At 61.8% G+C, this 121,896-nt stretch overlaps 3 protein-coding genes and 1 long non-coding RNA gene across 8 annotated transcripts; 2 read left to right on the forward strand and 2 right to left on the reverse strand.

Annotated features, from left to right (window-relative positions):
- The first annotated feature begins 38,618 nt into the window (after positions 1-38,618).
- On the forward strand, positions 38,619-92,143 carry ACSF3 (acyl-CoA synthetase family member 3). 5 transcript variants are annotated; one of them, XM_053906773.1, is made up of 10 exons: positions 38,619-38,695; positions 44,191-44,886; positions 46,322-46,477; positions 52,599-52,753; positions 54,230-54,375; positions 58,565-58,677; positions 68,511-68,637; positions 77,373-77,507; positions 78,084-78,195; positions 82,065-82,458. In XM_053906773.1, exons 2-10 carry the CDS (start codon positions 44,239-44,241, stop codon positions 82,231-82,233), a joined length of 1,761 nt encoding a protein of 586 aa, XP_053762748.1. In that variant the 5' UTR covers positions 38,619-38,695; positions 44,191-44,238; the 3' UTR covers positions 82,234-82,458. The 5 variants fall into 5 exon arrangements, with proteins under 5 accessions (XP_053762748.1, XP_053762747.1, XP_053762746.1 ...); XM_053906772.1 differs by lacking the exons at positions 38,619-38,695; positions 82,065-82,458 and adding exons at positions 39,295-40,127; positions 91,937-92,143; XM_053906771.1 differs by lacking the exon at positions 38,619-38,695 and adding an exon at positions 39,295-40,127.
- On the reverse strand, positions 70,436-72,873 carry LOC109245534 (uncharacterized). The gene is made up of 2 exons (XR_002070938.2): positions 71,056-72,873; positions 70,436-70,607 (listed from the first exon to the last, which is right to left on the reverse strand). It is a non-coding gene; the product is annotated as an uncharacterized LOC109245534 (long non-coding RNA).
- Positions 92,144-97,492: 5,349 nt separating the features above from the next.
- On the forward strand, positions 97,493-116,675 carry CDH15 (cadherin 15). The gene is made up of 14 exons (XM_019412932.2): positions 97,493-98,027; positions 104,260-104,418; positions 104,615-104,770; positions 105,875-106,019; positions 109,881-110,041; positions 110,948-111,076; positions 111,557-111,742; positions 112,551-112,804; positions 113,393-113,535; positions 113,692-113,928; positions 114,200-114,439; positions 114,635-114,771; positions 115,010-115,177; positions 116,118-116,675. Exons 1-14 carry the CDS (start codon positions 97,872-97,874, stop codon positions 116,316-116,318), a joined length of 2,472 nt encoding a protein of 823 aa, XP_019268477.2. The 5' UTR covers positions 97,493-97,871; the 3' UTR covers positions 116,319-116,675.
- Positions 116,676-116,801: 126 nt separating this feature from the next.
- Positions 116,802-121,383, reverse strand: SLC22A31 (solute carrier family 22 member 31). The gene is made up of 9 exons (XM_019412930.2): positions 121,006-121,383; positions 119,419-119,522; positions 119,145-119,299; positions 118,747-118,915; positions 118,396-118,541; positions 118,202-118,310; positions 117,861-118,075; positions 117,461-117,572; positions 116,802-117,148 (listed from the first exon to the last, which is right to left on the reverse strand). Exons 1-9 carry the CDS (start codon positions 121,381-121,383, stop codon positions 116,869-116,871), a joined length of 1,668 nt encoding a protein of 555 aa, XP_019268475.2. The 3' UTR covers positions 116,802-116,868.
- Positions 121,384-121,896: the final 513 nt, after the last annotated feature.

Below are 121,896 nucleotides of genomic sequence, written 5' to 3' on the forward strand. Positions count from 1 at the left end.
CAGGGAAGCCGCGCGGTACAGGTTTGGTGACGGTGCGTTGTCACCTTTTGGGTGGTTCTAGGTGCACTGAGGGTGAATGCCCAGTGGGAGTCCCGGACAGAGGAGGGGGAGTGAGTAGGCATCGGGCAGGCCTGTCACTGGGCCTCCCAGCTCTGTTCTCTCTCCGTCCCTGTCCTGTCCGTTGTACGTTTCTGGTTTCCCTCCGTCACGTCAGCCCGTTGCCGGGAACTCTGACACCAGGATGCTGCCTCCTTTCTGGAGACTGCGCGGCAGAGACATCATGTCCAACTGCACCATGCCGGTGCTGGCAGCCTGGCCCTCCCCCACCCTCTTGGCCGGACCTCCCCCCTCCCCCATCCTGCCCTCTACCAGGCCGGGCTGGCTGGGTGACCCTTTGGCCTCAGTTTCACTCCCTGCCCCATGAGGGCTGGGCAGGGCCTTCCATCTGTACCCTGGGTGCCCTGGGTACGTCAGAGGAGGAGAAGGTGTCCCTGGAGGCCCCTGCCCTCCCACTAGCTGCCACCTTGGCCTCCCTTCACCTGTGAACAAGGACAAGTTATTGGTAGTACAGCACCCACCACCCTCTCAGTATACCCCCAAATCCAGAGGAATCACCCACAGCCAACTTGGAGGCTCTGACCGGAGCCTCGGACCCCCAGGGCCTCCGACTCCACCCCCCATGGACGCTGGGCCTTCCTGTCATCTTGAAGCCAGGTCATTTCCAACATGTCCCTTTCAGGAGCTCAGGAGTGTGCCCCGCGCCCTTCTTGAGCTGTTCCAGCCTGCCGGGAGCTCCTTCTCACCCCTCCCACCTCAGCCTCCAACACGCCTGGACACAAGCCCTCCACTGGCCCGGCCCATCGTGACCCCTGCGTTCCCCTGAGGAGTCCTCATCCTGATGCATCATGCTCAGGCCTTCCTCCTCCAGGAAGCCCTTCCTGACCACCCACTAAAGGGTAGGCATTTGTCCCAAATTGTCAGTGATGTCTGTGCCCCTCCCTGCAGGACCACAAGCCTCTTCAAACGCTGCGCGAGCTACCGCAGGGCTGGGCGGGTGCCCTCAGTCTGCTGGTTGGCTGCATCCTCTTGGGGAGCCCTGTCCGCATGTTCTGAGATTCATTATCCACGTCTCCATCTTTCCTTGACCCTCCCAGGACCTGAGAAGGGTGTTCACTCCAAGACTCAAGCATTGCAGTCGGTGGGGTGCTCGCCCGCAGGGCATCCCAGTGGCCATTCTGCACGTGTCTGGCAGAGGCTCCTGCTTGGCTCCGCGGCATGGCCACTGGTCACAGTCACTGGGTGGCAGGGAGCCCCCCCAGCCCAGGCAGGTTCAGAGGAGACAGCTGGGTGGCCATTCGGCCCCTCAGGACTGGAGCCATCGCTTGATGGCACGTCCGTGTGGGCCCAGCGCCGTGCGTCTGCTGCCTCCTCTGGACAGGATAGGACTTGTGCGGGACTCCGGTCCCAGGCCAGAGCCTCTCCGGAGACCCTGATGAAGCTGAGCCCTCTCCAAGGTGCTGAAGCCATCCGAGCTGGGCCACAGAGTTGGGGGGGGGGGGTGTCAGCTTCCTGTCCCTGACGCCTCTCTGCAGGGCCAGTGGAAGGCTGTTGCTCCCTAACATTCTCCAGTCTTGACTCCTGAAGGGTGAGAAGGCAAAAAGGCACAGGCCTTGGGGACAGACCGACCCGTCCCTGTGTGTGCCCAGGGCAGCGCATCCCTTAAAAGACACAGGCCTTGGGGACAGACCGACCCGTCCCTGTGTGTGCCCAGGGCAGCACATCCCTTAAAAGACACAGGCCTTGGGGACAGACCGACCCGTCCCTGTGTGTGCCCAGGGCAGCGCATCCCTTCTCGAGCCCACTTCTCCGGCTGTCCCGTGGGGGAGATGCAGGGAGAAGGAGGGATGGTGGAGATCAGGGCTCAGGCTGCGGACAGCCGGGCTTGGGCCGGTCGGGGGCGATGTCTGTCTCTGGGGCAACAGCCATGGGACTGCCCCCACACTGCCCCCTGCACTTGCCCCCAGAGCAGCGCGACGCTCCCTTCCCCACACCCCTCGGGCAGAACAGCCTCTGGATTCTGTTTCTTTGTTTCAACGCCTCCACATTTACTTCCTTCTTCATAACATAAATAAGCCCGAGGAAGGGAGGTTGGATCTGTGTCTGTGTGCATCTCGCGTGTGTGTGAGTGGGTGTGCCCACGCTTGGAGGCACGCAGGGAGTGGGGCTGTGTGCCGCACCTGCCCCGGGCCTGTGCGTGGAGGGGGAGTGTGCGGGGTGGGCCATGGGTCTGTGCGTCCATCCGTGTGCCTGCCGTGCGGCGTGTGGACATGCGTGTTCCTGGGGTTATTCCCAGCGGCCCCCCACCCCGCTCCACTCCCCAGCTCATTAAGGCTCTCCCATTATTCTGACATTTGTGCGCGTCACGTACTGGCAAGAAGTAATTTACTTAGAAGAAATTAAAAGTTCATTTTAATTGAGCGCACACTGCAGTATGCAAATGAGCACATTATGCACCCGACGCAGAGACAAAGCTATAATCAGCGCTTAACCCTGCACGCGCCGGGCCTCCACCCCTCTGCTGCCAGGGCTGAGCCGGTGGTGCCGCGGTCCCGGCCTGGCAGAGGGCCCCCGTCTCCCAGGAGGGGGCTGGCCGCCCTGGGACGGTGCATCACCCCCCCCCCCCCCCGAACCTTATGTGAACTCTTTCCCGGTGTCAGCAGCCACGTGAGCGCAGGTGCCCTGGGGAGAGACCCGGGCTCTGAGCCACCTCGGGCTCCAGCCAAGGTCCCTGCTGTCTGTGGGGCCAGGCTCACCCGGGCCCCCAGCAGCCCAAACCAGGCCAAGCACAGCAGCAGAGAAGCCCTGAGACCTGTGACTGCCACCCTGCGGTAGGAGGGTCTCTGGGTGGTGGGCGCTAAGGACAGACTTCCCAGGCCTGTGACCTGGGGCCTGCTGTCCAGCATGTGCACCAACCCCGTAGAGGTGGAAGGGGGGGCGGGCTCCCCTGGGGCCTGAGCGCTTAACACTGCCCAGGGTCTGGTCCGCTGAAGCGGGGGCAGAGCCCAGGGTGACCTGCGGGACCTGTCACACCATGCACGCCCGGCCCGGCGCCCTCCCGCTCCACAGCAGGCGTGTCCACCCCGCTTGCTGCCGTTTACCGTCGTGCTCCTGGAAGTTCAGGGGACCGAGTGGTGTGCCCGAGTGCTGGAGAGGTGTCAAGGGATAGGGCTGGCATCTGTCCTTGTGACCCGCTGGAGTGCCTGCGTGACCTGGTGGGGGGCACGGGACCCTCCTCCAGTGCCCGGGGAGAGACACATGGGCCCTGGTGGACCCCCGTGGGCACACACCTCGCCCCACACAGAGGAGCAGGGAGGCGGACAGCAGCCAGGGTCTCCAGCCAGAGGTCAGAGGGGAGCGTCTGGTTCCAGCTGTGTGTCCCACACAGCGCGTCTCCTTTCCTCATCTGTCAGTGGGGCTGGCTGTGGGGGGCCGCCCGCAGCGGCACCCAGCCCACGGTAGGCCCTGTGCCCCACCCGCTGCCGCGTGCCGCGTGCCTTCCGCCTCTGTGTCTCCTCTTGGCCCTGCCGTGCGCTCGAGGCGGGTCAGCACCTGTGCAGCTCAGCCCAGCCCACCCCAGAGTGGTGAGGGGCGGGGTGGGCTCCCGCCAGAGCTGTGCTCGGTCCCTGGGTTGTTGTTTTTACGTGGGATTTTCCCTACCTGTCAGACCTGGGATTGTTAATGACGGTGAAAATGAAGCTGGTTCACAGATGTGAGCTGACAGCCAGCTGCGGGAGGGAGACGATTACCTCCAGACCCAGCCCACGATGCCCACGGATCCAAACAAAGGAGCCATCCGGGCTCACTCGCATGAGCGGAGACAGCAGGGGCCCGAGCAAGCTGTTCCCGCCCTCCCAGGGCACCCGCCCCACCGCTGGGTAGACCCCACTGACTGGGTTCGGTCTCTTGGGGGCCAGGGGCAACCCAGCCACAGCCCCCCCACCCAGCTGCTCTGCGTCCACATGCTCAGGGTCTGTGCTCTGCCAGCCCCCCCGCCCCCAGCCACGCCCCTCAGCCCTGCGCGGCTCAGCTCCCGAGTGCCTTGCTATTCTGTCTGCCAGGCTCCCTGAAGGGACACGTGCAGGACAGGGAGCCTCTTGGACCCTGGGTGGGCAAGGACCTTGGGAGGGCCCCAGCGATCAGCCAGTGGGACGCTGGAGGGTGGTTTTGGGTTCACTGGGCCTGGGTGGGCCCAGGGATCTGCATTCTCAGCAGGTGCCTCGAGGCCATCCTGAGAAGCCCTGTGGGCGGTACCGCGGGGTCCTCGGGCCTCGCCCTGCAGACGGGAGCCCTCCAGCAGCCCCACCCCCACACAGAAGGAGGCCCCTCCTCTCAACTCCCTGGGAGGAGGGCTGGTGGTGGACGGCCTGGGCGAGAAGGGGCGCGGCAGTGGGGTGTCTTTCCTGAGCTTCCTGGAGCTACCCCCCTCCAGCCCCAGCTGCCAGGCTGAGTCCCCACAGGGTGGTACCTGGAGAGCCGAGCCTCTCTGCACCAGTTGTGTGCTGGCCTGTTTCCGTCCCCCCTCCATCACAGCCACGTCCTGACAGCTCTCCTGAGTGGGGTGAGAGCCCCCCAGCCCCCTCCAGCAGAGGAGTCCATGGTGAGGGGCCTGGCTGCGTTGGGGAACCGAGCACTTGTCCAGGCCCTGACTCACCTGCACTGGCTCTGAGGGTGTCTCGTCACCTGCGGGCCGCACGGTGGGTGCTCCGGGGCCGCCCTCCTTCGCCAGACCCTCTTCCTACAGCCAGCGGGTCTGCTTCTGGATGTCATCGTGTCCCTGATCCTGCTACCATTGTCCCTCCCTAACCTCACCACACCCCGTGTCTTCGGGCCTCCTGTGCTGAGGGGCACGTCCCTGTGGTCATCGTCACGGCCTGTGGCTGTGCAGCTCTGGTCATCGTGGGCTTCTGCGGTTGAGGATGTGCGTCACTGCCCGCTGGCACCCACCTTGTTAGGCACGGTACACAATCCCCCTGGGGTATCTCCTCCAGGCCGCAGGATGGCCAGCTGCAGAGCGCAGCCCTTCCAGGACCCAAGTCTCTGTGACCCCAAGGCCCGTGTTCCTGGTCCTGGTGCCCTACTGAGCCGGGAAGCAGATCTCCCATCTGGTGTGGGTGGCCGGCCATCCAGGCGCAGCCCAGCGAGTGCACCACTCACCAGCTGCCGCGGGTCTTGGCAGGGAGCAGGCTGTGCCTGGGTCCGCGGCCCAGTTCTCCTCCGTGCTGGCGGCCACGCGACTTCTCGAGGAGTCTACACCCCTGCGTGTGGGGTGTAGATCACCCCTGGTAGGAGCACCCTGGAGCTTATCTACTCCAGGAGGAAACAGCTGGCAGACGGTGGCTCCCCGGAGTTCCTGTGGGTCGTGGGGAAGGCGCTGTGATCGATTAGTGATGTCTGCCCTGGCTCTGGATGAGGCCAGGCCTATTGTGGTGCAGAGAAACAGAGTCTCTGAGAAGGGCCGGGGCCTGGCCTGGACTAGGGCCCTCCGTCCTTCCAAAGCTGCGGTTCAGGTGGCGTCTGTGCACTTTAGGAGATGCCGGGCGATGCCCTCGTGCAGCTGTGCTCCTAGCTGCCGTCGGGCATGGCAGTGGGCCGCCCTCACCCACGTTTGCAATGTGGGGCAGGTGTGGCCCGGGCAATTTGTGGCTACTCGTCTGGTGCTCATGGGGCTGGGGGACAGGGACCAGCTGTGTGCCCCTGTCCCTGCCACACTGAAGATGAGGCCTTTGCCTACGAGTCTCCCCCGGTAAACATGGTCTCTGGGAAAACTGGAGCTGCCTGGTCACTTCGATGTTCCAGACTTTTCCAAGCGGATGCCCTGCTGTCCTTTGCGTGGGGATTTCAGCCACAGCGCGCAGCAGTGTTGCTGAAGACAGGACCGTGCTGGGGGCGCCGGGCGTCCCCACTCCAGCCCGCAACCACCTGTGGAGTCGTTAGTGTCCTCACAGCAAGATGAAGGCTCAGTTACATGGTGACGCGGTCAAGTGCAGGGCACTGGCCTCGCTCTGCCTTCATCAGGGCCTTTCTGAGATCTCCCAAGCCCTGAATCCGACCAGAACAAAGGACCCAGCTCCCCAAACGTCTCCCGAGTGCCTCCTGCCCCCTTGGCCCTTACTGTCACAAGCTCCATCACTTGGAGGGATGTCCTCCTCTGCCTGTGAAAAGCCTTCTCCGGGGCCCAGGGCAGATGCCACCTCCTCCAGGAAGCCTGCCTTGACCACTCCTGTGAAAGCTCGTCGTCCCTCTGACATTGGAGGGCTCTCTGTAGCTCTCCTCTGCCGCCCCTCAGTGAGTGCAGACTTGTCACCCTGGTGGGGAGGCAGCCACACGTACCCACCGCGGCCCCCAGCACTGTGCTGACGCGGGATCTGGTGTGCCGTGGAGGCTGTAGCCTAAATGACCAAGTGGATGGAGACAAGGGGCGGCTAAAAGGCCCAGGTATCTCCAGTTCCTGAAGATTGGAGGTGGGGGTCATTAGCAGACCCCCAGGAGCACCCGTCCCTGCACTGTCAGGCCCCTGAGGCCCCCTGTACGGGCGGCCTGGCCCCGAGGACTCGGGCCTCGGGGGGGGCTGGCTGTGCCCCACGCGGGCCCTCCCACACGGCTCCAGACAGCAAACAGGAAAGAGTTAAGTCCTCTGCGAGGAGGAAGTGGTAAACAATTTTCTCTCCCTCGGCTAAATTAATATGCAAATTCCTGCACCCCTCCACTCCCTTCCCCTGCCTCGAAATTAGCGAGGTAGAATGCTCGGGCTAATTATGCATTCAAACGAACAGGCGGCTTCTGGCGCCAAGAGGGCGCCGGAGGAAACTGACGTGTGTGCGTGCAGCCCTTCTGTGCATCTGGAGCCACTCTCGTGTGCCCCACAGATGTGACCCGGCAGTGACCGCGGCCACCCGGGCTCAGGAAGAGGTGCGGGGACTAGCACCCTCTGCACCTCCTGGCCCCAGGCAGGGGAAAGGGGAGAGGAGAGACCCTGCACACCGCCCCTCTTCCCCATCAGCCAAACCCGCCACCCACCCCGCAAGCACGCCCCCCAGGATCCCGCGGTCGGGACCGTGAGTGGGGGGCTGCGGTGATGGCTGCCATCGGGAGCCGGGCCGGGTGTGGGACAGCGAGGTCCAGGCTGTGGTGGACAAGCCCTCTCGCTGCAGGGAGAGGCCTCCATGCAGGACGGGCAGGGGTGATTGTGGGAACATCACCTCCACCCCTCTCGCAGCAGAGCAGTACTCACAAACCGTTCTGTGTGTTGTGGTCGTAGGCTGAATCTCATCCCGGAAAGATGTTTTTTCTGCAAAGTAGGAATTCGTACAACAGGAGACGAGGGCCCAGAGGCCGCCTGGGGCCAGGGGTGAACAGAGTCAGCCGGAAGCAGATGGGTTCAGGAGGTGAACAGGGGCCACACCTCTGTCCCCTTCTTGAAGGGCTGGTTCCTCCCCCCGCCCGCGAGGTCTGGCCCATCCTTGCAGCCTCCCCCGACTGCCCCCGTCAGCCTTTGCTCCCAGGGGACCCCCAGGGCCGCTGTTCCTTCCCCGAACCCCTGGGGCCACTTCTGCTCTGCATCTATATGTGTTGGGTGTGGGGTTTGATTTCCCGGAGGCTGACAGCGTGCCCCGACTTGTCCAAGCCCCTGGCAAGCCCTCGCCCTGGAACGTCTGCTGACGAGCCAGAGTGACAGGACGCCCCTGGGTGAGGGGCTCCAATGACTAGAGACCCTCGCCTCTCCCAGGAGGTTATAAGGACCCTGAAGCAGTCAGATGGGTGGCTGGTTGGCCCAGCCTGGCAATTTATGGTGGAGACAGGCCGGCAGGCTGTCCGAGGCCCTGAGGCCCTGGGTGATCCAGGGTCAGAGGAGAAAGACCATCCCCGCTCTGAGTTTCCTCACCTGGAATCAGAGGTGTGACCCAGGCTCTGGAGGACACAGGACTGGGCAGCGCACGCCCTGGGTCCTGGGCCCAGGGCTATGGCTTGGGTCAAGCCACGTCCTCAGGCATTCCCTGAAGGCTCTAGCGCCCAGCACTGACCTCAGCAGCAGGCCCCTGAGCGCAGACATACAAATCCAGAAGAACCCTCCTCCCCACAGGGGAGGGGGAGGCCGGGGCTAGAGAAAGCACGGTGGGAAGATCCTGGGCCCCTCGGGCTGGCGAGGAGCAGCAACAGGCCCCCGGGCCCTCCCCCTCCCCCACACCTGCCTCTTTCTGCCCCTCCCGGGGAACAGCCCAGAGTCCCAGAGCTGGAAGGATCAGGAGGGTGCACAAGCGCACGTGGCCCCCCAGCAGCGACAAGGATGGATGGAGGACGTTAAATCTGCACCGGGTGCGGTGGGGCAGGGATGTGTGATGGCGGCCTTCCCCGACACCCATGGCAGGCGCTCGTGAGCCGCATGGACGGGCGGCCGAGGAAGGCAAGTCGCTTGGGAGAAGCGGTGCATCTCGGAGCCGCCAACGTCTCTGCCGATCAATAGGGACCCCAGGCTCCGAGCAGCGGATAGCGGGTAATGAACAGGAGCAAGTAGACAGGCGGACTGATTAGGCTCGGGCTGGGGAGGCTCTTGAAGAAGGAAGGACGGAGCAGAGGTGGGGCGTCCATGGAGGGCTCAGGGAGAGGGAGCTGGGAATGAGGTCCGGCGCGGTCTGGCCCCGGGTGTATCTGGGGGGCCCGGCCCGTGAGCCAGTGTGTGAAACAGGGCCGAGCCACCTGCCCCACCACGTGCGGCCTGGGCTCCTGGAGGAGCGGACGGAGGCCGTGCCTGACCCCACTCCCGACCTGGGCGGCACTGTTGGGTGGGCTCGGCGATGGGCACGGGACACTCTGGGCAGGGGTCTCGGGAGGGGAGAGGTTCCCGGAAACAGCCGCCTCCCGGGAGATGTGAGGCCGCCCCTCGTCGGGGCTTGTCCCTCTGACGGTGACGCATGGCCCCACTGATCCCCCACACGCGGTTGTTAATTCTGGCGCAGCTGCTGCCCCCGCCGCAAATTAACACTATTTGTTCTGCCGAACGTGTGTTATTCCAACACTACACGCATAGCTTATTACCTCGCCGTCAGCGAGGGGAGGAAGGTGGCCGCGGCTGGGGAGCGGAAGGGGATGTGGCCCCTCTGGTTCCTCTGACTGCGCCCCCCAGCCCCCGCCACCCTGGCCCAAGCCCATCGCCTGCACGGGGGAGGGCACCGGCACTGGACCCGTGGACCGTGACCTTGAAGGACCGGCATCGTTCCTGGGGGAGGGTCCTGGCTCCCCTCTGCCCATCCTGGTGGCCACGCGCAGGGCTCTGGGCCTGCCGTTCTGGCAGCTCCTTTCTGCACCTCCAGCTCCCTGGCCTTGGGGGGGTGATTTGACCTCTCTCTTAGTCCCTGTGCCTGCCTCCCCAGCAATTAGACAAGACCCCCTGGGCACAGCTAAGGCTTGGCTCCGTTAATGGCACTGTTACCAAGTGTTTCCCTGCCCCCAGAGGTGAGAGTTCTCTGCATCGCAGGCAGTTCAGTCCACCAGGGTTCAGTCCAGAGGCCAGGACAGGGGGGTATGGCTCTGACGTGGAGTCCCAGGCCGGACCCTCCTCTGTAGGTAGGCAGAGTGGGGGAGGGGAGGCCCATGGGCAGAGTCTCCCAAGTGGGGACCCTGAGAGCACGAGGGACACATGTTGCCCAGGAAAGCCCCGGGGGCAGGACTCGGGCCCTGGTGGGCACAGCCTCCCCGTAGCTGCCACCTGCAGACCCGAGCTTGGGGCCCGGCAGATCTCTCACATGACTGTGCTTCCTTGCACCCTGTGGGGATCTCAGTGGGGATCTCAGGGGAGCCATTTGTCCCCCCCCGTCCTCCCTGAGCAGAGTCACCAAATGTAGGAAGGCAGAGGATTTTGTTAAAGACCTGCCATAGGCTGACTTCTCCTTAGACCCTTAGGCCAGGAGCACAAGGACCCCTCCAGGCGGAGCCCTGCCAGACTGTCCCTCCTCCCTGAGCCTCCTGCGTTTGAGGGGTATGTTCTGTACCTCCAGGTGTGGGGTGCAGAGTGAGGCCGTGCTTGGGGGCTCACACAGCACCCCGGGCCCCCAACCAGGGGCTTTCTAGGGTCCCAAGCCCCTATCCCTACTAACAGCACAACCAGGTACTGACGCTTTCTTCATAAAGGTCGCTGGACTAGAAGGTTGCATTGGGCCCCTGGGCCCCCTAGTCCCCCATGAGGGGGCCCCTGGGGAAGATGTGGCAGAGGGGTCGTCTAGACCCCGGGTAGCTGATAGCGGTTACCAGCTTTGGCTAAATGGAGCCTGGTCGGCACCCGCTGGTGTTTCCTGGGGTGATTTGGGCCAGGCACCGTGTCTGTGAACTCGAGTGCGGCTGGTCTGGACACCCCCTGTCCTCCTCTCCTCCGGCCCCACGGCCTTATCCAACAACCCAGCAGTGAGGACACACTCCCCGCGGGTTGTAGAGCACACTGGAATGCCTGGAGCCTGATCCGGGGAGAGGCGGGGGCCTCCCTGAGTGTGGACAGAGGTGCTGAAGGGCCGGGACAGACAGCAGGGAGCAGGCAGCCAGCTTCAGGGCCGTTAGGGAGCGTCCATGACTGCCCGGGGCTCCCCAGGCAGCCACCCCGAGGGCCCTGGCCCGGAGCCCCAGCCGTGAAGCATGGAACGCTGCAGGGGGGCCGGGAGCCGGGGCGGTGCCGCAGGCCGCCTCCCTCCAGGCCGAATGTGGGCCCGTGGAGCCCCTGCCTTGCCTGGGTGAGCAGTTTGCAGGGGCTGGGGGCCTGGGGGCTGGAGGAGTGACCCCCTCAGGCAGCCGGCTCCACCCGGGTCGTTGCAGTTCAGGGACCTGCGGGGAGACCGCTGAGGGCACAAGGCTGGCCCCTCGGAGGCTGGAGATGGTGGGCGCAGCTGCGTGCGCCCTGCAAGGGCCTGGGGGGTGCCCCGCGGGGCCAGCGCGTGGGGGGCGTCACGTGTGTGTGGCCCAGAGCAGGGAGTCCGGTTTGTTTTGCTAGACATCGTGAAGCCCGAGCTCTGTGTGCAGAACGCAGCGTACAGGTTTCAGCTGATGGTGACTGGACGGACAGACGACCGACCGACTTCCAGCAGGTGACAGAAGGGGCTGCGGTGGGCTCAGGGTCAGGGGCCATGAGACACCAGAGCAAATGACCGAAGGGAGCCGTAGACCCCTCTCCTGAGCAGGCACCTGCTCACGCCCGGGACCCTTCTGGGAGGCTGGGTGCCCCGGCTCACTGTCCCCTGCTGTGGGGAGCCCCAGAGGCTTCTCTGTTGAGAGGCAGGAAGGCTCCACGAACGTTTCATTATGGATGCGGTGTGGTGACCACCGGGAACATCTGGCGGGGGTCTCCGGGGAGCTGGGAGCCCGTGCAGGAAGCAGGGCTGTGAAATTTGGAGGCAGAGGGGCCGGGAGCGGTGAGTGGAGGTGCCGGCCTCTACTGCTGAGGGCGGCTCAAGTCTGGCCACCCCACGGTCCCTCCGGCTCTCCCTGCCACCCACCCTGCTTTCATGGACAGACCTGCCCACGTGTTGGCGGACATCCTGGCCCGATTCTTCTTCAACCTCCACCGCGCTGCTCCCGCTGCCCGCCCTACCCGGCCCAGGCCCGTGGCCACTGGGACGAGGCGGTTGTGGGCAGGGTCCCGGCATCTCACTGTCGGGGGCAGTCGGTTTCCCACATTCCCTGCTGAGCCCTCGGACCAGGGATCACCTGGGTCAGGCCAGCACCTGCCCTGCAGGTAGGGGGGTCGGGGCCATCGCCGGAGAGCCCTGGGGGCTGGGGACGGAATGACCCCCCAACCTAGCCTTCAAAGTCCCAGGCAGACCTGCGCGAGCGCCAGGCTGTGGTCCCAGAAGATGTGGGAACGCTCTTTCTGCAGGATTGGTCCACACCCGCCTGCCTGCTGAAGGGGGCTGCCCACAACCACCCACGTTGAGGCTTGGAGACCGTGGGCCACCCTGCCAAGGGGCAGACCCCGGACTCAATCCCAGCTGGCACTCCGCCAGCCCTGGTTCTGGGGCCCCTTCACCCCCACGGCCAGCCCCTGCCCTCCGCTCGAGCGTCTGCAGGGGTCTGAGCCCTGCCTGAAGCCTTCCGTGTCCAGGAACCTGACTCCAGGTCCCGCGTCCCCTGGGTTCCTGCACGGGGTCCCCACCCCCCATGTCCCTGCATCTGAGCCCAGACCCTTGCTGCCCTCCAAGGGCAAGGCTGTGTAGCCCCAGCCAGGCCCTGCACTCAGCTTCTCCCACTCCTGCAGCCCGAGCTCCTCCTGACTCGGCAGAGCTGGCCCCCACCCCTGCGCAGGGCACAGGCCCTGCGGAGTGTCCACACACACCCCGCCCAGCACGTGCCCAGGCCTCCTGTGTGGCGTCTTCCTTCTGGGTCCGCACCGGCTGCTCTGAGCACCCCACAGGACGGTGTCCGATTCAGAGCCCCTGCAGCGGCAGGGGTGCGTCCTGCCTGCCCCTGTGCCCCAGATGTACCTGGAGACGGGAGGGGGAGGGTGCACTGTCTCCCTCCCCCGCCCCCCCTGCCCAGGAGGGCTGGCCAGGCACCCGCCCACTGCCCTGGCCCCTTCTGCTCAGCACGCATGGCTGTCCCCACCAGACAGCTCGCCACCCCCCCGCCCCGTGCCCTTGGCAGCTGGGCTCCTTGGCACCCCCCCCCCAGGCTCCTCTGATGGGCACGTTTGGCTGCGGTCCCACCGCAGACACCGTGGTGCCAAGACAGCCTGTGGGGCTCTGGACGGGAGGGAGGGACGTAGACACGCTTCTCTTGGGGCCTCGCGGCTCCTCCAGGCGTGTCCCTCCACCCATCCTCCCCACCCCTGCTGAGCGCCTGGGTTGGCCTTCAAGAGGAAACAGCAGACACCCAAGGACGTTTGGGGACACCTTCCAAAAATGGCGCAGAGTGGACCTGGCCCTGAGAGCCAGCAGGATCCCAGCGGGAGGGGCCCGAGCACCGCGGCCAGACGCACGGCCTCGCTGGGGACCCTGGGCTGTCCCCTCAAGCCCCCACGCCGCCCAGCCTTATTCCTCTGTGCAGGGAGAGACCCCTGCCACCGGGACAGACAACTCAGCCGCTGCATCTGAAACCACGGGCCCTCGGGGCAGCGGGGGAGACAGGGCTGAGGGGGTCACCCGCGCTGCCTCCTGCAAGCTGCCCGGCCACGCGACTCGTGTCCACGCCGAGAGCCGGCCACCCACCCGTGAGCCCCGCACGTCGTTACCTGTGCGGCCGCCTCCGTCCGCCTGCTCCCCGCCGAGTCCTCCGTCCCTCCTCTGCCCGGCGGCTGCCAGCGATTTGCGGTGGGTTTTGTTTGCCAGTCCGGCCCCCGTGCCCACCGGTCCCCGGGAGGCGCCCCGCCCCGCCGCCCGTTCGTGGCAAGCGTCCACGTCCCCTTCCCTCCTGGCCCCCACGGTGCCAGCGCGGAGGCACCGGCAGGGACGGAGCCCGGCCAGCCTCCTGCAGCCGAGTGTCGCCAGGCGGCCGCTGCGGCTTTTCTTGTATTTTAAACACACACACACACACACACACTCTCGCACACGCACACACGCCGAGCCCCCCGCCCCTGACAACACGCATCCCTTCTGTCGGGGAGCAGCCCCAGCCAAGAAAGCCGGGAGCGAGCAGAGCTGTGCCAGCACAGAAGCCGGGCCCGGGCTCAAGTCCCCCCCCACCCCCGCCGCCTCCCTCCCACGGAACTCCTGTCCGCCCGGGGGGGTCTCCTGACCGGGCGCCCCTCGTGGCCACACGCGGCCCTGGCCCGTCCCCGAGGGGAGCTGCTTGCCGAGCGCCGGCTGCCAGCTAGACGGCCGAGGGCCTGGCCTCCCCGAGCCCACGGTCCACCACGGGCCGGGCTGCAGGGAAGGCGCCGGGTGGGCGCGCCTGGCCTCGTGGGAGCGGGGCCCTCCGTGCGCGAGACGGGACAGCCTCCAGCCGAGAGGGGGCCGTGGACGCGGGGCCCCTTCCGTCCCCACGGCCCACGGGGTTGGAGGCCAGCAAGTGGCCTGGGGGGAGGGGAGCCTCTGGCCTGGCTCTGGTGGCTGCTCGGGGCCGAGGTCACGCAGACGCGCTCCGCTGAGGCCTGAGTGCCCGTCTGGGCCAACGGCCGCCCATCCTCGCGAAGCCTCCCTTAAGCCGTGTGTTCAGGCCCCGCCCTGCTTCTCTGTGTCTCCTTTTTCTCACCGCTGATTTAAGGACTCGATTGACGACTTTCACACCTTCGCTCTCCAGACGGACAAGGAGGAAGGGCCACTGCAGGACGCCAGGTGGAGGCCCGGTCGCCTCCGGTGCAGGCTCCGCCCGGAGACCTCTCTCCCTCCGGAACCTCCCTGCCTAAAGCTCTGCTCGTGGTGGGACAAGGCCCCTGCCTGCGTCTCTGGCTCAGCCAGAGACGTCCCTGCCTCCGTCAAGCCCCGCGTGAGCACATCACCCCCTCGGGTCGTCACCCCCCTCAGGTCCTCACCCCCTCACATGGCACCTCTCTCAGATCATCGCTTTCTTTACTCCCCCAGGGCAGTGCCCCACCCCGCCCCGGGTTGCTCCTGGTGACTCGAGGGCAGCCTCTGATCTCCAGGCTCTGGGTCTCCCTCTCCACAGGGCCCGGGCTGCAAGAGGTTCTGGAAGGAACGGCCCCTGAAGCCCCGCCCTCCTGCTGCCTCCTTGCGCTCACTCGGCTGTCCTCCACACACCTTCTGGCTGCTTCCGGAAGATTCTAGCAGCCTCTGCCGAGGTGCCGGCACTTCCCGCTCCCCTCCCGCCCAGCGCCCCCTGCGCCCTGGAGGCTTGCTCGCCTGCCTCCTTAGGGGCCTTCCCTGGCCACACCTGTGGTTTTAATCGAAAAATCTGCATAACGTACCAGTGGCCCTTGAAGCGACAGGGAACTGCACAGTTCAGGCCACCGCCTCTACCTGTTCCAGACACTTCCGTCCCCGCAAGCAGAGGCCCGCCCCAGCCCCAGCCCGCCGGCCCGCTTTCTGTCTGGATTTGCCGGCTCCCGGTGGTTCACGTCGCAGAGTGTTGGATTCGTGGCTTCTCTGTGGCACGGCCTTTGCAAGGCTCTCCACGCCGCGGTCCGCATCAGACCTTCCTGCCCTTTTTCGGGGCTCCTTGTTTCCTCCCTGCAGGGCACGTCAGTGTCCTTCCACGTGGAGCAGAGCCTGACTCAGCGCTCCGTCCCCGGCACCCACGCCGGGCGTGGCAGGCGCCCCACTCCAGTCCCACACCCCACGGACGAGGGCACAGCCCCTCACCTGCCGGGCTCTGTTCCCTGCCGCGCTTCCCCTCCAGCGTGTGATGTGATGGGGGCGGGGCGCACCCCCGAGGCTGTGGGACCTGGCATCTGTGGCCACCGTGGCAGCTGCCATGTTGTCCAGCCAGGTGACACCTTCAGTCTGGGTGTGGTTGTGGGAGCCAGGCCCGTGGCCGGTCTACGAACGTCCCTTTCTCAGTCCCCGTAGGAGGGAAGATCGGGAGGGTCCAGAACAGCCTCCGAAAATGAAATGAGACGAGCTTGCGGGGACAGGTGTGGACGTAAGACCAGGCCTGTGGCACGGGGCAGGGACTGGCCCTGCGCAGGGCAGGGCCAGGGAGGGCAGGCCGTCGGGAAGGCGGACGCGCGGCCACAGCCAGAGTGACCCCGAGCCCCGCCTCCTCAGGGTGCCTGTGTGCACAGCTGCGGAGGCTCGCGCCATGCATCCCCACCCCAAGCTCTCCTGGGGCTCCGGCTGTCACCCTGATGGATGGGCTGAGTCGGGGGACCCTGGCTGGGCCAGCGCCTCATCCATCACTGGGGGCTCCTGGCGGGCCGGCCGCAGCAGCTGCCTGAGTGGCCTGGTGCGTGCCTTCAGTCCCTGTCACCCCAGCCTCTCCAGCCAGAGCGGGTCGGTGAATGGCTGGGTCACACCTGCCTCCCTTGGCCCCCAGGACCCTGGCCGGGCGCCACCTGGCACTGTCTGGGCCGCGGGGTTTATGGTGGTTCACCTGCCGGAGGGGCACTCCCAGGGCACCCTGGCTTGCCTGCTGCTCCCTGCACAGCGTCGCCTCTGCGGGTCACCCAGTCTGGGGCTGTGCTGTGGACGGAACCAGGAGGTGGGGGTGGGGGTGCTGTCTGGCGACCCCACGTGCAGAGACGTGTCAGCCGCCGGCCTTGGTCCAGACCCAGCTTCCCCAAGGTGCAGACTTTCACCTTCTGTGACCTTGCGTGCCTCAGTTTCCCCAGTGGATAATGTGCTCACAGGCTGGGTGAGGCCTCAGGGGAGCACTGGATACCAAGGTGTGAGCAGTTGCTAGCTTGGGTGAAGCACGCTGTTTTTACATTTGAGTGTCGGGTGGGCTTGTGGACCGTGGGAGCACGTGGTCTGAGTGTGTGTGGGCCCACGAGGGGGCACGCCACGGAGGTGGTGTGTGCCTCAGCGGGTGAGTGGGCGGGAGGGGCCCCCGGGTGAGCAGCGACGTGCTGGGTGAGGTGCTGGTGAGGTACGGCTGCCCCAGAGCCTCGGGGTGCCCCCGTCTTTCCCACCCGGGCAGGACAGGAGCGCTTGTGTTCATTGGTGTCCTGGTTTGCCCTGGAAAACTTGAGGAGGTGTCAGTGACAGGAAGCGGTAGAGACCGATGTCATCTCCTTTCCTGCCTTCCTGGAACACATGCTGCCAGCTGCTGCCCCGGGGCCTTTGCACATGCGGTTCTAGCAGCCGGGAAGACTCTTCCTCCAGGGATCCACATGGCTCGCCCCCTCACTCCTCCCGGTCTCTGCACCAGTGCCAAGTTTGCAGGGAGGGCTTCCCAGAGTGCACCTCCCACGTGGCCAGGCCCAGCCTGGGACCTGCTTCGCTTTCACTGTAATGCTGCCCTCATGCAGTCTGTCTACTGGCTGTCTTCGCTGATTGTCCCCCACTCAACGGCAGCTCCGTGGGGGCAGGGCCTTTGTCCCGCCCAGCTGGAGAATGGGCAGCAGGTGTTGCCTGAAGAGTCAGGGGAGGCTGTGCTCCAGACAGGGTGGCTGGTCCCCACACACAGGGGGCTCCTCTGCCCTCCCTGACCCAGCCGTGGCACCGGTGGGGGGGGGGGGGGTGCGGAGCTGCCCTCCGCCCTCCGTGGAGGCCTCCACGTGGCTGCCCGGGGGCCCGCAGCACCGACCCCTGAAATGATGACGGGCCGTCTGTGGGGCGCTTGCCGCGTTCCAGGCCCCCACCAGGTGGCCTTTACCTGTAGCCAGTCCTCCCGACATCCATTCCCCAGGGGGGCCGCCGCCTGGAGACAAGGCGCCCACAGCCTGACTCGGACACGCCCCCTGGGTGGGGCGTGTGCGCGCGTGCGAGCTGTTCTGCGGCGGGGTGCCCCCCGCGGCACCCCAAAACGCTGCCTGCCGGCGTGTGCCGGTCTCCGTGGCGTGAAGTCCTCCCTGGGTGGCAGACGTCTCTGAATGCGGAGCGGGGAAGAGCTGAGCGCCACCGCGTCCGCGGGCCGAGGGCACCGGCCTGCACGCACCTGTGCCCCCGCGTGCGCGATGACGCCGGCCGGCTCTTCTCGAACGTCGACGTGAGTCTCCGAGCCTTATTTTGTGCCCGCCAGGACAGTTTCGCGGGCTTACGGTGCAAGGTTTCCACATCACAGCGCTGCCGGGGTTGCGCACAAGTATTTAGGGGTCGAGAGGCGTCACGTCTGCAACTTACTCCCAGCGTTTGGCAACGTGTGTCGGCGTGGGCAGAAAGCGATGAAACGCAGTAAAACGTTAGGAGTTGAGGAAACCCGTCGAAAGGGGAAGGGACGTTCCTTATGTCATTCCTCCACGTTTTCTGTAGGTTTGAAATAATTTCAGAACGAAAAGTTCTAAAGTAACGAACACTGTCTCCACCCCCCCCCACCCCGCCCAAAACAAGCGATGGGCGACGTCACGTGGACTTTCTCCTTTGTGGCACCGGAGTAATGCATCCGTGACCACGTCTCCTAATGGGGGCGGGTGGGCGGCCCGTACTCAGCCCAAGCGCAGGGGAAGCTGGATGTGGTCTCCCGCGTTCTCTCCGGCCCGTCGTCCTCGCGGCCACCGTGGGGGCAGCCGACCTTCCTCTTTCTGGGTTCTCTTGCTTTACCTTTATTTCACGTACTTTCTCTGGGTTGTTTTCTTTATAGTTCGAGTTAAATTCCAGTTCCTTAACGTGCAGCGTGACGTGGTTTTGGGGTATACGGCCGATGTGGCACTCACATGTGACACCTGGCCACGGGTGTCTTCTCACCTTGATCTGGACGCCCTTCCTCCCGGGTTTACCAACGGCCACGACCTTAAGTGCAAACATGTAGAGATGTCATTACGTTAGCGTTTAGACGTTTTGTGATGACAGTCTTGGCTGCTGTTTTGTCAGTTAGGTTATGTCTTAAATTCTGTCTGGGAATTGGGACAACGCTTTAATTGTGAATCATTTATATTGTGGTCTGTGAGTCCTGCCTGGGTAACGTCTGAGGCATCCACCCGTCCCGGCTGTCCCGGCACCGAGGGGCTTCCCAGGACACGAGACCTGTAGTGCCGGGCAGACCGGGACCAGCTGGTCACCCTCCCCGAGGAGGCCTTCTGCGTCGCCTAAAGAGTGATTTGTTTTAATACTTGCAACAAGGGAACTTGAAAAGAACCTGTTTCCTGAGTGTGGGGCACAGAGTTTAAATTTAGACCTACTTAATTAATTTAATCAATGACATTTCTCAGTTCCTCTCTATTTTTTTTTTTTTTTTTTTTTTGCTAATTTGATTAGTCAAAAATTCAGGAAAGTGTGTTAAAGTGTAGCCACTGCTACCGTATCTGTCCATTTTCACATTTTGTTCAAGCCACGTTTGCCGGACATATTTCAGCATTGTTACTTTTCGCATAAAAGTTTATTATGGTAAAATTGATAAGCCTTTAGCAAGACTGACACAACGAAGACGAGAGAAGACTGGAACTGCCAACATCAGACCCCGGGGCCCTTACGGATGTCATCAAGGAATATTACAGAAAACTTCTCGCTCGTGCCTTCGACACCTTGGAAGAAATGGACCGGCTCCTTGAAAAGCACACACTACCAGGGGCACCTGGGGGGCTCAGTCGTTAAGTGTCCAGCTTCAGCTTAGGTCACGATCTCACAGTTCATCCGTTCGAGCCCCACGTTGGGCTCTGTGCTGACAGCTCGGAGCCTGGAACCTGCTTCGGATTCTGTGTGTCCTTTTTGCTCAACTCCCCCTCCACTCCTGCTCTGTCTCTCTGTCTCTGTCTCTGTCTCTCTCAAAAATAAACATTAAAAAAAAAAGAAAGCCCACACCACCAAAACTCAACCAAGATGAAAAAGACAATCTGAACAGTCCTACAGCCATTCAAGCAGGTCAAATTCGTAACCAAAAAGTAAACTTCCACTTTCCCTGGAGAATTCTATCAATAATTTAAGGAACAATGAACACTAATTCGTCTCAAACTCTTCTGGAAAACCAAAGAAGGGGCAGCATTCTCTGACAGATTTTTGAGCCCAGAATTTCCTGGTTCTCAAAACCAAAGACAGCAGAAGACAAGAAAACTACAGACCAGTATCTCTCTTGAATTTAGATGCAAAAATTCTCAACAAAATTTTAACAAATCAAATCCAACAATGTGTAAAAATCACTAAGCACCATAACCCAGTGAGATTGCTTCTACCTATACAAGGTTGGCTCAACAGTAGAAAGTCAACTGGGGCTCCTGGCAGGCTCAGTCGGTTGAGTGTCTGACTCTTGATCTCAGTTGAGGTCATGATCCCAGAGTCGTGGTATCAAGCCCCATGTCGGCTCTGTGCTAAGTGTGGAGCCTGCTTGGGATTCTCTCTCTCTCTCTCTCTCTCTCTCTCCTCCTCCTCCACACTCTCTCTCTCAAAAATATAAAATAAGCACAAGTAAAATAAACACAAAAACTTACCAAAACTGACACAAGAAACAAAACAGGAACCCTTAGAAGTCTTGAATCCGTTAAAGAAACGGAACCCTTCGTTAAAAGCCTTCCTGGAGAGGTCTGGCCTGGATGGCTGCCGTGGTGAGTTTGAGCAAACCTCATGGGAGGGACAGCCGCGGCCTTAAGCCAACCTGCCCGGTGGGAGAGAGGCCCTTCCCGAGGGGAGCACGGCCCCGACACAGAAGCCCAGCGAGGATGCCCCCAGAGGGCTACAGACCTGCCTTCCTCACGAATCACTGGTGTATTTATAATACGTGTTGTAACTATTATGTATATTAGAAGCAAATGTGAGGAAACCGAACTTTAAAATCCCATACTACTTACAAGCACCCCAAAAGAGGAGACGCTAGGGTGTAAATTCAATGAAGCGTGTACAAGATCTATACGGTGTGTCTTCCGAAATGCCAAGGACAGAAACCAAAGCCCTAAATACATGGAGAGACGTGTCGTGTTCATAGATTGGAAGATTCAGCCAATAAAGATACCATCCGCTCCCACACTGAGCTATGGATTTAGCACAATTTCCATTAAAGCCCCAGCAAGGTGTTTTGCACACACGGACAAGATTATTCTAAAATTTATATGGAAAGACAAAGGACCTAGTTAACAACCATCCCGAAAAAAAGGAGAGTAGCTGTAAAACCTTCCCATAGAGCGACAGAGTCAGGATCGCATGACGTTGTGGAGGGATAGGTCAGACATCGATGGAGCCTAACAGAAATGGGAGCCACACAAATCTGCCCCAGTGATTTCTGACGACGGTAACAAAGCAGTCCAGTGGGGGAAGGGGCCGTCTCTTCAATAAACGGAGCTGAGCACGGGACGTCCACGGGCAACACTACGCACCGTGACCTAAGCCTCACACGCTGTGCAAAAATTCACTCCCAACTGTAGTTAGAACGGGCGGGTTCACAGAGACAGACATTGGACGTGTGGCTGCGAGGAGTCGGGGGGGTGGGCCCGTGGCTGTGCAGAACCGAACGGTCCGTGGCTGCTCGTCGTGAACGTGCTTCACGCCTCTGGGGGGTGCGCGTTCAAGTGGTGAACTTTATGTGACGTGACGTGCATTTCACCCGAACACAAAAACGTTAACAAAACGGATCACGTTTAAATCCAAAATGTAAAACTGGAACGTGTTTAGAAGAAAACAGGAGAAGGTTTCCTAGGACCACGGGAATGTTTTCGTTCTTAGAATTGACAGCAAAGCACGATCCGGTCCATAAATGGAAAAAACCGATACATTGACCCTCATCAAAATCAACAGCTTTTTCTCGGTGAACGACCTCGTTAGGAGGCTGGAAAGGCCATCTGCACCCTGGATGGCGTCTCGGCAAACCGTGTATGTAGCGAGGCCTGGTACGCGGGATGCACAGGGAATCCCTGAAGCCCCGTGCTGTAGAGACGATCCAGTTGGGAAATGGGAGGCGGGAACAGGAGCCTCACGGGGGAGCGCGGGGCGAATGAGCACAGAAGATGCCCAGCGTCGTTGGCCTCGGGGAGATGAAGCGTAAAACCTTCAAGGACCCACCAGCGTGCGCACGACGAGATGGTCACAACAGAAAACGGCGACCACACAGCAGCCTCGCGCCTTCCAGTACAAGTTTGGCGTCTCTGGCGTGAAACCCAGCCGCGGCGCTCTGGGGAAGCGAATGCTTGTGTCCACACTAGAACATTCGTAGCAGCTTTGTTAGAGCCCGAAACTGGGAACAGCCCGGGCGCCCTTCAACAGGGGGAACCCCGCTCGGTGCACCACAGCCCGGTTCACAAGCGGGTTGTGCCGGACCAAAAGGAGCCAGTCCCGGAAGGTCGCGTCCGTCGTGAGCCCATTTGTATATCATTCTCGAAATGACAAAATTATAGAAACGGGGTGCCGGCCGGGGGTTACGGAGAAGGTGGGAGCGGCAGGGCCCCCGTGAAGGGCAGCGTGAGGGGTCCCCGCAAGGGTCCAGGTGTGGTCTCGGCCGCACCTGTGACGCTGTCGCAAGATGGCACCGCTGGGAGAGACGGGACTCAGAGCCCGGAGTCTCCGTGTTGTTTCTAAAACTGCACGTGCGTCTACAGCGGTCCCAACGTTAGGGCGACCGTCCATCTGCGGGGTCTGGCGGTCCAGCGTCGTCCGACACCGGGTCTATGGCATCCACCCTCGCTGCCCGTTAATAAGAGGTAAGGAGCACCTTTCAGAGCTTCGTGCTGTCACTTTGCTGTGGCTCACACCCTTTGTCGAGAGAAATCGGTCCCTTTTATCTCATGTTCAGCTTTGTGTCGAATTCCCCCTTCAGCCCCGAAACTCGTGTTTCCCGGCCTAACTTGAAGTGTATCCTTTCTGATTCACTTTCTTTTAGACCTTTTCTTATAGACTTCAGTTTTGATTTTTTTTAACCAAATCTGAAAGACTTTTTGTCTTTTAAAAAGGAGTCGGATGTATGTATAGTTATCGTTAGGCACGCAGGGTAAGTGGGTCACCACTGCCATCCCACGTGGCTGTTGAGTGTGCGTCTGCTTCCTACCGCCAGTTGCTGGGGAGATACTCTTCCTGTTCTCAGTCTCCTAGAGTCGCCTCGTTTTAATACACGCACGTGCCCTGCTGAGTTGCCAATTGGCTGCATCGGGCGTGAGGCCCCTCCCTCCGTCCGCCCACGTGGGCTCCTGTTCCGCCACCCTCCCTGATTTTGTTGGTGTTTTAGGAGAAGGAGAACTTGCTTGGCTGATGTTTTAGCATATTAACTTTTCCTTTAAAATTGTTTATGGCGTTGGTGGGGGGGCACCTGGCCGCCTAGGTCAGCAAAGCATGTGATTCTCGATCTCAGGGCTGTGAGTTCGAGCCCTATGGAGGGTTTAGAGATTATCTGAAAATAAAATCCTTGGGGCGCCTGGGTGCTCAGTCGGTTAAGCGGCTAAGCGTCTGACTTCGGCTCAAGTCAAGACCTCACAGTTCATGGGTTCGAGCCCTGCTTTGGGCTCTGTGCCGACAGCTCAGAGCCTGGAGCCTGCTTCCGATTCTGTGTCTCCCCCTCAGTCTGCCCCTCCCTCATTCATGCTCTCTCTCTCTCTCTCTCTCAAAAATAAATAAACATTAAAAAATATTTTTTAAATGATAAAATAAAATCCTTTAGGGGTACCTGGGTGGCTCAGTCAGCTAAGTGTTCGAATTTGGCTCAGGTCGTGATCTCCTGGTTCGTGAGTTCAAGCCCCGTGTCGGGCTCTGTGCTGACAGCTCGGAGCCTGGAGCCTGCTTCGGATTCCGTGTCTCCCCTGCTCTCGCTCTCTTTCTCTCTCAAAAATAAGTAAACATTAAAAAAACATTTAAAAAAATATGTAGTAATAAAGTAAAATCTTTTAAAAAATTGATTTTGCCATCGATATCCTGGTTTCTAACCACATCTTGGTGATTATTTGGATTTGCTCCTGTATTGAGCTCTTTACTCTCAGATAGAGTTCAGTAGTAGAACTGTCCTTTCTGGTGGCATTTCCCCCAACTCCGTCCTTGTCAGCTTGCGGCTCGTCTGAGGCATAATTTCCGAGTTTTTCGTAATCGGGAATGTCTTCCTGATGGCAGGTCATCATAACATCTCTGTTCTATATAAAATCTCGGATCAGAATCGTTTTCTCCCAAAACTCTGGATATTGCCGCATTGTTTTTAGAACTTCTTATTTCAAGGGCGTGACAAATTTAGTATAATATTTAAATATTTTTCTGCCTACAGGTTTAATAGAATTATTTCTGAACCCTCAACGCTTAAGATACTTTTTACCTCTGAGAATTATCTAAGGGTTTTTTCCCTTTCGTTAATTTCACGAGACGCAGACAAGCCGTCTCACCTTCAGATGGGATGAGTTTCTGTCACGTCACGGACGGCCGCTCTGTCCCCTGTTCCTGGCTCTCTGTGGGGACGCCGCCCACACAGGACCCCCGCCCCCCACCCCCGCACATGTTCAGTCTTCTCTCTCGCCGATCTGGTGTTTCTGGCGTGACTTCTGCAGGTGCACTGCCCTGAGTGCTCCCACACTCGACAGTGTTATTGAGACAGAACTGGCGTAGGACGGAAGGCACGTGTTTAAGATGTCGGGCCTGAGTTTTGACAAATGCATTCAGGAACGGAGCCATCGTCACAACCAAGATCCCGGACGCGTCTACCACCCTCCACGCTTCCTTGTGCCTTCGGCAGCCCCCCCCTCCCACCATGTCCCACCCGGGGGCAGGCGCGGAGCCTGGGTGACTGTGACCACGCGCACGGGAGGACGGGGCCCGGGGGTCCGGGGCGCAGACAGCCCCAGAGGAAGGCATGACGGGGTGCTGTGGACACAGACGGGCGGGACCAGGAGGGCGAAAGTGCGTGTGGCTGTGGGGGCCACGGCGACAGGGCAGGTCTGCAGGGGATCCCGGGAGGGTCTAGGGAGGGTCCAGATACAAGAGCCTGAGGACGTTTTCAGGATGCCTGTGCCCTGGAGAGGCGCTGGACGTGCTGGCCCATGGGTGTCCTCGCAGAAGCCACGTGGAGGACTGTGGCTAGTGCGGGGTGGACGTGAGTGTCTCTGGGGAGGGACGCAGCTGGGGACCAGACAGTCCTGGAAGACGCGGGGATCCTAAGCCCGGCGTCGTCTTCACTTAACGGTGCCCCTGGCAGCTATGTGTTGACCCAAGGACAGAGCCAGGACTCCTGACATTAAGGGTCAGCTCTCTGTACCTGACAGGTCCCCAAGGCCCGGCACTGTCTGAAGATGGGTCACGAGCAACCGTGCTCTGGGCCTCGGTCTCCCTTCTGCGTCATGAGAAGCACAAGGTTTCTGAGGGATCCTCACCCCACGTCCCCTCCTGTGGGAGGAGACTTCTGGTTCTTGAGCCCTTGGGATCCTGGGGCGTCCACAGAGACCCCAGAGGGGGACTGAGCGGGAGTGGGCTGAGCAAAGGGGGAGGCGTCAGTGCCGTGGCCCCCAGGTGGGATCCGGCCAGTGCAGGCCAGGCCAGAGGAAAGAGGAAGGGAGACTGGGCATGGGGAGGGCTCGGCTCACGGGAGTTTCCCCCGTCAGACGCCCAGTGGGGCCCCGGAAACCGGGGCTGACCTCCAAGCAGGCCGAGCGCGTGACTCACCCGGGCCCACCTGCCCTGGGTCACGAGACTGCAGGACACCTGTCCACGGTCTGGGGCCACGTGTCACCCAGAGGCACCCATGGCCTGCTGGGAAGGGAGGCCGCCCAAAAGCCCCAGCTCTGACCCTGGATGCCCCGTCTGCTCAGCAAGGGGCCCGGAGCTGGGGGAGGGGTGCGGGGCTCCCCCGGGGCTCGGGCCCTCCTGCGGACCCCCAGCAGCTCTGAGTCTCCCCGGCTGCACCCCGGCCCTGAGCCCGGTAAGTGACCACAGCTCGGCCCTGTCCACTGTGCTGCCTGGGGGTGGGTGTGGAGAACGGCCGGCGGCTGGGGTCTGAGGTGCTCCACGGGACGGCAGGGCCCGTCGGCCCCCGAGGAGCCCAGCTGGACCCTCCACGCTCCTAATCGGGCTCAGCTGGGCTGCTGGTGATCCGAGTCCGAGACCCGCCGCCCCCTGGCTACATGCCCCTTCCTCTCGGAACCTCGGTCCCCGCATCTGCCGCTGGGAACGAGGTCCCCGCTACGGCTGGTGCGTCTGAGACGTGCAAGTTCCCGTCCCTTCTAGCCTGTATGGGCGGGCACTGCGTCGGGGTGGGGGGAGGTTCTCCCTTCTCTCCCCCACGTGGTGATTCAAGGAGAAATCATGGGTCAGACGAGTGTCTTCTGTGCCTATTCCGTGTGATCTTGCAGGCTTTACGCACCTCTTGGCGTGAGCCCTGAGCTTCTAGCGTGAGGATCACGACTGTGAACCCTGAAACGGACGGCCACTCAAAGCCCATTCAGCCCCTGTCCCCTTGTTGCCGGGGCCCAGGGCTCAGCGCCACCCCCCGCCCCCAGCAGGGTTGGGGTACCAAGGCCCAGGGCACATTGACCTTGGCATAGAAGCTCAGCCCTGGAGCCTGAGCCTGTGGGAGGTCAGAGGTCCCACCAGCACCCCCAGTGGCTGCAGGGAGCCAGCCGTCCCCCCCCCACCCCATACACCTCCGTGCATCGTCCCAGACAGGGGGAGTGCTTGTCCACAGCCCCCCAGCAGTTCCGCGGCCGCACCTGACTAGGATCCCACAGAAGGGTTTTCCCTTTGGCCCATGCAGGCCTCCTTCCAAAGCCCGGGACTTCCTGGAGGAGGCTGCAGGAATTCCCCTCGGGACCCCTGAGGATGGGCCAGGGCCACATCCTGTGAGAGGGCTCAGCCTCAGCCCGGGTCACTCTGCCCTACTTCTGGAAATTTCTTTGAACTTGAAGGCATGTTCGCATGAGGCACTTGATTTGCTAATCACACACTGACCCTGCCTAGTGGCTGGGGGGATGGGTGGTGTCTCAGACCAGGACCTGGTTTGGGGTCCCTGGCCGGCCCCTCCCCCAGCACGTCCCTTATGTTGCCGCGGAGGGAGCTGTCTGCTCCGGCTGTAGCCCGAAGGGGTGGTCCCAGCTGGCGTGTATACCGAGCCGATGCGTGCAGTGCGGGGGCGCAGGGATGTTCCGCGCCCGCCCACCCAGGACTGGGAAGTGAAACCCCACCGCGCGCGGGCGCGGGGGCCACCAGGTGGGCTTTGCGAGGGTGGCATGGAGGCTGGTCTTCTGCCCGGGCACCTGGGTGGACTCGGGCGTCCTCAGAAGTTGACCCTGAAGGGCTGGGCCCTGGGGGGTGTGGGACAGAGGTCCCGCTCGCTCTGCCCACGTGCCACCAACCAGGCCGCCAGGAAGAGGCGCTCTGCGGCCGGGTGACCAGGGTGCCTGTGCACGTGGCTCCCGTGTCCCTGGATCCTGCGTGGCCGGCCCACAGAAGGGGGTCCATGTGGCAACACCAGCCGCCAGGCTCTGCTCTCGTCCTTACCCGCCCCCCCCCCCCATAGGCTCAGCGCTGGGATCCAACGCACCATCTGCGGGGTGACACAAAGTGAGTCAGGCTGCTTGTTTGAAAAGAATGACGGGTTTCAAGACGTTAATCCCGGAGCGCTGAGCAAGTGCGGACCCCGGGAGCCTTGCCGAGCATTCGGGCTTGCTCTGTCCGGCCCCCAGCCCCCAGCCCCCAGCCCCTGGGAGGAGCTCGAACCACCCCTCACTCCCCGGCCAGGCTGGGAAGGCATTCTCAAACGAGGTTCCGTGGAGAACCAGGGTTCTGTGGACCTCTCCGAGGCTGCCTTAGGGGGTGACAGAGCAAAAGCCCAAGCCCGACCCCTATTGCCAGCAACTCCAACCGTCCAGTTCACGTATTCCTGGTCAGTGTTGTTTGCAGCAAGTGAATATTAGGCTTTCAACATAAAAAATTGGGAGGAACGATGGTTCGAACAGACGGTTCAATACGTGTTAAAAATGCAAACCAACCCCATAGCTCAACACGAGGGAAACCGAGGCCCCAAGAGCAGGCGTGAGCTCCGGGGACACTGCGTAGCCAACCCAGAACCCGGGTCCCCTGCCTGGTCACTGGGAGCCGGTCACCCCTTGGTGGCTCAGAACCTGGCCGCATGGGCTCAGGGATGGCCCCCAAGTCGGGGTTTTGTGGGGGCATCCCTGCTGGTCTGACCTTCTTCAGGAGCCCCTCACACTGCCCATCCCCTGTGGCACTCACAGCTGCATGTGTGACCACTGACCGGCGTCCTTTCTGCTGGACTCTGTTGCTACACTCAAGGTGCCTGACGTGTGTGGAATCATCTGGGTGGGAGAGGGGTGGGGCACAGGAGGGCGCATCCGCCCCCATTTCTGCCAGCCAAGGACAAGGAGCAGTGACTGGGAAGGAGCAGGTGCAGCCAAGGAGGGAAGTGGGGCGGGGGAGGGGGGCGGGGGGCGGAGGTCACACCTTACCCAGAGAGAATCTAAATATGGGATCACTGGGACTCCTGGGTGACTCAGTCGGTTGAGCGTCCAACTCTTGATATCAGCTCCGGTCATGATCCCAGGGTCATGAGATCGAGCCCCTCAGTGGGCTCTGGACTGAGCGTGGAGTCTGCTTAAGATTCTCTCTCTCTCTCTCTCTCTCTCTCTCTCTGACCCTCTCACCCGTTTATGCACTCTCTCTCTCTCTTTCTAAAATAAACAATAAAATAAAAATGTGACGGCTGTGCTGGCCAGAATTGCCTGTTCAGCCGGTGCTGACCAGACTCGCGGCTCGGGCCTGACCCTGCTGTGTATGGAGGCCTTCCCATAGCAGGTGCATGTGGGCACCCTCCCCCCGCCTTACCGCCAGCATCAGCAAATATTTGCAGGCCAGCACGAGACACCCACCATGTTCTAGAAGGACACACCGGGAGCAGAGGCCGGATCAGCCCTGGGGACAGAATTCTGTCTGTCTGTTGAAAGGAGGGTCACCCCGGGATCCTCGTGAGTAAAGCAAGATGAGGGGTCGAGGAGGGGACGGCCTCTGGGGGAGCCGTGGGGACTGACCCGGCCACGCCAGCGATGCTGCAGCCGCACGGGGCCCCGGAGCTGCCCCGGCCCTGGAGGGCCGTCGCCCCGGTGTGTCCCTAGCGCCACCATTCCTGGCAGGGCCGCGTGCGGCCAGACAACAGGCAGACGCAGCAGGCAGCCTGGGCACTGAGCACAGGTGCCGTGGCTCTTGCGTTCGTGCAGGGCGGCCGGGCCTCACCACGTCGGCCCTACACCTCACCCACCCGGAGCTGGAGGCCACGGGCCGTGGCCCTTACTCCTCTTCCCACACTGGACCCGCCGGGAAACCGCTCACACGGGAGCTGCCAGGCACCGCGCAGCCCAAAGTGCCGGCCAATCGTGGGCGATCGCCGGGTGCCGGGCACAACAGGAGACCCAGAGACCACGCCAACGCTGAGCTCAAGCAGAGGCTCCCAGCCCCAGCCGCTGTGCTTGAGGAGCCCTGGGGGCCCGGAGAGGCCCTGATGGCAGGCACCGGCCAGACCAGCCCCGTCAGCACACGGGCCTTTGGCAAGTTCACAGGGAGCGACTCAGCGAAGGTCAGGGAAGGTCAGGGAGGGGATGTGAGCAGAGTCCAGCCCCAGTCAGCCCCAGGCTGTTCTCCAGCTCCAGCAGCTACTGGCTCTAAGGCCTTGTTAGGACCCTGTGTTCCTCAGTTCAGTTTTTCTGTCTGCAAAGCAGGTGCCTCCTAGGTCCCTGAGAGCAGATGAGGAGACACTATGCCCGTGCCAGGCACAGAGAGGGCACCCGCCCGACGCGCGTGCTCGTATCACGGGCACAGGTTAGCGTGTTAATCCTCGCAGGCCTCTGGGAGCCGAGGGGTTGTTACCTCCACTTAGAGGAGAGGAAACCGAGGCACTGAGAGATTCAGCCGTTCACCTGAGGCCATGCGGCTCATACAGACGGGAGCTGACAATCGTTTGATCTAGTGATGCTGATACGACGGCGATGATGCGAATCACGACGGTGCTGGTGGTGATGATAATGGTGGTGACGGTGGCCGTGATGACGGTGGTGATGGTGACAGCAAGGCTATCTAACACATAGCACCTACTCTGTGACCGGCGCTCCTGGTAGTCTGAACGTATCGCCTCATTTAACTCTCCAATTACAGGTGAGGACAGTGAGGCATAACGAGAGAGAAGAAATAACTCGCTTGAAGCTACACAGCCAGTCAGTGGCAAAGCAGGGGTCCAGCACCGGGCGCCTGGCCACACTGTAATTCAGTGGTGCCCGTGTGGCTGCTGGACGAGGAGCAGGCCACTCCAAAGTGTCCCCGCACTGCCCCCACGTCACTCTCCTTTGGCTGTAAAAGCAAGGAAGTCGTAGCCCTGCGGTGGGCTTGAGAGGTCCACGTGGGACTCACGTGGCCCGAGCTGATCGGGGGTGAGGGCTCAGTGAGCTACCCGTGGCACCGTTGTCACTCCGTGTCGTTGCTACCTTGTCCTGCCTGCCCCCTTGTCCTGTTCCCCGAGGGCCCAACTGTCTCTGCTCACAGCTTCCGTAGATGCACTGTGTTGGGCGAAGGACCAGCCTGGCCCTGTGGCTGTGGTGTCAAAGGTGCCGGGGGGGGTGGGCGCTGTCCCCATCCTCTCTCCCGAGTGCAGGTGTCCAGGAGGCAGAGGTACCCGTCTGGAGGGACGGGACGGAGCCAGCCCTGCGCAGGGCACAGGACCACCCGGGGAAGGGGCACTGAGGCACAGAGGGGCCGGCGGGCGGCAGGGAGGCCACGAGAACGGGGCGCTTGTGCCGCAGACGGGCTGGCCTCAAGCCCACTCTGGAACGGCCCGGGGCGAGGGACCGAAGCCGCTCAGCTGTCATTTTCATCAAATCTGCATGCCCCTACTGCCAATGCAAATGTGCTCCGGGAGTGTTCAGGTGGAAGACGCAAGGACGGGACGAGTGCACCAGGGAGCCGGCTTCGTGGGGAGCCCAGCGAGGAGGGAGCAGGCTGTAGGAGCCCCAGGCTCTCGGCCGATGGCCAGTGGCCCAGCGCGGGGCGGCCCCTCTCCCCGCCAGCCTCTGACAGCCGCTTCTGCCAGGTAAACAGCCGGTGCCTGCTGGGAGCCCGGGAGCCCGGCAGGTGCTGGGATGGGCCGCGAGCCACCTTGCTCCCCTGAGGCTGCCCAGAGGTGAGCCTGGATGGGACACGGTTGACATCTTCCAAGGGACTTGCCCTGGGCCTGGAAATGGGGCGTTGAGCCCACAGTGACCTGAATTCAAAAATCATTCCAGCAGAGACAACCGGGAGCAGAGAGCAGGGCCCGGCCCCAGGATGGGGAACGGGAGCCAGGCCCCTGGGCGTGGCCGCGTGGAGGCCAGGCCAGCAGCTCTGTCTTCTAAGGGCCTGGGCCCTCGTGGTGGGCGGCTGGCCTTGCTGAGCAGCTGGGCAGGGCACCCCGGGCCAACGCTGTGCTCAGTGCACCTCCTGGCCCAGGCCCATGCTGAGCTCAGGATGTGGGTGGGAGCGCGGGTGAGGCAGAGCCGGGCTCTGGGACAGCCGGGAGGCCTCCCGGCCTCTCGTCTCCCGACGGGACGCGTGCTCTGAAGACAGGCCACCTCCCCACCGCTCGCCCCCACGGCACTCTGGACCCAGGAGCTGCCGCCTCTTGAATGAGCCCCTTGGCGGAGGCCCCCTCCGGACCTCCCGGCTCCCGTCCACAGCAGGAGAAAGGGCCGTGCAGGTGTCCGGGGCTCCAGCTGTGTGGTCTGGCTCAGCTGCTCCCGCCCCGTGGTCCAAGAGCTCCCCGCAGCGTTCCCCTTGCCGACACCAGCCGCCTCTGTCCTTGCAGGTGCCTGGGCTCCACGCCGCCCATCCTGCCCTAGGTCTTGCTGGGGAAAAGGCTGTGCACCGTGCACCCTCTCTGATCAGATCTCAGGGTGAGTGTTACTTTAAAACACTGGGGAAATTAAGACACGTGCTGTGAAGGGGCCGGGCCCGGGCTGACTCCCTGTGGGTCCCGCTAATGCCCTTTGCACCCGTCCCCAGAAGCCCAGTGGGGCAGAGAGAAGACGGCCCAGGACGGCATGAACGGGGGTGGCTGCCGGAAGCTTCCTGAGCTCGCCTGCCTCCCAGGCCCCCGTGCACCCCGCCTCTGCTTCCAGCGTCCCCCGACCCCTGGCTCCCGTTTCTGCCGTGCTGAGGCCGGCGGGGAGACAGAAGGCGGGAGGCGATGAGGCGACGAGTCCTAAGGCTCCGCGGGACGGGGGCCCTCCCTGAACACGAGTCCAGCTGGTGGCTTGTGCTGTGTCACCCCATCTTATCCCACACGATGTTTGCAGCTCTTGCGAGCTCCCTCCCGGTGTCCCCTGGCCGCCCTGCCCTCCAAGGTCGGCCTTAGCAAGCGTCTGGTTCAGGCTCCTCCAGGGAAGCAGCCGGCGGGAGGCGCACGTGCGTGGGAGCACGCTTCCCCCACGACCCGGCTCGGCTCCTGCAATCATGGAGGCCAGGAAGCCCCCCGACCCGCCAGGTACGACGAGCTGGAGGCCAGCCGGGCAGGAGTGCCATCCAGCCAGCGCCCGAGGGCCCGGGAACCCGGGGGGCCGACCTCTGAAGGTGGGAACGCGTGGGCGTCATGTCGCACGGGGAGCAAGTCCCCCCCTTTTCCTCCCTCCGGGCCCTCAGGGGGTTGGACGAGGCCCACCCACACGTACGGGCTCAAAGGCCGGTCCTCCAGGAAACGTCCTCGCGACCGCGCGTCCCCGAGCCCGGGGCAGGCTGGCGCACGAGCTAACCGCCAGAGCAAGAGCGGTGGTTGTGCGCGCTTCCTGTTTGTCGCACGAGATACCAGACGCTGACTTCATATAAATAGTCGTCCCGCTGCCTCATCGAGGACGGTCTCGGGGGAGCGGCTGCGTTTCCTGGAGTGCGCATGTGAACCACGGGGCGCTCGGGCCGCGGCCTGGACCGGGCTCTGGCTGCGGCCGCCTCCAAGCGCCGCAGGGCAAGGCTGGCTTGTGGGAAGGCAGCCGGCGGCCGGCCGAGTGTTCCCATGGAGCTGGTTTCGGCCTTGGGGACCCCTGGGGAGGGCCGCGGGTCCTGCGGTCGCGCCTCTGAGGGGCACTGGCCCAGAGGACCGCATGCCAGCGCCGTGCTCCGCTCTGAGGCCTTCCCCGCGGGGACATCCTGGCCATCCCTGGCCCGTGGCCCTCTGCTCGGGACTTCCCCAGCTGAGCACGGCGGCCCCCCTGCCCCGGCCAAGAGCAGCCTCCCAACCTCCGGTCCGCGGTCACTTGCTCTAGGCCGTGGGTAGGGCCTGGTTTCGAGCCCTGGAGGCATGGCGAGGCCCCTCGCGTCTGACCACCTGCTCATCCCTCCTCACCGCTTCCTCCCCGGGCCCTGCTAGTGAGGAAGGCTGACTAGCTGACTGGTTGTCAATGAGTCTGTCCCCTCCTCCCGCTGCTACCTTTGGGTGACTTCGACTGTGAAGGACAGAAAACCAAACTCAGAGTGACCGTGGCAACTTAGCTCGCCTAAGCAGAAGTCCAGAGGTAGGGTGGTTCCTGATATAATGAGTGCACTGGCTGGAATATGGCCCAGGACCCAGGCTCTGTCTGCCTCTTCTGTTCGCTCACTCTCAGGACGGCGCTTCCGTTGGTTACAAAATGGCTGCAGTGGTTCCAGACATCACATGCCGACACAGAATCCACCAGGGACACATAGGGGTTGCTTCTTCCGAAGCATCTCTCCTCGTCGGTGAGGACAGCGTTCCCAACTTGCACTCACGTCTCGTGGACCGGTGTCACTGGCAGGGAGAATGAGACCACTGTGACTGGCTTAGGGGTCACGATTTGCCCTCTGGGGCTGGAGGTCCGCCCCACCCCCCTTTCTTGAAGCACCTGCCTCTTGGGGAAAGTGCCAACGTGAAGAAAACCGGGATCCAGGGGAAAGAGGGAAGGTGGCGTGGTGTCACGTGGGCATGAACGTGATCTGCCAGAGCTGTGTTCCTGGATTTGCAGAGTAAATAGGTAGACCGGTGACAGCAGCGTTTCCCCGGTCTGAACCGGGGACCTCCAGACCCCCTCCTACTTTGTGACGCAGATGCTTCTATCGAGGGTTCGTAAGGATGAGGGTAACAGAACCGCACACTTGCTGTGCTGCAGGCACAGTGCTAAGAGCTTTACGTGGAGCACAACACTTAATTTTGACAGCATCCCTTGGAAGTGGGCATTCTTATCGCAGGTAGAAATGGACCCAGAGAGGTTAATTTGCCCAAGGTCACACAGCTACAGGTGACGGAAGCAGTTGTGTTCAAATCACCCCAGAACTCCGTGGCTTAAAATCCCACGCGTTTGTTATCTCTCACGGCCTCTGGGGTCAGGCGTGTGGGCGCATCTCAGCCGGGCGGCCTGGCTCGGGGCCTCCCCGGCCGGTGGCCCCGAAGGTCAGCAGGGGCCGCCGGCTCATCTGGAGGCCCGAACGGGGCTGGAGGAACCACCTCCAGGGTGGCTGTTCCCACGGCCGCAGACGGGAGGCCTCGGTGCCTCGCTCGCGGGCCTGTCCACAGGGCTCACGGTGTGTTAGCTGGTGACCTGACGTCCGCCCCCTGAGCACCTGCTCTGGGGCCTGTGTGCAGGGGCTGCTGCCCGAGCCGCTGATGAACAGTGACAGTGCCTAGTGTCCAGGGGCAGCTGCGAGTGTCCTGCCATGTGGCCTCCTAGCAGGGGGACTGAGCGGGGACGAGAGGCCTCAGACACCAACCACACCCCCTCACGTTCTCGGGGGCTCCCTATCGGAAGCAGGAGCAGGCGAACAGCCTGGCGTGGAGGCCCTGCCCACCCGAGGCTCCCTCCCGAGGGCACCCCTCCTCCCGGGGTCAGATCCACGTGCAGCCAGGTCCACAACAGGTGGGACCTCCCTCGGGGGGGTGAGAGGCTCCCCTCCCCCCGGACACGGGCCTGCCGGCTCCGGGACCCTCAGCTCTTTTACGTGTGGGGCCAGCTCCCCACCAGTTCGAAGGTGCATGCGTGGGCTCACCGGGCATCGCTGAGGGCGACTGCAGGAGCTCCTGCCTTCGGAAGACGGATGCCTCCACTCCTCACGCTGTCCCGCCTGCTTTGTCCACACACATAGTGGGGAATCCTACCGCACGTGCGATTTGGGGCTCTAATTTAAATTTTAATGTTTACTTTTTTAAAGAGAGAGACAGAGTGCGAGTGGGGGAGGGGCAGAGGGAGAGGGAGACAGAGAATCGGAAGAAGGCTCCAGGCTCCAAGCTGTCAGCACAGAGCCCGACGCGGGGCTCGAACTCATGAACTGTGAGATCGTGACCTGAGCTGAAGTTGGACACCCAACCGAGTCACCAAGGCGCCTTGGGTTCTATTTTTACGTTAGGATTTAAGAAAGTATGTTCGTGCTATCTTTATTCAACCGTAGATCATTATCAGTAATTCTAGGTTTCTGTACAGCTTCACTCTTCTCCTTTCATTGGAGACACAGCGTCTCGTTATTCTGGCCCCCTAATGAGTTGTATCCTGGCTTGTGGCTGTCGCGAGTAGCACGGCCGTGAACATCTCTGGGGACATAGCTTGTGCAGATGACTCATTCTTTATGGGAGTTGTTGTTATGTGGGGTGGAGTCTGATTTTAAGCAAAGGGGACACGTGTCGGGCTGTTCATTCAGCTTCACAGCCGTGGGGAGGAGGGAGGCGTGGGGCAGAGGGGGCGGGACGTGGGTTCTGAGCTCGAGATCCCAGTTCCGTCACTTGGCAGGAGCAAGGACACACGATGACTTCTCTGAGCCTCAGTTTCCTCACCTGCAGAACGGGCACAACGCAGCCCTTTGCCAGTCACACAGCTCCCTGGCCCTACTGCCCTCCGTCGCGGCTCAGGGCACCCACTGGCAGGGGCCCCGGGGCCTCCGTGTCTGAAAGCCTTCCGGTCACCTTGCCTGGCTCGATTCTTCAGGGCACGGGCCGTCCGCCTCAGCCAGCCCGGCGGCTCTAACAAAACGTCCCCTATAGGCCAACGCCTATGACGAGAGTGCCGGCTCGTCCAGTGCCTGGTGACAACCGGCTACCTGGCGGGTACCTGTCACCTGCTTGTGTCCTCGCTCGGCGGAGAGCAGAGAGGAGGCAAGCTCTCCCGGCTCTCCTCATCGTGGGCTCCACCTACACACTCATCTGTCCTAATTGCCTTGCAAAGGCCCCACTTCTTAACATAAGGGGCAGAGCTTCAACATGTGAATTGTGGGGGGACACAACCGCTCAGTCCACATGTCACACGGCACATTACTTGGTGTGTCTGTTTATTCACCGCTCTCTCCGCTTCCCCTGCGAGCGTGTAAGTTACAGGAGGGCGAGGGGCTCTGTCTTCCTCTCTGCGCCTAGAGCAGGCCTGGGGGGCACGGGCACCTGCACAGACACCCACCCGTCTGTCCCGTGAACTGCCAGGCCAAGGGGAGGCCGCGGACGCACTTAGGGTCCTGTGCCACTCAGGGGAGGGTGGAGCCGTGGTGAGAAGGATTTATGTGTAGACAGTGACCCCTTCCCCTCTGTGCTTGGTGGAAAGCCCTCCCTAGGGGGCCCTCGGTGTGTTTAGGGGCCAGAGGCAAGAACACAGCCACAGTGGCAGTGCTGGGCAGGGGCTGCTGAGGGCTCAGAGGACCCGTGAAGTTTACACGAAGGGCTTCCTTGCCCCCTCCCCCTTTAGAAATTATTTTACAAATAAATAAAAATCATTTTACAGTCTGTTTATCAGTTACACAGTTTGAGAGACCACCGTCCCCTTCCCGCCCACCAGAGGCAACGCTGATTACCTCCGCGTGCCTGCAGAGCCTGGTGCCTGCAGAGCCTCCGTGGTGCCTGCAGAGCCTCCGTGGTGCTCCCTGTCACTGCTCCTGCTGTGGACGCCCAGTGCTCATCTCTCCCACCACACCCGTCCCTCCCTGAGAGGCGGCCATGGACTTGGTTAGGTCAACATCAATGTGTCCAGCTACTGCTCACGGTGTAAATGTAAGCCTGTAGGCGCTTTAGGGAACGGCCTTCTAGAACACGATTTCTCTGCCGTGGCTGTACGTCTGCCCGTTTTCCCTGCGTGGATCACCACCCTTTCTCTTGATCGGTTTTCTGTGCCCAAACTCTGCCTCGATTGTTCGAATCTCCTCTCAAAGGAGCAAACACAGAAATTCCATCAGTTTAGGGGCGCCTGGGTGGCTCAGTCGGTTGAACATCCGACCTCGGCTCAGGTCATGATCTCATGGTTCGTGGGTTGGAGCTCCGCATCCACGGCTCCGCTGGGCTGACAGCTCGGAGCCCGGAGCCTGCTTCGGATTCTGTCTCCCTCTCTCTGCTCCTCCCCTGCTTGTTCCCTGTCTCTGTCTCTCAAAAACAAATAAATGTTGGGCGCTTTTTTAAAAGAAATTCCATCAGTTGCATCTTGGGGCGGGGGGGGGGGGGCAGGGAATGACCACTCCCACCTGTCAGGTGCAGGTCTCTGCAGCAGTGGGAATGGGACCAGGGGGGAAGCTGGGATCTGACTCAGGTTCTCACTGGGCCACTTGGCTGCTGCACTGGAAACAGGCAGCTGGTAGGGGGGTGGGGGCAGTGCGAGCGGGGAGACCAGGAGGAGGCTAGATCAGTAATCTGGATGTGAGATGAGGGTTTCCCAGGGCCCCTGGGGTGGCTGCACGGTGGCTGGTGGGAAGGGGCTGGCTCCTGAGGGACTCTGAAGGAGAAGTGACCAGGACTGGACGTGAGCTGGAAAGGAAGGAGGAGTCTACATGACCGAGGTCCCGGAACAGCGGTGAGCTGGGCAGGCGGCAGGGGAAGTGTTAAGACAGCCCTCCCGCAGCTGAAACGGGGAACCACAGATGGGGGCTCAGAAACCACAGCCCTGGAGGCTGGAAGCTGAGGACCAAGGTGTCGGCCGACTCAGTGTCTGACGAGGACCCGCTTCCCGGTTCACAGATGACCGTCTGGCTGTGTCCTTGCATGGCGAAGGGCGAGGGAGCTCCCTGGGACCTCCGTTGTAAAGGCAGGAAGCCACTCGTGGCCTGAGCGCCTCCCAAGGGTCACCTCCTGGTACCATCCCATTGGGTGTTAGTTTCAACATATGCATTTTAGGGGGACATAAACACTCAGCCCATTAACAGGAAAGACCCAGTTCAGGTGGGCCATGTCAGGTGTTCGACCCTCTGGAACACACAAGTGAGACGTCAGGCAGCTGGGATCTGCGACCAGGGACCCAAGTCTGCGTGCACTCACTGTACCAGGCACTCTGTGGCCCTCCACCCAGAAGGTGCTCGTTGTCATGAATTTCTTTGATGATTTCTGCCTTCTCTGCTCTCCCTCCCCAAAACTACTGTTTTTCATATAGGACCTTCTGGATGGGCCCATTTCCTTATCTTTCCTCCCGGGTTTTCCACCTCCTAGTCTTTTTTTTTTCTGTCTCTGGGGGATCCCCAGCCCCTCTTCCCTTGGGCCATGGCATTCTCCTTCTCCAGGAGCTCCCTTGACTGTCCGCAATGTTCCTGACAGAGAACGGGGCTCCTCTCTTCTGCACCACAGCCGGAAAGGTTTGGGCCCCTGCCCCTGGGCCACCCACGCGCCACCCCTGTCACCCTGCTCCAGGTCCCGCGCCACCAGTGTGTCCCCGTGCCTCCTGCACTCCCAGGTCCCGCGCCCCCTGTGTCACCCACGCGCCACCCCTGCTCCAGCGCCACCCGTGTGTCCCGTGTCCCCATGTCCCCCGCGCCCCCAGGTCCAGCGCCACCCGTGAGTCCCCGCGGCCCCAGGTCCAGCGCCGTCCTCCCGGGAGGACCGACCGCAGTGAGGGCCGTGCGCGATCCAGGACGACCTGCGCCCACACACCGCTGGACCGCACAGCTTGCGTGCGTTTGTTTTTTACTTTAGAAAAAAAAATCACACGTTTCAGCCAAACGAACGGACTCTCGCCCCGAGTTCAAACACCCGCAGCGGTGGCGCAGCCGAGCCCCGTCACACCCCGCCGGTAGCTACAGTTTTGAGACGCTCTGGTCCAGTCGGGAGCCCAGCGGCCGGGTGTCTAGTCCACCGACCGAGGTTACAGCGAACACCCTCCCGGCGGGCGCCTCCCGCTGTCGGCGCCGGGAACGTTCGCGCCCGGAACCCGCCGCCGCGGCGCCGCACGCGCCGGGAAGGTGGGGGTGGACGCGCTCCGGCGCCGGACGCGGGGTGCGCGCGCAGCCGCGGTTCCGGTTCCGGCCCGAGGGGAGGCGGAGGAGGAGCGCGAGCCGGAGGAGGAGGAGCGAGCGCCGCGCGGGCCGAGGTAGAGCCCGCCGTCCCCGGCCCCGCAGGCGTCCCCGCGCGCAGGCCTCCGCGTCCCGGCCCCGCCTCCTCGGCCGCGCGCCGCGGGGGCGCCTGGGCCGCGCGCCGGCGGCCGTGCCGAGGCGGGAGGGAGGGGGCCGGGCGCCCGCTGTCCGTGCTCGGCCTCCGGGCCGGGGTCGCCGGGTCGCCGCGTGTAAAGTAAATCATTCCCGTCTCCGCCGGGCCTGAGGTGCCCGCGCCCCCTGCGCGTCGTCCTCGCTGCCGGCTGCGTGCGGCGGGCGCCCAGGGTGCGGGGCCGCCCGGCTGAGCAGCCGGGCTCTGAGAGGCGATGAGTGGGGCGCCAGCCGGGGAGGGACGGGAAGTCAGCGGTGGGAGCGCCCGTCACGCCGGGGAATGGCTGCGTCGCCGCCCCCAGGGGGCAGGTGTCTGCGGGGGCACCAGGGCCGCGCTGCTGCCATTGAGCGTCTTGGCGCCTCGGGTGGTGGCTGCGGCGGCCGGCCGCCGCGAGGTGCGGGGCCGTGCCCAAAGGGCGGACCGAATCAGCCGGGTGGAACGCGGCCTGGGCCCGTGTCACGCCTCCAGGCGGCACTTTTGAAACAGTATTTTACTTCCTGATACCGATCCGGGTTCGAGCGTGACTTTCCCCCTTTGGGTTTTTTGATTTGACGGTAGCGGTCCTGGACGCACCGTGATGCCTGTTACTTAGAAATACAGACTTTTGGGTTCTGGGGGCCGTCACGTGCGCTCTTACTCATTTAGAAAGCAGCCACCCTCGTTTGAATGCAAGTATCACTCAGGAAGTGATTCCTGCTGCGGGGCCCCTGGGTCCTTCCTGCACAGACTGCACGCAGGCCTTGTAATCAAAGGGAAGTGAAGGCTTAGGCAGGTGCAGAAACCAGGGGGGAGGAGCAGAGGCCCCGGGGCAGGCCTGTGCTGACTCTGGAGCCTGTGCTCTGAGCCATGGGTGTGACCCCACCACCTTCCTGATGCCCCGCGGGCTTCGGTTCCGTGGGAGAGTCTGGGTGGTGAGCATAACCAGAGGCCTCTGTGGGGTCTCGGGCTGGGCTTGTCACCGCTGGAGGAACCTGAAAGCAGCGTGTCCTGGGAGAAGAAAACCAAAATGCAGGTTCCTCTGGTCTTTGGCCGGGATCCTGCCACATCGCAGCCCGGTGCCTGTGGCCATCTGGGGCTGGCTGGTGACCCAAGAGCAGTTTCGTGGAGCTGGGTCGTTGAGACAGGGAGAACCCGTGGCCTGACTGCGTTTACTTGGTGGCAGTGGCAGTCGAAGCTGAGCCGCTGGGGGTGGTGGTGACCCCGTGACCAAGGAGGCCCTGTGGCTGGAAGGTGGGGCTGTCTTCCTGAAGGGTCTGTTGGTCCTTCTGGACCCAAAGGTGTCCAGGAGGATGACACACAGTCATCTGCCCTGGATAGAGGTATGTTTTTGCCTGTTCCCGTCGGGGCCCTGATCCCCTGATCTTGAAACTAGCCCTGTCTACAAGAGTTCACGACGAGTCATTTCAGGGTCACTTACGTGGGCGACTTAAAAGCCGTCTTGAAGGTCTGGTGCCAGAATAAATTAGCGCATCCTCTCTGGAGGGGACTCTGGCAGTATTTCCCCAAATGAAAAGTAATTTTTGCTTGAGGCCCCCCGGTGAGCCCTGGGAGGGCCACGTCTCAGAATCTGCTCCACGAACTACCCCCTGGGAGCCCAGTACGTGCGCCCCGTGTCTCCTTCCCCGGACATTTGCCTTAGCTGCGGCGATTCTGGCCTGAGGCCGTGCTTCCGGGAGCCCTCCGCTCACGGCATCTGTCCTGGTCTCGCCGGCCGCCAGACGCTCAGACTGGTAGCGGGAGATGCCTAGTGTGTCACCGTCCACGCGGCCGCCGCAGGAGCTGCTTCATCGGCACCGATGTTTTCACGTCTGGACAAGCCTCTTACGAACCAGCAGTTTTAACTGAAGGAAAAACGCTGTTGTCTCCTTTTTAGTTGCTTCTATCATTTTGAGAAATTAAAGAGCTATGGAGAGCTACAGACACCCTGCAGACCCACCATCCAAAACATGGTTTAATATTTTTGTCTCTTTTGTGTAGAAGAAAATAATGCTGCAGTTGGACCATCTCCACTTTTAGAAACTAAATGACATTTATTAGGCTTTTCAAACACTGGACTGTAAAAGTTGTACGTGCTCATTTCAGAAAAATTGCAGAAAATTGGGAAGCACTGAGAGGAGCCAAGAATCACCTGATTCCCACAAGTCCCCGATCACCTGGTGTCTGCCTTCAAGGCTTCTCAGCTGCAACCATTTTCTCCCTCAGTGGCATTGCAGGACGCTTCCTGGCGGTCAGCACGCGCCCTCCACAGCTGGGCTGGGGCCCCAGCACCCCGTGCTCACCCTGATCTCCTTAAGCCTCTTCTGGACCCTCTGGTTGAGTCCCAGTTTTCCGTATCGTAAATAACATTGCAGCGAACGTCCCGTTTGTGCGTCGTGGTGCACGTCTCGAGTATTTTCTGAGGCTATGCTTTAAAAATACCACTGTGGGAACACGGGGCTTGTGTTCTCTGGGGCTTTTTGGGCTCATCTTGAGCTGACTGTGAAGTATCCTTTTGGGTGGCTGAGTCGATGCCCTGGGGCAGCCTGGCTTGTGGCTGGTGAAGCCTGTTGGGTGGAAGTCAGATGTCTGCCTCTTGGGGCCATTGCCCCGTCCGTCCCCAGCCCTGTTTACGGGGCCAGCCCTGCTTTCCGGTTCTCAGGACCGACCCCAGGGCACGAGGTCCAAGGGCTCAGACTCCAGCTTCTCAGTGCCGTCTGCCCCTGGTGTGGCGCAGCCACACGTGTCCTGGGACCCCGGGACACGCAGGCAGCATACCCCCATCTCCCAGTGACAGGGAGGCAGGAGGTGTCTGTTCTTTGAGGGCCTGGAGGGGAGACGTGGGAGCAGATGTGGATGAACGGAAAGTGGCGTGGATTTCTGTGGCTGCAGTCACGGCCCCACGCCTGACACCCCCTCTGGTGCCTCCTGGGGACAGAGGTGGAAGAGGCAGCTGTTGGCGGCTGCTGGAGTGCTCCGTTCCTTAGCACCCCCGGCTAGCGCCCTGAGCACCTGTCCTGTGCTCTCCCGCAGAAGAGCCGGCCTCCGTGTGGCCCAGAAATGCCTGGTAGCAGGCTTTCTGTTTGCAGACTCTTTTCTTTTCCCTCTGGCCACTACGGCTAATAGAGAAGAATTTGCTAGAAGTGAGGAAAGGAAACCTGTCAAAGCTACCCTGCTTTGTTCTTCACGAGCTTACTTTCTCTCCGAAACTGGCGTCTCTGAAATGTTTTTCACATTTACTGTTTTCTCTGATTGAGCCCAGCTCTCTCCTTACCAGTTGTCGGATTTCTTCATAGTAGCAGACATGCACACCCAGCCACGGATCCGCCTCTGACCCACGGGCAGAGGGCAGGACAAGGACCCGGAGAAGTCATAGGACACGGGGGCTTTGAACGACTGCCTCTTTCATCTGGAAATAGCGTGGGGTCCAGTATGTTTGAGAACCGACCCTTAGGCGATGGAGGCTGTGGACTGTTAAGGCGGACTCGCCCGGGGCCTCCGCCAGCAGCGGGAGCTGAGGGGGTCCCGAAAGGCCTGCGGTGCGGGCGGGGTCCCCCCTGGTGGCTGCTGGAGCAGGCCCCCCGCCAGGCTGCCCAGAGCCGCCCTGCGGAGCCCCCAGGCCGCAGGAGAAAGCCTCGGCCTGCCACACTGCACTGCACGGGGCCCCCACACTGCATGGCGCACCGCTTGCTTGCCGAGGGGCTCAGGGGCTCGCACAAAGCACAGTTCACACTCCCGCAGCCTGTTTGTTTTGTTGGGTAATTATAAAGTGTTGTGTATAATTTGTTTTTAAATTAAGAACAGAGAACAAAACCGTTTCCTTCGTGTAACAAACAATAACACATTAGTCTTCCCCTGTGGCAGGGGAATGAATGTGAATGAAAGAGTAAAGCCAGGGTTTGTCAGGGGGAGAACTTGCTGAGCAGGGGGAGTGGGGGGAGAGAGTGGGAGACAGAGCATGGGGGAGGCGGCGGGGGCGCCCGGGCCCCTCCTGGTCTCCGTTTTGCTGGGCCTGCTGGGAAGGGGGCAAGATGTACAGCTTCTGTTACAGTGTTGTTGGACGGCAGGCATCCCGTCAGCCTGTGGCACATGCAGAGGTGCCCTCTGGGGTCCCTGTGCCTGTCCTCCCCCACCCCACCCTCCAGGGAGCGGGCGGTGTGCGGTCATTGGTTGGGCTCATGCCTCCTGACCGGCTGTGGGCTCTGGTGGGCTTGGCTGGGATGGGAGGCTCAGCCTGGGGGCGGGAGGCTCTTCCGGGATGGGGGGGCGCGTGGGCTGGGCTGGGCTCTGTCTCTGACTTGGGGGCTGGGCACCTTGGAAGTTTCTTTGTGTGAAGTAAGTCCGAGGTGGTTTCCCTGCCCACTGAGCAGCCCGGCCGCAGCCGAGGGGGGTTACGGGGCGCAAACACATCCTAGTGCGGGAGGTGCATTTTCACTGCCGGCGACCCAGAGCCCAGAAGGGGCAGAGGCCGCGGGCTGCGCCCAGGGAGGGGGGCACAGTGAGGAGCAGCGGGAGCTGAAGGAGCTGCGAAATTGGGGATTTTGACCCAGAGCGAACGGTCGCTGCTGGAGTCTTCCGGTCGTGCTGGTGGCAGAGGCTCCAGGTAGCAGGTGGGCTCCTGACCCCTGGAATTGAGCTGAACTTCAGCTCTAAACTGCGGTGCAGCGGAAGCAGTCTTGAAAGCCTGCGCCCTCTCCTGCTAGGTGCTGACGCCCCTGGCTGTCCCCAGGAGGTGGTGGCCCAGAGCCGAGCCAGCGGCCTGCTGCAGGAGGGTCCCCTCTCTGGGCACTCAGCACAAGTGCAGGGGGAAGTCAGCCGGCCACAGCCCCTCCCGGAGGGCTCTTCCTTCCCCTGGCCCCGGGGTCCTGATTCTGACGGAGAGGGAAGAGTCCCCTTCGGCTTAAACCCAGACTGACGCACCTGAGACCCGCAGACTCACTTTGTCTGGGCCTCTGCAGGCCGCCGCGTTCCGGACCGCGCTCCAGGGAGGGGTGTGTGCGGAGCCGAAGCGCGGCCTGTGTGTGGGTTCCGGGTGCCCCGGCCTCCAGGCTGCGCCCGCGGGGGGCACAGAGAACAGGTGCTCAGCGGCCCTCGGTGCTCCCTCCTCGTAGCTAGTAATTCTCCAGGCAGTAAGTTATTCGGGATTTACTTGAAGGGCCTTGAACTTGCTTTTCCTTGGTTTTTGCCTAGGTTAGTTGTTTTAGAAACTGCATTTTTGAGGTCCTTTAACGAGCGAGTACGAGGCCGGGGCCCTGGGCAGCGGGTCCCGAAGGAGCCGTGTCGCGGTGGCGTTCGGTTCGGGATGTCAGCTGGTGCCCGGGGGCCGGCCGACGCCATCTGGGCAATTCCACCCCCGCTCTGGCGGCGGTAACCTGTGGCGCCCTCTCTCTCCCGGCCCCGCCCCAGGTAAATCCACTTGGACGTTTGTGGGTGCGGTGCTGCCCCCCACCCGTGATGTCCCTCCGGCGCCTGCTCTGTGCTGCGGCCTCCCGGCGGCCGGCTCCCATGAGATGCAGACGAGGCCGCCCCCTGCACACGGCCCCGGCGGCCTGCTCGGACAGGAGTGCCCCCGTGTTCGGCCGGGCCCTGGCCTTCGGGGACCGGATTGCCCTCGTTGACCAGCACGGCCGCCACACGTACAAGGACCTCTACCACCACAGCCTCCGCCTGTCCCGGGAGCTGTGCCGGCTCCTCGGGTGTGCCGGCGGGGACCTCCAGGAGGAGAGGGTCTCCTTCATGTGCTCCAACGACGTCTCCTACGTGGTCGCGCAGTGGGCCTCGTGGATGAGCGGGGGCGTCGCTGTCCCCCTCTACAGGAAGCACCCGCAGGCCGAGCTGGAGTATGTCATCCGGGACTCCCGGAGCGCCGCGGTCCTCGCCGGCCGGGAGTACGTGGAGCTGCTGGGCCCGGTGGTCGGGAGGCTGGGGGTCCCGCTGCTGCCCCTCCCGCCCACGGTCTACGGTGCGGCGGCCGAGGCGCCCGGCGAGTGGCGGGTGCCGGAGCAGAACTGGAGAGACCGAGGCGCCATGATCATCTACACCAGCGGGACCACGGGGAGGCCCAAGGGCGTCCTGAGCACTCATCACAACATCAGGGCCATGGTGAGTGCTCGCACGCCGTTGTGCTGGGGCCCCTGGGGTCGGTCCGGCTTTCCTGTCCTTTTCTGGGGGGCCTCTCGCGGCTGCCCCCGTCCTACAGACCCTGCCGGCAGCACACGGCGAGACGTGACCGCCCGCCCCGCCACCCCGGGTGGGGCGGCTCTGGGAAAGGGGGCTCACTCGGGTGTAGGGGGACCTGGCGGCCCCCCGAGGGGCTCCGCGGGGCCGTGCCGCAAGCGAGAGACCGAACGTGCCCCGACACGTGACGTTGAGGGGTTTCGGGGAGAGCAGCCGTGAGGCGAATGTTCGAGACGCGTGATCGGCACCTGAAATGGGGCTTCTTTGGGAAACCTGAAAACGGGAACTCGTGGACCCCACATCTTGGGTGTGACTTTTGTGTTCTGTGGCCTCGGCATCCCTGGGAACCTCCCCAGCCGCTTTGTTTACCTTTAATTTACATCCTTCCTACTTCCGGAAACCGTTTGCGTGGATGATAAAGACCCTTACACGCTAGGAGCGGTAAAATAGAACCGATGCTCAGGACCACGAAGGTGAAGTGGTTAAGTCTTGGCCCAAAGCGGTCCTGTACGTCGGGGTAAACTGAGTCCGGGCTGACTGCAGGCAGGGTGTCACGATGTGTTTTCTGTCTCCCCTGCAAGACATACTCTGTGTCTGAGGAGACCCCATCCCTCGGCCGATGTTTGCAAAGGGGCGAGCGGGTCACGTGGGTTTGCCCGTAGCGGTCACTGAGGTGTGCAGGACGACGTCCCCACTGGCGATCTTGAGAACATTCAAAGCGGGGTGTCCCACACTGCTTCTCACTGAAAGCCAAGGTTGTGGCAGGAAACCCAGTTCCGGGTTCTGTGACGGTTCAGCTGGGGTGAGGGCGGTGCCTCACCAGGAGGTGGAGGGTGGGCGGCCAGACTCTGCCGAGGCCCGGAATCCCAGGGCCTGCCGGAGTCAGAACTGCACCCTGACTGCCGGGGGCGGGGCGGGGACGGGGGGAGCCACCACGGGCACATGCAGGGGACTTGGGACCCCCACACTAAAGCCCTGGCCGTGTCCAGCTCTGCTCTTGGACACGGGGGTCGGAATGTGAGCCAGCAGACCAAGGTCACAAGGCCACCGTCACCTTCAGAAGCCGTGAAGGACTGGGCACCGGGCACCAGAGTGGGAGCTGCCCCTCCCCTGCCCTCCCCTGTCCTCCCCTCCTCTTCTCTCCTCCCCTCCCCTCCCGTCCTCCCCTCCCCCCTCCCCTCCCCTCCCCTCCCTCCCTCCCCTCCCCTCCCCTCCCCCCCTCTCCTCTCCTCTCCTCTCCTCTCCTCTCCTCTCCTCTCCTCTCCTCCCATCCCCTCCCCTCCTCCCATCCCCTCCCCTCTCCTCCCTGCCCCAGCCTGGTGGCTTCCTTCCCATCTGAGGCCGTGCCTTCATCCCACAGGTGACGGGGCTGGTCCACAAGTGGGCGTGGACTAAGGACGACGTGATCCTCCACAGTCTCCCGCTCCACCACGTGCACGGCGTGGTCAACAAGCTGCTGTGTCCCCTCTGGGTGGGCGCCACCTGTGTGATGCTGCCTGAGTTCAGCGCAGAGCTGGTAAGCGGGGGACAGGCTGCGGGCATGGCTGGATCTGGGCGCCCGGGGACCGGGGGCGCCTTGCTCTGCAGTGAGACCCTGTGGCCGTGTGAGTTCTGCGTTGCTGCCGCCATAACAAAGGATTACAGACCGGGGCGGGGCAGGGGGCTGACGGCAACACACAGATCCCTCACGGTTCCCAAGTCAGAAGTCCACGATGAGTCTTCTAGGGTGATGTCAGGGTGCGCACAGGGTGGCTGCCATCTGCGGGCTTCGGGACAGGCTGGTCCTGGCTTCTTCCAGCATCGGGCGGCACTGTGCCCTTGGCTCGTGGCCACCTCGCCCCGGGCTCTGCCTGCCTCACGTGGACCCCGTGGTCACATCGGGCCACCTGCGTGTCCAGGGTACCCTCCCTTCTCAAAAGCTTTAACCGCAGGTACAGAGCCCCTCTTGCCACGCGAGGTGACGTATCCATGTTGATTAAGAATCGGACGTTGGGGTCCGTGGCTCAGCCAACCGCACCGGCTCTCCTTCGTTCCGCAGCGGGAGGTCCAGCTGGGGCCTCGTTGTCGGGCCTCCCGTGTGCCCGTCCTTACGGCGTGTTCCTCCCCTGAGGCTCTCGGCCTCTGCCCTTCATCCGTTTGTGTTGTTTCTGAGCCGCGGGGTCCTTGGTGGTGTTGAGTGAACAGAGAGTCTGCAGCTCTGAGATGGCTGAGGCCCCGCCCACTTTCTAGACAGACAGACCCGTCTGGACGGTCGAGCGATGGTCCTGGCATGCACACGCCTCTTCCCTGCGGGGCTCTGACCCAGGCCCTTCCCTTCCTCTCTCTCCGCCCTGCTCCCCCCACCCCTGGCCGCACGGCTGCCCTGAACGGACTCGCTAGAACGGACTTGACGTTTCAGCCCGTCGCGCCGTGCTCAGGTTCATTCCTGTGCTGCCCTGAGGCTCCCTTGGCCTCTTGTGTCACCGTGTTGGGTCCCACTGCTTACCCGTGCTGCCATCGAAGGACATGGTTTCCAGTCCGAGGACATTGTGAGTCAGGCTGCTGAGGACACTCTCGTAAGGCTCTTTCTGTGGACGTGTCTCTCGGCCGTGACCTGCCACGGACACACGAGTGGAAGGGCGCTTACCGCCACCGGCAAGGCGTGCGGGTGGCTCCGTGTCCTCGCGCACATTGGCATCGCGGTCGTGTGGCTCTCAGCCGTTGCAGCGAGAGGGTTGGGTTTGTGCCCGTGTGTGTGTTTTCGCTTCCTTCTGTCGAGGTGTGATGCCCAGATAGTGTGTATTTCGCCGCGTTGAGGTGAGTGTGCGTGTGCGAGGCCCGCCGTCCCTGCCCTGCGAGGCTGGCCGTGCCCCCTTCCGCCCCCCCAACCCCGGACGCGGCCACCTCTTCTGTCGTCCTGCTCTAGGGCAGTTGGTCTCCTGAGCCTCACGAGTGATGGGGGCACAGAGACTGTGTCTCACTGCCGTCCCTGACCGTTCTTGAGATGTGTCTGTTCACGCGACAGTGGCTCATCCCTTCTCTGCTGCTGTCCCTCCCTTCTCCTGTTGGGGGACATTGGGTGCTTTCCACTTCGGCTTTACGAGTAAAGCTGCCAGGACATCGTCATGGAACTTCCTGCAGGGACAGATTTTCCTTTCCTTGGGGTACATACCCCAGGGTAGGACTGCTGGGTCAGGACGTCGTGTGCGTTTGACTTCAGGAGAAACTGCCGAACCGTGGCTTCTGCTCCCTGCTTTTGTCGGCAGTGAGGAGGGCAGCACAGCACAGTTGTCCAGGTTTTTGCATTTCAGCCACCTTCCTGCGTGCACAGCACCACCCTGTTTTCGTTATAAAATTCGTATTTCTCCTGAGCACTTTTTCTTATGTTGTTGGCCATTCAAAATCTCTTTGAGGTGTTTTTTTACTATTGACTTGTAGGTCTTCTTTATACAATCTGGGTAGAAGGCCTTGGTCAGAATTACACGCTATGAACCTTTGCCCAGTCTGGTGTTTCACAAACAGTGTCTTTTTTAACACTGTCTTGTGATACAGACAATTTTTACTTCTGTAACTCTGGTCTGGAAGTGGTGACCGTCGTGGACGTCCTTGACTCACGGTCTCGAGGAAAGCGTTGACGGTTCCCGGTTCAGTGTGATGCCAGCTGCTGGGTTTGTAGATGCCGTTTACCAGCTGAGGACGTCCCTGTCGCGTCCCTGTCTGTGGAAACTTCTTCTCTTAGAGGGGACAGGGTATCACAGGTGTCTTCCCTATTGCGATGATCACACAGCCTCTTCCCCCTTGATTTGCTTATTATCTCTTTCTCCCTTTAGTCTGCTAACAAGGCTAGTTATGCTGATCAAAGGTTTTCACGTTTCTAGCTTCCTAACCTTGCGGCCCGGACTTCCCGTGGTCGGGATGTGCTGTCTTTTTATGTGTTGCTAGGTTTGATTTACTGACGTTCTGTTAAGGCTTTTGCATCTGTGTTGATGAGGAAGGCAGGTCTGTAGCCCTCTGGGGGCGTCCTCACTGGGCGTCTGTGTCGGGGCCGTGCTCCCCTCGGGAAGGGCCTCTCCCCCACCGGGCAGGTTGACGTAAGGCCGCGGCTGTCCCTCCCATGAGGTTTGCTCAAACTCACCACGGCAGCCATCCAGGCCAGACCTCTCCAGGAAGGCTTTTAACGAAGGGTTCCGTTTCTTTAACGGATTCAGGACTTCTAATGGTTCCTGTTTTGTTTCTTGTGTCAGTTTTGGCAAGTTTTTGTGTTTATTTTACTTGTGCTTATTTTCTATTTCTGAGAGAGAGACAGTGTGGCCAGGGGGGTGTGGGGGGGAGGGACAGAGAGAGAAAATCACAAGCAGGCTCCACGCTTAACACAGAGCCCGACATGGGGCTCCATACCACGACCCTGGGATCGTGACCTGAGCCGAAATCAAGAGTCAGGCCCTCAGGGCACCTGAGTGGCTCCGTCGATTAAGCATTTGACTTTGGCTCAGGTCATGATCTCACAGCTTGTGGGTTTGAGCCCCATGTCGGTTTCTGCGCTGACAGCTCAGAGCCTGGAGCCTACTTCAGATTCTATGTCTCCCTCTCTCTCTGCCCCTCCCCTGCTCCCATTCTCTCTCTCTCTCTCTCTCTCTCTCTCTCTCAAAATTAAACAAACAGTAAAAAAAAAAAAAAAGGTCAGGCACTCAACCAACTGAACCACTCGGGTACCCCATTTTTGTTTCCAGAAGAAATTGTGCCTCATTACAATTGTGAAATGCATTGCATGAAGTAGTTCGTGCTTCTCTCCCTGTCCTTCCGGGGTGCCTGGACTCTGAGGTGGTGTCTCCTTTAACTCTGATGTCGGCGGCTGGCGCTTTTGTTCTGTTCTCTCGATCGTTCCTGTGTCCGGGCTCGCGGTCCTGTCAGTCTTTTCTTTCCTCCAATGCACCCGTGCTGCTTTAAACAGTCCGGAGTCCATAACTTGCACAGTGATGACCCGGCCTTCCCTTGTGGGGTGCTCCCCCTGCCCCCCCCCACCCCCGCTGGCTCGTGAGCCTCCCAGCTCGTTTCCCTGAACTGTGTCGCGTCTTTCCTGCGGCTGTCGACGCGTTGTTCACACCATGCAAGTCGCCACCGTAAATGATTCAGGGAGTCTTCATAAATGTGGATTCTCGGGCTTTGTCTCAACCCCTGCTCCCACGCGGTGACCGCCGTCCACCGCCGTCCCCGCGCATTCCCCTTCCTGGACGCTGCACACACGGGGAGTCCTACCGCCCGCAGTGTCTCGTGTCCGGCTTCTGTCACTGCGCACAACGTCGCCGCTCCATCCACGTTGCAGCGCGGGGGTCAGCGGCCCCCGTCGTGCGGCCGCGCGTGCTCCGCTCGCCCCCGAACCGTCCGTCGGGCTCGTGGGAGACTCGTAGTTTTGCCCGGTGGGAGCGGCGCCGCCGTGAACGTTCGCACGCAGACCCTTGTATGGCCCTGTCTCCATTTGCCTTACAGGGATCTGCAGGGACAGGATCGCCACATCGCAGCGCGGGTTTACGTTTTGTGTTTTCCGAAACCGCCAACCTGTTTTCCAGATCCGTTCTTTCCTGCTTTACGTTTTCACCCAAGTGTGCGGGGACCTCGGTTTCTCCACATCCTCACCAGCCTTGTTCTAAGTGACCACTGTCCTCACGGTGGAGGATGTGCAGCGAGATCCCTCGAGGTTCCGATCTGCATTTCCTTGCTGACTAGTCAGGTGGAGCGATGTTTCACGGTTTATTTGCACCCCTGTCTCTTCGGTGAGCCGTCTGTTTAGGTTTTTTGCCCCTTAAATTGGGTTGTTTATCTTACTGAGTCGTAAGCGTTCTTCATATGTTCTGGATGTAAGTCTTTTATCAGATGGATGGTTTGCAAACATTTCCTCCCGGTCTGGCTTGTCTTTTCCTTGCCTTAATGGTATCTTCTGAAACACGTGTTTTGGTGAAATCCGTCGTATCTGGTCATTTCATAGATCACGCTTGTGGTGTGACCGCTGAGAAATCTTTGCCCAACCAAGATCACGAAGATTTTTTTCCAGAAGTTTTGTGGTCTGAGCTCATGCATTTAGGTCTCTGGTTCACTCTGGGTTAATTTTTGTGCGCGGTGAGGGTCTCAGATTCATCCTTTACGGGTACGTGTTCAGTTGTCCTAGCACTGTCCGCTAGGAAGATGACCTCTCCCCGGCTGAAGGGGGGCTCCCTTGCCAACACCCACTTGGCCGTGCGTGGCGGTCTGTTTCCGGGCTCTGGTCGGCCCGTATCTGGGGGTCTGAGCTTGGACCAGAAGCATGCTGCGTTGGCCACCGTTGCTTTAGAGCAGGTGGGGAGTTGAGAGCTGTGAGTCGTCCACGCTTGCTCTCCCTTGTCACAGTTGTTTCGGCTCTGCTGGGTCCTTACCCTCCCACGTGAATGCGGCCGGGGGCCTGGGGCCCCGGGGGACGTGGTGACGCTGCGGCCGGGTGGCAGAGGACCGCCGTCTCGTCAGTGCTGCGACTGCCGGGCCGCCGTTTCCTCGGCCGCCCGTGCGTCGCCCGCGCTGCTCTGTCTCCTGTCCTGTCCCGTCACTTTCAGTGTAGACCTTTGCCACCGGCCTGTGCCCGACTGCTTCTGTCCTTCTGTCCCTTCCTATCCGTGTCTGAGTCTGTCCGGGGAACTCGTGACTTTGGACAGTATGTCTCCTGGTTTTGTGATGGTTCTTTTTTGTATTTCCACATTCCCGATGAGATCCTTGATTTTCTCTTGTTTTGTTCACCTTTTCTTCAAAATTCTGTAGCCTGTTTGTTGTAATCGCTTCCTGTTCCCGGTCTGGTAATTCCAACATCTGGATCTTTGAGGCTCTGCTCAAAGACATTTTTTTTCCTAATTATGGGTCACATCTTCCTGTTGCCTTACATGCTTTGTCACGTGGGGGTGCCCATCATTGTCTGTAAAGGAACAGTATTGTTTCCCCTGAGAGCCCAGTCAAGGGGCAGCGTGTGAGGTGCCGGGCCCTCGAATGCCGTGGGCCGAGGTCCGCATGTGTCCGGGGCACCGGGGGCCCAGTGCCGTGAGCTCTGCGCCACCCCCACCCCCCCATGACCGGGGCTGACGTGGCAGCGCCGTCGGGGGGGGGGAGCCGCGGAGGGAGTGTGCTGCCCCAGCTGCCTCCAGGGCTAGGCGACACGTGAAGCGCTTTGTACGAAAGCAAGAAGCTTCTGTTGCCGAGTGACACAGAATGCACGTGCCTTCCTGATGAGCCGGGACGGTGGCGCATTCACCACCTCTGTTGGCGCCAGGCCCTGTGCTGACCCGGGGCTCACCGGTGCCCCTCGGGAGGGCGTGAGGTGCCCCGCCGCTGCTGACGCCGGGCCGACGCCGGAGCCGCGCCCCCTCTCGCGACTTGCTGTGCCCCACAGGTCACCCTGTAGCGGACACCAGTGTCGCTGGCACAGCGGGTCCACGGAGTGGCCAGAGGCTGTGTCACCCCGTGAAAGTGACGGGAGCCGCTTACGGGCCCCTCAGAGCCGAAGGAAAGGAGCGGTCTCCACGAAGAAAACTGTTCTGGAAGCAGATGGCACGCGTCTGAGCGTGTGTGTGTGTGTGTGTGTGTGTGTGTGTGTGTGTGTGGTTTCTCACGTTTTTGCCGTATCCCTCCTTTTTCCTTTTGAGGTTTGGGAAAAGCTCTTAAGTTCTGAAGCTCCACGAATTAACGTATTTATGGCGGTGCCTACAATATATGCCAAGTTGATGGATTATTATGACAAACATTTCACTCAGCCTCACGTCCAGGATTTTGTACGTGCGGTCTGTGAGGAGAAAATTAGGTAAGTGAAAACAGTCCCCTCTCCTACCCAGAAAGTCTGAAAGGTCACACATACAACTTACTTCCAGTAAAACAGTTCCAGGTTTTAGGAGGCAGCGCTTTCCCTCTCCTGTAAAGTCTACATCTAGCCATTTGTATTTTCCGCACGTCCGTCCGTATCGTATCTCGCTGCGTGTCTGTCCAGCTGCATCTGTCTCTCTGCCGGCCTGTCTGTCTGTCTGGTGGTCCGGTCTGAAGGAAGAGGGCTGCCCCATCCACTCTGACCCCTCGTCAGCATGGCTCCTCGCAGCCCCCCATCGTCTCTCTCGGCCGTGGTCCTCTAGCTCTGGCCCCTGAGCGCCCCCCCCTCCGGAGCGCCCCCACCCCCGCCCTCCCACATCCCTGGACAAACACGCTTCCTGACAGAGACACGCAGGATCTTCTGGGCCCTTCGGCGGCGTGAGGCTTCTTCCGCTCTGTCTCGTGCACCTGCAGACACCGCGCACTTCTCCCTGCTTGTCGCTGCAGTGGGCGTCCTGAGAGTCCGTGAGTTTTCACAGGACCGGCAGACACACGTCACCCGAGTGTGGCTCCATGAGGCCAGCACAGCCACTCATCGGAACACCGAGTGAGCCGCTGCGCGAGCCTGACCTTGAAATCTGTGCGCGTGTCCCTGTGGCTTCCACCCCGCTCCACGCCCCTGGTTCCCGCTTCTTAGGAGGAGCACAGGAGGGTCGTCCACTGTGCTTCCTGGAGAGAATTCCGGATCATCCGAGCCAATATCCGACATGGCCGTGATTCTGCCCCCTCCCCCATTGCTTTGCTCCCCATCCGGTGTTGCCTGCCTCCCGCCTCCCCAGCCCCCTCACGAGGCATCTGGCCCCCAGGACAAGAGCGGCGTCAGTCGTACATGTTCCCCAGACCTAAAGAGCCAAGGGCAAGCGTGGGATCAGAGAGAGGAAACCAGGGTGATTTCCGAGAGGCAGAGGCCCCAAGGCCTCACCGGCTTGGGCTCGTGGTGGGGCGGGTCCTCGTGAGCTCACCTCGTGAACTAGAAACAGAACCAGCTGGGTGGTGGGGACAGGAGTGCCTGGGGGCTGCCTGAGCGACTGTCCCCCCCCGTGAGCCAGCCGGCTACAGCAGTGCCCACCCGTGGGCCGTGTGCTTCCGGCGGCCTCTCGCCCTCTGACCTGGAAGCAGTTTCTCCCAAACCAAAGCCTTACTACCTCTGCTGAGGTTTGGGCTGGTTCATAAATAGCGTATTGCTTGCAAAGAATGCCTTCAAAGGCCCTAAAGTTATTTTTTTACCTCGATTACCCATTCCTTTGGAAGACTCGTCTGCACCCTAAGATACACCCAACAAATTCATTTCAAAAAACAGACTTAGAATTTAGCCCGCAACTCCCGCTCGCGTCCTGAACCGTAGGGCAGTGGCGGCGAGTGAAGAGCTGTGTGTGTCCACTTGCGGTCCCTAAGACTGTCCCCTTCGTGCTGGCAGGTTGATGGTTTCGGGGTCCGCTGCCCTGCCCCTGCCTGTGCTGGAGAAGTGGCAAAGGGTCACCGGCCACACTTTGCTGGAGCGGTATGGGATGACGGAGATCGGCATGGCCCTGTCCAACCCCCTGACCACGGCTCGCACGCCAGGTACCCACCAGCCGCGTCCTCTCCCTCCCTGCGCCCCGAGCCCTCGGGGGGCGGGGGGGGCCAGTCTGGGGAGCGCGCTGCCCTGCTGGGCCGGAGAACTCTCTTGGGGTGTTGGCCAGGTGGCTGGGGCCCGTCCCCCTGCCACTTCCGCGCAGACCAGGCTTGCCGCTGGCCAGAGCGTCCCATCCAGGAACCACGCAGGGTATAGGGGCAGGGGTGAGGGAGCCCTCTATCTGTCTGGATGACCGTTCCTAAGTCCAGCCCTTTCTCCGGCGCCCCACTCCGACTTCAGCTCAGACTTTCACGTCCCGGGTCCTTAGCAAGGAGTCCACAGCGGAGCCCAAGCCCGGGAAGTGAATGTGCCCCGTTTCTGTTCTCAGCTCCCTCCCCGTCCTCACAAGGCACCCCCTCCATGGTGTCCACAACACGAAAGGGATCCCATTTAGAAATAAGACCAAACACTTCTGTGTCTGTGATTATATCCACACGTGCATGTATCTCGCACGTACGATAAAACTCACCGTGTCCACGTTCAGTCTGTGAGTCTTGGAAACACACCTAACCATGTAGCCCCCATCACACTCGAGACACAGAAACGTCCGATGCCGCAGACCCTCTCCTTGTGCGTGCTCGGCACCCCACCCCCCCACCCCAGGCCAGGCAGGCATGCACCTCGTCTCTGTGCTTTTTCTGGAATGTCCTACAGGACGTGGCCTTTTGGGTCCCTTCGCGGGGTGTGGCATCCACATGGACACATGTCCTTTCCCACGCCGAGCGGACTTCCACGGGGCAGACCAGCCGCTGTTTGCTACCGCTTCGCCAGCCGAAGGACGCTGGGCTGTGTCTGGTTTGGGCCAGTTACCAGTAGGGCTGCCATAAACGTCCGTGTGCAGGTGCCGTGCGAACATATGCCTCGTGGGAGAGTCTCCAGAGGGGGGTCGTGGGGTCCGAAGGCAGATGAGCACTTGACTGCCTGAGAAGATGCCACACCGTGTCCAGAGCGGCTCCTGGCGCTGGGGCGCTCTTACCCATTGACAGACCAGGACCCCGAGGCTGGGGGGGCGGCAGGGTTGCACACCCGCTGTGCCACGGAGCAGGTGTTCGTGCCATTGCACTAGGACACCCGCTTTGTCGGGAGTGCAGCAGCACGGCCCGGTTTGGAGGCAGAGAGAGGGGCACAGAGATGCACAGAGAGCCTTCTGGGCCTTAATTATAAGAGCAGACACAAGGCCAAGAGCCAAGACCAGGAGCCAGGACCGGATGGAGTGCACGAGGGAGGCCCCGCGTGGGGCTCACCGCAGATGGGGTGGGGGGGGGTGGGGGGGCAGGGTCCTCAGGTGAGCATGGAGAGCAGCCGCCCTGGACAGAGGTCACACAAGCGTGCCCAGCTGACCTGGCCGTTTCCGGCCCCCCTCTGCGGAAGGGGGATCCCAAAGGTTCTGAAACCCAAGATTTATTGGGCAGAAATTCTGGAATCTTCAGTCACGGCTGCAGCTCTCCTCCAGGCCTCAGGGGCCTCGTCGCTCGTCTTACCTTTGAATCAAATACCTGTGACCTTTTTCTGTAACGCAGGCCTCCAGCAGGCGGGTGCGATCCTGTTTGCTTTGGAAAAAAGTAAAGTGGCGTCGTTTCTGGAGAAACCAGGTTGACAGGGCGTCCTGGGCACCTTCCGGTCTTGTCTGCGCGTCTTGATGCCTGGGCTGGGCTCGCGTCACACTCGGGGACCCCCGTACCTGCTCCCGGCTCGGGGTCGCCCCGGGCCGGCCCTCCCTCTCTGCTGCCTGTGTGGCCTCCGAGTGTGGCGCTCTCCGTGGGTCCGGGGACCGCCAGGATCCGTTTTTGCAGGTTCTCACACCCCGACGTGGGCGCCCAGGGCGAGGCCAGCCTTGCAAGAGGCTTGTTTGCTGAGAGTCAGGCTCCGGGTCGGGTCTTCCGGTTGTTCCTTCTCCGTGGCCCTCACGGTACCACGAAGCGAGATGAATAATTCACGGCCAGGCGCCGCTGGGCCTCATCACACTCTAATTGGCGGTGGAGATCAGAGGCGCCAGCGGCTCCTGCAGCGGGCTCGGGGGAGCGCTGAGGGCAGCTCCAGCCTTACCAGCCTGTCCCCCTTCTCTCGGGACGGCCGCGGACTGGCCGCCCTCCCCAGACTCCGGACGGAGCCACGGGCCAGTTGCGGTTACCTGGGGAGAGCTGACGACCGACCGACCGTTTTAAAGACCAACCGTTTTAAAGACTGCGTTTTATGACTGTGCCTGGGGGCGGGGCGGGGATGCTAGGAGGGGGCGGAGCCGACCCCGCGGGTGCGGGCTGGTGGCTGCCTGTGGTCCGCCCGGCCAGCTGGGGTGGGACAGACACGGTTCAGACTCCATTGCTGACCCCTCCCCCCCGCCCCGAACTGCGTCTTCTCTGTGTGGACCTCACCCTGCGGGACGTCAGGCCTCTGAAACCAGGGTCGTCCCTGCCTGGAGGTTTTAGCTGTATTGTCATGTCTGCGACGCTGTAATGAATCAAGATTCCGTTGGCTCGTCCGAATCAAGATTCCGTTGGCTCGTCCGTTACAAATCTCAACGGCTGGCAGCACTCGCCGTTCAGAGGGAGAAAAGAGCAGAGAGGGGCAGGGGGAGCCGAGGAGGACGGCTTTCTCCTTTTAAAAAATGTTCCAAGGAGAAACCAGTGGATTGAAAGCTGGGGAGGAGGACGGGGGGGGGGGGGGGGGGCGCTGGCGTTTCTCAGAGAGGAGGACGACCCCCTTCTGGTAAGAAGCGCGTGTCCGGTCGGTGCTCCCATACGGTGCTGGCGGGTGGTGCCGTGGAGGGCACGGGGCACAGAGACCGCTCCTCCCGGGCGCCTTTTCCACCTGCTGCCCGAGTCCTGCCCTCTGTGGTACGGTGGTGCCAGAAAGCGCCGTGTTTGCCGAGTTCTGTGAGCCGCCGGCCCGTCAACCTCTCTAGGCCGGGAGGCCCAGGAAAGGACAGTCTACGCAACAGAGTTAAACTTGTCACTGCCACGGTCTAAGGGAAAGGGGCCATTTAGTCTAGAAAAGGCGACCTCGAGGTCCCCTGGCAAGTGCGTCTAGACTGCGTGTGGTCTCCACTGCGCCCAGGGGATGCCAAGCCCGGCGCCGGGAAGAGGGGGCCGGAGGGGCTGGGTTCAGAGGCTGCTTCTTGTGTCTACCCGTGTCTCACACTGGGGAGGAGACTCCCTCGCTTCCCGTGTGGCGTCTCGAGAGTCCTGTTGCCTGCGCGGCCGCGGGCTCCATGCACGTGCGCCGCTAGCAGGACTGGGGAGGACCCGCGTCTCAGGTCCTCGTAGGAGTGTCCGGAACGGGCAGACCCGCCGAGGCAGCCGCTGCACGGTTGTGGGGGTGGGGGAGAACGCGTGACCGCTGACGCCTCTGGTTTCTGCCCGGTGACAGCAAGTTCTGGAGCCACGTGGCGGTTACGGTTGCCCCACGTCACGCGCGTGCACAAGGCCACTGAGTTGTGCGCTTCGTGACGAGTGATTGTATCTTGTACCGATTTAACTTTGATTTTTAAAATCTTTGGAAGCAAAACAAGAACGCGAAGGGCCAGAGGGGACCTGGTCCGGATGCGCCCCGCCAATCAGGGACACCGCCCTGGCCTCGCCCCCCAGGACCTCAGATGCAGAGACGGGCGGGCCGCGAGGATAGTACAGCGTCATTCTGGCAAAACGAGGCCAGGATCCCAGAATCCTGTGCGGACGTAGAGTTTCAGAGTTGGCCTCCCGGGTGTCTGTCCCGTGACAGTCCCTCACTGATTCCAGTGGACGCGAGTCCTCACAGACGCTGAGCGTTTGGTCTCGGGACCTCCGCCACAACGGTCCTTCACGGGGGGGCAGGCCGCTGCCCCCGTGCTCCGGAACACACCGAGCAAACCATGGGTGCCTAATAAATGAAGCAGAAAGCGGGTGACAGGCTTCCCTGCCTGCTTCGTCCCTCCTGGGCCTTCTGCACACAGGTGCCCTGTGGTGACCCCGGGGACAGGCCACCGGCGCCTGTGCCCTTCCAGCAGAACTAGGTGCCGGAGGGGGAGGTGGTGGCAGCCCCAGCCTTCGGCCCGGGTGTCGAGCGCCTCCCTAAGGTGACTGGGTCCCCTCCGCTCTGGCGTCTACTGTCTTCTGTGCAGGACGTCCAGGCGTGCAGCCCTCTCCTTCTCTGTCTTTGCAGGTTCCGTGGGGACCCCGCTGCCAGGTGTGGAGGTGCGCATTGTCTCAGAAAACCCCAAGAAGGACGGCTATCCCTACGTGCTCCACGCGGAAGGAAATGAGAAGGAGACAAAGGTGGGCCACTGCTCGGTGCTCAGCTGGTGGCACACGGGTGTCCCCCGGCCAGGACCGCCCAGCAGGCCAGAGGTTGGAGGTCTCTTCCTTGGGGCCCCGACACAGGTTCAGGCTGGTGTTTCCCGAGGGCCCCCACCGGTGTTTCCGGGCACCATGCCCCATGGACGGTGTGCAGAGCAGGGCCAAGGCCCAGCTGGGCCCCGACCTCCAGACTCTGCCCGCCTCCTCAGGCACTGACCCTCCATCCACTGTGGGTCGTGACAGCCTCTGGACAGCCCTTGTTAAAACGGGTTGTTGGAGGCAGCCTCTGGTTAAAAGCGCCGTGCTGGCGGGGCCCTGTCTCCACTCAGTAAACCCAGGCTGGGTGCGGCCGGTTCCTTGCGAGGCCACCACGGGCAGCTCACGGAGCCCCGAGGACGAAGGCTGCCGCCAACCTCTGGAATCAGTGGTGGCTTGGCTGTTACTCTAGGTTGACCAGGGTGAGGAAGGGGATACTACTTACTGTCTTATTTCAGTGAAGTTTCTAGTAGCTGCAAATCTGATCGTCGGTGAGTAGAAACCCCAGGAAAGTTGAGGGTTGGTGGGACTGGAACCTTGATGTAAAAGGAAATCGCCTTCTCTATAGCCGAAGCCCATGCTAGACGTCCGTGTGACTGATCTCTACTGGACCCACGTGTCAGCTTCTGTCCCCGGAGAGGTGGCTCCCGGCTCCGTACCTGTGCCAGGCCTTGCCCTGTGACCTTGTCCCGTGGCCTCAGTTTCCGTGTGTGGAGTGAGAGGTCGAGGAGACGGTCAAGCAAGCGGGTGGAGCTGGTGGTTTCGGTGTAGTGGTACGAACGTGTTCACAGTGAAGAAGTAGGTGTTCCGTTTAGCCGAGAAGACCCCGCCCCTGGGCCCCCGTGGGGAGGGTCAGCCCTCGGCACGTCGCCCGGCTCCCAGTCGCGGCGTTCCCGGGGCCTGTGCAGCCTGACGGTCCTTGCCGCCTCTCTGGCCAGAACCCAGCACCGGGAATGAGGCGTGAGTGGCCGGGGGGCAGGGGGCGCCAGGGTCTCTGCGCCGCACAGGGGAGCCCTGGGCAAGACAGGAGCAGGGAACAGCGGGGCCGAGCCGTGCTTCCCAGATGGCGGGAAGGTTCCGTGTTTGCTCTCACGGGCCCGGAGCAAGGCGGGGAGGGGCGCACGCCTGTGACGCCCGGTGGCCGTGGCAGCCGGGTGGTGCCCGTGTCCGAGAAGGCCCTGACGGCTCCAGAGGGCGGCTCACGTGCCCGGGCCTGTGAGTGCCGGCCTCGTCGCGTCTGCCGGGGCACCGTCTGGGCTCTCGCTGCCGGTCCTCAGCGTGTGTCCTCGTCTCCCCGTCGCGGGCCGCCCCGGCTGTGGCTGCTTGCTGACGCGGCCGGAAGCCCGGGGGCACCCAAGCGTCCCGCCGTCCGCAGCTCTGAGCTGGCGCTTCCCAAGCCTGCAGCTTTGTCTGGCAGGACCTCGGGCTCCCCTGCCCGGACGCTTCTCTGGATGCACAGGAAGCGGCTCCGTCTTCTCGGTGTCTGTCTCGCCTGGCTGCCGGGCCGCGGTCAAGGCCGCACCTGCCTGGAGGACCCGGCAGCTTTGTTTGCTGTGGTGCATCTTCCACGTGCCGCGGCCGCCCAGCCGGCATCGCCTTTAACCCTACACGCACGTCGCGCGGCATCTGTTCGTTTTCCAAGTGCTCACTTTCAAGAGCGCCAAGCACCGGCCAGCACCAGTGAGGTCCGGCAGCAGACAAGCGGCTTCCCGGCTGTATGTGACACGCTGGCCTGCACACGAAACGTCATCTCTCGCCGAGGACGCGGAGACACCGCGTGTGGCGTTCCGGCTGGCGCAGGGCGGTGGCAGCGAGCTCTGCTTCCCTCGTTTCCCCTTAAAAATTAATTATCTTGTTGTTTGTCCATATGCGGGCTGTCGCTCCGGACAGCAGCCTGCTCGGCCGCCTGTCCTCCTGACGGCCACCAGCCTCTCCCGGGCTCCCCTCCCGCTCCTTCCCCCGCCCCCGCCTGTCCCTGCCATCTGTCGCTCCTGTGTGCCACCGACGGTTGAATGCGACCCGCGGCAGGGCGAGGACTGGGGGCGGAGAGCCGGAGGGCCTGCTCGTGCTCTGGCCCTTCAGTGGGGGGTGGGGTGACCAGGCTGTCCCCGCAGAGGCACTCCCCTCTGACAGACAGACCATCATCTGCCACGTGTCCCCTGCCTCGTGGATGCAGTGGGCTTACCAACTCTGTGTCGAGGGCCAGGAAGGAGGTGGCCATACCCCAAACTGGGAATCTTCACGGGAAGGCCAGCGGCGCCTGATGGGCAGGATGGATGGGCCGGATGAGTGTCTGCCAGCCCTTAGCTGCCCTGTGCCTCTCTCCCCCTGCCTGCACCAACGCTGGCCCCACGTGCCCTTGAAGGGCGCGCTCAAGCCACGGAAGGCGAGCAGCCACTCCTTCCTGCCTTGAGCCCGTCCCCGCGTGCATACCCAGATCCTTCCAGCCCCAAGCAGTGGGCGGCACTGAGTGACACAGCCGTCCATCGGGACACGGTGGGAGCCCACAGCCAAGGAGGGACCTGGGGACCTTCAGGGACAGGGGCCCTACCATGGGTCCCACCCGCCCTCACCGGCCTCCTTGGCCCATAGCCTACCTGCCTGCATTCCTGCCTCTTACTCCAGCAGGCTTTCCTCCACAGAGGGTTAGAGCAGATCCCTCACTGTGAACTTGGGCAGGTGTCCCAGCTTGTACCTGGGGGCTTTCTAGCACCTGCCGCTGCCAGAGAAAGACATTCAGGCTGCTTTCAGATGGGGAAGGCTTCGTTCCAGTGCTGGCGGTTCTCTAGCATGGCCGCTTGTGGTAAGCGGAGTGGTACCTCTGCGTGGGTGCCCATGCCCTCGGTCACATGACAGTCCTACACGTGAGTCCTCTGAAGACGAAGACGAGAGTCCCCATGAAACAGCCCAGGCTTTTGGCTGCAGCATGAAGCAGCATTGTGTGTGACTGCTGGGCACCCAAGTCTGGGGGTGTGCCCCATCCAACCTGCACCCGCGTATCCTTGGGAACAGCTGGGGCCCCCAGAGCACCAGGTGTGGGCCTTGCTGATCGCCTGCCTACCTCTGAACTCGTCCCAGCAGATGTGGGGTGTTAACTCTGAGTAGGTCTAAGGAATCACAGCAGAAACCCCTGCAGGGCTCTGGTCCCACTTGTGACCCAGTGATCCAGGTGATGGAATGTAGCCTAAGGTAACATTTATTGTTACGCACTATTTTAGATCATTTATTTCTCTGTGATAATATTCTCATCAGCGTTCCCCTTCTCCTGGCTTATCTTCACTTTTTTTTAATTTTTGATGTTTATTTGTTTTTGAGAGAGAGAAAGAGCGCAAGGTGGGGGCGGGGAGGGGCAGAGAGAGGGAGACACAGAGTCAGAAGCAGGTTCCAGGCTCTGAGCTGTCAGCTCAGAGCCCGACGTGGGTCTCGAACCCACAAGCTGTGAGATCATGACCTGAGCTGAAGTCGGACGCTTAGCCAGCTGAGCCACCCAGGCGGCCCCCTATCTTCACCCTTGATAAGCCTTCATACCCTTGTCTCTAAAACTTATAAATGTCAGTGACCAAAATTAAGTTGACTCCTTTGTCCCAAAGTCTGTCTGATGAGTCAGTATCACATAAACCACTGTGTAATGGGTGCGTGTGTATTTAGAGCTTCAAGTTGGTGGTTCGTTTTCCCTCTTTCCCTGAAGCAATGAAAAAAAAAATTTTTTTTTTTTTTGCATAAAGAAAATGATGGCCTATTTTAGTTACTTGGTACTTGCTTTCCGTAGTCCAGAGACTCCCTGGCAAATCTGTAGGAAAATTAGGACTGGTAGATGTGTGTGTCTTTATGGTATTGAACCCATGAGGGGTGGTACATATCTGAGCTGGTCTATACAGAGGTTGTATGCTCTTCTCCCTTGAACTGTGTATCTGTTTCTCTGCCAACACCAGTCTTGACTACTGTCGCTTTATGGTGAGTCTCAGAACTATAGCCTTATGCTACCAATTTTATTCTTGTTCAGAGCTGTTTTAGTTATTGGTATTATTTTGCTTGCCATACCAGTTTTACAACTAGGTTGTTTGTATGTATTAAAAAATCCTTTGGGGATCTTGATCAAGATTGCACTAAATCTGTAGATCAGTTTGGTGAAAATTAACATCCTCACTATGACAAGTCTTCTGATCCATGAACATGGTATGCCTCTGCATTCATTTAGGTCTTCTTGGTGTGTGTGTGTTCTAGCTCACTGATCCTTTACATGTCCCACTACATTTATTTTTTTCCTATTTTTTTTTAATGTTTATTTAATTTTGAGAGAGAGGGAATCAGAGCATGAGCAGGGGAGGGGCAGAGAGACGGGGAGACACAGAATCTGAAGTCGGCTCCAGGCTCCGAGCTGTCAACACAGATCCGCACGTGGGACCCACGAACTGTGAGATCATGACCTGAGCTGAAGTCAGATGCTTAACCGACTCAGCCACCAGGTGTCCGACATTGGTTGATTTTCTAATATCAAACCAGCCTTGAACTCCCAGGACCAACCCCCTTGCATATGGTATATCATTTATTTTATATGGTGCTGGATTGGATCTGTGAGCATTTTGCTGAGGGGTTTTGCATCTGTAGTTTCCCTTCATTGTGCTTTTTTTTTTTGTCATGTTTGGGTGTCAGGGTAATACCAGTGTCATAAAGTGAGTTGGGAGTTATTCCCTCCTCTTCTGTTTTCAAGGAGAGACTGCATGTAATTGGTATTATATATTTATTTAGATAGAATTTACCAGTGAAACCATCTGGGCCCGGAGGCTTCTTTTTTAGAAGAGGTTAACCATTAATTCAGTTTCTTTAACAGTTATAGATAGGATTGTTCGGGTCATCTAATGCATCTTGGGTGAGTTTTGGCAGATTATGTTTTTTGAGAAATTGATCCATTTAAGTTGTTGAATTCTATGCATAGCGTTTTCAGTGGCAACCCCTTACGAACCTTTCCGTGTCTGCATAACCTGAAGTATTCTTCTTGTTACTCTTGTGGATAATTTGTGCCTTCTCCTTCTTTGTTCTTTGTTATTCTTGCTACAAGTTCATCCGTTTTATTGGTCTTTTCTGAAAGAACTTGTTTTTGGATTCATTGAGTTTTCTCTCTTGCTTTTCTCTTTTCATTTTAATTGGTTTCTCGTTCTTATCCTCATCGTTTCTTCTAGCTTGCGTTTTACACTTTTTACAGTTTCTTAAGGTGAAACGTTAGGTTGTCAGTTTGGGACCTTTTCTCCTTCCTGATTCATGAGTTTGCTCATGCAAATCTCCCAGCAAGCGCTGCTGAAGCTTTACCTATCCCCCCGATTTTTATGTGTTGTCATTTCGTTCAGTTCAAAATATTTTCTGATTTTCTAGTTTCTCTTAAGACTTCCATGACTCATGGATCATTTAGAAGTATGTTGTTTATTTTCCAAGTGTTTGTAGGCTATTATCTTTCGGTTCCTCATTTTCAGTTTAATTCCCTTATAGTCAGAAAGCATACTGGATACGATTCCAGTTGTTTTAACTTTGTGAAGGCGTATCGCGTGCCCCAGAACGTGGCCTGGTGGTGGACACGCATGCTGCTGCTTCCGGCCACAGCGCGTGCGGGTCCAGCCCCCGTGGTCGGGGTGCTCAGCTCCTCAGGTCTGTGCTGGGTGTCCGGCCGGTTCTGTCGCTAAGGAGGGGTGTGAACTCTCCTCCGTAATAGTCCGTTTCTGCTTTCTGGTGTTTGCTGATGTATTTGGGATGTCTGTCACTTGGTGAATACGCGTTGATAATTGATACGTCTCCTTGGTGACTTGGCCACTGTGTCGTCTTGTGATACCGCTTGTATGTAACGTTCTCTCTTCCTAGTTCATTTTGTCTCGTGTTAATACAGCTGCTCGGTTTGTTGTGATTGGTGTTTATGTGGTTGTATGGTCCCACGCCCTTGCTTCTAACCTGCCCGTGTCACTGTCCTTGAAGTGAGTGTCGTAGAGGTGGTGTGCGGTTGGATCGCGTATGGCTTCTCCCGTCCACCTGACAGTCTTTTAATTGGCGTGCTCAGAGCACTGACGTTGAATTTGATTATGGAAACGAGTGAACTCCAGCCCACCACCCACCACCATGTGCTGTTTGCTCGCTGTCTGTTTGCCCAGTTTCTCCTGGCCCCGCTTCCCTTTCACTGCGCTCTTTGGACCCGTGTTTTAGCAGCCCGTTGTAATTTACCTGTTGAGTTTTTGACTATCTGCCTTTGTGCAGCTTTTTAGTAGTTATTCTGGGGTCTATAACATATATACTTCCCTTTTTGGAATCTACTTAGACTCCACACTTAACACTCCCAGAAGAATGTAGAATCCCTACCACGGTCAAAGAGAAAAATGCTCAGTGACGCTTGTTAAAAATGGCAGGGCAGACTTCATCCAGGACACTGGGATAAGTGTAGGGCCCCCTGCGGTGGGGCTTTTCAGTGCGGAGGAGAGGTCGGGCTCAGCTCTGAGTGCAGTGTGGTCTGTGCACATGTTCTTGCAAGCAGCAGGGATCGACGGGATCTTTGCTGAGGGCAGGCCGGGTGATCAGATGTCACCTGGGGGTGATACCAGAGGTGAGGCTGACCAGGCATCAGAGCGGGGACTCTTGCTAAACTCAAACAGCAGGGTTTTGTTAAAACTGGATCTTACAGGGGCACCTGGCTGGCTCAGTCGGTTGAGCGGCCAACTTTGGCTCACGTCATGGTCTCGAGGTCCGTGAGTTCAAGCCCCACATCATGTTCTGTGCTGACAGCTCAGAGCCTGGAGCCCGCTTCATATTCTGTGTCCCTCCCCTGCTCACGCTCTCTCTCTCTCTCTCAAAAATAAAAGATTTTTTAAAAAATTAAAAAAAACCCTAGATTTTACAGGAAGGGCACAGGTGGGCCTATGATAAATTTTGGGAGCCTGACTAAAGTCTGGTCAAGTAAAGAATCTTTGTCACCACATACGGGTCCCTTTGCCTTTTCTGTGTTCAGCAAACACCATTGTCGTGTGTAACATCTACAGAGGTAATAAACTCCACTAGGCAAGATTATAATGTTTGCTTTCAGCGCTCAAAACTGCAAAACCTCATGAGGAACAGAATAGTCAGTTTTCTTCACCCAGGTACTTACCAATTCTGATGCTTTTATTTCATTTCTGAGCTTCCCTGTTTTCTTCTGGCATCATTTCCCTTTTGTCTGAAGAACGATCTCTGGCAATTCTTTTATTTATTTATTTTATTATTTTTTTTTTTTTAATTTATTTTTGGGACAGAGAGAGACAGAGCATGAACGGGGGAGGGGCAGAGAGAGAGGGAGACACAGAATCGGAAACAGGCTCCAGGCTCCGAGCCATCAGCCCAGAGCCTGACGCGGGGCTCGAACTCACGGACCGCGAGATCGTGACCTGGCTGAAGTCGGACGCTTAACCGACTGCGCCACCCAGGCGCCCCAGGTTGTCTTGTTTTTTATCTAAGAGTGTCTTTGTCCCTTCTTCCATCCGTAACGTTACTCTCACTGGACCTGGGGTTCCGGGCTGATGCTTGGACGGTGCTGTCCCGCTTCTCTGGCCTCCGCGGCTTCTGCTGAGAAGGTGGTGGTCGTCGGAGGCGCGAATCCGCTCTGGCCACTGCCAGGCTTTTCCCTTATCCTTGGCCTGCAGTGCTTGGATCGTGATGTGTCTGAGCTGGCGTTTCTTTGGGTTTGTCCTTTTGGGGGTCCGCTGAGCTGCTTGAATCTGCGGGTTTCACCAGACTTGAGACTTTTCAGGCAGATTTTACCCACGACCCCTCTGGCTGCTCGCTGCTCGTCTCCTGGGAATCCGGTAGCAGGAATGCGGGCCCTTACGGCAGGGAGTAGGGTAGGGCCGGTTTTTCCTGTTGCTCAGATGGGGTGGGCAGTTCTACTGACCGGTCTTCAAGTTCTCAGACTTTGCTTCGTGACCCCCATGCTGTTACTGAGCCCATCCAGTGAATTTTTTTTACTGCTGTTACCGTGCTTTCCAATTCTAAAATTTCCTTTTGGTTTTGCTTTAGAACTTTTCTCTCCCGGGGCTTTCAGTTTTTCCATGTACTTCTAGAGTGTTTGCCCTTCCGTTTGGAGCACGTTTATGATGTCTGTCTTAAAGTCTTCGTTAGGGGCGCTTAACATCTGTGCCGCCCGGCCTTGTCCTGCACAGATGGCCTTTTTCCAGAAGAGTTGACATTTTGCTGGCTCTTCACGTGCTGAGTAATCTTGCGCCCAGGACGCAAGAGTATTATGTTATGAGACTCTGGGCCTTGTTTATTTCCAGTGGAGAATGCTGACTTTTTTATTGTTTTACTGTTACCCAGTTAGCTTCAGTCATCCAGCGCCAGCCTTCTCTGGGGTTGGGTGCCTGCCTGTTTATTTTCGGGGCCTTTGCCTCGCTGCCCTGTGGCCAGTCTGACCTTGGCAGTGGAACCAGATAGAGGGCAGCAGTGGAAAAATGGGTGAAATTCAAATCAAGTCTCTGGTTCAGCTGAAAGACAAACGCTGCCTCCTGCAAGCAGGCTAGATGGCAGGCGCTCGGCTGGGCCCTGCACGTGGAGCCCTGTCCCCTTGGGGTGGGGTCGCTGTGTCTGTGGGAAGTGGGCTCAGGAGTCAGTAGACAGCTGCTGCGTCGTTCTTGGAATTCCATTCTGTCCAGGCCTCAGACAAACGAGTCAGACAGTTTTACAGCCTCTTTTAAAGGGGTCTCTGATTTTTTTTTTTTAAAGAGGGATGGTTCTTCCCCAGAATAAGTTCATTCCAGGTGGGAGTTGATAAGTCAAAGCACAGCACTGGCCTCGGTTCAGTCACCTCTCCTGGGTCCACTGACAGCTTCCCACGGGGCCTCTTGACGTGCTCGTCCTCTGCACGGTCTTCTGGCTTCACGGAGAGCCTCTCAGCTTCTTACAAAACCCAGTCTCCCTCCTGCCCTGCGCTGTGGTCACAACAGAGAGAGCCCCCTGCTTCCCAGGGCCACGTGATCCGGGCGCGCCCTCTCCTGGACACCTGGGGCCTGCTCGCGAGCCAGCCTTTCTCAGTTGGCTCTCCGCTCAGCCTCCTTCTAACCGAGCGGAGGCCCCGCGGGAGCTGCCAGGACCCAGCTCCTGCTGCCGCCCCGGAGCGCGAGCCGGCCACGCACGCCTCCTCACACACACGTCCTGTGTGTGTGCTTTCTCCAGGAAGCACCCTGAAGACGGGAGTTTCATCAGGTGCCGGGATCACAGCTTTTACAAGTGGACAGGCGGCTCAAATCCAGCCAGGCTCGGACTGAGACCTGGGTCAGTGACTCACGTCCTCCACTAGAGGACGGGGCTTTGTAGGACGAACGCAGTGCCTCACAGCTCCCCGCACGGTGCCGTCTGCCTGGGCTCTGGGACTGAGCGGTGCATTTCTCAGGGCACCCGGGGGCTCAGCTGCTTAAGCGCCTGATGCTCGTTCTCAGCTCAGGTCATGATCTCGGCCCGGGTCATGATCTCACGGTTCATGGGATTGAGCCCCGTGTCAGGCTCTGTGCTGAAAGTGAAGAGTCTGCTTGGGATTCTCTCTCCCTCTCTGCCCCTCTCCCGCTTGTACACATGCATTCACCCGCTTTTTTCCTCTCCCGCTCTCTCAAGTAAACATTTAAAAACAACAAAACAAGAAAGATGCATTTTTCAATCATTTCCAACAAAATGTCTAATTTTGGAAGGGTGCGTGTCTCCAGGGGTCACGAGGGAGGCAGGGGGAGCCCCACACTGCGAGGTGTGTGCTCTGAGGTATGTGTTTCTCTCCCGTGCTGTAGGTGACCCCAGGGTTCACGGAGAAGGAAGGAGAGCTCTTGGTCAGGGGGCCATCCGTGTTCCGTGAATACTGGGACAAACCAGAAGAAACCAGAAATGCCTTCACCTGCGACGGCTGGTTCAAGACAGGTAGGAGGGGGGCCGGAGGGAAGGGGACACCCCATCTTCGAGGCTGTGTCCCCACCTGCCCCCAGAGCCCACCAACCTCTGAAATGAGGACAGCAATGAGGCCTGGTGGTTCTGCCGCGTGCCGTGGGTCAGGAGCCCCCTGAGTGTCAGACACCCTCCTCGCCCCTCCCTCCCACCTTCCCCAAGCCCCCCTGCTTTGTAAATCTTCTCGTCCCCCCTCCCCCCACGCAGGATCCTAGGTCCTTCCGATACTATGTGCTTCCTTTTCCATCCGGGTCATTGTACGTTGTTCTCCCCACGTGCCTGGGTGGATTGTGGTGCTGCCTTGATGTGGGGGCCCCCACCCCCAGCGGGACCTAGAGCCTGCTCAGGCTCCGTGCCCCCGCCCCGGCCCCTCCGCTGTCCTCGCCCTTTCTGTCCCCCCCGCCCCCCGCCTCCCCTCCTTGGTCCCAGCAGACCTCGTGAACGCTAGGTTTGCGACTACAGCAACTCACTTCTGTGTGTGCTCACTTAGAACGTGTGCATGGTCTGCTTCCGGGTGGTTTCTCCTTTCCTTCTTGTTTGTCTGTATTTGTAAAAGTTCTGTGCTGAGAATGCATCATTTCATAAGAATCTCAAGACACTGTTTTCCAAAAAGAAAGGCCTGTTTTCACATATCACCATACGCGGCCCCGTAAGCAGAAATCTGCCTCATTCCGTGCTCTCCTGTGGGGAGCAGAGCCGAGGAGAGACGGCAGGCAGCTGGAGCAGGGTGCCTTGGGGTCACCGTGCACCTCTTAGGAGAACAGTGGCTGTGGCCCTGAGCCTCGTGGCCCCACGGTGTGTGCCTGTGGCTGGCATTCGCGCGGGCACCTCACCGGGCTCGTGTCAGCGTGGATCTGTGGACGGCAGGATCACGTGTCCACTCTGATCTGCTGCTGTCGTGGGCCTGGGGTCACCGAGCGGCAGAGCGGGACCCACGTAGACCCTGACAGTCTCGGGGTGCCGTGTGGGCCCGTCAGATGGGGGTTTGGTTTGAAGGGACAGATGAAGGATCTTCCGGGGGGGTGGGCCTGGAGGTGTCCCCTTCCTGTCCCACTGGCCAGGCGGCACGTGGGTCCAGACTTGCTGGTCCTGCAGCTTCCGTGGTTCTGTCGCTTGCCTGCAAAAGTGACATCCCAGCGGCCACGGGTGGAGGCGTCCAGGCTCCCCTTTCCCTCTGTGCCGGGCAGAGAAAGCAGGTGTGCAGATGGTTGTGAAGGGTTTGTAGACGGGACGTCTGTCAGCCTTCGGAGCAAGGCCGGGCCCTGAGAACCCTGGCGGGTCAGCAGAGGGCTCAGGGGTCAGGACCCAGGAACCCTGATCACCTGTTTCGGAACCTCCTGTCTCCACGACAGGACGTGGTCAGCACGTTAGCTCGCACCTTCGTGGTGTCCCTTTGTGGACACCACATTCACACAAGCCAGTCTCATAGCAGCAAACCTCTCCGTGTCATTGTCTTTCAAATGCATTGTTTAAGAAATGCTTATTTTGAGCCAATCTTGTTGTCTGTAGCCCTCTGCATGGTCCCTTACTTGCTTTATGGCCGTCTTCTTTTATTTTTAAGTTCAGGTAAAAAGCCGCAGATGCTTTTTTCTCTGAAAACCCGGGAGCCCAAGCCCCGTGGACTTTGCCGGTGGCAGCTCCCTGGGCACCGGTGGCCGCGTGCACAGTGTGGGCACTCAGCGTGAAAGCACCCAGTCCCTGCCGCTGATGAATCTTTGCGTTGAAAAGGGATAGCCTGCATTAATTATTGTAAAGAGATGTCTTTAGGAGAAAATGATTTTGAAATTCAGTTTAATTTCATTGTAATGCGCTGCAAACAGGAAGGGAGTGTGTGTGTTTAATTGGCTCTCGGGGGTGAGGCCTGGAAGCCGTGTGCCTTTGTCACAGGCCATTAGCGATACAGGCTGCATAACGAGCGGGCGCAATCAGCTCACAGCTGCCGGCTCCTGCGGGGAGAGCATGATATTAAATAGAAATCAGGATAAATGAAACTTAACCCTTTCCCTGGCCGGCCCCTCCTGCCGTGGGGTTCTGGAGGGCTGCTGGGGAGCCGCTGCTGGCGGCTGCACGGGGAAGGGCCGAGTCCGCCGTGGAGGAGAGGAGAGAGGTCGCCGGCCATCCCTGCCCAGGCCCTGCCTCCTTCCCCAGGTGCGCGGGGAGCTCCCTACAAGCCTACAAGCTCCCTACAAGGGTCGTGGCTGCCCCTCGGGGAGGAGATCCAGGGTCTCCTGAGAAACTCTTCTGGCAGTCACAGTGACCCCTCCTGGCTCTCGTCCCGCCGGAGCGCCACCACGTGGGCTCAGAAACCATCGCGCGTGGGCACCAGCGCTGGCCCGGGCAGGGGGAGGTGATACCCCAGGAGCCAGGTGCCCTCAGGCCTTTATGTTAACTTACTGTTGGAGCAGAGGACAGAGGACACAGCTGAGGACACGGGACGGAGGCGAGGACACTGGGTGGAGCTGAGGACACGGAGTTGGGGACATCGAGCTGGGGACGTAGAATGGACACGGGGACAGAGCTAGGCAGGCCTCATGCTTCCTGCTGCCTTTGATGCTTCCCCCTGAGCAGTTTTGTGTTAAAGACACTGGTAACTGAACATAAGGAAACAAAAACGGCCTGACTTTAAAAAATACTTCATCATATGCTGTTTAGTGTTAGGAAGTGACCTCACAAACCGTGCGTGCTAAGAACACATTAACGCGTTGGTTGAAGGTCGTTAGGGCGTGGGAAGCAAGTGCCCTGAGCAAATCCACCAGAATACCAGTGGGTTCTTGCCTTCTTCCCCAGCGAGCATGCGACGTCATTCCTGGGGACCGACAATACAGCGACTCAGCAGCAGGGCGACGGAGGGGCCCTGGCGGGCATCGGGGTACACAGGGGTCCTCTCCAGAGCCGTGCCCCCCAGAGGATCGCTCCCTGAGCCCAGGCAGCCCTGGGGCGGGGGGAGCCAGCAAAGGCGATGGGCAGATCACAGCAGAGAAGGGCGGTTGGCCGTAAAAATACGTAAAATACGGTCTCACTTCGTAGTGACGAAAGAGGAAAGTACAGAGACCGAGATTTACTCCTTCACCAAATTGGTAAAGCTTCTGAACGCTTGGCACTCGCCGCCATGAGGCTGGTACTTCCCCTCCTGCAGGTGGGATCGTGTCAGGAGTGTTTCTGCGAATCTGTCCAAGGAAATGAGGAGAATGGGCAGAGACGGGTGTGCAGATGTCCACTGGGGCGTTATTGGTAAGGCGGGAGGGCAGTGATGGAGGCTGCCGGTCGTTAGGCGCGCCCGACAGTGGGTGTTGAGAGGCCTTTAGAAACCGTGTTTTGGAGACCAATGATAGCGTGAACTGGTGACGCGTGCCGTGCACGTGCCGGGTTCCTGTGCGCTGAGCACACCGCCGGCCCCCGTCACCCGTGTGAGGGGCTCCCTCTTTGCCTGGGTCTCTGGCCCCCGGCGCTCCCACAGCGAGCTGCTGCTCTCACGGACACGGCGGGTACACGCCATGCTCATACTCCCCGCTCCCCTGATGAAGAAGGACCCAGAAGGGCGCTCGGGCCCCGAGTCTGCCCTGCTCACCTGCCGCCTCGCGGCTGTCCTGAGTTCTGGTTTGCTTCTCCAACCAGGGATCTTCCGTTTTGGCCGATAAGTCCTAGTCAGGACCTACACCCAGGGATGCCGTGCTGGGCATCGGCCACGCGTGTTCGTGGGTGTGGGTGCGCGGAAGGGAGGGCTGTCACCGACCAGGAGGCGGGGTCACAGTGAAGGCTGTGCCAGGCGACGGGGCACAGACTGCTACTGGTCCGGCCCCCGTGCTGGCGTCTCCTTCCTGAGTGTGTCGTGTCTTTTAGTTTTTGTCTTGCTTAAGAATCCTTTGTTTCCCAGGGCTCCCGGGGGTGCTGTCCTGTGTCATCTTGTGTCACTTGTCAGGCTCTGCTTTCATAAAGCTAAGTCTCAGACCCCCCGGGACAGGCTCCTGTGGGCAGTGATGCGGAGGGCGCCCCCCGTTGGATGTCGAGCTCCTGCCCCCTGCGGGCCACCGTGCTGCTCCTTCGGCCCCACACCCTGGGCGGCGGATGACTGTGAGTTCGCGGTTTATGTCAAAGTTGTACACGCGGCTTGAGGACCCCTGTGGCCCCGGCAGTCTGGGAGCCCGCCCCGGAGGCCCCGCCCTCAGTGCATGGGGCACTCGGACCCGAGGCTCATGGTAACCGTGGTCCTTCTGTCCTTGCCTCCCTGAGCAAGGCGTCTACGCCACCCCGCCTCCTGGGGGAGACCCCGGTGCCGGCCACCCCCACTGGGCCCCTCCTGCACCCGCGGCCGCCTCCTTCCCTTCCGCTCCGGAGCCCAGGAGCCCCCTGACGACGGGCACACGGGTGCACACTCGGGGGGCACGTGTGTCTGACGTGCTCGTTCTGTCGGGCCGGTAGAGTTCGGGGTCGGAGCCTCCGCGTTTGCCGCAGCCGCGCCCTTCCTCACGCTGCACGGCCTTTCCCCTCTTTGCGGTCCTGGAGAATCTTCTCCGTCCCAGACACCTGAAGTCGGACAAGCCGAGCGCCGAGGCCGCTCCGACTTTGACTCTGTCCTGATGCCGGTGCTCGGATCCCCACGGCCTGCGATTCTGGGAGTCGGTCGGCTGATTTTCTCCCCCTGGAGCCCGGCCGGCGCGCAGGGGCTGAGAGCAGGAAGGGCAGGCGGGAGGCCGAGCCCCGTGTTCACAGGCCTCCTTCCCCGACGCACCCGCCCCCCCGGCCTCCCCCGGCGCATCCGCCGAGCCTCCAGTGCCGACCAGCTTCCCGGGGCGCCTGTCCACACCCCGCAGGTCAGCTGTTCCCGACCGCTGGTTCCCAGCTTGCAGCCTCCAGCGTTTCCTACCGTCCCTACCCGGGGACACGCAGGAGGGTCCCAGATGCCTTCCAGCGACTGTTCACAGGGAAGCAGGGAATCACAAGCCCCGAGGATGGGCCCCGTGCCAGAGGGAACTCACAAGGAGGCCCCTTCGGACCGAGGTCCGGGCCGCTGTGAGAAGGCAGCGGCCTAGTGGGCGCAGAGGCAGGTCCCGGGGACCGAGTGGGCAGAGCTGGAAAATTCCATCCTAGAAGTGTCCCTTCGGCTTTGTGAAAGGCATCAAGGGACTTGGGATTTCTTCTGTGGGCCCCAGGAGGCCACCCCCTGCGGCTGGCAAGGCATCCCGAGGCGGCCAGCGGGCGCAAGGGTTCTGCTGAAGCAGCAGCAGTCGTGGGTGGGTGGCCGGAGTGAAAGTCAGCACTCAGTCCTGACCGTGCCCCAGGACCCGGTGTTCGTGTGCACACTCTGGATGCAGAACTGGACCCCCCCGAGGCCCCCCCGAGGCAGGCACGGGACTGGGCTGACTGCCCGTCAGCCGGCTCTAATGGAAGGATGAGGCTCTCGGCCCTGCTGCCTGGCCTCTCGCTGGCGGGCGAGGGGCTGCCTCCTTCCCCGACACAGAAGCCAGGTGCCTCGGGAAGGACATTGAACCCGCGCTGTCCTCTCTCCCACTCAGCCTTCCGCATCAGCGGGTGGAAACCCCGTGTGCAGCCACGGCCTGCTGGGTACGGTGGTGGCCCTGGCTGGTCTGCACGCATACGGGCACCTCCCGGGGTGGGGAGGCCTGGGGGGCAGAGGCCTGTGGCAGAGGGAGTCAACCCACCACGAGCTGCCTCCTAGCACTGGCTGGGGGCGACGCAGGGTCGCGGGGCCTGGTGGGGCCCGACACGCACAGGTACAGAGTGGAGGGCCGGGTTCTCCTGCCGCCCTGCACCCCCATGCACCCTTCCCCCCCACCTCCGCCCCCGGAGAGCGAGGCAGGTGTTTCCCGGCAAGGGTGGAGCGCTGACACCTGAGGGGACCTCACCAGGCACGTTGATTAGCACCCTGCTGAGCAATTTCCTGTGCTGGGTCTCAGTCCTGAGTTTAGTTCACAGATTCTTTCTTTAAGGACTTCTTGCTTCCTTGCGGGGCGGTTCAGAGGCTGCAGTGACTTGGCAGTGAGCCCGCCAGGGGAGGCCGGAAACTTCTCCATAGGCCAAACAGCAATTTCTTAAAACTTTTTCTTTGAAATAGGCACAGACTCACGGCAAGTGCAGATGGCGTGCAGGCCGGTCACCTTCACACCATTCCCCAGCGTCCTCGTCCCCCGCACAACACCAAAGCCCACCAGCCCTACACACACGTGTGCTCACTGCCCTCATCGCAAGAGTAGATGGGGCCCCCCTCCCTCCGCCGCCATCCCTGTGGTTTAGGGCGTGGCGCCGAAATAGGTCCTACAAGTGTACCCGGCATGGTTCCCGGGAAATCCGCGTCCTCCGGGCAGGCCTCCAGGCTCCACACCCAACCCGCCTGACGCGGACACTTGGGGAGCACGCGAGGGTGTCTCTGCAAGGAGGTGCGGCCCCATGGTGTGCGGCAGGCCTGAGCCGTCCCGCGTCGGCTGTCACCGCCCAAAAACAGAACCCGTGTCTCCGCCGACCAGGCTCACCCCCCATCTCCCCGGGGGCAGGGCTGGACACTGGCCAGGTGGCGTCCACGGCGCAGCGGGGTCGGCGCTGGAAGGAGTGGGCGTGCTGTCGAGGAGGCCGGGTGCGTGAACGCGTGGGGCGGGTGGGTGCTGTCCCGGTGCCACCTGGGTCTGGGAGGTGCTAGTGTTTCTCACCGCCGTGAATGGCAGGCCGGTGCGCGGTGGGCGGGGGCTGTGGGATCGGCGGCTTCCGGCAGGGCTGCGTCGCTGACTGCGAGGTCTGGGGGGGGGCAGGAGGGGGGACGCAGGGACCAAGGTGGCCGCGGGGCCTGTAGGGTCTGCGGGGTCGGGGTTTGGAGACAGTGGCCTCCTGCCAGCCACCATCTCTGCTGGACTTAGCCTCTGTTTCAACCAGCACCCAAGGAAATGGAGCAGAACGCCTGAAGGAGGTGGTGAAGGCCCTTGCTTTCTGGGACGTCCAGCAGCCTTGCGGGCCAGGCCTCCCACTTCTGAGTGTGTCACCGGGTTAGCCGGAGCCCCCACCCTTCCGCCCGAGGTCCTGCACTCAGAACCGAGGTGCCTGGGGCCTCAGGGTCTCCAGGCACAGTGGGGAGGGGTCCCTGGGAGAGCAGGGGATCCCATCCTGGTCCCCTTCGCCCCCGAGACGGTGGTCCCCCACTTGGCCCCTCCCCTGTCCAGGGCAGCGAGCCAGAGCCCTGGGCCTCCTTTCCCTGCAGTATGGCAGGGCAGGTGGCCTGCCGCACAGCCTCACCCGCCCCGGTGTGGGCACATGGGGCGTCTTCAGCAGGACCAGGGACAGGAGCCTGAGCCCAGGGCAGGGTCGCTCGAGCCGCTGGGCCTCTGGGCAAGTAGAGATGGTGGGGGCTGGCCCACGAAAACTGCTGGAGGACCCGAGTGCCAGTGTGGTGTCCCCTCCAGCAGCAGGAAGCAGTAACTGCTTGGACTAGGGCCATTTGGGGTATTTAAGGAGCAGGTGGCCGGCGGTCAGAAAGCTCTCAGGAGACCACACAGCCATCCAGTGGGGAAGGGGTACAGCCAGGGCTGGGGCTGCACCCCAGAAATGGGGGGCACAGTGGGCCTCGCAGGACCCAAGACCGACTGCACCCGCCCCCGTGCTCCTCCACACTTGGGCCCCTTCCCTGCTGGCCAGCCAGCCCCCCAGGCGGGTGTCCTGGGGCCACGACGCCCTTTCCAATTGCACTTGCCAAGCCTTTGGCTTCTTCTGCTTCCTGTCGGCGGGGGAGAGCCCGTCACGCTCGTGGCCCTGTGCTCTTGAAGCCTGGCCTTCCCGCGCCATCGTGAGCAAGCCGGCCGCCCGGCTGCCCACAGGCTTCCGTCTGGTTTAGCAGACCGGATCACGCCCTATGCTGCGGCAGCTCGGGGCAGGGTGCGGAATGATGGATGGTGCCTTCCCGCACGGGCGGCGTGACTCCTAATGAAACACTTATGATTTATTCCAGCCAGGAACCCGGCACGGAGCGCGAGGTGTGCGGTCATCTGCAGGGCGTACCAGCGCTGTCCTCAGAGGGCTGGGGGGGGGGGGGGGGCGTCCCCACGTGCACGTGCCCACACGTATTCACACACGTCGGCGCACAGACACACGCCCACCTCCTCCGCGCCCTCACGTCCTGGGCTGGCACTCGCTGTCCCCACGCCACCCGCCTGCTCGTGCTAGGATGCGGGCGAGCGTCATATTGCCCAGTGCTGCCCGAGAGAGGACCGCCGGGGGAAGCGGGATGGGGGACCACGAAGTCGGGGTGGGGGAGCAGGAGAACTTTCTGCTGTCAGAGACCCCGTGTGACTGTGCGCAGCCCAGGGGACCCCACAGACGAAAGGCAGCTGCGGCGGGACCGGCCGCGCCGGGACCCGGCTGGGACCAGGACCCCGCGGTGGGATGGCCGAGGCAGCTGGGCCTCGCTGCCTCTGTTGTCACGGGCCTGAGAAGGGGCAGCAAGAGGCAGCCACCGTGCCTCTGAGCCCTGGTCTCTACGGGCGGGCGGTCTCCATCGGCCCTTCTGGGACACTGCTGTCTGCGTGGGGACCTCAGGCTGAGGTCACAGCCGTTGGAACTCAGGCTTTGCCGCCTTGTCCTGAGACCCCGCATCCACCGCCGTCCCACGGGGTCACCACTTGGGGGGTGCTGCTCCTAGACACGGGCACCCAGCCGCGCGTATGCACCTGTAAACACGCGTGCCTGCTGGTGACCAGAGCCCCTTCCCTCAGGCGACACAGCCGTGTTCAAGGACGGCAGGTACTGGATCCGGGGTCGCACGTCCGTAGACATCATCAAGAGCGGTGGCTACAAGATCAGCGCCCTGGAGGTGGAGCGGCTCCTGCTGGCGCACCCCAGCATCACAGGTCCCCGGCGCCCCCACGCCCCGCCCCCACGTCTGCTGGGGCCCGCCCACCTCCTCCCTCGCCACCTCCTCCCTCGCCACCTCCTCCCTCGCCACCTCCTCCCTCGCACAGCCCCTGTGCTCAGGAGCACGGCCCCAGGGAGGGCTGGAGCAGAGGCGTGGGCATCCAGAGCTGTGCCCAGGGGCACCGGTGGTTGCGGGTCCAGGAAGCTCCTGACCTCAGGTCACAGGTTGTGAGGACCCTGAGGACGGCAGAGGCTCCCCAACGTGACCCACTCTGGACTTGTCGCTGTGCCCAGTCCTCTTAGCGGTGACTGTCTCCTGGGGCCGTGCAGGGAAGGCAGAGACATGGGAAAGCCGACCCCCGCCCTGAGCTCCATCCAAGGGCCATTGGGGACCTGCCCCCCCCCATCCCCAGCAGGGTGACCCCATGCTGACCCCACGCCCCTTCCAGGTGGCTGCTAAGTGGGGCTTTTCCCGGGCCCTTGCTTCAGGGCCCCCATCCCGGGCATGTCCCGGGCCCGTGTTAGCCATCGTGGCATTTCCAAGGCGTCCCTCCCTGCTCTTCTGTCCACAGATGTGGCTGTGATTGGAGTTCCAGACATGACATGGGGCCAGCGGGTCACCGCAGTGGTGACCCTTCAGGAGGGACACTCACTGTCCCACAGGGAGCTCAAAGAATGGGCAAGGTAGGGGCAGGCAGGCAGCGGTCCTGCTGTCGGGGGAAGGGACAGGTGGGGGGTGGGCCGTCCCGAGGTCGGGGGAGGGGTGGAGGGGGTCTCCGGTCCTGCTGCTGTCCATCTAGGGGTCAGGGGGAGCCTGAAAGGTCAGGTGACGTGTTACGTTCCCCAGGCCGCCCCCCCCCCACATACACACATACACAAGGGGCCCCAGGAAAGGTCTGTAATGGCAGGTAGAGCAGAGGTAGCGAAACGAGGGTGCCGGGTGGGAGCCCCCGTCCTTCCAGCGGTGGGACAGGGTGCGTGCTGGGGGGCCTCTCCAGCCTTCCAGAGGAATCTGTGGGCAGGGCGCCCCCTTCTTCTCCATTCCCCCTCCCCGGGCTCCCTTCTGTCCGCTGGACACAGGCATTTGCACGTGCTCTTTGGGAGTCGGGGCCAGAGCCCTCCCGTCCTGCGCCCCGACCTTAGCCGCAGGCCCGTCCCTCACCATGTGTCCCTTTCCCGGGAGCCTCTGTGCCATATGCCGTGACCCCGGGGCCTCTGTGCCTGCCAGCCTCACAGGCCCCCTTCCCTGTGTCTGCGGTGCCCCGTGATCCATCGGGCTGGGAACCGACGGGCAGGGACCAGGGTCTGGAGGCAGCTCAGAAAGGAAGCTGCCAGTAATGGCCCCAGATTCTGGGAAGTTTCTCCTGCCCGTACCCTCTCCCCTACAACCCCTTCTTCCCGACTTGCCTCCCTCTCCTCAGCACTAAGATCTTTTTAGCTCATCCAACGTGATTTCACAAACAGCAGGAGAGCCTTGTTTCGTGAGGGGCAGCACAGCTGGGCCAGGAGCTTCCCCTGGATTTTCGAAGTCACAGTTGGAAGAGTCGGTTTAACAAAGGAGAAGGTTCTAGTGGCTGTAGCTGCTTTGATTAGACAAATTACTTTGTGAAGGAGAAGAAAGCACACACCCTGAGCTGAGCTCTCTGCGGAGACTGTCAGGGCGCAGTCTTGGCCGCCCCCGTGTGGGGAGCCCCGCACCCCAGGGCTCGTGTCCACCCCGCAGGTGTGTGTGCACACGCCTGGCTCGGGGCCGGGGAGGGCGCGGGACAGGCTCTCCGTGCTCTGGGGGATGCACACGCCTGGTGGGGCTCTCTCTGCTCGGGGGGGCCCCCTGGGAGGCCAGGGCAGGCGGCCGACCTGCCGCCTCTAGGACCGTAGCACAGTGAGGCCGGTGTCCGGGCTTCTGTGTCCTCAAGCGGGGCAGTCACTGGGCGGTGGCACGGAGGCCACCCACCCCGCGGAGGGAGAAGAGGGATCTTCCTCCCGAATGGGCAGGTCTGACTCTAGACCTGGGTTCCAGCTCTGCCGGATGAGGCTCTTAGTGAAGGTCCTCTCTCTCCCTCTCTCTCTCTCTCTCTCTCTCTCTCTCTCTCTCTCTCTCTCTCTCTGTCATGCTCACTGCCGTTTGGGAGTCTTTCTAAAGGTTCTTGCAAATGACATTTTCCTCTATGCTCCCACGTTTTTCCTTTCTGAAGGTTCCGCCCTCACAGACTCCACTCCTCAGGGAGGGCTGACTTCCTCTCTGTGCTGTACCCGAGCCAGACCTGGGGGCTCAGGCAGCACGTCCCCTCGGAGGGGATGAGTGTGGCCTGGGACGGGGCGACAGGGCCACGTTTGCAGGGTCTGGGACGTGGACCACCCACTACCCCTCCACCCCCCAAATACCAGGTCGGGAAGGGGTGTGGATTTACACACCAGGGAAGAATCTGGGGTCTGTGCTCTTGAACTACGGTGTTGATGTCTGATGAGGCCACGGAGGAGTGGTGGGCATTGGCTTAGTGCCTGCTGGGCTTTCTCCCGGGAGAAGCGCCGTGAAGTAGCGGGTTGGGAGGAGGGACACCTCCGTGTCCACGCGTCCATTTCCCCAGGAAGCCTGCTGTCAGCACACAACTCCGCAGGATCCCCTTCTGAGAGCACAGCTTGCCTTGCGGTGTTTCTAAAAGTTTCCTGCTTGGCCAGTTGCTGAGCTGAGACCCCCTGGCAGAGGCTGGGGCAGCACACCCCACCGTCCCCAGGGTCAGAGTCCTCGGTCCAGAAGGACTGCTGTCCTTGGAAATGGCGGGGTCCGCAGGATTTAAACCTTCCTGCATCCTTCATCACACCTTTAGGTCGCTTTCTGATTTTCATGGCTTTTGTTCCTTTTTTCAAAAGTGGCTGCTAAGTTAGGGTTTGTAACCCTGGGCTCTAACTTAACCACCATTTGCCCCCCGTGACGTCCTGCCCCTCCGTGCGAATGCCGCCCCCGATGCACACTCACCCACACTGCGTTCTTCACTCTGCTGACCCTCGAGCCGCTGACCCCCGCGCAGTCGAAACTCTGTGTGTTCTGACCCTGAAGACTTACCTGCTAACGGCCTGCCGTTGAGCGGATAGCCGTCGATCAATGGCACTTTGTAGGTCGTGTGTCTTACTGCGCTCTTACAGCCCGGAGGGATGCGGGGAAGAAATGTTAGGAAAATCACAAGGGAGAGAAGATATATGTACAGTCCTGTGCTGTATTTATCGAAAAATTCCACTGACACGCGGATTCATGCAGCTCAAACTGGTAGTGTTCAAGGCTCAGCTGTATTTCTGTTCGAGCATCGGCTCTCAGGGCTCAGTCACAAGGAAGTGATGCGTGTTTCCGTCCTGTGCCCCCAGGCCCGCCTCTGCCCTCTCTCTCTGGGCCGTGGCACCAGCTTCGCACTGGCCTGCCGAAGGGGACGCAGGGGAGGGCCACCCACAGGCACTGGAGGCGCGGGGTTTTGGGCGGCGGGGTGGGGGGCTGAGAGGGGCTGCGTCCCTGGATCGGACCTCCAGGTTCGCCCTGCCATGCTCCAGAGCCCCTCCGGCAGTCCTGGTGGCCTCGCAGCAAAGTCCAGCCCAGCTGCCTGTGTCCTCTGGACCCTAGTGGGCAGCTGGCCGTGTGTCGAAGCTGCCGGGACCACCGGTGGGCCCCCCTCTCCCCTCACGAGCCAGCACCTGAACCCCGAGCCCCCCAGAGTAATGATGCGTTCAGTGTGGTGTTGGTGATGCTCACTGCCCATGGCCAGACGGACACGGCCCACGAAGACAAGTGCGTGTTCATGAGCACCCGGCCGCTAAGGCTGAGATTTGGGAGTTCTCTGCCACGGCCCCTCACGAGCTCACCACGACCTCCCCAGCGGCTGAGATGCCCCCACAGCTTGCAGACCAGAGGCCACATGTGCCTGCTGGCCCCGGGCGGACGTTGGGATGCCGTGTCCCTCTGGCCTGAAGCTTGTGGTCAACAGCCCCAGAGAGTGGAGCTCAGTGGCCCGGGAGGCCAGGAACTGCTGTGCTCTCCTGCCCCCACTGTCTGGTCGAATCCTGTGGTCTCCTCACGAAGGGGCAGGTGGCTCAGACAGGGCCTCAGGGGAGCCAGTGCCTACGGCCCGAGGAGCAGTCCCAGAGTAGAGCCCGGGGGTGGCAAGATCCTACCACATGGCCACTCACAGGAGAACAGGCCATCAAATGGGGCCCCTAGTGGGACTGAGGAGTGCATGGAGGGCAGCACCAGCCCGCGAGGGGCCCCCAGCCCTGCCCGCCTGCCCGTTCCGTCCGTCTGGCTGCAGCGCTGCAGCCCTGCCCTGCCCTGGGAGGCCTGACCCCGAGGAGGGCTCGTCCTCTGCCCACAAGGGAGCCTGGAACCCAGGCGGAGGCAGCTCCCTCCATGTTGCTGTCCTGCAGCGGGGTGCCCTTCCAGAGCCGGCTCGGACGTGGCCGGGCTTCGGGGCCCCGTGGGACATCTGCCCACCTTGCGGGCTCCCTGTTGCGTTGGGAGGGGGCTGTCCGGGCCCCAGTGCCTGCCACTCAGACGCTGCTCCTGTCTGCAGGGGCGTCCTGGCCCCGTACGCCGTGCCCTCTGAGCTGCTGCTGGTGGAGGAGATCCCACGGAACCAGATGGGGAAGATCAACAAGAGAGACCTCATCAGGCAGTTCTACCCGAGTGACCAGGGTGCCCCGAGGCCGGGCACCGGTGAGCCAGCGTCCCCTGTAAACTAGAACCCCCCAGATCAGAGGGAACAGTGCTGGGGCTAGCAGAAATGAGATCACAGCGCTGATTTTCAGATCCGACGTGACCCCCTGTCGGCTCTGCTGCGTCCTCACAGCCACACCCGCACCGAGCGTAGCTCCCTGTGCTGCCGTCTGCTGGGCGGGTCCCCGCAGCGTCCAGGGGCACGCCCCAGGGCAGCGGGCCTCCAAGCAAAATTCAGTAAAGTCTGTGCAGAAAAGACAAGCATGTGCCGTGCTGTCTGCCCAGGGGGGCACCGCGTGCCGGGTACAGAAGTCCTGCCTCTGTGTGCACAGCCGAGTGTCTCCCACAGTCTGGGCTGTCCATGTGGCCTCCCCAGGTGACCTGTGACCCCTCCAGGCCCTCCTGGCTGAACACCCGACTGCTCAGAGAAGCCACCCGGGAGAGTGGGCCTGGGTATCCTGGTGGGGACAGCCCCGCACCGTGAGCGCAGCGTCACCAAGGGGCGTCCCTCTGCACAGGGCCAAGCAGACCGCCACGGGGACTCAGGGCTCAGAGCAGAGCGCCTGGATGCCGTGCTGGCGGCCACATGTGGCCCCATGATCCCCCACAGGAGCTTTCTAGACCAGGGGCCGGGGGGCCTCTGTGATGGATGAGCCAGGGGATCCGAGTTTCTGGCTCTGTGGCCACGCGGCCCCTGTTGCTGTCGATCCTGCTCTTTGTGTGAGAGTCCGGCTGATGGGCTGACGGCTGCCCTGCCTTGACCCGCCTGTCTGTGCCACGCCCTCCCCGGGGCCCCACGGCGCCCTTTTGCGTCCGCCCCACAGCCCTGCACCTCTGCTCTTAGTGGTGCTGGCTCTGGCACGTGGGTGCCCCACCCACACTGCAAGCGGAAAATCCAGAAGCTTCTGGATAGTTTATCGGAGACCACAGCAGCTGCTGTGCCCAAGACTGCTGGAGTCTGGAGCTCTTTCTGAACGTTATGTGCCCGGAACACTTGCCTAAAAGACCAGCAAAATGGGGCTGGGGCGGGAGGGGCCACTTTGGCCCTGGGCAGGGGCCAGGTGCTCGCGACGCTGTGGAAGCCGGCCGACTACTCCCCTACTCCCGTGCAGTGTGCGGCCTGGCTCCCCGAAAGCCTGACCCCAGGCGTGGTGTTTGCTCCAGGGTGACCAGCCCGTGCTCCTGCCTGAGCCCGGGACACGCACACCGGTCACTGCCTGCCAGGCAGGCTGGCCACCGGAAGGGCTCAGCTGGCTGCCTGCCATCCGACTCTTCTGGGGGGGTGGCCCTCGGCACCACACGGGACAGCTTGTGCTCAGGCTGACCCTGGTCTGGCCTTGTAACTAGGGAGCCTCCTGCCACTGGGGGGAATCAGATCGAAGGTTGCAGGGTCTTCACTTAATCCCACTGATCTGACACCTCTTAATCCTGAAAGCTTTGATTCCTGAAACCATTTACAAAATTATTTAGTTTATGCTATACTCTGTATCAAATACCTTGAAAGCCTAATAGTCACCTTCTACCAACAAGACCACAGAAGGATGTTGGCTTGTTTCGGGAACATGTGCCTCTGAGGACACGGGATGCCATGTCCTCCTTGTCCGTGTGACCGAGCATGACGAGGCTTCCCCCTTGGCTGGACAGCCCTACGCCGTCCTGCACTCCACTCCCAAAGAAGGGCCAGGAGCAGGTGCCTGAGGTTGGCCGTGGGCAGCTTGGTTAGCGGCCGCTGGTGCCCCTGGTCCCCCTCACCCCCAGAGGGACTCCTGCGGAGGCGTCGGCCGCCCTGGGGCTGAGGCCGTTGGAGGGCAGCGGGCGGGCCCCGGAGGGAAGGAGCACACACAGCTGGGGCAGACGGCACAGGTCCACGCCCACGTGTACGGGCACCGGGGCCAGCAGAAGCCGGGCCCCGTGACGTGGGGGAAAGGCTGGAAACAGCCTCGTCTCTGCCTCAGTTTCCCTCTTTGTGACTTGAGGCTGGCATTTCCTTAGGGCTCTTCTGGCCAAGGACTGAGGGCTTTGCTTCCTTGGGAGCCCAGTCCGTGGAGGCTGGTGGCCCCAGCGTGGCCTCCCACCTGAGCTCCCTCGAGGGCTGGGCCAGCACAGGCCAGGCTGCCATGCGCCCCTGACCACGTCCGCCACGGGCACGGCTGTCGCCACATGCCTAATCCCTTTACCGGCCACCGTCAACAGTGCAGAGTCCCCGACGGTCAGGGACTCTCCCAGGCCACGGCCACTGCTGTCCACGCTCAGATCTTTCCGTGTCTCCCCTCTGTGCCCTGGGGCCTCCCCCTGCCACCTTCACACGTGGCATCTGGCTTCTCCTGAAACCCTCCTCCCACGCCCCTCCGAGGGGCACGGCGGGAAGTGAGACCGGACGGACACCGGACAAGAGTAGAGATCCTCTGTGCGGCACCCTCGGGCCCAGGACGGAGGCCTCTCCCGTCGGGACAGGGGTGAGTCCCCACGAGGGCCCTGGGATCGGACTCTCCAGCTGAGGGCAGGGGCAGCGGGGCCCCCCCGCCAACACAGGTGAGCGTGGGGCGCCCCCAGCAGCCCAGGGCAGGGGCCAGGTGCCCGAGAGGAAGTCGTGCGAGCACTCTGAGCGCCCCGAGAGCCGGGTCCTGGGGCGCTAAGGCTGGGGTTCCCGTCTGGGAGGGTTGGAGACGGGCCCTGCTCGCTGTGTCGGGAGGACGGCGTAACCGTGTGGAGCGGGACAGCGCCTGACGGATGGAGGCAGCCCCGTGTGGGAGACGCGTGCCTTCAGGGGCTCGGGCCACAGCCATGCCTGCGCACGCACGAGCCCTGAGGCCAGGGTCGGGAGGTCCTTTCCCAAGAGCCCCTGGAACGGCTGAAGCTCTGAAAGCCAGACTCCGTTTCTGTTTTCTCTGCCACGAGGTGGGGGGTGGGGTGCACCCTGAGTACGAGGGAGGGAAGGGCGGCGGCCCCACTCAGGTCCCCCCCGCGTGCAGCAAACCCGACCAGACCGGCCGCGCTCCCGTAGCCCGGCTGTGTTGGACAGACGCCCCGGGCGTTCCCAGCCTGTAGTCCAGACAAACGGGCGCCGTGTGGTGGGCGACGGCCCAGGGTCCCAGGAAGAGGGAGGCCGGGTGCAAACCACTCTCTGTCTGGGGGTGAGGTCAGACGACTAACCAAGCCCAACAGCGAGGCCGCCAACAGACGCGTAACCGTGCGGGTACGGTGGTCTGGGCAGGAGGCCGTCTGCAGGGAGGTGGGGCAGCCGGGAGCCCGGGACCTGGTCGGCAGCCTGGAACTGTGGCAGCAGGGCCATCCCCGGGGACCCAGAGTCAGACACTCTGCCGGCCGTGGATGCCTCTAGAAGCCGGGAGAGAGAGGAAACGGACCGTCCCCCGGAGCCTCCAGGAGGAAGCAGCCCTGCGACGTCTCAGCACATGAGCCCCAGCCTGAGAGGATGAGCGGCCCCCAGGAGCGTGGTGGCAGTCTCCCCTCAGCTGGCAGCCTCTGGTTCCTGTGGACTCAGCCCCTCCACGCCCACGCGGCTGTGACCATGGCGGGTGCAGAATGTGGGAAGCGGGTCTGGGCACAGGAACAGAGGGGTTTGGGGAGGGTCTCCAGGCACGGTCACTCAGCCGGGACAGGAGGCCCCAGCTGTGTCCTTGCCAACACCTCCCAGCAATCCTGCGTTCGCTTCTCTCTTCTGGGTCCCAGGTCGGGGGCGGATCTGTGGGGAAAGCACCGAGGTGGGCGGCCAAGGCACCCGCACGACAGCCCACGTGCCTCTCAGAGCCTGTTCCACGGGCAAGGCAGGGACAAGCGCCCACGCCTGAGGCAGAAGGACTTGGGGGAAATCCCATTCCCGAAGGTCCCTCCCTGTGCCTGGTGCAGGCGGCAGGCTTGGCAAGGGGTTTGCTCCTTGGCCCTCAGCCCCTAACAGGTGGCTTTTCTGGGTCCTCTATCCAGGGGCCCAGCCCCAGGAGCGGGGGCATGGGAACAGGAGCTCAGGACGGCCGGGGGCCCGGGGGGCTCAGGCTGCATCTGAGAAGTGGGGCCCTTCCTGCAACGCAGCCGTGGCCCAGCACAGAGCAGGTACCAGGAGGGCAGCTCCCACCTGACCTGTTCTCCCCCGAGACCACGCGGCCCCTCTGAGGGGGGCTGGGGCAGGTGGCCGGCCAAGGCCCTCCCCGAAGGCCCCAACCCCCTGCGTCTGCTGGCGGGTGGAGTTTCCCCACCGCGTGTCAAGTGTAAGGGAGTGAGCACATGCCTGCAGGGCAGGGCGTCCTTGTGCACGTGTGTGCATGGTGGGGACTGCGTGTAGGGTCCGCGCATGTGCGCGCTCCTGCACGTAGTGGCCCTGGCCCCACCGCAGCCCCTCCCACACGGGCCGCGTCTCGTCATCGGCTTGCCAGTCACGTCGTCGCTAACAGTCTGCTCGTAGATACACGGCCGTCCAATTACTCCTTAAGGGTTACAGGCCATTAAGCTGTCAGTCTGCTTCATTCCGGCCCATCGGCGCTGTCCCCACCAGCACACAATAACCATTAAAATGACACCAGGAACAAGCAGCCGCGCCCACACGGCGTCTGTGACGTTCCCATTAGCGCCTGCCTCAATGAGGAAGGGCCGCTTCTGAGAAGACGATGTCACACTGCACCAGCCAGACGGGCGGCCCGCCAAGCAGACGTACACAGACACACTGATGGGTGTATACACACACACATAGGTACGCTCACAGACACACAAATGTTTACAAACAACACCGATCTGGGCTCTGAAGCCTCCTGCCAGGTGTCGGCTGCCCCTGGGCCCCCAGTGACCAGTGAGGGCCAGATCAGGGTCAGGGATAGCTCAGAGACATGCTGGGAGCCGGCAGCAGCTGGCATGGGGCTCCAGCCTGGGACCCTGTCGCCCCTAAGCAGCCTGCATGTGGCCCCTGCTTCTCCCAGCCCCAGAATGGTGACATCTCTTCACAGTGGCTCAAGTACGTTTTTCAGAACCACTTTAAACACTGAGGACAGAAGAAAGAAGACCGGCCAGTGCCGTGTCCACCCGGCCTGTTGGGTCTTTGCCTCGGGCAGGACTTGCCTTAGATCCTTTTCGAGAAGTAACGACAGCAGTCCCAGCCTCCGTCCCACATTCAGGAGCTGAACACACGGTGCCCGGTGCTCGTGATATGTTCTCTCAGACGGGCACAAATCTGCCACTGAGTTCATGCTGTTCTGCTGCTGGCTGTGTTTGTGGACCTAAGCTCTGAGTTGCCATGCAGAGGCCCACCCGTCTCACGGGTGGATTGCATGGTCGTAGGCACGGGCCTCTTCCCAAAAAGACCATGTCGCGTAGACAGCCTCCAGCAGACAAGACGCCGTATCTCGCCTCCACGCAAAACAGACTTTAAATCTTTGCCACGGTGCTCGGTGTCAAATAGGATCCCTTTATTTTAATTTTTACTCCCCTAATTGCTGCTTAGGTGGAGTATTTTGAATATGTTTATTGTCCATTTGAATTTTTTATTCTGTGAATTGCCTGTTCATGTTCTTTGACCATTTTCAAGTTGGTTGTTGGTAATTTTCTTGATTATGCATTGGTTGCGTGGCTTGCCTTTTTTTTAAATTTTTTGTTAACATTTATTCATTTATGAGAGACAGAGAGCACAAGCAGGGGAGGGGCAGAGAGAGAGGGAGACACAGAACTGAAGCGGGCTCCAGGCTCCGAGCTGTCAGCACAGAGCCCGATGCGGGGCTCTAACTCACAAGCTGTGAGATCATGACCTGAGCCGAAGTCAGACACTTAACCGACTGAGCCACCCAGGCGCCCCTTGCCTTTTATTTTTTTAATGGTGTCTATTGATGTGCAGAATTTTTAAATTTTAATGTGTTCACATGCATTCAGGTTTTTTATGGTCTGAGTTTTTCTTGTCTAAAACTTCCTTTCCTACCCCAAGTTCTTAAATACACTTTCCCATGTGTTTTTCTAAAAGTTACAAAGCTTTACTTTTCTCGTGTAAACCCTTCATTCATTGCAAATTCATTTTCACACGTTGTGTGAAAGGCCCTGATTTTTCCCACGTGGAGTGACCAGTGTTTCCTTCTGTCCACTGAAGCACGTGGGCCTCCGCTCTCTGCCCAGCATCCGGGCACGTCCTGCTCCAGGCTGTGCCGCCCTCTGCCCTGTTTCCAAAGCCGAGGCGCCTGTTAGCACACGGCACCTCTATTTCCTTCTTCAGAACCGTCTTGGCTGTTCTTGGCCCTCTGCTCTTACACCAGAATTTTAAGAGCAGCTTAAAGTTCCTTTTTAAAGAAACTTGCTGGGGGTGATGGGATTTATAAGTTAACGCGGTGACATCTGACATCGTCACAAAAGTGCGCCCTCCAGCCCACAAACACGGCCCAGCTCTGTGTCGTGGGCTCCTTCCAGTGTTGTCGTTTTCCCAGTAATAATTGTGCCCGTCTTTCGAGAGGGTTGGTCACAGGTCCTTCTTGTTTTTGTTGAGATCCCAAGTGGGACTTTTCATCCCGTGTTTTAACTGCTCGCTGAAATGGTTTGTGTGTTGCATTTCCATCCTGCGGCCTTGCTCGCCTCTTGGCGGGCTCCTCCCGCGGGTCATCAACGCCTGCCCGTTAGCAGGTCACGTCTCCTCCTGTGACTCCCCACTCCTTCTCCTCTCATCGCGCCACTGAAATGCCCAGTGGAATACAGACCAGGAAAGGGGGTAGATGGCCCAGAACCACCCTCCAGCTCTGCAGGTGAGTGCAGGCAGACGCCTGGCACAGTTCAGCACATTTATTGCTAAGATGCTCTGGGAACGCACGCTGAATTTCACCGAAATGTTTCCTTCTCTATTAAATTGGCCATCCTGTCTGTCTTTGACTGTTTTGTTTTTTTTTTTTAAGTTTATTTACTTATTTTTGAGAGAGAGAGGAAGCAGGGTAGGAGCAGAGAGAGACGGGAGAGAGAATCCCAAGCAGGCTCCTCACGGTCAGTGCAGAGCCCGATGAGGGGCTAGAAACCACGAACCATAAGATCGTGACCTGGTCTGAAACCAAGAGTCGGACACTTAACCGACTGAGCCCCCGCAGGCACCCCCGTCTTTGTTACTCTGGACCCTGCTGATGGTATTGTGCACCGAAGCACAGTCGTGCCCCTGGAAGAAACCCTGCGGGGTCACGGTGTGCGGATGGGGTCAGGGGGCCTGAGCTGTACTCCGTTTAATGCGACTGTTGAGCTGGCCCTGTGGTTTCTGATCTACAATTCCAAAGTCCAAGAAGCTTTAAAAACCAAAGTTGCCCTTTTTTTTTTTTTTTTTTTTTATGTTGGGGGTAAACCGATCTGGCAGATGCTGCACAGTTAAACGTTTGTGCCCCCTCCCAAATCCATACGCTGAAAGTGACCGGCCTGGGTGATGGTGTCAGGAGGTGGGGCTGTGGGAGGCGGTGAGGTCACGACGTGGGATTCGAGCGCCCTGGCCGCTCTCGCCTCGTGGGGACGCGGCCGGAAGACACGGCCGTGAGCCAGGACGCCCTTGCGGGACTCGGAATGTGCTGGACCCTACACCGCAGCCCGGCCTCCCGAAGGCCGCCTGACCTTCCCCCAGTGGCCTCGGCTGGGTCGTCCCCTGCCTGGCCCACCAGGCTCGTTCTTGTGAATACAGCCCGGTGCTGAGGCACCACTGAAGCGTCCTCGTGCTTGGCTATGGGGCACTTCTGGTTCCAACCGTCGTCATTTCGACTTTGACTTAATCTCTTAATCCGTGAGTTACCTGGGAGCACCTGTCAGCCCGCCGAGCTCCTCCTGCTCTCCCGCCATCCTGAGCGCACAGGCCTGTGGTCCCGGGTCTTAGAAACCCAGGCACCTTTTGTGCCCCCTACGTGGTCAGCTTTGCTCCAGAGCCAAGTGACTGGACACGTGACAGTGTGGTCACCTCAGGGTCAGCCTCCCCTCCGGGACGTGGCCTGTTCAAATCTGCACACGGCAGGCTGCTTTGTCTGTCCTTCCTATGTCTTAGCGCTAGGTTCTTTGGTCCTTTTATTCTTGATTATTATGTATTTTTGCTGAATTGTTAGTTAGCATTTCTATACCTATTCGTGTTTTTTCCGTAAGTTTTATTTTTCTGAGAAATCTTGCTATTCCCCTGTTGGGGGCACAGACAGACCGTCTAACCCCGAGCCATTTCTTCATGGGCTCCGTTTGGTTTCAGTGTGTCTGCCGTGAGCAGAGAGCCCACGTGTCTGACTCCAGGGGATGGCTTGTCTTTTAGTTACTGAATGTAGGCCATTTATTGTGACGATTTGATGTATTTAAATAGACTTCATCCCTCAAGCATTTTTTGGTTTTTTTTTTAATGTTTATTTATTTTTGAGAAAGAGAGCCCAAGCAGGGGAGGGGCAGAGAGAGAGGGAGACACAGAATCCGAAGCGGGCTCCAGGCTCCGAGCTGTCAGCCCAGGGCCTGACGCGGGGCTCGAACCCACAGACCGCAAGATCATGACCTGAACCGAGTCAAACACTGAACCGACTGAGCCCCCAGACGCCCCTCATCCTGCATCCTCTACTTTGTTCTCTTTGTGCATTTGGAAATTATAAATTAAATTTCTGGGGCACCTGGCTGGCTCGGTGGGTAGAGCATGCAACTCTTGATCTCAGGGTCGTGAGTTTGAGCCCTATGCTGGGCATGGAAATGACTGAAAAATAATAATGGTAAGGGCTCCTGGGTGGCCCAGTTGGTTAAGCATCTGACTTCGGCTCAGGTCATGATCTCGCTATTCGTGGGTTCAAGCCCTGCGTCGGGCTCTGGGCTGACAGCTCGGAGCCTGGAGCCCGCTTCGGATTCTGTGTCTCCCTCTCTCTCTGCCCCTCCCCTGCTCGTCCTCTATTTCTGTCTGTCTCAAAAATAAATAAACATTAAAAATTTTTTAATTAAAAAAATAATAAATATAAATTAAATTTCTGTTGAGTACCCTTGAATTTTTTTAAATGTATACTATAACACTCACAGTTCTTTTTTCCAAGTTTGTAGTTACGCAGTAGGCGGGCCCTGTGGCCAGGATGTAACCTTCCTCCCTGCCCCTCCCATCCTGATACACCTCTAGAGTTTCAGTCTTGTTTTGTTTTGAAAACAAAAATTAATAGGCTTGTTTTTACAGCGACTGGATAAATTTAGTGATGTTTTCTGAATTTCTTGGCTCAACGGATTTCTTGTCATAAATAACGCTCGCCGATGTTTTGGCAAGCATCTCCGAGTGGTCAACCTGCGTGGCCTCCGCACGTCCGAGCCTCCGTTTTGTCGCCACTCTTCAAAGACGAGCTGCCCGGGCCCAAGCCAGCCCTCTGTGTCTCTGCCTCCGGCACCTTTGACGTTCACGTCTTTCCAGTTCGTGAGCCTTTTTGTTCCGATGCCGTGGAGGCTGTCTTTGACCTGGACGCGGCAGTGCGTCTCCACGACGGGAACAGCCAGCAGACGGGGGGCCTTGCTCAGATGAGCAGCTCCGGTCCCTGTGTCCTCTCGGCTGCCTGAGCGCCGTCCACACGCAGACGCCCCTCTGCCGCCATCCACGTACGCTGGGGCGCTCGGCCCCACCCCGCTGACCCCACTTCTGTGCGGACGGCATCCAGGCCGGCCCCCCCGCACCCCAGGTGACATGCCCGGAGCTCAGCAGAGGCCTCGGTCTCTGGGCACGTGAGTGTGGTTTCATCTTGTTGGAGGGCTAGTGCCGCAGGCTCTCTAGAGAGTTCTGAATCTTGCTTTTCTCAACAGACACAGACCTTGGGCCACCGTGACTGCGTCCCAGGCAGGCATGAAACCACCCGCCAGGGCAAGGCCAAGGGCAGGGTGGGCCCTGCCAGGCCCCGTGCTCGGGTGAAGACCGCCGGCGGGCCATCCACCCACATCGACACCATCACTCCAAAGGTGCGAGCGTCATCGGAGACTCAGGCAGGCACCTCCCAAAGCCACAACCCTGCGTCTGCGGAAGCCCCTTCCCGTACCCGCCTGGAGCCGTGGCCTGTCTGCCAGATGCGGTTACTTGTTAAACCTCGGATTCACTGGGTACAGGTACGGGCCTGCCCCATGGAGCCTCACCCGGGGGGGACGAGGTGCTGGGCCTTGGCTGGCCACATGCCTCCTTGGCTGGGGAGGGCAAGAGCCCCGCAGTGGGGCAGCAGTGGCGCCCCAAAATGGAAGCTGGGGACTCTCTCTAACCGAGGAAGGTGCCGGGAGTAAGCCAGGTGCCCAGGTCGGGTCGGCCCCAGAGGGCCTGAGGCAGGGACAGGACCAGAGCAGGGTCCGGAGACGTCAGAGGACTTGAGAGAGCAGCTGACTGACGGGAGGTGCGTGCCAGCTCGGGGATGCCGAGTATAGGAGGTGCAGGAGGAAGAGTCTGGAACGTTCTGGGGTTTCCAGCTCAGCAGCCTGAATGGAGAGTACAGGAGGGGGAACCGGGGGGCTGGAGAGAGGGCAAGGTGGGGCTCAGGCCTGAACATGCTAAGCATGAGCTGGCAGAGGGCGCTGGGCAAGCCTGGATGTCCACCAGAGACTTCTGGGTGAGAGCAGGTGAGGGTCGGAGGCTCCCGTACAGGTGCACGCAGGCCCCCGACATCCGGGGGAGGGCCGGGAGGGTCAGGACCAAGGAGAATGGCTGAAGCGTGGCGATTCTCCCCAAAGAGGCAAGGAGGCCATCCACGGGGGACTGTGTGGTGTGGCCCGGCCTCTCACCCAGCAGCCTGCAGTCCTGGATGGGGTGGGGGTGGGGGTGGGGGCCTTCTGTGCCACACACCGGCTCTGCACCGACCTGACCCTTCTGCCCCGAGTCTGTCTGTCTGCAGGAGAAGGTCGGATGGGAAGGCTCTAATGCCCTGCATCTGTCTCGTGGGCCCTGTCCATGGAGGCCCCCCAAGACCCTGCCCCTAGGCAGAGTGCCACCACCGGTGGCCCCAGAATGAAGGGCAGCGTTGCCAGACCACACCGATCCTGTTACAGCCACGGATTTCATCTGAATGATCGTTAATGTGATTTATACAGTTATTTGGATTCTCTGCTCGTGAATTTGTCACCAGTCCACTTGATATTGATGAGAGACAATGGAGGCAACGCTAGCTGAGTGGAGCGGGGCGGGGGTGGAGGGGGCCGTGCTGACTGGGCTCAGGGACCCCTGTCTGAAGCCCCCACCCCTGCATGGCTCTCCACCCCCCCCAGCCCTCCCCCACCCAGACTGAGAAGGTGCCAGTGTGCACGCGGCTTTGCTGGCCGTGTCCCTGGGCCTCGTGGACAGAAGGGTAAGGCACGTGAGGGACAGGTGTGCGGCCTGCAGCCCCTCGGGTGGCCCTCTGGCCTCCCCTCCCCCCAGCCTGGAAAGCACCAGCCACTAGGTGGCCTCATGTGCCTGGGTGTGTGGGACTCAGCAGGACTCAAGGACCCTGCAAACCCACCCATGTGGTGACAGCCGCGAAACAGAGCACGGAGGCCACTCTGAAGAAAGGGAGCTTATCCTGAGGCTCCACGAGACCCCGAGTGGGTGTGTGCCTCCTGGTCCCTCTGCACCCTGCTCCTTGTGCCAAAGTCAGGTGTTACTGCCAGGGCCCACGGGCACAGACCGCCAGCCAGGCCCGCTGGGAGCACAGACACTGGTGAAGGAGGCCCGGCCTGGTGCGCCTGCCCTGAGGGATGTGTCACACCGCCCTGGCCCCCCGACACCGTCTCACCACACGCCTCTGTCGTGCCCTCCCCCTTCCTGCCTTCCACACCTTCCCGCCCACATCGTCCCCTCCCCTGGGTCCTCAGCACCCTGAGACTGAACGAGCAGGATGGGGGGCCCGCACACCTGCCTTAGGGCCTTGGGGTACATGGGCCCCCCGGCCTGTCTGGGTGAGAGTTTTTACTAGAGTGAGTTTTCCATCAAAACTGGCCTGGGGACAGCTCACAGATTCCTCTAAAATCTGACCATCTGTGCCCGGTGACCTCTGTTCTCTGGCTTGGCCCCCACTTAGCCCTGTGTGTGTGCCCGCATCACTATGGCCAGGCTGTTCCCCTAACCTCGGGTTCTTGAGCACTCCTGGGCTGACCTCGGGGCTCTCGCGGGGCGGCCTGACTCACCCGACAGCAGTGCCCGTGGCAGAGGCCGTTCGTCTGGAGTCCGTGCTGGCCGGGTTGCCCCAGCACTTTGCGGGGAGGAGTCCAGGCTGCCTGTAGGGCCAGCACCAGGGCCAAACAAACCTCGGGCAGGCTGCGCATGGTCCGGCCGTGGTGGGCAAGGGGTCTGGGCTGGACGTGGGCAGGAATCTGTGCAGGTCCCAAAGCCAGCATTCCCTTTGTTCCTCCTGGGACAGCAAGAAGGCTGAGGAGTCCGTGCTGGGGTCCCTTCGCCCTGGGAAGGGGCAGCTGTGTCCAGGGTGGGGGCGAAGACACATCACCCCGCCCACCTGGCCCCTGAGCACAGAGCGGGGTGACCTCTGGGCCAGAAGCGGGAGGTCCAGCCCACTGTCCCGGCCACCCCTCCCAGGGCTTCCCTAGAGCCACACTGCCCCCTGCTGGTGCCAGCAGACATGGCAGGAGCCGTGAGGACACCAAGCCTCCCTAGCCACCGAATCCCTGGGACTGATTATCCCCTAAAGAACACAGGATACCACATCCAGTGAACCTGGGGCCACTGCGTGGCTGGAATCTCCATCACTGTATCAGAGGTGCAGGCACGTGGCCACTGGGCAGGACAGCCACTGGGGCTGGGGACATGGAGGTCAGGGACAGGCCTGGAGGGAGGCCAAGACCAGAGCCTCTGGGTCACCTGCAGCCCAAACCCTGCAACCAGCACCCAGGTCAGGCTGTGAGTGCCTGGCTGCCAAGCCCTCGGGGCCCATCAGCCCAGGACCCCACTGCCTCATCCAGGCCACCAGGGTTAGTCAGGGCCTCGGGACACCCCCCCCCCACACTCTGCACCCATCATCCACTGAGGAACCCCTTACGCTGCTGCCCCCCCCCCCCCCCCCATTAGGATTTGTTAGTGCTTTCTGACCCCTCTGGGAGGCAGCCCCAGCAGGACTGTCCTCAGCACTAAAGCCCAAGAGCCCAGACCCGGGAACCATGGAAGAAAGGAAAGGCAGTGGGCGTGCCCCCACCTAGCCTCTCTCCTCACCTCCAGACCAGGCTCCCAGAAGTTGGCCGGGCTCCTGGCCAGGCCCCACCTGTATTGGTCTGTCACCTTGGCCTCCTCGGGACTTCCTGCTCTTGCCTCTAAAGTGAGGGGCCCAGAGACAGGGGCCACCTGGTGCCTGGGTCTCGGGGACCACCATTTGGGCTTTACTGTCCTTATAGGTGGCTGTCCCCCAGGCACCTCCATGTGGGTGACCACAGGCACCCCAGGGAACGCCCACAAGGAAACTCTCCCTGCCCAGGCCGACACCTGGGGTCAGGTCACCTCCTTCTCTCAGCGGACCCGGCGATCCTCCGCTCCCCTCCCCTCTGTGTCCACCCCCGGTCCCCGCCTCCATTGTCCACCCAGCAGCCTGAACCCCGCCCACTCGTGTGCCCTGCCCACCGGCCACCCCGAGGCCACGCCCCCCCCTCCCCCCACGTCTGAGCCGCCCTTGCTCCTTGCAGGGGTTGGGGGTGGAGTGTGGGCTCCGGTGCCGCCTCAGGGCCGCAGGTTAGAGTCTGGGGAGGGGGTGACCCCGAGGGAGGCGGCAGAGCTGCAGGCTTGGAGAGTCCAGGGGGTCGGGTGCCCCCAGTCCTCGGAAAATGATAGGGCTCTTCTGGAGGGGCGGTCCTGCTTTAGGAAGGAGAGGTGGTCCTGCGGCTGGGGTGGCCCAGCCCTGGACAAGGCCCCCCATGCTTGTGCTTGGGCACAAGGGGAAACCGAGGGTGGCGGGGAGAACGACCTCCCCAAGGCCCTGCACTTGGACCCCCATGGGGAGGATTGCTCACCAACCTGGGACCACACCCGGTCGCAGTGGCCTTTCCCTGCGCTTGGGGCTAACCCATGACCGGACCCAGCTCACCCTCCCCTTGGAGAACGCCTACCCCCAGAGGTGGTTGGTGGGGGACAAATGGCCAAGAGCAAGGTGCCAGAAGGATGGGCAAACAAGCAGGGAGGAGGGGGTCTTACAAGGCTTTTTCCCCTCACCCCCGTTAGAGTGCCTAGGGTTAACCAGGGGACTCAGAGGCTCAGCCACCCATCCCCTTCTACCTCACCCCTGCACTAGTACCAGAAGGCAGCAGCCCCAGGCATTCAGAAGGCTGTCCCGCCCCTGTTCGGGGTCCCTAATCTCAGAGGCAGCATGGTGGCGATGCATCCACACGACTCCTGAAACTGAATGCTACGGGCACCAGTGACAGTCACAACAAAGTTTACTGCAACGAGAGGCAAGGCAAACCGATCGATCGGGACCGACACTCTTGACCAGAGTGCAGCCTCGAACAGCCGGGGTACAGAGTTTTTATAGCCGACCACATCGTCTTATTCTCACCTGGGAACAGAACAAAGGAATAGTTCCCAGGTGGAAACAGTTCAAACAGGCCCTTGCCCCAATCCAATCACTCCTAATCCATCCCTTGATTGATAGGGTAAGGCTGTTCTCTCTTAACCTATAGTGTTAAAACAAAGCTGTTATTTCTTAAGGCTATAGGTTAGCCCTACCCTTACAGTGGCCCTTAGAGGCTGCTCCCCAGGCCCAGGGTATCAGAGCCTGGAGATGGAAAGGCCCCCTCTCTGACTCCCCGCCTCGGAGCAGTGAGTGCCAGGGACACGTTGCCAGAGTCTCCTTCAGGCGGCCTGGCCTCCTTCCAAGCAGGCCAAGGGCACAGATGGTGCCACACCTGCTCCACGGCCCACGATCTGGACAGGAGCGCGGAGGACCCGCCCCTGCCACAGAGAAGACCCAGGCTCCCTGGACATCCCCCACCCCCTCCTGCTCGGAGGGCAGTGTGTTAGCTCCTAGGGTCCTTCCTCCGTCCTGAGCTCTCCACCCTCCGTTACTGTGTGCTGGGCCTGTGAGCGACACACGCACACACACCAGGGGCGCAGGTCTTGAAGAGGAGAGCAGCCCCAGAACAGGAGGCCACGGGGGGTGGGGGGGGGGGGGGACCAGGGGAGGGAGGGAGGGCTGCGGCTGGGGTGGGGAGGGCCAACCCACAGGCCTTCCTCTGTGCTAGCCCTGAGGATCCACAGAAACAATTCAGCCACAGGGGAGCCCCACCCCAGTGCGAGAGACTGTGACCTAAGATGGGCAGGTAGGTGCCAGTGCCCGATAGGGTGCTCAGGGGTTGCCATCAGACAAAGCCCTCAAGGCGGCAAGCAACACGCCTCCGGGATAGCCAGGGGAAGAGCACTAGGGGCAGCGGAAACAGCCAGTGCAAAGGCCCTGAGGCAAGAGTGTGCCTGGTGAATTCACGGAGCAGCAACGTAAAAATTAGTGGATGGACGAATCGATCCACTCTGGCTCCCAGCCCAGCCCCCACCCACCTCCGCCTTTTTTGCCGGCTTCCTCTTCTTACTACTGGACTCCCAGGGCTCTGCCGCCCTGGACAGCCGCCTCCGGACCGGTTCCGCCCCGCCCCGCCGCCCACACGTGCTGCCGCTCAGCCGCAGGCCCTGGCTCCGCCCCCGCACACGTGCTGTCACTCGGGCCCCGCCTCCCGCCGCGCACACGTGCTGCCGCTCAGCCCCAGGCCCCGCCCCCGGCCTCCTGCTCCGCCCCCGCACATGTGCTGTCACTCACTCGGGGCCCCCGCCCGCGCACTTGTGCTGTCACTCAGCCCGCGTTGTGTCCGAGCCGGAGGCTGCCGGCCCGACACTCGGCCCCCGCTCCGCCGGCCCATGGACGCCGCACTCCTCGTCGCCCTCGGGCTGCTGGCCCAGGTAAGGCGTCTGGCCGCGCGGAGTCCCTTGCCCCCTGCCCTACGGCTTACAGTGGGACGCTCCCGGGGACCACTGGCTCTGGCCGCCTCTGGAGGACCCGTGAGCTGAGGGTGCCCGTTGGGCAGCTCTGTCCAGGGCGTTCTGTGCCCCAGCGGGGTCCGGAGGCAAAGGGTAACCGTCTCCGACTGAACTGGACGGGGAGCCAAGCTGGGTGGCCGCCCGGAGACCACCTAGCAGGCCGGTCCTTCCCCTGGAGGTGCCCCCCTCAACCCTGCCCGACTTGTGGTGAGAGCCGGGGGGGGGGGCAGCAGGAGCACCCCAGTTGGACGAGCTGGTAGGCCGGTTCCCTGACGCTCCTGCTGGGTAGGCAGGTGACCCTGGTTGGTGACCCTGGTGAGTGGAGTCCGAGGCACCTCCACCCTGTGTCCCACCGGCAGGGGCAGCTGCGGGCTCTGCCCTCCAGGAATCCACTCTCCCCTGGGAGTGCCCTGGGAGCCAGGCCCCTGGCACACAGCCCACACCCCCACATTCCCCCCCTGGCCCCAGTTCCCTGGTCTCTCCGAGCTGGGAGCGGGGCAGGATAGAAGGAGGCACAGACCACTGCCCCTCTCCCCACCATGGGCACCCCCTGGGAGGGGGCCATATCTCCTCGAGTCCTGGGCCGAGTGGCCCTTTGGACGGGGCAGGCACTACTCCGAGCCTGGGAGTGGAGCCGTGGCCTGCCTTTGGGGAGCAGACTGAGTCAGGGTCACAGGCCAGAGGCCAGGGCCGGGCAGTGGTGGGGACATTGTGCATAATAGAGGACCTTATTTGCCTTATACTTGACAGGTAATGAGCTCGAGGGCTTGGCGAGTGCCCATAGGTGCTTGCTGTTTGGGTCCCAGACACTGGTGAGGACAGTCAAGTTTCCCAGCACCCCCTCTGGGCTTCTTGAGTCCCCCTGACTCCCAAAGATCTTCCAGCTGTGGCTGGAAGCTGGTCAGATGCCCTCCAGTTGGACCCCCTCCCCGCCCCCCCCCCGCCCAGCAACTGGGCCTCAGGACACCCGGCACCCCTTGCTCTGGTCACCTGCACCCCTGCCTCTGGGCCCACCTGGGCCTGGGCTCCCCCAGCCCTCTGCTGGGAGGTCGCACCGTGCACAGTCTTCTTGTGCGCCCTCCCACAGGACCGTATGCCCCCACACACTGGGGTCCACTCCAGAAGGCTCCACGCCTCTGATGCCCCCTCCCCACTTGCCGTAGGAGCAGTGGTCCACCCCCACCCTGCACCAGACCCAGTACTTTGGGCAGGCACATGACGGAGACCTGCTCTTTTGGGTTTGGGGTGGCTCTGCAGCAGGGGAGGTCCCCTCCCTGGGGCTCTTGCGGAATGACCCCTGCACACAGCTGGAGGCTTTGGGGATTTGGGGGGATCAGCCAATGGGGCTTGGACACAAGTTCTGTACTCGATGTGGCTCAGATTAGCGCATGAGGGGAGCTTTTCCTAGACCCCCCCCCCAAAATACATCCGTGTCGGGGCCCTACCCACCCCTCCCCCATCCAGCTCAGCTTTCAGACTTTTGTCCTCTCCTGTCGAGCCACATGGCAGCTGATGGCTGCCTCCTGGACATCCCTTCCTCCACCTCTGTGAGCTCCCGAGACCCACCGGCTGGCCCCGGGCGAGGCAGGGCTGGCTCAGGAGGGGCCCCAACACAGGGCTCTGCATTGATCTGGTGCTGACTGTGCCTTTGGGACAAGGCACACCCCTCCCCCGCCTGTGTCCCCTAAAATCTCACCTAGGGGGCTTAGAGTGTGTACTTTCAGAGCTGGGCCCTTGGGCCCCTCCCCGGGCCCTCAGTGCCCCCATAGCTGGCCCTGCCCTTGGTGGGGCAGGGGTGGGGGGTGGCGGAGCCTGGATGATTTGGGGCAAGCTGGTGAGCCACACGGTTTCTGGAAGGAAGGTGAGGCCTTGGCTGTACTCCTGGGGACTTGGACTTGTGAAGGCCCCCACAGGCAATGTGGGAAAGGCCGTGGAACAGGGCCGTGGAACAGGCTGACGCAGGCCACGTTCTCTAGTCACGTTAATATGACAGTAGCTGGGGCGGCAGAGGGCAGCCGGCTCCTGGACCATTCTCTTCCCCGGGTGGACAGGGCAGCCCCGGAGCAGAGTGGCCCTCACGTGGCAGAACCTGTCCCTGCAAGGGGGATGCTGGGGGGTGGGGGTGGGGGGTGGGAAACAGCTGCTTCTCTCACCCCCTTACTTTGGCGCCTCAGGAGACGTGCAGGGGCCTCTCTGGGCCGGGGCAACAGCTGGGCCCATTCCTGGCATGCCTGCTGCCGGCCAGGCCGTCCAGGAACGGGGTGGTGCGGATTCCAGCCTGGGCAGAAGGGGCTCGGGCCCGGGAGGCTTGCGGGGGGTGCACACCGGGAGCTCTTCCCTCCGCCCGGGCAGACCCCCCCCGCCCCGGGCCCCTGCCGCCCCGTTCCGCCAGGCTCCAGGCCTCCCACCCGCTTCCTAGATCATGAAACCTTGAGCCAAAGGCACCGTTGGAGGGGTCTCCACTCACACAAGTGTGGGATTAACCCCGGAACCTCTCACTCGAGCTCACGTCTGCAGCTACGTTTTGTAAGGTTCCCCCAATGACACCGGACGGGGTAGCAGGGCATGTTCCCTTCCCCTAATGCAGTCGCGACACGACGGTGGACAGGGTTCCAGGAAGCTGGGCCACGGGAGCAAAAGTCCAACCCGAGCTCAGGCCTGCTGCCTGCCGTCTGAATCTCAGCAGTGATTTTAGGGAGCCCCAGGGGCCCCTAGAGGCCAGCAGCTCCAGGAGAGGAAGCAGGCCGTCCTCACTTCCCGCCCAGCCTTCCCGGTCCACGGCTTCTCTACCCGGGGTGGGGGAGCACCCAGCTCTCTTCCCAGGCTCCGGGGAGACTACACCGTGGCTTAGAATTCTTTGTTCCGAACCCACCGTGGGCTGGTGGAGAGAAGCAGAGGGCCCTGTGGGCCACGCCAGGCAGAACGGATTCCTACAGGGGCGGTGGGGGGCTTTGTTACTCAGCCGCTGGGGTTGGGTGTTGGGCTGGGGGCGGGCCCCGGGGAGGGACAGTGGCCCTGGTGTCTCCAGGGCTTCCAGACTATTCTCTCGGTTCTTGGTTAAGGCAAAGGCCAGGGATGAGCACGGGGGTATCGTTGGGCCTCACTTGGGGGAACTGGGGTCGTCACACCCATTGGTTGTGGCTGGGCGTGGGAGCAGCACGGTGGACGGCAGAGGGGAGCCCGCGTCCACTCGGTGGTGCCTTCTCGCTCTGCCCACATGCGGGGGTCTGTGTGAGCTGGCTTTGTCCGTGTGGCTTCGTCCTGGCCCCAGATGTCCCATGGTCCCCGGGCAGCTCCCAGACCCTCCCCCAGCCGGCCACGTCTGTCTTCTGGGAAGGGGGAGGTGGGAGGACCCGGGCTGGCCGGCGGAAGTGGGCTGTGGCCCGGCCCAGCCGCCCCACCCACCGCAGCCTCTGATCTGGGCAGGGGGTCCCTGCCAAGGTTCTGTGGCTTCTGCTGACCTCCTGAACTCGGGCCGTGGAGCCCCAGGCTCTGCCACGACCGCACCAGCCCCGCACCGCGCTGCTGGGCACGCTGCGGCGTAAGCCAAGGCCGCTGGCAGAGACGGGGGTGAGGGGCGGCCGGAGGCTCTGTGGTGGGCTGCACGGGGCAGAGTGTGTCCCCCAGCATTCCTCCAAGAGCCTGAGATCAGGGGCTAGCCCCCCTGCGGACCGGCCCCCGCCTGCACCCCCAGTCCTGTCCACCTCCCCACGCTGAGGCCGGGTGGGGAAGGCGCTCCTGGGAGCGACGGAGCTCAGAAGCTGGTTTCCCTGTGGGCCCCACCTCTGCTGCTCTCTGGCCGTGTGGGCTTGAGCCAGTGGCTCAGCCGCTCTGAGCCCTACTCTGGGTGACTGTGAAACCAGACAGCGCTCGTTCCTAGGGGGCGTGAGGGCTGAGGGAGGGCCTAGGGAGGGCAGAAAGGGCTGAGACAGGCGGACGCGGAGCCCCGTGCCGCCCTCGGGATGCTTAGGAAGCAGATGCTGTCCCCGCTAGCACGGTGACAGAGGCCAGCAGGGCTCCGCTTGGCGGGAACACGGTGCTGACCTGGAAGGGTTTGTGCTCTGTGGGTTTGGCGCGAAGCCCGAGCCGCCCCAGGCACTGCCGGTCCGTCGGGCTGGGGTAGCTTGGGGGCCTGGCCGGGAGCTTGGTCCTTTTTATAAACCACGTTCGCTGCCTCGCAGATTCCAGGCCCCTGCAGGTGACACTGCCCCTGGGATTTCAGGGGAGGAGGAGGAGGAGGAGGGGGACGATTCCAGGCCTGGGGACCCGGCTTGGGGCCACAAGGAGAGCTCAGCTGTCATGTGAATGTTACTGCTGTTTTGCGAGCAAAGCGTGTGGAAAGCGTTGTGTGCTGGCCCTGGGCGGTGAAGGTGCCAGGGAGCAGAGCGGAGGGTTACACGGGACAGCAGCTGGCATCTCCTTCCTGCCCCTGTCCCATCCCACCCAGAGCACCCCCCTCACTCGTCCCTGATGCCTCTCTTCTGAGGCCACGAGACCACCCCGTCCCATGCCCGCTCTCCACGGACTGCGAGGCCCCAGACGGAGGCTGGGGGGTGAGCTCACGGTGTCGAGGCGGCACAGGGCAGGCAGCCAGGGAGCCACCCTGTCTACCTTAGCTAAAAGGGAGCGCCTCCTCCAGAAGGACCCAGGGCCCGGAGACCCTGGGTGGGGCCAGAGAGCTTCTAGGGTCATCCCTAGAGCACAGCAGGCTGGCGTCTGGGAGGGGGTGTCCACTCTGCATGCCCCCAGCCAGCCTGTCCTGCCTTGGGTTTGAGGGGGGGCAGGGCAGGGGGCAGCTGCCAGTGGGGGGGGGGGGGCGGGGCCCGAGCAGCCTCAGAGGGTGCCTTCTCCAACCCCCAAAGGCAGCTGGGTCCCAGCGCGTGACCGAGCCCCTCCCCCAGACCCCACCCCAGGTGCCGCCATCTCTCACCAAATCCAGCGGGACCCTGTGCCCCTGGACCAGAGCCCCTGTGCCCAGCCAGCCACAGTGCCCGGTCCCACACTCAGACCAGCCGGCACCCTGTTGAAGAGCCTGGCGCGGAGACCAGGGCCGGGAAATTCGGGATGTGTTTGTGCCGCCAGCCCGCCCCTGACTCATGGGACGGTGCCTTTTCTGGGCCTTGGTTTCCCCACCTGAACTGGGAAGGTGGGGCTACCTGTGGTCACTACGGGGAGTGGCCAGCGGGTCTCGAGAGACTTCTGACGGGTGCCCTCCTCCCACCATGCTCCCTGATGGCCCCAGTTCTGAGCCCAAAAGCTGGCCCAGGGAAGGGCCTGAGCTGTGTCATGCCCCCACCCGCCCCTGCGGAGGAGGGGGTGAGCACAGCTGCCACGTGCTCCCCGTCTTCCCTTGGCAGCCCCCGGCCCCCCCCGCCGAGTGTGTGGAGAAAGAGGAGGGAGCACCCCCAGGGCCCTGAGGATCCCAGGAGTAGTGGTGTGAACCCTACCACTGGCCCCGTGGTTGGGAGGAAAGCAGGGGGTCGGCACCCGGTGTTGTGGTCCCGTTTCAGCCCCTTGGGCCCTGCGAACCCCCCAGCAGCTAGGCCAGTCTGCACGGTGAGGTCGGGTAAGTTTGCAGGCCCTGCTGAAACCCTGGAAACGGGCTGAGCCTGCAATCCCACAGAGCAGCCTGGAGAAGCCCCTTCCGACCGCCTGTAGGGCCTCCGCGAGCACCCGCTTCCGGGAAGCATTCGCGGGAGAGGGGAAGGGTGGCCACACCCTGTTAGCCACATTCTTCTCCCACGAAGCGTCCCTGGGAGCCTCCCCCTGGCAGCTGTGGCCAGCAGCTGCCTCGTTCGTCACTCTGGCTCCGTCTGCCCCCTGAGCACCCCATGCTCCCCAAGGCCCGGTGCCTGCGCCTCCCTTGGGCCACTCCGGGAGGAGGTGGGGGCCCGGCAGCCTCGCTTCGGCCGGCCGGTCAGGGAACATCCACCAGGCCTGGGGCAGCTCTGGCCGCAGGGGCTCCCAGGAGACGACAGGAGACACATGCAGGGCTTTGGGGGCTCCAGTCTTGGGGTGTGGCTGTGGGGTCTCCCAGGACCATGAGCTCAGGGCTCTGATGGGGGCCAAGGTTATGGTGGGTTCGCTTTTCTGCTGCCGGGCTCACTGGGGTTGCGTGCTATGTAATTGACAGCTAATTGTGCCTTTGTTGCAGAGCCTGGGCCTGTCATTGGGGGTCCCTGGGCAGAGGAGGCCCAGTACCCTGTACCCCTGGCACCGGGCACCTGCCCCAGGCCGTGTACGAAGAGCCTGGGTTATCCCCCCCATCAGTGTATCCGAGAACCACAAGCGTCTTCCGTACCCTCTGGTGCAGGTGAGGGGGGCACAGACGGGGGAGGGGGGGGTAGCCCTGGGGGCAGAGCAGGGGCTGGGCTGTCCCTGGAGGGTCCCTGAGGGCAGCACATCTTTGGGGTCATAGGCCGAGCTGCTGGGGGAGGAGTCAAGGCCAGGAAGAGGGAGGGACCCTGCCTTTTGGGGCACCTCCCCCAGCCGGGCTCCTTTCTTGGCAGATCAAGTCCGACAAGCAGCCACTGGGCAGCGTCATCTACAGCATCCAGGGCCCCGGTGTGGACGAGGAGCCCCAGGGCGTGTTCTCCATTGACAAGTTCACGGGGAAGGTGTTCCTGAATGCCATGCTGGATAGGGAGAAGACAGACCGCTTCAGGGTGGGGCCCGCTGTGGGGAGCACTGGCAGGAAAGTCGGGCGGGGGGGGGGCTCCTGCCACCACCAGGCTCCTGGTCTCAGGGTTGGGACTTGAGGGCACATGTCCTTAATTGGTAGGTGCAGACAGGGGTTTGGGACTATAGGACCTGCATTCCAAAGAAGATGTTCAGGGTTCTGTTCCCATTTAACAGATGAGCATGAGCGAACTGAGGCCCCATGGAGGCGGGGCTCGGTCCTGCCCAGGGAAGCAGCACTGGGCAGCCCCCAGCAGAGCCGCTGTCAGCCTCCAGGAAAACACCACTGGACACTGGTGTAGTTTTGCCCCAGTTTTGCCTCAGCTGGGCCATGTGTGGTGGGGGTGGGGCGTTGTGCAGAAGCCCACGGGATGGCACGTCCCAAGGCAGGTGTCCCTTGACTCTCCGGGGAAGGTGGCACGGGATCCCCCCGCCCCGGAGGCATGGGATCCTGAGGCTTGAGAGAAGGGAGCAAGAGGCCACGGAGGGGGGAGGAACCTGACTCCCCACAGAGTCCGGTGTCCTGCCGAGCCTGGAGTCTCCAAAGTGTTTTAAGTTTGCTCTGGAGGAGGAGGCTTCTGACTTTGCTCTTGCCGTGCCCTGAACGTTGTTCGTTCAGACTTTGAGAACGAGCTCTTGGTTCCCTTACACAGAGAGTTATCAGACAGAGACCACGGTCCTACCTGGACACCATACCATGCCCGCTCTCCAGAAGCAGGGAAGTGGCTTAATTTCCATTTCACGGGATCGTTAAGCTCCAAGAGGAGCCTGCACCGATTAGCAGAAGGGACGGAGTGGGAGCGCTAGTGAGACTGTGCCTTCAGTCGCACACAAAACATACCTGTGAGCTTCCCGGCAGCCAAGGCGAGAGAGGAAGTGAGGCGCTGCCCTCCCTTGCTGTGGGCAAGCAGGCTGGTGGCAGGGAGGTCTCGCTGCTGCACACTCGCCCCACCCCATGCCCTTTCTCCCCTGTGTAAACTGGTGTCCCCAGCGGGACACCGGGTCTGCACTTGCCGTCCCTTTGCACGGCCTGGTGGGGGCCACCAAAACCGGGGGAGCACAGCACCAGCCCCTGCTCTCTGCTTGGCTAGCTAAGGGCCTTTGCTCTGGACCTGGGAGGAGCCACCCTGGAGGAGCCCACGGACCTGGAGATCGTGGTTGTGGATCAGAACGACAACCGGCCCGTCTTCAGGCAGGAGGCGTTCAGCGGCCGGGTGCTGGAGGGAGCAGTGCCAGGTGAGGCTGGGGGGCTGCGGCGGGCGTGGGGGGCTCTGAGTCCGTCAGAAGGCCCGGGGGGACTTCAGCAAGTCTTTCAGTGGTCCTTCAGAGCGTCCAAAAACAAGCAAGCAGACTCTCCAGGGGTAGGGACTTTGCAGTCACTTCCCGTTTCAGTGTAAGTTTCACACCCCAGCGTCTTCCAAAATGCAGTGAGGATTTACGGTGGCCGAGCTGGGACGGAGGCTGCTGCTGCACTGAGGTGAAATCCACACACAACAGGACTGACCGGTCAAAAACGGACAATTCCGTGGATTTAGCACCCTCACCACGATGCTGTAAGCCTGGTTCCAGACACGTCCATCCTTGTTTCTCAGTCCTACATCTCGATCTCAAACAAGGCACAACCTCCTGTCCGGACGGCCTCGCTCGCCTGACCTGTTCCAGGCAGGAGAGGCCTTCCCGCTCTGGTCCCAGGGGCTTGAGTCCAATCCCAGGCCAGCCTTCCGCCTGAGAGGCTGGGAAGGGCGGACTCGTGGGAGGTGCTCCCACACGTCTGTTTATTTCACGTCCTTCCTCGTGTTTCAAGACTCAGAATGACCTTTTTTTTTTTTTTTTTTTTTACTTCTTTTTGCATACTTTCAGACTTGCAAAAAAGTTAAAAAGAATTGCAACAGAGTTGTGACGTTGATCATGTTTGCGCCTTTGTGGATTATCTGCTTGTTTCCACCATTAGGTTGGGACGATGGTCCCGCTCCACCTCCTAAGCTCGTTCCCCTCCGTCTGGAGCGGCTCCTTAGCCGTTAGGCGTTCCTGACCCTGATGGGGTTGTTTTTTTTTTTTTTCCACAAAGTTTTATTGCACTAAAAATACACATAAGTGTTACCATCCTAACAATTTTTAAGGGGACCGTTCAGTGGTGTTAAATACATTCCAAACGTGGGGCACCTGGGTGGCTCAGTCGGTTCAGCGTCAGACGTTGGCTCAGATCACAGTTCATGGGTTCAAGCCCCAGATCGGGCTCTGTGCTGACAGCTCAGAGCCTGGAACCTGCTTCGGATTCTGTGTCTCCCTCTCTCTGCTCCTCCCCTGCTAGTGCTCTGTCTCCTTCTTTCTCTCTCTCTCTCAAAAATAAACATTTAAAAAATACATTCATAATGTCGTGCAGCTGTCCCCACCACCAGTCCCCAGACCCTGGCTCCCACCTACTTTCCACCTCTGTAAATCTGTATACTCTAGGGACCTCGTATAAGTGGAACCTTCTAGTATTTGTCATCTGTGACGGCTCATCTCACGAGCACAGGCATCCAGCTTCATCCGTGTTCAGGATCTGCTTCCCTTTTAAAGCTGGACAGTAGTCCATTGTGTGGACAGACCACGCTTCAGTTGTCCGTCCTCCTGTAGATAGATACTTGGGTGGCTTCCGCGCCTTGGCTACCGTGAGTGATGTTACGGACGTGAGTTCACGTTCCCGCTTTTGGTTCCTTGGGGGATAAACCCAGAAGTGGAGTTGAGGGACCACACGGCGATTCTGTGTTTCATTTGAGTGACCTCCGTGCTGTTTCCACGGCGGCTACACCATTTCACACCCCACCAGCCACGCGTGGGGCCGCATTTCTCCGTGTCCTCGCCAACACTTGCCTTCCGGTTTTTCATGATGGCCGTCCCAGTGGGTGTGAACTGGCGTCTCGTGATGTGGGTTTGCGTTTCCCTGACTGCTGATGTCGAGCACCTTTTCATGTGTTTTGTGGCCATTTGTATATTTTATCTGGAGAAAGGCGGATTCAAGCCCTTTGCCCATTTTTGAATTGAGTTGCGTTTTGAGTTTTAGGGGTTGTCTATATATCCCGGGTAGACCTTCACAGAGACACGATTTGCAAGTGTTTTCTCCCGTCCCGTGGACTGCTTTTTACCCCGTTGCTAGTGTCTTTTGACGCAGAACATTTAAAAATGTTCACGAGTCTAGTTTGTCCGTCTTCCCTTCTGTTGCCTGTGCCTTTGGCGTCCCGTCCAGAAATCATAACCAAATCCAGTGTCGCGAGACTTTTGCCCTCCGTGTTCCTCCAAGTTTTACGGTTTCGGGCCTTACGTGTAGGTCTTTGATCCGCTTGGACTGAGTTTTTGCGTGATGGTGTGAGGGGAGGGTCCAAGTGCGTGCTCTGGGCTGGGGACGCCCAGTTTTCCCAGCGCCGCGTGCCGGGAAGACCGACCTCTTCCCCCTTGCATGGTCTGGGCACCCTGGCCGGAAGTCGTTTGGCCACCTGCGTCAGGGTTTGTTCCCGGACTTCCTGTCCCACTGGCCCGCGCGTCTGTGTGGCCACCGCACACTGCCGTGATCCCCGTACCTTTGGGGTGGTTTTGAAGGCAGGCGGTGTGGGTGCGCCCGCTGTGTTCTTGGCTGTTTGGGTTTCCTGGAGGTTCCGTACGAGTTTTAGGATGGTTTTCCTATTTACGCGAAGAAACTTGTCCTCAGGACATTGATGGAGACGGTACCGAATCTGCAGATCACTTTGGGCAGTGCTGACACTGAACAGCGTTGACCTCGCAGTCCGTGAACGTGGGACGTGTTTCCGTTTACTTGGGTTTAATTTCTTTCCGAAGCGTTTGTAGTTTTCACCGTCCAAGCGTCACACCTCCTTAGTCCTAACACTGACGTTCTGAAGCACTTACTCAGTTATTTTGAAGAACGTGGGTTGTCCGGATGGGGTTTGTGTGGTTGGATTCAGGATTTGCACTCTGGTAACACAGTTCTCCTCAGTGTGTCCTATCAGGAGTGTGTGTCCCGTTCCTGGAGATGTGGACTTCGATTTGCCTTGTTTAGGGGGTGTCTGCCGGGCTTCTCCACTGTGATTTTTATTTTTTTAGTTTATTATTTTGAGAGAGAGAGTGCAGGGGAGGAGCAGAGAGAGAGGGAGAGAGAGAATCCCAAGCAGGTTCCGCACGGTCGGCACGGAGCCAGACGCAGGGCTCGATCCCCTGAACCATGAGATCGTGACCTGAGCTGAAACCGAGTCAGACACTTAACCGGCTGAGCCCCCCAGGCGCCCCTCCACTGTGACTTTTCCATTCTCCCCCTGTAATTAACAGGCATCTTGTGAAGATCCTCTGCGACTGTGCTCGTTCTCTGTTTCTCCTTAAACTTCCATTCCCCGGTGTGAGCATCTGCTCGTGGTCCTTGTCTGGGTCCGTTCTCGCAGGGGCGGGGGCGGTGGTTTCCTACTTCCATCGTCCCTTCACCCCTTTGTCAGCGGGCTTTCTGCCCTGCGGATGTGTGCCTGCGGATGCTATTTTTGTTTCTACGACTCTGGACCTCCGGAGTCTGACTCTTCGGTGGGTTACCATCCACTGCAGCCATTGCTCTGATGCCCACATTGTCCGTGTTTGGCCGACAGGAGGCTCGTCAGATTGGCTGCTGTTCGGCCGCGGCAGCAGACAGAGCTGGGAGACGTGCTTCCGTGTGCAGACACGAGCGTGTGTGTTGTGCGTGTGTGCATGCGTGTTGCATGTGTGCTGCTCACACCTGTGTTTGCACGTCTCTCTACTTCTGTTAGTTCGGCGTTCCCGCCGGCTCGGAGCTGGCCCGCTTTCCAGCTGGTTCCCCCCCCCCCCCCGTCTGACCCTGCTGGGGTTTCGTGCCTCAGCCCCTGCTGGATTGTCTCCGTGTCTGGGGGACACAAGCGTCAGCTCTCGATCGAACGTGTATGTCAGACGCTCTTGCTTCCTCCTCCAACCGGCGCAAGGCAGACGGCTTAAATGTTCAAGTTCGTACAGACCGAATGGGGGCCTGGACCTGGCACGGTGGGCCACGGACGGCGAGGCGTGTCCTGGGGCCAGGGGTTGGCACCCACACGTGTCCTCCCTGCTCGTCCCTGTCCTCACCAGGCACCTACGTGACCAGGGCCGAAGCCACAGACGCTGATGACCCGGAAACGGACAACGCGGCCCTGCGGTACTCCATTCTGGAGCAGGACGGCCCCCAGCTCTTCAGCATCGATGAGCACACGGGGGACATACGCACCGTGCAAGTGGGTCTGGACCGCGAGGTGAGGCTACCGCCATGAAGGCTGGGGGCCAGGGCCGCAGGGTTGCACCCTTGCCCGTCTTCTCGGCGCTCTGAGGCTCCTGGGGCGGCTCATTCCAAGCTGGGCCCTCCGGCCCAGCCTTGCCCACCCTACGTGCTCCCCGCGACACGGCAGAAGGGAGCCCCCGCTTGCTGTGGATACTCCCAGTGGCTCTGGACACAAACCCAGCTTGGGACACCCGCGTCTCGTGGCTGGTCGTGGGTTTAGGTCCGAGGAGAGCGGGAAGGGCCCTCCGTACGGTGCCTGGCCCTGACGAGTCCTGCCGAAAGCCGCCCCCGCCCCGGAGCCTGCCAAGCCTTCGGGCTTCCTGGCATGGGGTAGGCCATCCACCTGGCCCCACACTGGCCAGTCGCGCTCTGGAGTAACAGCCACTCTCTGTCCTTGCACGCTCTTCCTCCAACGGGACCCCTGCTGCCGCTCACAGCCAGGCTGCCGCACAGCTTCGGCACCTCCAGGAAGCCCTCCTTGGTTTCCCCGTGGCTACACACACAGCTCTGTCTAGTCACTTGCTGCACCAGGTGGCCTTCGTCGGTTCCTCTTTCTGCCACTGGAAGCGGCCCCTCAGGGCAGGGACCCAGCTTGCTGGTTCAGCTCCAGCGTGCTGTGGTGTTCCGTGAATGCGCATCCAACTCGACGCCTGGCCTCTTGCCCACGCATAGTCTGGGCTGGCAGTCGTGTTGTCAGACCCAGAGGGCCGGGCGGCACATTTTGCCCCGGAGCTTGGGAGCAAAAGGCCGGGTGTTGGGGCTTGTGATGCGCACAGGGCTCTCCCGTGAGGCTGAGCCCGGTGCTGTCTGCTCGACGCCGCCCCCCACCGGGCCCTACGGGGCCACCGGGGACCCTGACTGCGCATTGCTGTGCCCCCAGGTGGTCGCCGTGTACAATCTGACCCTGCAGGTGGCAGACATGTCTGGAGATGGGCTCACCGCCACGGCCTCAGCCATCATCACCCTTGAGGATGTCAATGACAACGCCCCTGGGTTCACCAGGGACGAGGTACTGCCCCCGACCACACCCACGCTGGGGACTGTCCTTCCCTCCTCAGGCTCCCGACAGAGAGACAAGGACTTGTCTGAGGACAAGCACAGAAACCCAGGTTAGACTGGTGCTTGTGCGCACGTAGACACAGAGAAGCTCGGGGAGACCCTGGGGGGAAGCGTCCCACCGAGCCCCCTCGGTGGCCCTCGGGCAACAGGAAGGAGCCTTCCCTCTGCCCCCGCCGCGTGGGACGGAGCAGCCAGCCCCAGCCTCCGGGACAAGGCACACAGGGCGCCTGGCGCGCAGCTGAGCCCGCGGACAGGGCCTCATGGGGACCCCTGGGGGGCCGTGATTCCCAAGGCCACAAGCTCGGGAGGCTCTGGGGGGGGGGGGGCGGGCAGCGGAGTCAGCAGGGAGGGAGCCGGGGTGGGCGTCCCCCCACGGGGTCACCCCCCGGCCCCCGCAGCCCCGGCGGTAACGAGGGCCGGGCTTCCATAGTTCTTCATGGAGGCCACGGAGGCTGTCAGCGGAGTGGACGTGGGGCGGCTTCAGGTGGAGGACAGGGACCTGCCGGGCTCCCCAAACTGGGCAGCCAGGTTCACCATCCTGGAGGGCGACCCCAAGGGACAGTTCGCTATCCGCACAGACCCCAAGACCAACGAGGGCGTGCTGTCTGTGGTGAAGGTGAGTGGGGTGCACGGCTTCCCCAGCTGGGGTCTGGCTGCTGGACCCGTTTGGGGCAGAGCAGAATGCTAAGGGACCCGGGAATGCTGGGGTTCTGGGCACAGGCCACGCCGACCCCGGGGCACGGGGGCCGGCCACAGCCCGGGTGATATTGATGGAGTGCTGCCTCTTGCGGTGTGGGGTGCCGTGTAGACCTGTGTCAGGCGGGTCTGAAGCCAGGAGACAGCAGCGGGAGACACGCACACACGGGTGCAGAGCTGCTCAGATGCTGACGCACAGGAGCGTTACTGCAGGAAACGGGGGTTTGCAGGCCCAGCGGGCTGGGAACCCAGGACCCGAGTCTTTCCTCTAAAGGGAAACCTCAGCTTTGTTCTCGATGGCTGCGAGCTACGGACGAGCCCCGCTCGGGTCATCCGGGACGATATTTAAAGTCAGCAGGTGGCAGAGGTTAATTTAACCCCAGGTGCCAGCCCCCTCTGCGTGCCCGGACGAGCGTTGCTTGAGTCACCGGGGAGGACGCCTGACCAAGTGACGCACGAAGCTGGTCACACGCCGCCTAACAAACTCATTCTGAGTGACGACTAGCTGTCATTTTTACGTTATTCTTTGCCGCTTTTGGTCCTGAATAATTTTTATTTGTGCAGGGCTAATGAGGGACAGGGAGAGTAGGGGCTGTGACGAGAGACTGAAGGGGCCGCGGTCCCACTGTGGGGGCCTCGCCCTGCCCTGTAGCCGCCTCCGGGCACCTCGAACGTGAGGGGGGGCCCGGAGTCCTGATCGACCGCCCCCCCGGTCCCCACCCCCCCAGCCCCTGGACTACGAGAGCTGTGAGCAGTACAACCTGAGAGTCGCGGTGCAGAACGAGGCCCCCCTGCAGGCGGCCGCCCCCAGGGCCGAGCGGGGCCAGGCCAGGGTCAGCGTGCGGGTGCAGGACGTCAACGAGGCGCCCGTGTTCCAGGAGAACCCGCTGCGGACCAGCCTGCCTGAGGGGGTGCCCCCGGGAACCCCCGTGGCCACCTTCTCTGCCCAAGACCCTGACACGCAGCGGCTGCAGAGGCTCAGGTGGGGGCCGCCGGGGTGAGGCAGAGGGGGCCGACGGCCTCCTTTGTCCGCTGCCCAGCCGGGGCCCGGAGCACGGTGGAGGGTTTCCGTCAGAGCCCTGGTCGGAGGGTAGAGGGCACGTCTGTCCGTGTACACCCCTGCGCGTCCCTGGGGCCTCGAGCCCTGTGCATACGTGTGTGTCGGCGTGAACTCGTCCCAGCAGGCCGGGCTGGGCGCTAGCTGGCCCACCGACGCCACCCGGTCCGTTCCGGTGAGCCGGTGTGTGCAGGCCGGCCCTTCGTGTGTTGGATGTCCCCCCGGCCCTGGCCCTATGGATCTGTGTCTGTCTCCACGGTGCCCACGCGCTGAAGCCTGGCTGTGGCACTCGCTGGCCGTGGGGCCCTGGCCCTGGGCCTCACCTGCCTTCCCTGAGCCTCGGTTTCCTCATCTGTCAATTGGGACAGAAACCACCAGCTCAGGGCAGTTGGGGGCCTAGCTTCAGAGGTGCGTGTGTGCACACGTGTGTGGGAAATGTGTGTTTCTGTATGACCACACCCCTAGGGGTCCTGTGTCCGCTCAGGGTCACTCTGTCCCCTCCTCGGCCAACAGCTACTCTAAGGACTATGACCCAGACGACTGGCTGCGGGTGGACAGAGCCACGGGTCAGATCCAGACCCAGCGAGTGCTCAGCCCGGCCTCTCCCTTCCTCAAGGATGGCTGGTACAGGGCCATCATCCTGGCCTACGACGATGGTGAGTGCCAAGCTGTGCCTGGGCTCCAGGGCTCCCGGGCCGGGCATCCTTGCTGCTGCCCGAGGGCTGAGAGCTGCGCGTGCCGCGGAGCCGATTCTCGGGTGGGCAGTCCGCCCCAGCAGGGCAAGGAGCCCACCCGGCCTCTCCCGCCTGCAGCCTCCCCACCCAGCACGGCCACAGGGACCCTGTCCATTGAGATCCTGGAGGTCAATGACCACGCCCCTGAGCTGTCCCCGCCATCTGGTAGCGTGTGCAGCAAGCCAGATCAGGGTTCTGGCCTTCTCCTGGGGGCCACGGATGCGGACCTGCCCCCCCACGGGGCTCCCTTCCACTTTCAGCTGAGTCCCCGTGTCCCAGAGCTGACCCGGAACTGGAGTGTCAGCCAGGTTAACGGTGAGTTTTTCCAAACACCGGCCAGCGGGTGCAGCCCTGAGACCTGGGGGGCTCTCAGCAACGTGGTCCTGCTGGTTCCCGCCGCATCCTCGGGCGGGGCAGGAACTATCACGCCCAGTGGGAGGATGGGGAAACTGAGGCCCCAGGTCTTGGGATCCTCACCCACCAGGCCGCTTCTCCCAGCATCAAGGGGCGCGGAGGGGCCCTGGAGGGGCAGGGGCAGGGCGCGTCAGGTTGGGAGGCCCGTGCTGACCTTGGGCGCCCTCTGCAGTGAGCCACGCGCGCCTGCGGCTCCGGCACCAGGTCCGGGAGGGTCTACACCGCCTCAGCCTGCTGCTCCGAGACTCTGGGCAGCCGCCCCAGCAGCGCGAGCAGCCCCTGAACGTGACGGTGTGTCGCTGCGGCCCGGATGGTGCCTGTCTGCCGGGGGCCGCTGCCCGGAGGGCAGGAGGCGTGGGCGTCAGCCTGGGCGCCCTGGTCATCGTGCTGGCCAGCATCATCCTGCTGCTCTGTGAGCGCCCGCGTCCCGACACCTGCTGCCCTGACTCCGCCTCGCAGGCCCCGCCCCACCTTAACCCTCCCTTCCTTCCCACCCCCCCCCCCCCCCCCCCGCAGGCCCCATGCCACCAGATCCCACTCCCCACACATCCAGACCCGGCTGGATGACCGGGCACCCACCACCTCCTATCTGTCCTCTCCTGCCCAGTGCTCGCCCTGCCGGTCGCCCTCGTCACGCGGTCCCGGCGGCAGTCAGGGGACAAAGGGTTTCTGCACGGGCTGCAGGACGATCTCCGGGACAACATCCTGAACTATGACGAGCAGGGGGGCGGGGAGGAGGACCAGGTGAGGGGAGGGTGTTGGGGGAGGTGGTGGTTTAGAAATGCTAAGCAGTTGGAAGGGTCCCTGAGAGCCTAGGCCGTGGGTCCCCCTCCAGCACCCCTCACCCCACCTTCAGGAGGAGGGAGTGTCCCCACAAGTTCTCTTCCTTTCCCCCGCACCCCCCTCATCCCACCAGGATGCCTGGGACCAAAACCCCACCCTGTGATTGATCGGGGCTGAATTCTGCCTACTGTGTCCCCAGGATGCTTACGACATCAACCAGCTGCGCCACCCAACAGAGCTGGCGGCCTTGTGCTCTCCCCTGGGACGGCCGCCACTGCGCCGAGATGCCCCGTTCGGCCGAGTGCGCCCCCAGCCACCCCGCATGCTGCCCACCAGCCCCGCTGACATCGCTGACTTCATCAATGATGTAGGTGTCCCTGGAGGTGTGCAGACAGGGGCAAAGGCACGGGGACACGCACGTAGGGGCTCCCACCCACGCCTCTGTGAACCCTCCGGACGCGCACCATTTGTGGAGAGTGGGTCTGTCGCTGGGGACCCCAGCTGAGCTTCTGGGGAACCCCTGACAATCTGAGAGGGGGGTGAGGCTGGGGAGGTGCAGGGGACCACAGGCACAGGTCCCCTGGAAGAGGAAGCTGCCCCCCCCACCCCCGCCCCGGATCGCGCTGAGCCTGGTTGAGCTGGGGGTGGGGGGGGGGTTGGAGCTTGCTCTGCGGCATTTTGCACTGGACACCGATCGACAAAAGTTAGCGTGCCCCGAGGCTGAGGGTGCAGCTGTCAGTCGCATCCCGGAACCATAGTTATGTGGGCACAGCATAGGCGAGTTCTCGCAGTCAAGGCGGGGGAGGCTCAGAAGGCAGGCGGCCGGGTTGGATGGGCTGTGGGGGAGCAGAGGGTGCCGCCTGCCGGCCTGCCCGACGCCACACCCGCCCGCAAGCACAGGCCTTGATTCAGAGGAAGCCCCCTACAGATGCCTGGGCAGGGGTTAGGCCCAGGTGCAGGTCCCGGTTAGGAGAGCGTGTGACCCTTTGGGTGAGAGGACGGACGGAGGCGGACGGGACAGAACCCTTTGCAAAATCTTTGAAAGGCAGAAACGGGGGTCTCACCGATGGGATGTTAGGAAGCCTCACGTACCCCAGCCCTAAGGAAGGAGAGAGCTGCCCAGAGGGAGGTGGGGCGGCTCTCCCAACGGTGTCTGCACTCAGGGCTCTGCCCCTCCCCCTCCTCTTCCCGCGGGGCTGGGGGTGGGGCTCCCTCCTCGGGGTCTCGGGCTGAGCGGGCTGCAGCCTGAGCTGGGGGCGGGGCTTGGTGCCGGCAGGGATCCTGAGCTCTCCCGGGCCTCTCCGCAGGGCTTGGAGGTGGCAGACAGTGACCCCAGTGTCCCGCCCTATGACACAGCTCTCATCTACGACTACGAGGGAGATGGTTCTGTGGCAGGGACGCTGAGCTCCATCCTGTCCAGCCTGGGGGACGAGGACCAGGACTACAGCTGCCTGCGGGACTGGGGCCCCCGCTTCGCCCGGCTGGCTGACCTGTACGGGCCCCCGTGAGGGTCGGAAAAGAGCCAGGGAAGGGTGGGGGGCTTTCTGATGCGGACCCGCGTGCCTGCTCAGGGTACAACCACCAGACATGGAGGGCAGACGTCTTTCCCAGGACAGGCAGCCTGGCCTCCAGGCCCGGCTGACCTCTGTCTAGGCAGCCAGGGGGCCCCCAGGCCCTTGGACAAGTCTGCTTCTCCCAGGGAGGACAGAGACCGGGGGACCCAGCGCCCGGAGAGCGGAAGCTAGACAAGCCTGGCTTCCATCAGCCTTCCCTGGGGTCAGAACCCCCACCTCGCCGGCCCCCAGCGGCCTCCCACTCATGCCCCCCCCCCCCACTCCTGAATTAAAAACCTGCCCTTCTCTCCAGTGCCGGTGGCGCGGTCCGGGCTGCCCCCCACGGGGGGGGGGGGGGGGAGAAGGGGATTAGTGAGCCCACCGGCAGCCCCCTCCAACCCAGGGCGCGCGGCCCGAGAGAAGCAGCAATGAGGACGCCAAGTTCCACGGATGCCTTTATCCTCCACGCGTGGCGGGAATGGCGGGGAGCCAGGGCACCGGCGAGTCAGCCCTCCCGCTCCGGCCGGGACCCCGCCCGGTGGGAGGGTGGGGGCGGTCGGCGGCGGGCCCGGGACACATGCAGGCAGTCGGCGTCCCGCAGCGACGCGGGCAGAGGGCGGCCTCGGCTCTCAGGCAGCAGGAGGACGCACAGCAGGGCGAGCACCGCGAAGGAGGCGAAGACCACGTGGTGCAGGAAGAAGCCGCCCCGGCCGTGCACGTCGGCCAAGGGCGCTGCGGCCTGGCCCAGGAAGCCGGCCCCCAGCACGAGGCCTAGCCCGGCCCCCCTGCGGGAGAGCGCGCGGTGGGGGGCGGCCCGGGGGCAAAGCGGGGGTGGGGGGGGGCGCGGAGAAAAAACTCAAAAGTCTTTGTGGAAAAGCTTCCCCCTGGCCTGGAACAAGTTTCCTTCTTCTCATCAGAAAATCCAAAACCGCTCCCCCCCCACCCCCCCCGCAGTTCTGTCCTCGCTGCTCCCCAAGCCCCCGGCCCCCTTCCTCCACTCCCTTCTGTGACCAGCGGCCCCCGTGTGTCCCCCAAGAGGTGGTGTGAACCCCGGGCGCGACGGGGAGGGCGGGGTGTGGCTGGCAGCCCAAGCTCACCTGATCACCGTGGGGAACACCTCCGCCGCGAAGAGGCTGCTGAGGGCAGACACGGCGTGGGAGGCCAGGAGGCCCAGGACGGACAGGGACAGCATGGTCCAACCTGGCAGGTCTGGGGGCAGGAGGAGGCAGTTTCCACGCTGCCCGCAGGGCCTGGCGTCCCCAGCCTTTCCCCGTCTGGGATCATAGGATCCTTTTGGCCTTCTGACTCTTTGGGCCTCAGTTTCTCTGGGTACACGGTGGGAAGACAGATGGGGCAAAAACCAGAACTTCATCCCAATGCCCCGTATCCTGTGCTACCTTCTCGTGGCCCCAGGAGGGGGCTGATCCCGCTCCCCGACATCGGTCAGACCCTCTGCCAAACACGAGGACTCGGTAGTCTGCAGGGCCCCACACTCACACTGGGTCCCGGCAAGGAGCAGCAGGGATGCCAGCCCCAGGACCAGGGTCCCCAGCAACAGGACCGGGCGTCGCCCCCAGGGGTCCCCCGTCAGCAGCAGGAGCACAGCGGCCGCCGCCTCCAGGCCGGCGGTCAGGAAGTAGGGCCAATAGAAAGTGGGCTCGCTCGGGGCCAGGTTGCGGAGAAAGCCGGCTCTGATGCCCCCGCAGATCAGCCTGGGAGAGAGGGAGAACGCAGCTATGGCCCAGCCAGGGTGGGGGACTCCAGCGACCAAAGACCCACCCACCGGGGGGGTGGAAGGCGCAGACCCCATTAGCCCACCCGTGCCCTCCCCTCCTCACGAACTGAAGCCCAGGATGAGTCCGTTTCTCCAGACGACGCGGGTGTGCCGGAGCTCCAGGACGGAGTGGTACTGGGGCCGGGGGCTCTGTGCACCCAGCATGTCCAGCTCTGTGGCTCCGGGGACACGAGGGGGCACATGTGAGAGACGACCCTTCTCTGGCACCCGTCTCCCATCTCCCGGCTGGTGCATCACCTGGAAGCAGGGAGCTCTCCTCCTCTGAGCCGTCCTCTGGGTCCACGCCCCCAGGTTCTGCAAAGTGCCCCAGGATCTTCCGGGCCCGGGCGGGCTGTCCCGTGGCCAGCAGCCAGCAGGGAGACTCAGGGAACAGGGCCGGCGACCTGCAGGGGTGGGGTGAGAATGCCCACAGGTCCTCTCCGCAAGGAGGGCAGAGGCTCACGACGCCTCTCTGGATCCAGGGGGACAAGGCATGCCGCGGCGGCTTTCTGGATCCCTGTGCCACACCCACACGCCCGGCGTTGCACAAAGGTGGAGAGAAGTGACACACGGGGCCGCCACGCTGGCACTGAACCGTGACACGCTTACCCCCAGAAGAGCAGCAGAAGGCCCGTCGCCAGGGCGCTGAGCCCCTGCAGGAGGCGCCAGTCCTGCGCCAGAAGCGCCAGGCCAGGCAGCAGCAGCGTGCCCAGCACGGAGAAGAGGCCGGCTCCCACGGAGAACACCAGGCGACGAGGGGGGTCACACAGCTCCAGGCCTGAGCAGACGCAGATGGCCTGAGGACCTCTCCAGGGCTGCGGGGACCGGTCACTAACCTACAGCTCCAGCACCTGGACCTTCCCACCAGGGACAGACCTCAAAGAACAAAGAGTGCCCTGCCCCCTCCACAAGAAGGGCCCTCAGCCGGAGTGCCAGAGAGGCCTCCCCCGCCACCTGACTTTGCCCTGAGGGGGTGCTCCCCAGGGCCCCTACCCCGCGGTACTCACGAGCCACGTAGAGGGCAAGGGAAAACCCCGCCAAGGCCCCCCCGTGAAGCAGCCTCAAGGTCAGCAGGGCGGGAAAGCTGGCCGCCAGGGCCTCACTGGCCCCCAGGCCTGTGGCCAGCACCAGGGAGGCCACGAACACAGCCCGACGTCCAAACCTGGGGGGCAGCCAGGGAAACGTGGGTGCGGGTCAGGACAGCTAGGGCATCCGGCAGGAGGACCCTGAGGGCCCGGAAGGGGGGGCTGCTGGGAGAGAAGCGAAGGGGCAGCGCCTCACCGGTCACAGCCCGCACCCAGGAAGACACAGCCCAGCAGCCAGCCCAGCAGGTGGCTCATCTGCTCCAGGGGCACCTTCCAGCCATCCTCACACACCAGGTTCCACTATGGGGACACCAATCACCTGTTGGCTGGCTGGGCCACCCGTCCCATCGCGAGTTCCCAGAAGGCCAGGCTGCAAGGGGCGCTAGACGGCCTGCTCCAGTTCCTCTCTGGAGATAAGGGGGAACTGAGGCACAGAGAGGGTGGAGGACCCGCTCAAGGTCACACAGCATGATCTCCTGACTCTGGTAGTCTTCCCGCAGAATCTGAACAATTCCTGGTCTGAGTCCCCAGAGGGCAATGACACGGGTCCCCAGGACACCTACCTGGAACCCCAAGTCTGTTTTCTCTCTGGATGGGGACCCACTCCCCTTTCTGCAGCCACTGGTCTCCCACCAGGGGACCCTTGACAGAGCTGAGCCTCCTGCTGGCTGCTGTGCCAAGGCCTCCAGGACATCGCCCTCACCTCCCCCGACGCTGCTCACTTCAAAAGTGATTTCGGGAACTGTGACTCAGGCCTGCGCTCACCTGCTTTTCCCGGACATGGCCCTTGACCTCAGTTTCGCGCTTCCCCACCTCTCCTTCCAGGTTTCTGCGCCTCCTCCCCAAACTTAACGTACTGTTTTGGATCATACTACATCACAGTTTTTCTCTTAAAAACCAAACGTTTGTGAAAGCTGACGGGGTGCCGATCGATCAGTACCCCCACAGAAGGGCAGGGGTGCCGTGGGGCAGAATGGACGGAAGACAGCAGCCCAGCCGGTTTCGGGGCCTCAGGCAAAGACGTGGCAACCCTGTCCCTGTTCCCACACTGGAGCTGATCCTCCCAGGGACAGAGGTAGGGATGCGGGGCAGAGGCTGCCAGGAGGGAGGCAGAGCTGGGCGGGTCCCAAGCCCCAGGGAGGAAGGAGCGGAAGAGGGGCCTGGGAGGGTCCAGCTGCCTCCTCCCCTTCTCTTCGCAACCCACCCCTGAGTCGCCCCCACCCCCCACCCCCACTCCAGCTTGTTTGCACCTCAGACGAAAGGTCTGCTTTTCGCCAACGTATCTCCACGTTCCTACCTTGATTCAAAGCCTCCTGTCTCGGGAACCCGCTTTCGACACCTACATGGCCCAAAGCCACAGCTTGCTCAAAACGCTGGTGGCACTTGAGTGCCACCTACTGCGGACCACCTGGCGCCGATCTGCTCAGACCTTCGGCTGAACGCCTCCTCCCCCAGGCTGCCCGCCCGCAATAGCCGTCCTCGGGCGGCAGGCTCCGCCGTTGGGCCCGGCGCCCCCGCAACCTGGGCATCTGCTGCGTCACCTGACGACCGACTAAGAGCCCAGCCTGACAAGCCCCAGCCGACCACGGGCAGAGGGCAAGGGAGAGGAGCAAGGGGGGACGGAGGGAGGTGAGGACGGAGGAAGGCAGGCAGAAAAGGGGGGACGAGAGGCGTTAGAGTGAGAGCAAACAGGATGAGGCAGAGAAGGCTGAGGCGGAGACCCCGACCGTCGGGCGCGCGTGCTCCCGCGTCCGGTCCTCCGCCGATCTGATCGGGAGCGTACCTGGGTCACCGGGCTGCGCAGCAGGCCGGCGGCGGGCAGCGCGTAGTGCCAGCCGCGCGTGCAGGGCCGCGTGCCGTTGGGGCGGGCGTGGGGCTCGGGCTCAGGGTAGCGCAGGAGCAGGCAGGGGCTCGGGGCGCGCGCGGGTCCCAGGCGCGGCACGCTGGCGTCGAGCAACGCGGGCCCGCGCAGAGCGCGCAGCGCGGGGGGCAGCAGCTCGGGGTCCGGCCGGCAGTGGTGCGCCGGCGGCGTGGTGAGCAGCGGCTCCGAGCCCAGCGCCAGCCCCAGCGCCACGCACGGCAGCCACGAGGCGGCGGCCAGCAGGCGCCGGGCCCGGCCGAAGCCGCCCGCCGCGCGCAGCACCCGCGTCTCCGACTCCATCGGCGCCTCTGCGCTCGGGCGGGGCCTGCGCGGGAGCCGAGCCACCGAGGGCCGGACCCTGGGGCCAGGCCGGCAGGGGCGTGGCCTGGAGAGCGGGCTGGAGGAGAGCCGGGGTGCCCTCGCCCCTGCCGCGGGGGCTGCGAAGGCCTGGGGGTGGGACGTGGTCGGAGGACGCGGTCAGCCAGGCGTCCGGGCGCGGGCCCGTGGACCTGGGGCGTGAACACGGGGCGGGGACGTGGTCTGAGGTATCCTCGTGCAGGGGCGTGGTCGGGGGTGGGGTCGTTGGTGTCCTCGTGCGGGCTGTACACGTGCGGGGCGTACACGTGTGGGGCGTGGTCGGAAGGGCGTCCTCCCGCGGGGGCGTGGCTCGAAGGCGGGGCAGGGTAGGCGGGGCATGGTGGGGGGTGCGGGGGAGCGTCCTCGTGCAGGAGCGTGGTCAAGGGCGTTGATGGCCGGGCGTCCGCGTTCAGGGGCGTGATCGGCCACGTCCACGTGCGTGGAAGTAGTCGGGAG

The sequence above is a fragment of the Panthera pardus genome, unplaced genomic scaffold (genome assembly GCF_024362965.1).
Source record: "Panthera pardus isolate Hobbes unplaced genomic scaffold, ASM2436296v1 HiC_scaffold_19, whole genome shotgun sequence".
Classification (NCBI taxonomy): domain Eukaryota; kingdom Metazoa; phylum Chordata; class Mammalia; order Carnivora; family Felidae; genus Panthera; species Panthera pardus.

Excerpts from the sequence above, each read along its gene's own strand:
- CDH15 (XM_019412932.2), top strand. The coding sequence starts at position 97,872 with ATGTGCTGTCACTCACTCGGGGCCCCCGCCCGCGCACTTGTGCTGTCA. Across the intron at positions 104,419-104,614 it reads TTCCGTACCCTCTGGTGCAG|ATCAAGTCCGACAAGCAGCC; the intron begins GTGAGGGGGGCA and ends CTTTCTTGGCAG. Across the intron at positions 110,042-110,947 it reads AAGTGGGTCTGGACCGCGAG|GTGGTCGCCGTGTACAATCT; the intron begins GTGAGGCTACCG and ends CTGTGCCCCCAG.
- SLC22A31 (XM_019412930.2), bottom strand. The coding sequence starts at position 121,383 with ATGGAGTCGGAGACGCGGGTGCTGCGCGCGGCGGGCGGCTTCGGCCGG. Across the intron at positions 118,916-119,144 it reads CCTTGCCCTCTACGTGGCTC|GCCTGGAGCTGTGTGACCCC; the intron begins GTGAGTACCGCG and ends GCGTCTGCTCAG. Across the intron at positions 118,076-118,201 it reads CTCATCCTGGGCTTCAGTTC|GCTGATCTGCGGGGGCATCA; the intron begins GTGAGGAGGGGA and ends CCTCTCTCCCAG.
- ACSF3 (XM_053906771.1), top strand. The coding sequence starts at position 40,098 with ATGACACACAGTCATCTGCCCTGGATAGAG. Across the intron at positions 40,128-44,190 it reads GTCATCTGCCCTGGATAGAG|GTAAATCCACTTGGACGTTT; the intron begins GTATGTTTTTGC and ends GCCCCGCCCCAG. Across the intron at positions 58,678-68,510 it reads GAAATGAGAAGGAGACAAAG|GTGACCCCAGGGTTCACGGA; the intron begins GTGGGCCACTGC and ends CCCGTGCTGTAG.